This window comes from Barbatula barbatula (genome assembly GCF_947034865.1).
Source record: "Barbatula barbatula genome assembly, chromosome: 25".
Taxonomy (NCBI): domain Eukaryota; kingdom Metazoa; phylum Chordata; class Actinopteri; order Cypriniformes; family Nemacheilidae; genus Barbatula; species Barbatula barbatula.
The window spans coordinates 8,975,398-9,119,576 of NC_136788.1; the positions used below are offsets into that span (position 1 = coordinate 8,975,398).

A 144,179-nucleotide genomic window follows, 5' to 3' on the forward strand; every position below is an offset into this window, starting at 1 on the left:
TACGCATTACTTCTGGAAGATGCATTTAAACGATTTTTCACTTTTCAGTGATGTACAGTATTAGAATTTCAAGATGAAATGTCTGACTGTCTATCAGACTGAAGTCAGTTTGGTTCTTCCACGTTACTTTGTTTCATTGACTTTTTACATTCAAAGAAAATATACATTTAACCTTTGACCTGTGATGTGTATTTGATATGAATTTTCGGTATCTCTCATCTTTGCTTCAATCTGAATGACGCTCCGATGTCTATGGGAGAATTTTTATTTACGATTGCTGCTCACAAACAGGATCAGTCATTGCTGACAGCTTTATTGTCCCCTTTTACATGAAGATCTTGTGCGGCACCATTTTCTCTCTTGACTCTGTGCGTACGTGTGCAAATCATAGTCGTTCTCCTCCAAGAAGTCAGAAGAGCCACGATAAATTTCTCATTGGCATTTATCACACTTGAGGATGTCACGCCTACTTTCCTTACTGAGGAACTTTCTTTGAGATGTGCTAGAGTTTCTAGGAAACTTAAATCATTGCTCCGTGTTTGTGCAGGATTGTGTATAGCTATATGCCTGATGACTGTTAGCAAGAGGCCAGGTATTCCTCACATGTATTCCTTTTTTAGAAAAGGGACATCATGGTTTTAACAACTCCAACGCTGTTTGCCACGCCCCCGCATCAGCACCTTCTCCCGCCCATTCCCGTTCCCTTTCACTTGACTTTTGAACTCACAGACTACACTCCCCATAACCCTTTGCACGCCATGACTTGATCCTCATTCCCCCCGGACTCTATTTATACCCTGTGTTTTGTCTTGTGCTTTGTCAGGTCTAGTTGTAAGTAGTTATTAGTTGTTCTTGATGTTTTATTACCGTTCTCTGTTACCGTTCTCTGTTACCGGTCTCTGTTACCGTTCTCTGTTACCGTTCTCTGTTACCGGTCTCTGTTACCGTTCTCTGTTACCGTTCTCTGTTACCGTTCTCTGTTACCGTTCTCTGTTACCGTTCTCTGTTACCGGTCTCTGTTACCGGTCTCTGTTACCGGTCTCTGTTACCGTTCTCTGTTACCACTCTCTGTTACCGGTCTCTGTTACCGTTCTCTGTTACCGGTCTCTGTTACCGGTCTCTGTTACCGTTCTCTGTTACCGTTCTCTGTTACCGGTCTCTGTTACCGGTCTCTGTTACCGGTCTCTGTTACCGGTCTCTGTTACCGTTCTCTGTTACCGTTCTCTGTTACCGTTCTCTGTTACCGGTCTCTGTTACCGGTCTCTGTTACCGTTCTCTGTTACCGTTCTCTGTTACCGTTCTCTGTTACCGTTCTCTGTTACCGTTCTCTGTTACCGTTCTCTGTTACCGTTCTCTGTTACCGGTCTCTGTTACCGGTCTCTGTTACCGTTCTCTGTTACCGTTCTCTGTTACCACTCTCTGTTACCGGTCTCTGTAACCGTTCTCTGTTACCGGTCTCTGTTACCGTTCTCTGTTACCGGTTTCCTGTGGATGTTATCAGTGTCTACCTGTGCATGTTACCTGTCGTTTATTGTGGATTTATCCGTCGTTTATTGTGGATTACCCGCGGATGTTTTTTGTGGAGTACCTTAGTCGTGTTAGATGTGACCTCAAAGCTCCGATGCGTGTGTCCAAAAAATCTTCAGTGACGCTTTGTATGAATGCTTGATTCGTTCTCTAAAAATTACGTGGGCGGTGACATCTGGAGCCTCATTTCAATTTGGGACTCATGGAACCTGATGCAAAGAGAGGGCGTTCTGAGATGTGGAAACTGTATTTGCTTTGTCCCAATAAGGTTATTATAATATTTTCATTTGAATTTGAATCATTAAATGTATCACTTAAATTACTATCTTTTGGATATGATATACTGTATATGACTAATTATACAGCTAGACAAAGGTCATGGTTTTAGTGGACCCTATAGACTACCTCAAATGAGTGCTGAAAAGAATTGGAAAATGTCTTCATTTTTCATATATTGTTTCGGGTATAGTGTAATAATCTGGGAAATAGCTAGCATATAGGTCTTGTTAGACTACAGCGAATTGATTTGTATTAGAAGAATGGGTGTCTGCATTCATTTATTTTATTCATTTGTTGCAATAGGTTACATACAAGAAAAATGTCCACACCCACAATACAAACGTTATCTTTATTGTTTTTAATTAAAAGTATGCATTGGAACAGATTGTTGTCATGACCTTCATATACTGATTCATTTATTTATTCATCTCATTCATTTTTGTTGGATTGTTGTGAAACATTATGCTACAAAGCTCATTCTCTCTCTTTCACCAGCAGAGGTCCCAGTCGAGCTCTGATTTGAAAAGCTTTGAGTAATGAATATTTTTCCGAATGATAAAAACAAAAAAAACTTCACGTCACCATCACTAGATTAACTGTGGATTGTTACCTGTTGTTTGTTCATCTGTTGAAGACCTTCGCCTCAGCCCTTCGAACCTTCAATGTCGCCCGGGCTCTCATGGCTCCTCCCTCGACTCCAACCTGGGAACTCCTTCTGGCTGGTCTCTGGATCCTGCTCTTCCTGCACTGGACTTTTCACTACCTTCTTCCACCATCGTCACCTCCCCAGCCCTATGGACTACCCCCTGCCACCTTCCCTTTGTCTACCCCTCCTCCACCGCCTGGGTACTGTAACAACTTCACCACTTTGTGGCAGGCCCCCTGCATCAACACCTTCGCCTGGCCATTACCGTTTGTTTTTACTTGACTTTTAAACTCATGGACTACACCTCCCATAATCCTTTGCAGGCCATGATTGCATGATTGCATTGTCAGGTGTAGTTGTAAGTTATCAGTTGTTCTTGAAGTTTTCCTAGTTCTGACCATCTGTTACCTTTTCCCGTGGAACGGTGTTTACCTGTGGATGTTACCTGTTGTTTAGTGTGGATTTACCCATGGATGTTTTTTTTGGGGGGGGGGGATTTCCTGTCGAAACAATACAGAGGATTGGAATTCTGTTTTCTTTAAGCTCGCCGTTTAAGACATTAACATGACACATAGATGCTAAAGTTCTGTCAGCATTTGGGACTGCTGTTTCCTTAGTTCTGCCACTAGAGGTCATGTCACTCACCTGTTGTCTCTCGTTTGTGTAATCATCTTCACCTGCACCTTGTTTCCCCCTGTGTATTTAAGTTCTGTCTTTGTTATACTTTGTTACTTGGTCTTTGTATGAGATGTCTGCCTGGTGCCCTGAGTATAAGAATTGTTTAAGTGATTTAGAGAAGTTCTTTGCATCTGTCTTTAGTTTTTTTTTTCTCCCCTCGTGGAGGTTTTGATTTCCTTTTAATACCTCTTTTGGAGAAGAACCTTTGTTGGATTTTTGTCATCTTTTATTTATTAAACCTTCTTACTTGAGACCTCAGTAGCTGTGTTTCTATTGGATCCTACCCCTGTTTGCTGGTGGCCCGAGTTCTAGGCCGGGTTCTGACAGAAAGACCAAGTCACAACATGGATCCAGAAACACTCACCTATAAGGACCTGGTGGCAGTGATGGCTCAGCATGAGGTAGCCTATCAACGCCATGAAGCAGTTCTTTCCCGTCAGGAGGAACTAATGGCCAAGCACTCTGACCTTCTCGCTGATATGATGAAATCCATTGGCCAGCTGTTTCAACTGATTCCAGGGAGTCCACCTTCCCCAGCATCCAGTCCACATCCCATTGTTGTACCCCAAGTAGGCGCTGAACCCCGGCTTCCACCTCCTAAGCACTTTACGGGAAATGCCAATTCATGTGGAGGATTCCTGACTCAGTGTTCCTTGACCTTTGAGCTCCAGCCTTCAAGCTTCCCCACTGACCGATCTAAGATCGCCTACATCATCACTCTCCTTGCAGATAAGGCACTTTCCTGGGCCTCAGCGGTGTGGGAATCTCAAGATGTCTGTTGTGGAACATACGCTCTCTTTGTGGAGGAGTTCAAGCGGGTGTTTGATCATCCAGTGAGTGGTCGGGAGTCTTCCAGAAAACTACTCACCCTTAAGCAGGGGTCACGTAGCACTGCAGACTTCGCTATTGAGTTTCGGACCATTGCGTCCAGTAGCGGTTGGAACGAGGAAGCTCTAATGGCTTGCTTCCAGGGAGGGTTGTCCGGACACATTCTGGACGAGCTAGTTACTCGCGAACCTGTGACTGATCTCGAGTCCTTGATCACCATGGCTATCCGTCTGGACAATCGGCTGAGAGAGAGAGAGTCAAGCCGTCACAAGACGTCTCCGCCCCAACTGTCTGGGAACAGGCAACCCTATCCTGTACGTTTTTCCTCACCCAGTTCTGAGAAATTCGAGCCCCCGGAGGACATGCAGTTGGGACGTTCCAGACTCTCCCCTACAGAGAGGGATCGCCGCATGAGGGAGAATCGCTGCTTATACTGCGGTGCATCTGGGCATTTCCGTCTCCTCTGTCCCGAGCTCCCGGGAAACGACCGTCCCCGCCCAGTTACAGGAGGGCTGTGATGGGGAAGATTAGTGCTCCTCCGCCCAATGCAGTGCTTTCCATTCCTGTAACTCTTTCCTGGGAGGGCCATCAACATCAGATCCGAGCCATGATCGACTCCGGGGCTGCTGGCGAATTTCTGGACCGGTCTCTAGTCAGGAGGCTTGGTATCCCTTCCCAATTACTTCCTCGACCCCAAACCGTTACTGCCCTAGACGGCAGACCCTTGGAACCGGGCTGCATTACGGAGATCACTTACCCTCTGCGTCTCACTGTCCTCCAACATCAAAATCTAGAGGAGTTTTTTCTGATTGACTCTCCCGAGTTCCCTGTGATCTTGGGCTATCCCTGGCTGCACCAACACAACCCTTGCATCGACTGGCTAGCTGGAACCATTCTGAGTTGGGGTACTGCATGCCAGGTTACCTGTCCCCTCTCGAGTACCCCTACCCTGAGTCCCGAGTCTCAAGAATCCGTCAACCTGTCTCGAGTCCCTAGTGTCTACCACCGTTTCCAGGCTGTTTTTAGTAAGTCCCGAGCCACTTCCCTACCACCACACCGCTCATATGATTGCTCCATTGACCTTTTCCCTGGCACCTGTCCCACTAGAGGTCGGATCTTTTCTCTGTCCCCTCCAGAGCGCATCGCAATGGACACATACATCAAGGAGTCCCTAGCGGCTGGCATCATCCGTGCTTCCACTTCCCCGGCAGGAGCGGGCTTCTTCTTTGTGGGGAAGAAGGATGGAGGACTCAGACCGTGTATCGATTACCGGGCACTCAATAAAATCACGGTTCGGAATCGCTACCCCCTTCCTCTGATGGCCTCCGCCTTTGAGCTGCTACAAGGGGCTTCCATTTTCTCCAAACTGGATCTACGCAATGCCTACCATCTTGTGCGGATTCGACAAGGGGATGAATGGAAGACGGCCTTCAACACTCCCACGGGTCACTATGAGTACCTGGTGATGCCGTTTGGGCTCACCAACGCTCCAGCAGTCTTCCAGGCCCTAATAAATGACGTACTCCGGGACATGCTGAACAAGTTTGTTTTTGTCTACTTGGATGACATTTTAATCTTTTCGAGATCTCTCAAGGAGCATGAAGGACATGTCAGTGCTGTTCTCCAACGACTCCTGAATAACCATCTCTATGTGAAACCTGAGAAATGTGAGTTCCACGTCACCCATGCTCAATTTCTCGGTTTTATCATCACCCCAGGTCATGTTGAGATGGATCCCAAGAAGGTCGAGGCAGTCCTAAAATGGCCTACCCCTACGACAGTCAAGGAGGTTCAACGTTTCATCGGGTTTGCTAACTTCTATAGAAGGTTTATCAAGAACTTCAGCTCCGTGGCTGCACCCTTAACGGCACTGACTAAGGGAGGTGTTACCAAGATCTGCTGGTCCTCAGAGGCAGAAGGAGCCTTCTGTGACCTCAAGCGTCGCTTTACATCAGCACCTATACTCTCAGTTCCTGATCCTGAAAGACCTTTTGTGGTAGAGGCGGATGCATCGGATGTGGGAGTTGGGGCCATCCTTTCTCAGAGAGGAGAGGACCGTAAGATGCACCCGTGCGCCTTCATGTCTCGTCGCCTATCGGAAGCGGAACGCAACTACCATGTCGGGGATCGGGAACTTCTTGCAGTGAAGCTCGCCTTGGAAGAGTGGCGCCACTGGCTTGAGGGGGCCCGACACCCTTTCCAGGTTCTCACAGACCACAAGAACCTCGAATACCTGCAGCAGGCTAAGCAACTCAATCCTCGCCAAGCTCGATGGTCCTTATTTTTCAATCGTTTTCAGTTCCTTCTGTCCTACAGGCCCGGCACTAAGAACGTCAAGCCGGATGCCTTGTCCCGAGCTTACTCTCCTGAATCCCAAAATAAGTCACTAGAATTGATCATCCCTAAGGCTAGGATCATCGCGCCGTTGCGCTGGGAATTGGAAAGGGAGATACGTGAGGCCCAAGCCAAAGAACCAGACCCAGGAGGTGGTTCTCCAGGTCGACTTTACGTTCCTCGATCCGTCCGAGCCCGGGTTCTGCAGTGGGGTCATGACTCTACTCTGACCTGCCACCCTGGTATTGCACGTACCCTGGACTTCCTCCAGCGGAGGTTCTGGTGGTCCTCCATCAAGGAGGACGTAAGGAGCTTTGTGGAGGCCTGTCCAGTGTGCTGCCAAGGGAAATCGAGGCGCCAGCGGCCTTTAGGACTCCTGCATCCCTTGCCTGTTCCTCATAGACCGTGGTCGCACATATCTCTGGATTTCATCACAGGTCTCCCTCCATCCCAGGGCAACTCTGTTATCCTGGTTATTGTGGACCGGTTCTCGAAGGCCGCCCGATTCATTCCCTTACCCAAACTGCCCTCAGCTAAGGAAACTGCCACGCTTCTGATTAATCACGTCTTCCGAGTCTTTGGTATTCCTCAGGATGTTGTCTCCGATCGAGGTCCCCAGTTTTCATCTCGATTCTGGGGGGCCTTTTGTAAATTGGTCGGGTCGTCTGCCAGCTTGTCATCTGGGTTCCATCCTGAGTCTAATGGCCAGACAGAACGGGTCAACCAGGATCTTGAGACCACCCTGCGCTGCATGGTGGCCAACAACCCCACCTCATGGTCCACCTTCATCGTGTGGGCAGAATACGCACACAACACCCTTCGATCTTCTGCCACAGGACTGTCCCCCTTCGAGTGTCAGTTTGGCTATCTCCCTCCACTGTTTCCTGATGAAGAGGCACAGATCAGTGTCCCATCTGCCCAACACTTTGTCCGACGCTGCCAGTCGACCTGGAAGAAGGCTAGACGTGCACTTATCCAGACCTCCTTGAGGTACCAGCATCAGGCTAACCGTCATCGACAGAAGGCTCCCAGCTTCCGGGCCGGCCAACAGGTCTGGTTGGCTACCAAGAACTTGCCTCTTCGGGTTGAGTCTAAGAAACTTGCCCAGAAGTTTATTGGCCCTTTCCGTATTGCCAGGAAAGTAAACCCTGTGTCTTACCGTTTGTACCTTCCTCGGTCCCTTAGAATTAACCCTACCTTTCATGTGTCTTTGTTAAAACCTTTTTTGTCTTCTCCTTTTGCCCCCCCACGCAGGCCCCCTCCGCCACCCAGGATCATTGGCGGCCAGCCAGCCTTCACAGTCCGTCGGATATTGGATTCACGAAGGGTTCAGAACTCCCTGCAGTACCTGGTGGACTGGGAGGGTTACGGGCCAGAGGAACGCTCCTGGGTTCCGACCAAGGACATCCTAGACCGCAGCTTGATCCGGGAATTTCGTGCCCGGAGACCGGGATGTTCTGGAAGGAACGTCAGGAGTCGTTCCTAGAGGAGGGGGTCCTGTCAGCATTTGGGACTGCTGTTTCCTTAGTTCTGCCACTAGAGGTCATGTCACTCACCTGTTGTCTCTCGTTTGTGTAATCATCTTCACCTGCACCTTGTTTCCCCCTGTGTATTTAAGTTCTGTCTTTGTTATACTTTGTTACTTGGTCTTTGTATGAGATGTCTGCCTGGTGCCCTGAGTATAAGAATTGTTTAAGTGATTTAGAGAAGTTCTTTGCATCTGTCTTTAGTTTTTTTTTTCTCCCCTCGTGGAGGTTTTGATTTCCTTTTAATACCTCTTTTGGAGAAGAACCTTTGTTGGATTTTTGTCATCTTTTATTTATTAAACCTTCTTACTTGAGACCTCAGTAGCTGTGTTTCTATTGGATCCTACCCCTGTTTGCTGGTGGCCCGAGTTCTAGGCCGGGTTCTGACAAGTTCAACTTTTGTTTTTAAGATGCCGTGTCAATGACTGTGGAGACGTATCTTCACCAACTCATACAGTAAGTATGCTACTGCTAAGTATTGGATATAAATAATGCAGTATCTTTCTGTTTTTAGACATTATTGTTTTAGACATTTTGTCATGTTTTAAATGTCTCAGTACTACTCTTCTTACCTCATGGGGGGATATTTGATGGCAGCCCTTGGTTAGCAGGTGAAATGACATCATGTTGAATTCTCTCTCTGAGAACTGGGGCTTTTCATATAGTGTACGAGTGATGTCTCACTGACAGTAAGTTTCTTTTTGATTAAGACACATAAACAAATTTCGAGTATGGAACACCATACTTCGCCATACGTCACATCACTTGGACTTTTTCACTTAATTATTTTTCCCTAAAACATTATTTTATTATCTTAAAACAGCCTAATTTTCATTCTGTGGTGTATTGAACCCGTTTTCAGTGTTTACTAAAAAATGCTTTATTTTTAGCCTTTTTAGAAAAGGACACAACAACAAATAGCACCTTTCTCATTAATGTAATTTAACAAATGAAAATGACAAATCTTAATCATATGCTGCCTAGTTTGTATGTAACTGGGATAAAGTAAAGGAAGTATTTTTACATAAATCTAGGGTTTTTTAGACATTAATTACGTTATACATAAATGTATATGTGGGTCCACTAGACCTATGACCATTAGCCAAGCAGCAAAACCATGGACACCATAGAAGGGTTAAATGATGTTTTTGTGATGTCTATATAAAGAAATGTTATCTATCTTTTGAGGAATAATATTCAAGATCATCAAAGACACTCGGTCACGTTACAGTATATTGCTTTAATCTAGAAATTAAACATCCTCTAAATGCAATAATGGCAGATTTTGACCCCCTTCTTTTCTCAAAAGGCAGTTTCTATTTATTATTCAACTTGATTCACAGTAATGTGGTGTTAACGATTAGAATGAATTAGACCAGCTTGGATCTCGTGTGATTTGTCAACAAATGCCAGAGAAGATGAGAAATTGAAATGTATTAAGTTAATAAATAGTCATTGACATACACATTAAAATACTTTCACAAATATTAAACAAACGTACTTTACATACAAAAAATCCACAGTTTCTGAAGTGTAAAGCTCTAGTATTTCTGGTACAGTAAACCAAAGTATAGCTTAATTTACCAGGTGAATGAATATTTTTGTGATTTATATTTTCTGGGTTTGTTTATTATTTTATTAATGTTTTCAGTAGTGTGATATTGTGGTGACTATATGATTTATGCCAGTAATTTCTGTATCAGCTGAAGAAGAGGGTGTTATTTTTTCCAGTATTCCGGGTTAAGCCATTTCCATTTCTCAGCCTGCAGGTAAAAACATGTTTGTTATTGAATTGCCCCAAACTGTTTTAAATCTGCAAATTATTTTTTTTAAGTGTATCTTACACCATTTTAACTTACAGTTCTTATGTAAATCTAATATTAAATATTTCGTTTTGTTTTACTGGGAAAAGACACAAATCTTTTTTCCTGTTTGTTCCTATCTTGGTTCCATGTATTGCCACAAGGGGCACAGTCATAACTCATTTTATTAATTCACATTCATATGACACATGTAAGCACTAACCTTAACAGCTCTAGCAGAATGGATCGGCTTTGGTTTTAGGTCTGTTAACATCTCATAGGTGTTAGTGTTTGTCGAAATCTCCAGCGCTCTGGCTTCAAGCCGTGAGTCGGGAATCTGTTCATATGTGTTTTCGATGTCATTTGAAAGAGGTTTAGGAGGCACCTCGGCATATGTTGGTTCATGCGTGTTGACCATTGATTCTCTCTGTCGTGACGTGTTTTTGTTGTCAGGTGTTCCGGCTAATTGATAGAGAGAAGCATCACATAGCTTATCCAGGCTGGTGCTAATACCTGGCAACCCTTTAGTTGGGGAGTTTTGCCTGTTGAAATGTGTTTCATCTTCAGGATCATCATCCAGGAGAGGCAAAGACTGACTTCTGCAGTTTGGCACTATGAGCTCTGAGTAAACCGTTCCTTGGTTTGCCTCGGTGAAGCATTTGTGTATTCTCAAGGGTTTGGGTTCTGTCAGGGAAAAGTCTCTTCCCTCAGTGGGTGATCTGGCTCTTTCTTTGGGCTTCTGTGTGTCCACTTCGGTATACAGAACATTATCCGGGCTGTGCTTTGCTTCCAGCGAGGTTTTCACAGCAGGGTTTTTTCTGGGTAATGGAGGTGCTGCCTTCAAAAAACATAATTATCATCATAATTATCCAGATGTTATGGCTGAGACAGATGTTTAAGTGCCTCAATGTTCTCAATGATAAGAAACAATGATGAATGTGTTGTAATGAACACTATAATTTTTTAATGAAAGGCTAAATTTAAGGTTGCATTAAAATATGCTATACCTGCATATTTCTGTTGCCTTTGGGTGGGAGAGTGGGAGGCTGTAGGATCTCATCGGGTTTTCCACAATGATGGTCCCAAATATTCTTCATAGCTTTAACACTCAAGGCTGATTTTGCCCTGTGGTCCACATGGATGACATCATACAGCTCACTCGTGGAAGACTGGAATACAAAATATAATTAACATCAACATGTGTACTGTATTGCAGGTTTTTACCACACCAATATACTGCAGTAAGTAATGTTATAAATTTTTGTACGTTTATCGTTTTATTCTCTGTAGTAGTGACAACATTTCTCCTGAGCTCCTCTGTTAAAAAAATAAAACAGATTTTTTTCATGTTTTTTCATGCATCTCTGCATTCTCAGGTGCTATTTGGGTGACTTTTGGTCATTCCCAAGATATGTTAATTTTTTTATGTGTGAAAAGTAAATGCAAAAATGCTGATTAAAAGCAAAACTGGAAAGTTGTCCCTGCATGATTCTTGTACAATCCTGATTTGCTGTTTAAAGAGTAGTTTGAATTGAATTATTTCTATTCATATTAATAATACATTTTTTAAAGGAAATCCATATTTGAAAGGTTGTGCAAGAATAAAAAGTTCACCTCAAAACATGAGCTGGTCAGGTATTCTCTAAACGGCTCAATGGGTCTGATCTTATAAAATTCAATGAGGCTGGTAAGGGAATCATGCATCTCTGTGTCGCCCGTTACGATGAAACGTCCATCTTTATGCTGATTGATCACAAAGTGTCGACATCGATCACGACCTCTGAATATAAAATAAGTTCATACATTTATACATTAGCATATGGTAATTTTTTTAAATTTCATTGAATGCATTTGATAACAAATATAAAGTGCATTTGCATAAATAGATAAGTCTTATAACTGTTATTGTGCATTCTGATATAAATCAAACTGCAGTTGGGATGTTTTGATTAAGTAATAATAACCAACACAATAAAAAACATATATAATACATGTACAATACTAGAAAAGCATAAAAATTTAAACAGTTGACCTACTTTGCATTATCAACACACTGAGAGGTTAATATGCTGGAATTTAATTCTAACCGTTTCCTCTTTGGCTTATAGGAAATGCAAATGTCTGATTATAGTTATTTGAACTAAGCCATGCTAGTGGAACACCACAGAGCAATGCTGCTACAGGTTGTATTTTCACTGATGTACATTTTAATCCCTTGTGTTGTTTCCAAGTGTGGAAAGAGACTCACTTATATGACAGAATGTATCCAGTGGCTTTATCACTGAGCCGAATGAGGAAACAGCCCAGTTTCTTATCTTTCAGATGCTCCTCTGCGTCTCTATGAAACACAGCAATACAGCGAATTATGAAAGAGTTTCATCAGTTTCCAACAGCTTATATAACATCACATAAAGTCAATGTGCGGGTGTTTTAACGTAAACCTACAAGTCACATTTTATTTATTTAAGTAAAATGAAAACAAAAAAATACTTTCAAAAACTTACTACAAGTTATAGAATAATATAGACAGAGGTCATTGCGTATTCCAACCGATGTGGCAGCTACATTTTTCTGTCTTTGGTTAATGTTTTCAAAAGCGCTTCTTACTTTCTGCTGATAAATCCCTGGAACCATTCTGGAAAGTTGCCATTGTGGAGAATGAGAGGAGCCTGGGTTTCTGTAAACCACTTCAAGGCCAGTTCCCTCAGTCTGCTTTCTGTATTTTCTCCCTGGACGTCTCCTCCACACGGTCTCTGGTCCATCCTCACACGACCCTGTATCAATCAAGAGGACAGCGGAGACAACTTAGTACACCTGAAGAATACCCAACGCTGCATGTTCTGAGTGTCGGTCCAGCGGTCACATTTGCCTATGTTCCTGGTGACGTCATAAAATGCCTGCGGCTTCTCAACACAGCCATTGTTCTTGTTTATCATGAAAGTGGCGGTTTGGCATTGGTCACATTTTGCTGCCTTGGCACCGTGCGCCTTTCTCAGAGTGAGGTCATGTAAATTTCCCGTGAATTCCCGTGTAAGACATGTCTCCACCCATTATTTGTATTACTGTACTGTTTATTACAGTAAGTGGACCCTTAGATCATAAGCAATATGATGAATTCCCGTACTGCCACTATTAAAAACATCAAACTGTCCAATTACATTTACGGTTCATTACATATCTACTGTATATGTGATGAATATTTTAGCACATACAGCACCTTCAAGCGAAACATCAGGCAAGAGTGGAATCTGTGATGTTTGGGTCTCCTTGGGTCCATTGGATGTGTTCGGGTGAGGTAGTCGTGTTGAAATTTAGAAATGTAAGGTCCGGGAATGTGTGCGCTATTCCATAGTAATCCTGAGAAAAGACAAAATTCTAACTTTGTGAAACAGTTCAGTCATTTTTTAGAACATCTTTGAGGAAGATCTCATAGGAAATAAAATTCACAACAATGAGGAACAATAACAGTTCTCTTTGATCGATGAACGTAAATGGAGAGCAAATGAAAACTTGCTCAAATCTCCTGTCTCAGATATTTCTCCTAAGATAAAGAGCCAGAAATCACAAATGTCTTCAAGAGATTCAGAAGAGATCTCAAACTGAGTTTAGATCGGTCAAGTCTGCAATCAAAAGCTAATATTGTTGAAAATCTCATTATGAACTCACATTTCTCATCAGATTTATCCAAATCCAGATTATTTTGTATTTTGTATCTATACTCCTAATGTATTTTAACAATGGTCTCATTTGTTATAAACAATATATAAGAAACATCTGAGACTAATTTGTAACTGAAATGAAACACAACTGAGAACTCCTTAGATTCTTCTGAGCTATAAAAGAGCAACATGTGAGAAAATACAATTACTCTGAGTGAGATCTAGTAAACATCAAATGTGTTCATTTTAGAGTTGAATTTTTTACCTATATTTCTTATGGAATGTTTTTACGTCTTCAATATCAAGTTACTTTACGATTGGCAAAAAATGTGAACAAAAATGACACGTAATGTCTTCATAAAACATATGTATGAATCATTTTTAATAATACAGATAAATACAAATATTCCTGAACATTCCTTAAATCACCTTAAGAACAGTAACGTGGAACAGCGGATACATACCTGTCGCCGTGCGTTGATGTGTGCAGTGTGATTTGAGTGTCATGTTGCTCGAGCTTAAAACTGTCCTTTGCCTCTCACACGGCTGATTTACTTCTGAAGAGTGAGAGGACATTGTGAAGGTGTGCTGACGGTTAAAAACTGATATACTTCACTCACACATTGTTCCATGTTTGGAAAAAGAGTGTGTTGAACATGGGGCAAGCTGCTTAGCTCATGCATGAGGGGAGGGAAACAACAGAAACGATCTTGCGCAGATTGAAGGTAATAATTTCCTGAAGAAAGTGGAACGACACAGAGGAAAGAAATGTGGTCTCACTGCACACACACACACACTTACACACGTTTCTGTTTATAGCAGTCGATAACAAACTTGCAGGAAGTCATGTGAGACTCAAAACGGCTACCACATTGCCCAATTTGAAGACACGGTTGTGACACTTACAAGTGGTCTTAAGGTCATTGAAACAAATAACAAAATATAAGATGGAACTTTGCAAGCAAAATGTTTCATACAAATATCTTTAATGGGATACTTCATGTATCATTGACTTACTTTCTTGTCATTCTAAACCTGTATGACTTTCTTTCTTCTACAAAACACAAAAGTAGATATTTTGAAGAATGTTGGTAACCAAACGACATTGACTCTCATTGACGTCCACTATATGGAAACAAAACCACTAAGATATTATTGAAAGTCGTATACGGGTATTGAACCACGTGGTGAACAAATGATGCTTTAGAAGTAAATTTTCTTACAACAAACATTAAACTATGAATTTCTGAATGTACAATACTTTAACTCATTAAAATAGTTTAAACAATTAAATTGTTGTCAATAAGAAGAGATTCAACTTGATTTGATTTTAATGCAAGCATATTGAAATAACTTAATGTTCAAGGATAAATTATCCTAGAAATGTACCTATAAAAACATTTTAACAGTGCAGTGACAGTATGAATTCCGTATGAATTCACATTTTAAAAGCTTTGTAGTGGAACGCATCGATGATCCCATTTCAATTTCAACAATTTAAAGAAGTTTGGTACAGGAGTTATTACAGTATCGTACATTAAATTTAAAATCAATGTCCCATGTTGGGACAGATTTGTTATCTATACTAAATGTCCACTCTGCATACAGTCGGCTCATTCATAACAAAACATGGCTGAGTCATTATGGTTAAAGTGTGTCTACTGTAGCTCTGTGGTTTGTACTGGTTGTTCTGATCTATTTCCCCACCCTCCACGTGTAGGACATCAGCCTCCATAGATTCACTGTGTCATGTGTACAGGGATCTTCCTCAGATCTTCCATCCAGAGTCTCTGAACTGTGGTTGCTTCATCACAGCAGAGTAGGATTGCTGTACATCACCGCAGTTCAGCTACGAAAGGGAATAGTTTACTGTATTCTAACTTGTTGTGGTCACTGACTGTCATGTTATGGTAATCCCTGCTTAACAAATTACAATTGGGGCATCATTTCCTCACCCTTGTTCTGTTCCAAAGTCATAGTATGATCCTGAAGTTATCAGAATCTGATTTCCATACAATTACATTTTTTTACACAAAGCTGTCATTGAAGACCTGGCACTGTATACATTAATTACTTTAATGCTTTTGTGTCACTGTTGAAGCTCAAAAGCAGCGTTCATGGTAAACGTTTGTGTTCCATTGAAAAAAGACAGTAATACAGGTCTGGGACAACAAAAGGGTGAGTAAATGATGAAACGTTTCATTGTTGGATGAACCATCCCTTAGTTTTAAGAGTATCAGTTTGCTCCTGTGACACAAGACACCAACATCCGTTCTAACTTCCTGTAATGAAGTTTAAAATGTGGATTTGTTCTTGTGACTAATAAGTTCTCTGTTGATATTTTCATGTTATTCTGCGTTGGAGGAGACATTACACTGTTTTTCTGTGCCTTTGTTCTACAGATCATATTTTCAGCTAATTTGACATCAAACGGATAACTTTGAAGAATTCTCCCGGCGATTTCCTTTAAACGCAACACCTTTTTCAGACCTTCAAATAAGGAAGAAAACTCTGATTACTTCACCGGATGTCTAGTTTTGAATATACGTTATTTGTTTAATTTCCTAGAGAAATGTTCTTACGATGACTGTTAGTTGATAAAAGCAACTACAGTTAATGAAATCTGGTGGTGCAGTAAGTTTCCTTTGGACCCCACGGCAAGAGGGCAAAAAGTCAGAATAGACACGTACTGTATATCTGAAAGAAAGTGGAGGCACACATCAGACAGATTGACATTTCAAAAAGGTCAGATGTCTGTTTAGACATAATGTCAGCGAGACAGTTTCCATTTGTACAGAATTGTGCCATCTTTAACTGACTGACAACCAATAAGAAAAAAAAGAATGTAAAAAAGTATTTTAAAGTATTTACAGAAAATGTTGTGTTTCTTAATCAAAGACGGTTTAAGTTTACTGATTTACTGATTTACTTCTGGTAGACCTCAGATAAGAATCAATAACTGTTCTTTTATTTTATTTAATACAATTAATATACAATTTTAAAATTAATTAAATTGAACAGGATTTGTTATATTTTAACCAAACATAGACCAGACGTTAACTTGTATAATCATTTTATAATAATTGTATTAAAAAAACAGTTTGTTGTATTTTAATATATATTAATTTTACAGAACAAACAATGTTTAATTGTCACATTTAAGATTAGCAAAGAAATGGTCCTTCTACTGGTACTCCAAAATAATACTGGCTAGATACTTTTAACTTGCCGGCTGTTATTGTTATTTATTTTGCTTGTCAGAAATAATCTACAGGCACTTTATTCTTTGCAAATGTGTACCAGAAGTTACTTTTTGGCCACAAAAGCGTGCATGCGCAGTCACGTTTGTTTATGTTGTTCCTTTGAAACATTGAAATATAATATAAACATAAAAATCATTGGAAGAAAGCTATTGCTTTTATTAACAGGTTAAAAATAAATCACATAAATCACAACATATTTTGTCTGCAAAAAACACATAGCTTCATTTTTGGAGCATTTCTTCTAATATTTGGCATGCTGTTGTTTCTTCTAAATCTCCAGTTTGTGACTTGCATCAGTGGTGTCAAACACATGTCACCCTAAGGAAAGCTCAAAGTCTGCTGTTTGGAACAGGAAACCAAAGTGTTTGCCACCGTGGTTTCATCTAAAACAGACTGTTACAGTAGAAGCCATGGCAACTGTGCAACATTTTGCAACACACTTTTAAGTTATTATATGATAAGATACATTTTTAAAAGTTTATTGGAAGTTTCTTTGTTGCAGCCGGTTTACCTCTTACCAAACTAATAGAGGAACCATATCTAGCCTACGATTTATGTGAACAGCAGTTAATAATGCCTCCACCCAAAAAATCCTTGGGAGGAACCAGACTCAGTAGGGGGAAGCGAAGTGGCCCATCCTCCTCTAGCCGGCACATTTCAAACATACTGAATTGGTAAATCTGGTTAACTTGGGCTAAACAAAAAAGATTTAATGTAAACATGATGGATGCTAATTAAATTTGTTGGAAAAATGAATCGATACACTTTTACAGTTTAGCAGTACCAAATACTAGAGAAGACTGAGTGAGATGTGCGCAGGTTATCGCCTTTAAGGAGCAAAATCAGTCATCAAGTGTTCGTCATGCATGCTTGTAACTCACTTTCACATCATTGTAATGATTCTTTTTATTTTTACCACTTGTATAAACAGTGATCGATCAACTTGGTTATTTTTTCTATATTTTATTCCATTCAAGTCATTCAAATAGCCTACAAAAATGAGCAGATTTTTCTATGACTCTTTAATCATACTTTTGACACAGGCCTAGAGCAAACCACAATATCATATTCAGAACCCCAAGTACTAAAAACAACCTGTTACTCAAGTTATGCTGTTCAGTATGTTTTTGACATGTCGAGTATATTTTTTTCTATAAAGTTATGTAAGAATACATTGCAGTGAGCCTTCCTATTTGTATGACACTTCCTGAAACAAGGGTCCCTTTCACTTTATGCATCAGATCTGTAATTTCTAATTTGATTCATTTTTCATGTTTACAGTAATTCCTTTCGCTGAACTGGGAATCTGAGGTTTTGTTCTGATCTTTGGCATCTTTGAGACCATACACTCTAAAACAAATTGGTGCTAAATAGCATTAAAAGGGGTTCCTTAAAAGGGGTAATCATAGGGAACCACTTTTAGTGTATAGCACCATATCTTGGTGCTTCAGGGGTTCTTCAGAGGTTCTTTGGGGTGAGCGAGGTGCTATAAAGCACTGTTTCCGTGTAAAGAACAAGCTCCTGCATTGTTCTCCAGCGGCTCCATATAGCACCTCAGTCATACCAAAGAACCGCTGAAGAATCCCTGAAGCACAAAAATGTGGTTCTAAGCAGCACTAACAGGACAAAAAGTGATTCCCTATGATTACGAACCAAGAACCACAGTTAGGCATATTTAATCTAAATGTTACCCTGGGGATGAATCATATTACATTAATACATTCTCCCCAATTTCACAAACTTAAATGAGACAAATATTTATAGTAGCCTATTCGTTCAGTGTATTGTGTAAAAACAAATTTGCCAGATTAAAAGCATACACATCAGAATCCATGAGGGCTAATGATTATGAATGATGCAGTTGCGCCCCCTAGCGGTGTAGAAAATATGTCATTTTGATCAGGTTACCATCAGTTTGCTAGTTTACTTGTCATTTTGATCGGTTAACTGTAGTCAAGATGCATTGTTCACGACAATGAATTTTTAAAATTCATGTATTCATCTTAAATAGACTCTTATTGTGTCTTAAAAAACATATAATATAGGGGTGCATTCAGGTAAAATGGGACATTTTTGACAGTCATCTTAATGTCAAAATGTGTCCCAATTGACCAGAATTGACCCCATTTAATATTTAAAATGTCGGATTTGTATTATGTTACGATTTTGTTTGAAACACTCTGCTTAATCTGTTATTCCTTATCTTTATTATTATTTGTTTGTTTCATTAGGCTACTTCATACATTACCTCATACACTGTTTTTCGCAGCAAATAAACAATTAAAATCTGCTGGAGAGGATATTTGATATTAAACTTCGTGTTTTGCACAATTCACTACATTTCCCTTCATGCCATTCGCAGCGGCACGAGGAATGGAAGTCATGTGACGTCACGCGGATGGAAACTTTGTATCCGCCGATAGGGAAGAAAGTCCGGAGAAAGATGCATAAAGAGGATGACAGCGCTGCCAACTCGGCGGCCAGATCTCTGGACGTGTCTGACTGCGATGGCACTAAGGAGCAGGCGGCCAAATTATGCGGATACTTAAACAAACTGACTGGGAAGGGGCCGCTTAGAGGGTTCAAGACGCGCTGGTTTGTGTACGACCCAAGGCGGTGTTACCTGTATTATTTCAAGACTCCTCAAGATGCCCTTCCGCTGGGGCACATTGAGATAGCAGATGCGTGTTTTACATATGATGTGGAGGCAGAAGAAGCGCTCTTTGAGATCCGCACCGAGGGCAAGGTGTTTCTGTTTAAGGTAAACAAAACCTGCATCGATTCTGACATCTCTACTAGCCTATCTGTCTTTGACAACAAGATTAAAACTCATAATCCAGTTCACCATATTACGTTCTTAAAGCAAGATCCTATTGCTACAAAACGTCCAATGCTCAAGCATATGTGCATTCATTACTTCTATTTGTAATGTAAGGCTTATTTCATTTTAAGGTACGTAAACTGCATGCTATTTTAAGTTATAATGCTGTACATACCACAACATTGAACATGCTTTCTTTCCTAATGTGCATTCATCTTAAGTACACATGCATATGGAGGCCAGTGTGAAGGACTGCATTTGAAACACAGCACACTGGATGTTGAACACTGACTCTGTTAACCGGGTACATCGGGATACAATACAACTAACATGCTGGAATCATCATCGTTCTGAACCTCTCGTCTCATGACTGGAGAATGTAGGACGCTAACTCAAGATTCTCTGTTTAGCTACATATGCATATTGTGAATGTTAGGTTGTTCTGTGCAATGGGCTAGAAAACCTATTATTTATATTTTATTGTGTTTATTAGGTGGATATCAGTCTCTCAGATTCATTTTCAATGCTTTTGGAAAGTGTAAAACATTACACTCTGTCCCTTTGTTTTAGGGCCTGTAATGCTTTGTTTTAGGGACCGTGTAACAATTCCTGACCTTGTTTGTTGCTACTTCATGAGTTTGGTCTAAGGGAATGTCATCGAAACATCTTCACGGAGAAAGAATTTGCACATTTTGCAATATTTGTGTTCTTAGTGCACTCCTGAATCCTGATCCAATGCATTATGGGTTCTGTCCAAGGTCCAAGGCTGCAGCTTGTCATACCTTATGTTAGGTTGTGAACAAAAAATGCCAAACAATTTGTAATACAAATATTTTATTTTACGTTGTACAGTTTCTTCAAAAATAATTTTTTGAAGTCATGCTTGAATTTGCGTTACATGACAAAATCTCATATGGTGGTATTTAAGAGAATTGAATTGCACAGCATAAATACAAAAAGTGTTCGGTTTCAAATGTTCAAATAGAAGAGATTGTTCACTACATTTTCGAGTGCCCGGTCATTATGGAATTTCTTATAAATTAAGAAATCCTGTATCCAAAGAGCAGCGATTTATGGACTTTATACCCTGGTAGCTTTATTTGTGTGTTTTGATATACAGTGCTAAATCATTTATTGATTTAATTTGTACGCTTGGTGGGAATTACTTTGTAAGCTTGTGTCAATACCTCTCGTCCATATAACAAAATTGTGTTGGTTTACAGCTCTTATGTTTTCGATTGAATTGTACAATTACAGAGAAACCCAAATCATTGAATCGTAAACTGGAACTGAGACCGAAACAAGCATGATGATCCTCAAAGGGGACAGTCACATTCACACCTGACCCTCTTCCTCTGAACACAGCTGGTGTACCGTAACGCAAAAATAGAGGTTTGGTTTCACACTGTGTTTTCTCTCTTCATGTACGCAGGCACCTAGCAGGCAGGTGATGCAATACTGGCTGCAACAGTTGCAACAGAAGAGATGGGAGTTCTGTAACATGCCCGGTCACAGAGACAGCTGGTGCTCTCCCGCCCCCTGTTATCCACACATGGGTCTCGTGGCCAAAGATGCAGGTGATATGTGCAGTAGCACAAAACACACGCAACTCACTGTAAAGAAAGATAACTTGAGTCCTCCATTCATGTGATGAAATACTGATGCTATCTGTTGGCCATAACAGACTGCTTAGCCTTAACAAACTGTTAACCTTTAGTTGATGTATGGCTTTTAGTCATGTGAGGTGAGTCAAAGGTCCCAAATGCACACAGTTCCTCTAAACATGTGATGCTGTTGTACAGTTTCACCACCTTTTAGATAGACTCGGAAAGGTAGGGTTCAACTTATAAGAAGCTATAATATAAGTGTTTTGGTCATTTTTCAGTTTGTGTTATTTCGTAGTTTTGATTCTGTTTAAACAATTCAGAAATACTACACTAGTTGATGTGATAATGTTTTCTTAATCTCTTGATTTTGTTTATATGAGGTATTGTAATTGTTTTTAGACTCATAAACATTTCATTGGTTTCTGTCGTATGTAAACGGCTGCAAGTATTATTTTAGCAGTCAAAAAGACAGAAGCAAAACAAAGAAAGTCTGCTTCCTCCTAACTGTCACCTTGGCTTTTTCAATTTGCATAAACAAATGCCCTTCTGCATGGCAGTGCATAAGTCATTTAATTAAAGCGACCGTCACCTTTGTAACGTTAGTTGTTTGCATATGCAATGTGATTTCATATGAAACTACATTCACAGATCTTCAAATGAGGATCATGAAACACATGGCAAAGCGGAGCTTTGAATGGTACATTTGTATTATTAGCTTAGCTTTTTGCCACAACCTTTTTAAGAGACAGTGATTTGTTTTTAAAGCGGCCCAAACTCAGACAGTTTCTGCATATCTAAAGCGGCCCAAACTCAGACAGTTTCTGCATATCTAAAGCGGCCCAAACTCAGACAGTTTCTGCATATCTAAAGCGGCCCAAACTCAGACAGTTTCTGCATATCTAAAGCGCCCCAAACTCAGACAGTTTCTGTATATCTCATGTTAATCTTGAGTACTTACAGAATAGTATTGCACCCTTCAAATATCATATATTCTTTAGTTTTTCTAAAGACAGATACAGCTGTACGATTATTTCCGAAAACATGCGACACATGTGGGGGAGGGGCGGAACTAAAGCACGTGCGCACACATTGCCAAGAAAACACAGACATCAGTGTCACTTATCGCGTGCGATTTCATGTCCAGAATCTTTTTGCGCTGGGACCTCCCCTTCAAACGATCTCAAAATCCAGCGTTATATCCTATGAATTTAGCAGATTACATTGAAGCTTAACATTTATGTCTATGTCCGTTCCTTGTGTATAAGTGTTAATTAACTGTGCTATGGCAAGATAATATATTTGGATCCAACTATGCTAAAATGATAGTTAACATTTTAGTTTATGACATTATTAGCTTTGTAATGAAGATAAATTATAAGGTGATAATTAGAGCGTTAAATACTTCTGCTTCTACAAACAGCTAGTAAAATTACTGTAAAAGGATTGACATTTTACATAAACTAATGCAACGAAAAAAAAGATGTTATAAATGTGTACAATTATTTCTACATTATTTCAAAAGGAGGGAATTTTAGAAACAGGGTTGATTCAAAAGGCACCTTTTAAAACCTGCATACTCACAGTTAAGATAATTTGTCGTGACTGTGTCTGTTCTGTGTTTTAGAAGCAACATTTTTTGAGAAGCCAAACGAGACTATGGAAAGTGTTCGGAGTGATTTTGCCTTGGAGTTGGACAGTGATGGACTGGTCGGGGTCCAGTCTGCTCGTGGCCCTGTGGCTCCGCCCACAGCAGCTCTTAACTCTCTCAGACACTGGGGCTCTGAGCTCAGGTACTGTGGAACCCTGCTGAACTCACACTGACCTTAGTTGCGATACAGTTATGGTGTTAGTGGGGGTCATTTCCACATATTAAGCAACAACAATGTAATAAAATTGCAATAAATCATCTTGTTTGTTTAATTCATTTTAGCTTAGTATTAATAATTTCAATACACTAGTTCTACCAAACGGTGTGAAAGAAATTCTTAGAAATGTTTACATTTCTAAATCGTAATATGGCAAATGTGTATCTGTCTAAATGTCTGTATGTTGTCTGGGCCTTTTTGCAACACTGAGAACTATCCTCTTCAAACTCTCCAGAAGACTTTGGACACATCTGTTTGGATGATGTAATTTGTTAGGCAGCCAAAGGGCTGAAATCTTACTTTTTTGCAAAGCTAAACAAACCCAATTGCTGGAAGTGCTTAAGCAGCTTTAAGTTTAGTTTCAAGAGCCTGAGAATTTAATTATTTAACACCAATGTGCATAAAAGTAGACTAATAAATATCATATGGGGGGATCAACACCAGAACATGTTGACAGCAAGACTAATGGAACACACATGCTGAATATTTTTGATGAACTCTCTGTTTCAGGGTTTCGAACCCTGTCGAACCTTCTCAAAGTTGTTGATATATATCACCGTATATTTTTATATCAAAGCAACGTTTTTATCCATGTCTCTTACCCTGTTTCAGAAATAGCATGTCTCACCTTCGAGCTGGCCGGGGAGGAGAAAACAGACGCACTGTTTTTTACACAGCCAGCAATGAGGAGTGGGAGGTGGTTGATTCTCCAACTAAAGACATGACGGAGCACAAACCTCCACCTGACAACAGCCAGCGCAAGGAAAGTCATTCACACAATCACAGATGTAAGATTATTCATCTGCTTTAACTTCCTGCTTCTTTATTTCTTTGACAGACTTTTCAGTTTGTTCTGATGCTTTGTTAGGGATTTTTTCTGAAAAAGAGATGTTGTTTATGAGCAGTTGTTGGGTGGGTCTGTCAACACTGTTACACCATGACCAGGCATGATATGACAAGTTCACTGTCACGTTTAAAATGTTGAAAGCTGAAAGTTTGTGATGCTGTAGCTCTAAAGGTCGATTTGTACTTCTGTGTCGGACCTACGCCGTAGCCTGAAACGCACCTCTTCAAAAATGTCAATGCAACGCACACCGCAAGCGCTGTGATTCGTCTGCTTAAACCCCCTCCCTTCAGGTCAAAAATCTCTGTGATGGCGTCAGGTTTACTCGTACGCATTTCCGAATTAATCATAAATTAAATAAATTACGTGTTCTTATGTATGTAACAACTCAAGCTGCAAAAGTGACTGTTTACTTGCCGCTATCACTGCTAAATGCTTCAGACATTATACACAACGAACCGCTTCTTCTTCAGCTCTTGTCTTATTTGCACAAGCAACATGCCTGTAGACACTGACTTTCCCCCCAATGAAGTTTCACTATGGGCGGGGTTACCCAGGGGAGAAATCGACGTATTTGGCGGCGGTTTGTACAAAATAGTATAATATCAAAACGATTTGAATCATTTGTTGCGTTGTTGCGTAATGCCATTCTTGTCAGTAGTCAAATATTTTACATAAATTATTTATCAATTTATGTCAACAGAGAATTTATTTTAATTTATTAGTTTTATTTCATATTAAGGCTTTGTGCATGGGAAAATATTGCTAAATAGGCTACATACACATAGTGGAATTGCTTTAAACTCTCATCTGTATCTGTCCAGACTCCATTGGCTCAGCGTTCCCGTTTGATTTCCGCAACACCTCGAGAATGAAGCGGCCCTTTAACATGGGCTCCAGGAAAGCCAGCGGTGGCTCGGAGAGCTCACCGGTCGAATGCAACGGAACCAAGACACCTGAACTTCAGCTCCGCATTCAGAGCCAACAGGAGGAGATCATTCGCTTGCAGGAGCAAGAGACCTGCCTCCAGGAGGAGCTCGCCGGTCAGAAGGTATCTTCTTGTGTTCCACAGAAGAAAGAAAGTTGTACAACAATGGGATAAATACATGATGACAGAATATTTATTTTTGGCAATACTATTTTCCCATGCTATACCATTTGTCAGCATGTGCTTACTGCTGCCCTTTACAGCGCTTTGTCAGAGGTATTGGTCATCAGTTCCTCTTTCTTGTCACCTATAAATGTTCCGCATTTGTAAGTCGCTTTGGGTAAAAGCGTCTGCTAAATGTAAATGTAAGGGGGACTTCCCCTTGTGTGTTGATGAACACACCAATTGTAAATGTTGACAGTTTCTTCTACTTTGTTCTGCATGTATGATTTCAAAATAATAGTAAGCATTGATGCAATATATCCCTGTCACTTTCGATATATTGTGAACGGTGCTCTGTGTGCTTCTCTGTAAAGGTTTCATCAGATCTAAAGCAAGGCATCTGAGAACCTCAAAACGGGTATTGTTTTTGTGCTGTTTGTGTGCAGATGAGAAGAGTTTCCCATTAGCTTTGAGCTATCCTTAACAACTTTAACAATTTGGCCTATAACAATGAACAATAGAGTTGTATTCTGACCTCAAACTACTTTATTGATTTATTAACACATGCACTCATAAGGAATTGCACAATTCCAAGCACAAAATTGCCTATTTTATGACCGTAACGGTACACAACAGTACAATGCTGTTATATCTCATTAAGATGATGAACATGTACTTGTTAAAATACATACAGTAAATGTATACACACATAATATACAAGTTAAAAAGAACTAACCCAACTAGACTTGGTATTACACAGAGAGATTTATGCCCAAATGCACGAATTGAAAATCTGCAGTTCTGCTTTTTGTACTAATGTATTACAAAAACCTTTAACCCTTTGAACAGACTTTATTGATTGATCACTGAAACAAAGAAACCTGGGTTTGTTTGTCCCTGTCACCTGATGTGTGTTTGAGTAGCGTGAGTGATTGATGGGTCTCTGTAAAGGTTTGTGTTTCATATACCGTTGTGCCCTCCTCCAGGAGCTGGTTCGTCTCCTCCAGCAAACATTACGGAGCTCTCAATGCGACTGGCAGTCGGAGCGCATGGGGCCAGACAACCAGAGTGAGGCGGCTAAAGGCCTTGCAGAGCGAGATGGACAGATCAAGGATCTATGCGGTCATATGGAGAGGCTGGCTTTGGAGAAGGAGAGTCTCCAGAAGGAGCTGAAAGGGTTGAAGAATAAAGTGGGGGAGATAAATGAGCAGCTCGGCATGCTCATGGAGACCATTCAGGCAAAGGACGAAGTCATCATGAAACTTTCACAGCAGAGCGACGAAGGTGGAAACCCGTCTGGTGAATGCAGCTCACCTGGTGCCAGCAAAGAGAAACAAGAGTTGGACATCGTGAAGGTAGTACAAGACCCGGTTTTATCCTACACAAAACTGCACTTCAAAAGCTGTTTCTGAATTACAAGGAAAGTGACCCAAGATATTTAGTCTTGTTTTATGAAAGGAAATAGAATATTTCAGTAAGTTTATGTTTAAAACAAGCAACAAAGAATCATGGGGTTCGATATGGAAGTATATTAATGCCATTAGTCATTGAAGCAAAAATAATGAATGTTGAATTCATGTTGAAGCACATTTTTAAACCAAAATAATATGGACTGAAATTGTCTGTCGAATATTAAAGGCTGTATTTTGAAACAAATTGAAATTTTGTTATGAAATTTAAAAGGTGAATTGTTATTTTATTTTTAAACGCTGAAAATGTATGTGAAATGTATCAATTTGAAATATTCACATCTTAATTATACAACCATATTGAATTGCAGAATATGAAAATGCAAGCACTGGCAATGCAACAGATTTATTTTTGATTAGTGGTAATTCAACATGCTTTTTTGCTTCAAAGACTAATGGCATTAATATACTTCCATAGTCAGAAAAATCTACTTGAACTTTGTTCAATTACCATTTACATTTATGTATTTGCCAGACGCTTTTATCCAAAGCGACTTACATTGCATTGTACTATGCATTTGTTCTTTTTTTTTAAGAATGTCCAATTACCTGAACTAATTCAAGTTTGTTTATACATAAACTTAGTTAAATCTTATATATTTTTTCATAAATGCTAAGTAAGAAATTCATACTTTTCTGTGAATAAAATCTTCATGATGTTTATAGTAGGTATGTAACAGAACATAAGATCACAACAGAACATTTCGAAACAATTGCAAAACTGTAAAGTAAGTTTTCAGTTTAGACCTCCAATACTTGATTCTTTGAGTTGATTCTCCCAAAAAAAAACATTACAAAACGACAGATATTGTGTCTTAAAATAATATATAGAGGTTCAGCTAGATTTGTTTACATACTTTGTGGTGCCTCAACTTTGGATATTAACATTGTTCCAGGACAGTCTCCAAGGCTACAAATCCCAGAATAACTTCCTGAACAAAGAAATCCTGGAGTTGACAGTCTTGCGACGAAACGCTGAAGCTAGAGAGAAGATTCTCGAAGCAAAGGTCTGTGTGTGTTTGTATACGACAGTCTTAAAATCTTCTAAAGGAAGTACAGCAGTGACAGCTGCTCATTGTATGCAGAGTATCCTGGATGTTTTGTTGGCAGATTCCTTTTCATTATGTGCCATGATAGCATTTCCTTTTCCCAGAATTATTTTGTCCTGGTGGTGTTTGCTGAGGTATCATTTTGTATCTTTCTGCTCTTATAGTGTACGAGCTTGATGGCCACATTGTGTCAGTTGGAGAGTAAGTTCCTGGTTCTACTGCAGGAAGTGAAGTCTCCTGTTTGCTCCGGGTCAGAACAGAGTCATAGTGAAGTCATCTCTCGCCTACTGGAAGACGCACTGCAGGTGGAGAGTACAGATCAACAGGAGCACACCATCCTCAAACCCAATGCCGTCAGGTATCACAGTCTCTTTTGAACATGTCAGGAGCTAAAGTCCCATGCTGTGACACTTACAGTTCATAGAGAGAGTCGAAAAGGGTTATGCAAAATGAATTCTGTACATTGATATATGGTTTTGGTTCAGGAAAGCTTAACATATTACTGGACAGTATTGTAAAATATGGACCTCAAGAAGGTTCATTACAAAGTTTTCAACTATTTCCTCAAGAACATCTTGATCTTAAATACACACTTTAACATTGATTATCCTAAGTATACTATAACTAACTTGTCAATGATCCTTTTTGAAGCAACATGCTTAGAAAAGTGTCACTGTCATATACTGTAGGGAAAAATGATCCGATCATTTTTTTCTTTTCACGTCGTCGTCAAAATATAATATGTGGCGCTGTAACTCTGCCACAGAGATACAATAAAAGCAGACAAGAAGACTTTGAGCATGTGCATAAGCTTTGCACACTGTGGTGATGACATCATCGTTTCAGAAAATATACAGATCAGCTGTACACACGAAAACGCAAGGGTTTTCCCAAAACGCAGGATTTTTCTGGACAAAATGCCGTCACGATGCACAATCTTAACATATACAGCTAAGCGTGTCTCTGTGTGGATGGCCTCAAAGTTTCTTTGTTATGCGTAACACAAAAGAAGATGTTTAAAAAGAATGTGGGAACTAGCCAGTTCTGGAGCAACATTGATTATCATATTGGATTTTTTCCTACTATAGTAGTGACCCAGAACAGTTACAAACATTCTTCCAAATATCTCTTTGTTTAGCAGCACAACAAAATTAATTTTGGGGTGAACTATCCCTTTAATCCATCCATAGTCTAGTTATTTTCTTTTAATTGTTTAATTGTTTTGTATATGATTTCTCAGTCTTGAGATAAGAACTTTCTTAAGACTTATTTGGTAATGCAACATATTTGTATTCAAATTTGTACTAAAAAATGTTGAAGAATGTTTTGTGAATCTGGCCTCTTATCAAGACAAAATGCTTCTTGCCCTCAAAACCAGCACTGTGTTTCTTTAGTTTGAACAACCCTTCGTTTTGCCACCCTTTCAAAGATACAGTTTCAAAAACAAGTTTAGTCATGTTAATAATTTGAAATTCGTTGTCTAGATCAACGAGGGAATTTCCTGGTTCTGCATGCAGTAAACCACCTGAACATCCTTGCTCGTATTTTGTCACTATAGTACTTTTTGTAATGTTATCAAATGATAATTCTATGAAACTGGAATGAATGTACTGTACCGTGGGATTGACTGTATGTTGTACTTCAGTTCTTTCAAAAATACCAACTAAAAAAGCATGATAGTATTCATGAATTAACTGTTTCTTATAAGTGCATTTGTTTCATTACATACCCAAACAATTTTAGTCTCTCAAAACCATGAAACATTTTCTGACAATTTTGATATGATTTTTTATTTGATCTATGAAATGTATACGAATAATAACGTTTTATCATTTTATCAATTAGTGAGTACAACATTTATGGCTTCAAGACGGTCCCAGAAGAGGAAGATGAAGAGGAAAAACTTGAAGCTAAAAAGAGAGCGCTGGACCTTAGGTCCCTCTCCCTTACAGACCAGGAGACATCGGTTCGAGTGAAGTGGGACAACTACCTGGCCACCACCATGAACAGGGAGATGGTTCGATCTCCAGATCTGAAGGTGTTGATGCGAAGCGGCGTGCCTCATATCCACCGATCCAAGGTGTGGAGCTGGTGCGTGAACTTCCACGTGAAGAAGATGCGTGACAGCCAGCCAAAGGATTATTATCAGAATCTTCTGAGCATGGCGAATGATAAACCCAACCCGGCCTGCAAGCAGATCGAACTGGACCTCTTGCGGACACTTCCTAATAATAAGCATTATGCCTCCCCTGACTCGGAGGGAATCCAGAAACTCAGAAACGTCCTGCTGGCTTTTTCCTGGAGGAATCCAGACATTGGATACTGCCAAGGCCTCAACAGGTAGTAGTTCTAAACTATTTCAGCTATTTCCGTTTATTCGCTTACTGCACCTTTAAGGGATAGTTCACCCAAAAATGTACTCACCCTCAGATTGTTCTAAAATGTCTAAATTTCCTCATTCCGCTAAACACAAAGGAAGATATTTGGAAGAATTTTAGTAACCAAACAGATCTAATCCCCCATTGACTCTAGTGACATTTTTCCAAATATCTTCCTTTTTGTTTAGCAGAACAAATATATTTAAGGAGGTTTGGAAAACCTTAGGGTGAGTACATGTTGACAGAATATTCTTTTTTGGGTGAACTATCCCTTTAAGTGACACAACAGTTTACTTACTTAATCACATTTTTAAAGAATGTAATTTTTTATATTTTGTTGACAAAAAAAGAAACGTAATCCGCATCTTAAAGTGTCCACATCTGAGTTTGGGTTCTTATTCACTATTTCAGACTGGCAGCTATTATACTTCTTTACTTGGATCAAGAAGACGCTTTCTGGTGTCTCGTCGCCATTGTGGAGGTTTTCATGCCACGGGACTATTACACCAAAACACTGCTGGGCTCACAGGTACTGTCACAAGCTTGACTTCTTCCTCACAGTCCAAAATCCCCATTGGAACCGATGAAATGTCATTGTTTGCAGGGTATGACTCATAAGCATCAAGCTAACAGCACATTTTTCTATTCTGTCATGTTTCCTGTTGTCAGGACATGGTTATGTGTTTGTCAGACAAAGCTGCCACATTTTAACCTCATACTGTATAACCTTAGATTGTGGTTAAAAACCTATAAAGTGCTTTTTAAATGACCATATTATTGCCGTGCTGCTAGTTCTGCCTTATTACTCCTATCATATGGTTGTAGTCAACGGCAAATAAGGTCTTCCATGAAAGAAAACATTGTGTTTTTTGGGTGCAGGTAGATCAGCGTGTGTTTAAGGACCTAATGAATGAGAAGTTACCCAGACTTCATGCTCATTTTGAGCATTATAAAGTGGATTTCTCTCTCATCACCTTTAACTGGTTCCTGGTGGTGTTTGTGGACAGCGTGGTCAGTGATATTCTTTTTAAGGTCTGGGATGCTTTTCTTTATGAAGGACCCAAGGTATGGAAAATTTAACTCTACTAGTAATGTTGACATTTATTAATGTATGATAGCTTGTTTTGATGTCCCTGACCTCTTTATTTTGGCAGATCATATTCAGATTTGCTCTTGCACTCTTCAAGTACAGAGAAGAGGAATTTTTAAAGCTCCAGGATCCAATGAGCATTTTTAAGTACCTCCGCAACTTCACACATTCCATTTTGGATGCAAGGTGCGAGCTTTTGATGGACTTTAACGGAACAGTTCCCCCAAAAATGAAAATTGTGTCATCATTTACTCACCCTCTTGTTTTTTCAAACCTGTATGATCTTTGTGGTCCTCACAGGAAGTTGATGAACATCGCCTTTGTGGACATGAATCCTTTCCCACTGCGACAGATCCAGAATCGGCGTACATTCCACCTGGAGAAAGTTCGTCTGGAACTCACGGAGCTGGAAGCCATCCGCCAGACCTTCCTGCGGGAGAGAGAAACTACATTGGACGGCCGAACGCTCATCAGTGATGACGAGGAAGACAGCTGAACCACAACCAATAAGGGACCTGCACAACTGGTTAACCAATCAGGGAGTGCCTTATACTTTTCCATGATTAGATTTCATAGGAAAACAACACCTATTTTATGTATGACAGCTCTTCAAAATGTGACTTTCAGGGACAAATAGAACAGTATTGCTGTTTATTCGTCAATATGTATCATCCTTTTATATTGTTTTGAATTGTCTTACCAATATTCTATCCATTTGACAATATTTATCAGAAGCAGTATTATGGTAACTAAAGTAATTGCATTCAGCCTGTGAAGATTGTCAAAATGTCTACTTTACACAATACCGGACAAAATAGAAAGGTGAAAAATGCCGTACACCAACATTTCACAGTCACGGTTTAAAACAAATTCCTACCATTGTTTGTTTACATAATTTTGTTCATTCTTTTATAAATCACTTTATATCGCCTTTTTAATAGTCATTTGATATAAATGTGACTGTTACACGTATGACAGATGCATGTTTACAAGGCCGGTCCTCTTTCTATACATTTGGTACTTTTATTAAAATCATTTTATTTGTCATTTTTGCACACGTATTCTTAAATCAGGAAATAAGATTGATTGTTTGAGAACTTCCTGTTGGCATTGGATGTGATTAAAAATGACAATTGAACAGGTTTTGCAAATTGGTTCTTGTATTTTTCTGTATTTAGATTGTTTAAGAACAATGCTCATTTGCTGTTGTGTGGTTTTAGTTGAGGTATAATACTTAGTATTAATTTTATAGTCTTTATTGACATATATACATGAAAGTCTTTCATAATAAATTATATATATACACAACAGACGCTGCTCAAAATGACAGTAATGATTTGGTAAATATGAAGCACTCAGAGTGTGTGAAAGTTGAGGGTGTCTAGCATGTCGTTTTTCTGTTCCATGTGTTACATTTTCTTAAGGGCCAAATTGATGAGGGATTGTTGATTTCAGTATCGATCGCACTTTTGTTACATTGTTCATCTTTTTATGTTGTATTTTACATGTTTTAAAGTCATTTACTATCGTTATACAAGTGTATGCTAGTAAAGGCTTTATTCTTCTTTACTTGTCTTTTTACCTGTTGTAATCTATTCACACACATACAGTAACAGTTTTTGTATTGGACTAAATGCACAATTCTTTCCTGCATCTTATGATTTTGACTTTTTCCAGTTTATGTTTTGAGACTTTCTAAGACTCTGAACGATATACAAATGAATAGTGAAACAGATTTTCTGTGAGAGCTTGTCTCTAATTTTTTTTCTCGGTTCCCTCACACCCTTTCAAAGATGTTCACTGGCCATTTCCTTTGAAAAAAATATGAATGAATTATTTTAAGCCCTGCCAAACCTAACATGCATATTTACTTTTTTTGACAAATTCGAGTCTCAACACATCCCCACAATTGATTTTATCTTGCTTTTAGCTGTTAATGTTTGTCTTATAGCACAGATTGTTTTCCATTTGTATGTTGCTGTTGTTCAATGCAATGCATCGCTACAGTATATCTTACACATTGCTGTGCACAAATTATTTTCATTTATTTGAAGCGTTTACTTCGCATGTATCGATACACAACCAATTGTTTATGCCATGGAGCATGCCAAATATTGACACTTTGTATGCTTTGAAAGCTTATTATTTGAACTGTCTCTCCATGAACATAAAGGATTCATGAAAACAAATCTTGCTACAGAACAATGTGGCTATGTGAGGGCTTATCTGCTCTTTATTCCTTTCTGTTTTGTAAAGATTTGTAATTAAAATGTCAAATCAATCATTTGAAAGGTTTTATTTTACTGTTCCGAGATGCATTTTAACTGCAATGGACATCGGAGATGGATCTTGCACAAGCGGGCTATATGGCCCTCCATTCGCAAGGGGGCGCCAAAACCATAGCTGTCCTGCAGTCCTAAAGAGCCCATAACCAAAGACGCTCCATCTTACTTGTTTAAATACATTTATATGAATGTTTCATAATTATGCAGCGGGAAAGTAATGCGAGTAATGTCACAGCGAAGTGTTCTTCGGAGACTACAGATATTATCGTAACTGTGTTCATTGAAGTGTAGCATATTTATTCAGTTTCAGCGAGGTAACACTAAAAAACAATGGCATTGAAAGTTAATGAGATGTATGAAATTGTATCATTCTATAAACGTCTATCGTGGCTACTTGAATGTAAATCTCATCGTGCATGACCTAAGCGAACGATTTTATATTACGTTGCAAAGGCAGATTTTGTACGTGAACTGCGAAAGAAGAATGTCCAGCAGGCGGCGATATTATCACACTGTTCATAGTCTTCAGTAAACATGGTGATTGTAAATAATTTAAATATTCCAAACCCTATGACTCGACGTTTCTATCATATCATTGAAAATCGACGAGGAGTTGTTCCGAAAGAATCGACTCAGATGAACGAGTCGTTAGTGAATCGAACATCACTGCCGCGCTCAACAGGTGGCGCGTGAGCGAGCGCTGGACTGACAACAAAAGCGCGTGCGTTCAGCCGAACGTCTCCACTCGCGCGAGCGGACGCTCAAACACGGAGCTATGCGTCAGTCTCGGCGGAATACGTCCATTAAGGCATCTTAAGGTAAGACATCTCACAGCTTTCTTATACTGTAAAGTTAAAAAATATATATTCTCTACAGCAATTTGTTTTGTAAAAGTTGTTTAAAGGGCAACGGTTATCATTAACTGATATGCATAGGAAGCATTATGCGTTACATTGCATGTTGTATTATAAACACATCTTTGTTATACTTTTTGTGGAAATTATTATTATAATAAAGCAGCAACTAGTCAGTTTGTCATTATATTCATGCATCAATGCTCAATATACTTGTTTCACTTTACAATTAATAACCTTTATTTTCCTCTAAAGGAAGTCACTTTGTCACAATGACTTTTAAGTATAGGTCTACGAAATCCCTTTAAAACATCTATTTTTCTCTGGATTTGCCCACAGCAAAACAGTTTTTTTTGCATGACTGTCATTCCCCTGTGTGCCAAATTATGTTGTCACACTATCACATTGCATAATGGATCAAAGCTGTTACTTACTGTCTGATTTCCTATACGCTTAAGCAACGAAGATGCAGTGGATTCTTTGGAAGCGTAGGAATGCCGTGCAGCACGTTGAAACATGTGCATAAAATGTGATCGTCTGTGACTTTGTTTCAGAACACACAGCTTTCACTGACCTGCGTGGTTCCTCGAGGGACACTGCAAGACGCGTTTGCCTCACTGTCCGCCGTTTACAGAGACACAATCGTCATCAATGAGGACATTAGAAATGGCTGTGTTAAAGCAACAAAAAGTGGAGGACTTCTATGATATTGGAGAAGAACTGGGAAGGTAAGCGATATGATGGGTTGACTTATGATCTTCTAATTGGTTCCAGCTTTTCGACTGTTCCTGGTTTGTTGTTTGGAAAAGACTAGCTAGTAAGCCGGACGGTGTATGGATACTTACCCCAGGGGTTGAGAGGATATTGATAAATTTTTGTTGGGAATGGTGACTTTGTCACTGCATGAGCAATTTAACTCAATAATATCCCCAAAAAGGATGTCAGATCATTATTTATGATCCTTATGTTAAAAAAGATCAAAATAATAATGGAGTATATTAATATGATCAATGCCAAAAGCTAAATGTTAAAGCCCCCCACCCCATTCCACTAGCACCCTTTCACATTCTTGAGTAATGTTTGTTTCTCGCACACGGCACACTCCCCTTCAAAGCTGTCCCAACAGGCAAGGCCAGCTCTCATTATGACATTAAACCTAAAAAATCTCTTATAACCACCATGTATGCACCTTTTCAGGGAGAGGAAGTTACAAATCAATCCAGAAAGGAAGCATTAAACTGCGTGCGAACATTCAGGAAAGGTGTAACCTCACGCCCAGTTGCAGGGTTGCAGGTGAAAGTCATCTTTCAAAGCTAATCTGTCAACCATTCTATCATCAGAATTGTAATATCGACAAGAAAGATCGTAAACCTGTTCCCATAGCTCCGTTCGGAAAGGCGTCTTCCTCCGATTCGGAAAGGTCATTGCCTTTTGTCACGGAAGCCTCCTGGCTGAGGGACAGATGTTGGTAATTGTTTCGAATATGTAACAGGCTCAGCCATCTGCCTGACTGGCTTTGTGTCCCGCTCAATGGCACATACAGGTTTTTATGACACACCCTGGAATAGATGAGATACCTGACCTCCCTTGGAGGGCTGCAAGTGACAACAGGGTTGACCTCACTGACTGTTTTAACCTGTTTCATTATCTGGCAGGAGAAAATCGAGTTCGGTCCACAGGGTGTACGTTTCCTAAACAATTCATGTACAGTTTCAGATGTTCTTTACATTTGTAATGCAAATTGTGCCGGACAAGTTATACCTATACGTTTTGTACATAGTAGGAGTGTCACGGCATTGACAATAATTGTGATATAAAAATCGTTATCATAAATTATTTTGCCTGTTTTAATAATAACAATTTGTCAAATTGATTTACTTAAAAACATTTAAATTTATATCACAATAATATCGTTTTCATGAGTTCTTTTGGCCGTTTTAACCAGGTAAATCAGTGAAATTTATTTTAAATGTATAACATGGTAATATTGTTATCATGAACTTTTTGGGCTGTTCTTACCATCTGATATTAGTGGTAGTGACTTGTTTTAACAATAAATGTTAACATTATAATTTTTGCAATAAATCATTTGGACACCCAATAAAACTTATTTAGTTAATTTAATTAAAAGAAAATGTACTTCTTCGACTAAGTTTTGGTTTCCTTGTTTAAAAATTACGCCTCCACAACCCACAACAGAGGATCAGACGCATCCGAGGTGAAAATACTTGCGCAGGCAGACACGTATCTCTTGTGTGAAAGAGGAAACTGCTCATGTGTGGTTTCGCACAGCTGTGTATGATGATCTGAACCATGTTAGCAAACATTTCTATTAGAAGAAGTGAGTGTTGAAGAGAACGAAGGGAAAATTAAGACACCTAAAAACTGAACAATTATTCATACCCTTCCATGTGGGTAGGATAAGGCTGTCGTACCACTGCATGAATCACCTGCCTCAAAGGTTGACATAGAGGTACAAATGAGACCCAATTACACAACCATTTTATTCCTTGGAGGTGGGGGCTAACAACGGACAATGACTTTATTAACTTACCTTCCATAATGGAGGGATCATGACTGTACAATTTTGCTACATTTGTCTATGTTATTTTACACGTTGCAGTGCACCACTTTGAACTTTAAATAGAAACTTGATTTACATCAAACTTCTCTCAATTGAACTTTATTTGCTTTACATTATCCCGCTTATTTCACAGCTACTTGGCACATGAGAAAAATCTGGACATGAAATGTGAATAAGAATTATTGTATTAGCTCATTTTTACCGATTGCAGACCTTCTGTCAGGAATTTTTTTTTACTTTCAGAAAGGACATTCAAATGACACGAACAGGCAATTTGGTTTTATCATTTGTAAATATAATGTTTTCCCCTGCAAATCATGAAACAAGACTACTTTACACCAGTTAGCCTTTAACCTTACCAAAACATTTAATTAAATAAACAATTATAGATGTTCTTCCAGAGCAACCCAGAATGTACACATGTCTAACAGGTCTCAAGGTAGAAAGCCGTCTGATTCAAACATTATGCTTTTGTTCCTATAATTTACACAATCATTAATACTGTATCTACACACTTTACCTACATCAACAATATTGTGCTAATAGCAGTAAGTGAACGATCATGACAGAAAGACAGTACTGTACTGTATTTTAACTGTGAGCAGTGTTCAGCTGAAGAAGTTTAACCAGAGGAAATGATTAATGATTTATCGGCCTAAATTGTATTATCAGCTGATACCGATAACATTAAAATTGACGATTTACCTGCCGAAACCGATATGGCTGATAATTTATTGTCATCCTTACTGCATTCCCCTATTGGAATTATTTGTTTATTCTTCTTTTTCCCCAGTGGGAGTCTATGGTAGCCCTATGGACTGTATATAGGAAAATTATGAAACTTGTCACACTTGTAGTGGTGGTCCTCAATAGTCATTTGACCAACTTTTGGGTCTCTAGCACTAACTATACAGCGCCAACATCAGTTCAAACTATAATTTGTTATTTCAATCAAGCACCTTTGGTGCTTGCCCCCGTATAGCTGCTTGCAGCTATATATTTTTCCTAAAACTTGTTGAGCGAGCATGCAAACAAGAAGTTTATGTTTTCACAAAAAATATCTGATATAAAGGTTTGGGTCCTAAGCTCATAGACAGTACATACAGTAGATTTGTTGATGAACAAAGTTTGATGAACCCACAGTTCTAATCCAGGGATATCTGGTAAATGTAGCTAACTCACCATAGATACCCCAAAGCTCCCCATGCAAATATGTTCTTTGTCTCTGTATGTCAGCCAGAGGACACATTTTTATTTTTAGCAAAGGAGTTGGAGGAAGGAAGATTTGTCTAAACATTGACATGCATTCCTTGCGTTCTCTCCCCCCACCATTATTTGGCCCATTTGATAATGTTACAGCGGTGTGCTTGTGAGGAAGTACCTTTTAATGTTTTCTCTACAAAAACCATGCGTTCAAAGTGTTAAGAAGGAAGCATTCGGCAGTGGAGAAATGAAGGAGTGAAGCTGAAAAGCTGTTAAAATTTATTGAAGTATCTGTGTGGGAGGATTGGCAGGCTATTCAGAGAGGAACTAGCTTGACAGTTTTCAGCGCATGTAAATATATAATAATGTTTTTTGGTTTGTGTGGATAGTTTCGTTCATCTATGCAGTCATGTTATAATACATATAGTAAGAGCCATGATGTAAATATAATTATACCAATATATTATATAGATTCATTACACATAGAGAGAAATATTTCAATCCTTTATTTCTTGAAATGTTGATGATTATGGCTTACAGATAATGAAACCCCAGTGTCAGCGTCTCCACTGTGTTTTCTGAGTGTCCTGAATTTGAATAATTGGGCTGGCACCACTGAGTCAGTCGCATGGCCAGCGAGGCCCTCCGACTAATAACACACAGCTGTTGGGAGTGGAACGTCTAAAACACAAGTGGGCTTAGAGCACAGACTAGCGGCACGCCTCATCTTGAATCCCTCAGCTTTACTGTAAATTGAACCTCTGACAAAGTCTCTAATGATCCATTAAAACAAACCACGCCAGCTCACACTCACAACTCAAACACTGATTCCTTATGAGCAGCGTCCAAAATGAACATTAAGCAAAAATAAAAAGTAAAAATTGACCTTGGTGAGTAAATAAAATGGTTTAGTTAGCCAACTTCAACATAATGTTTTTTATGAATTTGTAATAACAGTTCTTTGAATCTTGTAAATGATGTGCACGTTTCAAATCAAACAGACAAAAAACACATCATGACTCATTTGTAACAGAAACTGAATAATTGATTGTCACATTACATTTGTGTTCTGTTTAGTTGTGGTTTGATGAAGAGCTTCCAGCATTGACATTACTGAGTTCTCTAGAGGTGAAATGCCCTACTAATGTGATAAATGGAAAGAACAGAAGATGTTGAGTTGTTTTGATCTTCTAGATTTGTGTCCTCCCCTGGCTCAAGAAGAGGCAAGGCCACCGCTCCGGCTAAACATTGGAGCCCGGGTTGTTTTGGTTTCCCATGCTTGTGCTGTTCATATGTGTGTGTCATGTGTGTACAAGGGAGAACCTCTTATCCGCTCCACCCCTTTTTCCAGGTGGGGACCTTTCACTGTTTGCCGTCCTGATAGCTTATCATGACGTTTACTAGGTTGTAGGTAGTTAAACAAACATTTTTATTGATTCTACCAATAGTCCCTCTTGATTTAGCAATCCAAATTATTCTGTTCTGTTTGCCAAAGGCCCCGAAGGCTGACAGAGTGTGTTCCGTATATAGGTTATTTCCTTCGGCAAAGAAGCAGAAAAGGGACGACATCTTAGCCCTGTGTCAGCCACCGTAGTGCTTCGAAAAGGAGGGGTGAAGTGAGCCATTGTTTTCACTTCAGAACTTCTCCGCTAGATGCCGCTAAAAATATAAAATAGAATTTGGGGATAAAGTATCACATGCATCACACAAAATCCATAGACCCACATCTAACCAGTAACAGTCCATGACCAGTAAGGTCGGTTTCACATTTAGTTCGATTGCTCCCCCCTCCGCCTGCACTCACTGGACTGCAGGACTGAATCCACACAGTCTACTTTAACATTGTTACAACACCTGAACAAGATCAGCAGGTGACAGACAGAACTTTAGGCTCTATATCATATATATTTGTAAACTTCCCATGTGCGCTCACCAAAAGGGAAGAAAAAAACAGAAGTACTTTTTTTAGAATCAACACACATGAAACGTTTTAAACTAGTAAATGCACACTAACAAATGTCGAATAATCCTTAGTCAACAGTTGTAAGTTTTCTACCTATTTTACATCAGTGAAAGGGAAGTAGATATTCAATGCAAAAAGTGTAGAGCGGAATAGATTGCCGGTACTGAAAACAGTCAGCCCATTATTCACAAATTTAGCTGCGCGGTTAGGGTTTAACGTTTTTTTAAACGTTAAACATTCTCGACATTTCACAGTGAACATCATCACCCCTTGTTTTCCTTTCACCTCCATCCTGGTATCCGAACAGGAAGTCTGTTGTTGCTTGATCTAAACAGACAAACGCATTTGTAACCAAACAACATTGACCCCTATTTACTTCCATTGTATGGTCACAAGGAGACATTTCTCAAAACATCTTCATGTAAATACTTGGATTGATACAGTTTTATATACAATAGTCTTGAACACTTACTCCCTAATATGCAATGTATACATTTTATACCATATTTCATTTTACAAGCTTCAGTTCCACGTTGTATTAACAAAGATCGAACAAACCACCAGAAAACATGACCAACGGAAGAAATGACACAATATGGCCAGATCCTCATCTGTCGAGAGATATTGTTGAGAAAGAAAAAAAGCCTCTTTGACACAGAAAAGTGGTGGTTGGGAGACATTCCTGTTCTCTGCTTCTCTCCTTCATGAGAGTTTTCCTCCCACACCATGACCCTTGGCTCGCGCTCCCCTGCAGGGGGATTTCCTCCAGGACTTTAACTATTTGACAAATGTTCTGATCTGAGCTTCTATATGGAACGTGAGTGAAACCCCCATAAAGACACATTGAAGCAATTAAGATACAGCCCATAAACAGATGGGGGTAGAGTAGCCAAAATCTTTACTCAAGCGAAAGTACAAGTTAAAGTCACTATTTGAAAAAAGTATGCAATAAAAAAACTACTCAAAAAGCTAGTTACTAGTTACTTTGTATCTGATTATATGCTATTCATAAAATTAATATTAATGCCAACATTTTCATATTATATTTTAATCAATATTTCCAATTATTATCATAAGCAGAAATTTGTGCAATATACACACAGAGACTAAAGAATAGACAAACACAGAAGAGACAAGCATTTCTGTAAATTTTATCTAGTCCCAATGTCAATGTAGAGTTTTGCATTTACAATGCACTTAACTAAACTCAGAGCATTTCCTAAATGTTGATCTATAAGATCTGCAGTGAACTACAAACTGATTTTAGAAATGTACAAATTAATTTGATTCATGTTGTGTCATGTGTGTGTTGTGTAAAGCTCTTGTAAATATACAGTAAACAGTGAACCACACGCCCATCAACACGTTTTCTTCCTTCTTTTCTTTTAATGTATTGGTGATGGAAAATCCGGTTCTTTTCTGCGAACTGGGTCTTTCAAGAAGTTTGTTTCAATTCAGCTGTTTTAAAGACGTTCACTGATTCTTTTACGGCATGACGGGATACACTCAGCACATTTAAATATATAAAGCAGTAATCATAACTTCTGTCAGTAAACACATCCTTATCATGATCTGACACATTACTTAAAGCACCCAAATACATACACAGTGATGTGCAAACCAGGGGCGGAGCCAGACGTTGTAGACATTGGGGGCAGCTATATTAAAAACAAATTATTTACTTGTTCTTTGTATTATTATTTTGAAACCATAACAAAATAAATGTTCACAATGACAGGCAGAATATGTCTCGCAAGCTTTTTATCCGCTTTAAAAAGTATACACATGCCCAGTATCATCGGTTCTGAATCGGACGTGTCTAAAAGTACTGAAAGTACTTATTTTCCAAAATGTTACTCAAGTAAATGTAACGAAGTAAATGTAGTGCGTCACTACCCAACTGTGACATCTGTTCATACATGATTGTTCAGTGCAACTTGACAACCATGCATTTGCACAAGACTGAAAGGAAAAATACACATGTGAAAATATGGTTTTGCACTTGTGAAAGTGTTTTGCAGTTCTACCTCAAAATAAGATGCTTATATGTTGTCGGTAGACTGAAACGAAAATAGCTTGAATTTTCTCTCTCTTCTTGCATGTATTTCTATAGTGATTGTTGAGAATTCCTATATCATCACTTCTCATAATGTAATATTGACTCTTTACACTGAATTGCTTTGTTGTTTTACTTACTTTTGAGTTGCTTTGGATGAAAAGCTTGACATGACACTTCTAAAGGAAGTATTATTTATAGAAATATCAATAGGAGATATACAGTATATACAGTGCATACGGAAAGTATTCACAGCCTTCACTTTTTCCACATTTCCACAGCCTTATTCCAAAATGGATTCAATTAATTATTTTCCTCAAAATTCTACAAACAATACCCCATAAGGACAACGTGATGGCAAATTTATAAAAAATAAAAACGAAAGAAGCACATGTACATAAGTATTAACAGCCTTTGCCATGACACTCAAAATTGAGCTCAGGTGCATCCTGTTTCCACTGATCTTCCTTGAGATGTTTCTACAACTTGATTGGAGTCCACCTGTGGTAAATTCATTTGATTGGACATGATTTGGAAAGGCACACACGTGTCTATATAAGGTCCCACAGTTAACAGTGCATGTCAGAGCACAAACCAAGCCATGAAGTCCAAGGGATTGTCTGTAGACCGCCGAGACGGGATTGAGGCACATATCTGGGGAAGGGTACAGAAGAATTTCTGCAGCATTGAAGGTCCCAATGGGCGCAGTGGCCTCCATCAACAGTATAATGGAAGAAGTTTGGAACCATCAGGACTCTTCCTAGAGCTGGCCGTCCGGCCAAACTGAGCGATCTGGGGAGAAGGGCCTTACTCAGGGAGGTGACCAAGAACCCAATGGTCACTCTGACAGAGCTCCAGATTGAACTCTTTGTCCTAAATGGCAAATGTACAGAGACATCCATGATGAAAACCAGCTCCAGAGCGCTCTGAACCTCTGACTGGTGTGAAGGTTCATCTTCCAACAGGACAATGACCATAAGCACACAGCCAAGATAACAAAGGAGTGGCGACAGGACAACTCTGTGAATGTCCTTGAGCGGCCCAGCCAGAGCCTAGACTTGAACCCGATTGAACATCTCTGGAGAGATCTGAAAATGGCTGTGCACCGACGCTACCCATTCAACCTGATGTAGCTTGAGAGATCTTGCAAAGACGAATGGGAGAAACTGTCCAGAAATAGGTGTGACAAGCTTGTAGCATCATACTCCAAAATACTTTAGGCTGTAATTGGTGTCAAAGGTGCTTCAACAAAGTATTGAGCAAAGGCTGTGATTACTTCAAATCTGACAGATGCAATGATGCAACTTTCGGGGAATTATTCTGTGCTTTTCTTTAGAACCATAGTCAGAGAAATAAATATTAAATGTAGATATGCACCAATATATCGGCCAATAATCGGTATCGATGTTAAGAAGCATCTCCAGTTTAATGTTCAATATTAATAATATGGTTAATAACATTCAGAAAGTTACGAAATATTCATTAATCTTCAGTATCGTATCGGCAGGTATCCCTCTGAATAATCTGCAATCAATGGAGAAATGTAGTAACGGAGCATCTCTAGTTGTGTTTTATTGTAAACACAATCAGGTGGCCAAAATGTTTCGTCATGACTAACTGTCTCTCTCTCTCTCTCTCATCCAGTGGACAATTCGCTATTGTAAAATGCTGTAAGGAGAAAAGCACCGGAGTGGAGTATGCCGCAAAGTTTATAAAGAAGCGTCTCAATCGGGCGAGCCGGAGGGGCGTACGACGAGAGGAGATCGAGAGGGAGGTGGACATCCTTCAGGAGCTTCAACACCCCAACATCATCTCATTACATGACGTCTATGAGAACCGCACTGATGTAGTGCTCATCCTTGAGCTGTGAGTGAGACAGGTCCTCCTACGCTATAATTACCCATTCAAACGCAGCTGTACTCACTGTACTTTTTAAAGGGACGATGTCCTACACTTTGTACAGTATAATATTTTGTGCACCAATCATAATTTAGTCATAATGGTCATTTTATTCAGTTTTTTATGTAATGTTTTTGTTACAATACTCGTAAGACATTTTCTCTTTATCTCCTTATCGGCTAACGTCCTTGCATGTGGAATGAGTAACATTAGCTTTAAGAGTTCATGTGTTAATGTCGGGGGTCATATGCATTGTTGTAATGTCATGCATTACATCCACTAGATGTCTAAATGTGGCATTTTGTAAAGCTTAATATCCGGAAATCCATTTTTCCTTCATCTACGTTTTTTAAAATACAGTATTAGCTGAACATAGTCTGTTCACTGTCTTCATTATAAGCAGTTGAATGCTATTACCATGCAGTATGGTATTTGAAAACCCATTATTAACTAACAATGGATGTACCTTACAATGAATATGAACCTTCTGCTTTTGTCCTTAAATTACATTGCTTTTTAGATGACTAATGCGTCTGTCTAATTCTGCGGTCAGATATGACTTTTCGTTCCGCTGAGTTCCATTCATACGCTTGCGAATGCGTCAGACCGGAAACGCAAGCCCGTCCAACACTGTTTCACATTTCGCTGCATAGGTGTGTGAGACCAATAGATCATAGATACATCAAAACGTCACAGAGTGACCTCGATTCTCGTACCACCGTCCCAACGAATTTCGCATGCTCAAAGTCCAGCCTGACCGTGGCATTAGACCAACAGATTCTATTTAACTTCTCTCCATTTAGACCATTAGTTCACAACTCTGATGATTCAAAAGTATGTGTCCCATCAAGTCCTGATTCATTACTTGAATAATTCTTAATATTTTGCAGACCGGGATTGGTGTGACCCAAATCATAATACTACTGTTTCAAGTGGATTTTTAAATATTAATTTACATTTATGCATTTGGCTAAGCGACATACATTGCATCATACTATACATATTTTGTTTCTGAGAATGTGCAATCCCTGGGATCGAACCCATCACCTTGGCCTTAGCGCCATGCTCTAACCACTGAGCTACGGGAATGTAATAATATGCATTATGCCTTTTTCTATTGACACATACCACATCATGACTGGTGTCACATACTGTTTGTATGTCATAACACTTGCATACTGACGTTCTACTATACATAAGCTTACTCAAAAGTATGACATCCTGTTTGTACATTTGTGCCTATTTGAGATATTTCGATTTGCGTGCAGTCGTTCTTCATCAGCCTTCCAAAATGTGCTGTGCACTTCCCTATAAAATATCGCTTATTCATATCGTAATTGGATTTGGATATCAGATTCATTGCCGCTCCATTTCCATGACTGCTTGTGGATTGTTCTATTACGTAATTCATGAAGGGAACGATCAGTTGAGCTTTGTGCTGTATCTCTGTGTATGTGTTTGTTGTATACGATGGACCTTGTGAATGTTTGCCTGTCTCTGAATGAGTGTTGAAGAGGCCCAGCTCAGGTTTGTGTTCATGGGAGCGTAGAAGCTCAATTAGGGTTCATTGTGGCCCTTATCCAATTAAAATTTGTTCAATGGCATTGACTGTCTGTGGTCATTCAGCTACTCAGTATTTTAAACAGAGTTCAAGTTGCGCTGAACTGAACTGATGGTCTTTTTTACTAGTATTTGTGTGTTGTGGAAAGCGTTGTCTGAAACGTCTGATAACATTTTGATGGAAGCGATAAAGAAGTGTTCTGCTCAGCTTTTTAAGCACTGCTGTGGTTAGCTTTCTAAGAGGAAGTTAACTAGTCTCATTTTGCGATGGCCCAGTTAGATCTTCATGAGTAATTGTAGTCTGTTAATACTCAAAAGACATCAGACTGTATTGGAATACACTACATTATAAACCATTATATCTTACTTGTCACTTAATTACATTTCATCAATAATTCTGATCATTTTTGTTTCATTTCATTCATTTTTTTTTTATAGAAATCGTATTTGTATCTTCAAAATACTATTTGCATTTATTTGCAGAAAATGAAAACTGGAGAAACGGGTGAAAATAACAGAAAAGATGCTCTGTATTTTTTCAGACCTCAAATTCTGCAAAGAAAACTAGTTCATATTCACTTTTAAGCAATACAGCAGTAATATTTAGTTTTTTAATGTGATAACCTGAATTTATATCAGTATTCGTGTGTCTTGTTATGCTGTCAGTCTTTCACATTGCTGTTGAATGACTTTGTCGCTCCTGAGGTTTTATTTTGTTGAAATTCAATGGACACTGGACTAGAATAGACACAATACATCTAGAAATGCTGATTGAAAGAAACTATAGTCAATTCCAAATTTTCATTTAGTGTCTGTCTACTGTATATACCTTTATATTTGTTAGTCGTGGTTTGTTTTTTTGTTTCTGTGTTTGTGTAGTAGACATGCAACCCACTTCTAACACAGGAAACCTTTTTCTCAGAGTATCTGGAGGCGAGCTATTTGATTTCTTGGCTCAGAAGGAATCACTAAGTGAAGAGGAAGCTACAGAATTCATCAAACAGATCCTTGACGGAGTTCAGTACCTGCACTCCAAGAAAATTGCACATTTTGACCTGAAGGTACAAAACAAGTCTTGTTGTCTTGCTCTCTCGGGAATGTTTAGAGTACATATACAGTACACAGCCAGTTCTATAGATCGCAGTTAACGGCTTGGTTGTGGAGGCGAGAAATAGCTACAATGGTTGCCACGGCAACGCTTTGGCTGTTCTACAGCAGCGATGAAGGAACAATTCGGTCTGTTGCGTGGCAACTCCTGTAACTTTGCATGACAAAATAAGCAAATTCTGTTTCGAAGACCTCTCATTGTACTAATTCAAAGCAAGACGTAGTCGACCCTTAAATTCCTGTCGTCTTTTCAGCAAAAGCTGTAAATCTTTGCAAACAAACCTCCTCTGTTAATTTATGGTCTTGCTGATCGTTGTGGTAAACATTGCCCCATCATCGTCCGGCAGGGAACGTGAGTTTTGTCATTCACGTGTGTCCCAGCTGGCCCGAGTCCAGACATTCTAACACGGCGAGGTTATCATCAGCACATGATGAGACATGTCACCCACGCTGTTCTCGACGATAATCTCCATCCTGTTTTTCTAAGTGCTGCGTCTCGGCACAACCCTTTAACTCTACGATGACAAGCAGAAACACTCAAAGATATTAGCGTGGCGTAACTGCCTCTCTCACAGCAGTCAACACATGCTGAATGCTTGTGTGCAAAAGATACCTTACATACTCGAATAATTCAGCTAACTTTAGTGATTTAGGAAGTACCCAGTGACCTTAAAGGGATATTTTACTCTAAATAAAATGTTTTGATCATTTGACTCATTCAAAACCTGTGTGTCTTTCTTACTCTTGCAGAACACAAAAGTAAATATTTTAAAGAATGTTGGTAACCGAACAACTTTGGACCCCAGGACATTTCTCAAAACATCTTCTTTTGTGTTTTAAATATGAAAGAGTCATATACAAGTTTAGAAAAAGGGAGAATAAAGATGTTACTGGTTCAGGTTCACCATGAAGACCATGCTGGTGTCCACTTGGTAGACAACAGACCAGTCTTTTTAGCAGGAGTATTTTATTTCTATTGAAGCTAAAAGGAAATGCTCAAAAACATAATTTAAATTTAAAGTATAGTAGACAAATATCCATATAATTGTATTTCCTGGAAATGGCACAGTTTCTAGGGGAACATAGCATGCATCCTCCTCCACACTTGAATTTAGCCCGATGGCTCATATCACTTGTCTATATACAGACATGAGTAGAGGAACATAACAGGTGTGAAGGCCCACGCATCTTCCCTCAGAATTACATTCAGACACTTCATCAGCATGCATACAGCTGAAGTTAATGCCGATTAGCCCGACACACACTAAAACAAGGCAAACATGATTGTTACATTAACATTTAGTGGTCACTTTTATACATGTAATCAGACTTTATATGATTTCCAGTGTTTTACTTAAAATTTTAGTCGTACATGCTCTGAATGTTTGCTTTCGTGACTTGCAGCTAGGAGGCCGATCACGATTTTACTAGGACATTTTGTTTTTTACAGCCTGAGAATATCATGCTGCTGGACAACAATGTCCAAAAGCCCCGCATTAAGCTTATCGACTTCGGTTTGGCACATAGGATCAAGGACGGAGTGGATTTCAAGGACATTTTTGGAACCCCAGAATTTGTCGGTGAGTCTGCTGGTGCAAAAAGTACCCAATGTAAAAAGGCAAACGGTGATTCATATTACCAGAAAGATGCTGATGTGTCAGATAAAGCTGAAAATATCAACCATCTTTGGACATCTGACATTGTTGTTCGGAATCAAATAGCTGTATAGTGTTTCTAATCACGTTTTTTCTCAGCTCCAGAGATTGTCAACTACGAGCCGCTGGGATTAGAGGCCGACATGTGGTGAGAACTTTTAATCACATCACACTTTGTACTTCACATACAGCCACGTCAGGGCTTGAACGGGCTTAACCACGTGCTCTCTTTCTCCCCTGCACTTCTTCTAGGAGCATCGGAGTCATCACATACATCCTGTAAGTGTGAATGGAGGAAAGCCTCACTCTTAGGAATTTTATTTTTAAATCGGATTGATATCCAGACATTTCGCAGCTATATTTAGATGTTTGTGTTTATATGCTCATGTAACCCTTGATAAACAGCATAGACCTGCTGACTACTGTTACTGCTGTTTGTATTTTTGTTCGTATGAACTTCGAAAGCACCACTTGGAATAAAATGAGCAAATGCAGTATATAATAGTAGTCACAATACTTTGTAATAAGTATGAATAAATCCTTTCTAAACAATGAATCATTAATGTTACGCCTCTTGCTAAAGTGATCATAATTAGGGCACTTAACAGCTGTCTGATGTATGAGCTCCCGCACACGTGTTTGAGTTCCAGCGTGGGATCAGTTTCAGAAGTGTTCAGCACGCTCGTACGTGGGTCAAATATTGTCCATTGTTTTTCAGATTAAGCGGGGCATCGCCATTCCTCGGCGACTCCAAGCAGGAAACTCTCGCAAGCATTTCAGCTGTGAACTATGAATTTGACGAGGACTTTTTTGGAAACACAAGCGAGCTTGCCAAAAGTTTTATCAGGCAACTGCTTGTCAAGGATAAGAGGTGATGTCCAATCAACATTTAGACAATATAAAAAGACGAGTTCATATTTTAACTTCTCATTTAGAATTTATCACATCACCAGAATACTTCATTCATTGAAGGAGCAGTTCACACAAAAATGAAAATTCGGTCATCGTTTGCTCACCCTCAAATTGTTTCAAATCTGTATGGATGTCTTGGTCAATAGTCCCCAAGAACTGTTTGGTTACAAACATTCTTCCAAATATTTGAACAAATATAGTAGGATAAGAAACTATTGTCAAAAGTGCCCCAGAAATTTATTTGAAATTAACTTTTTCCTCCCTTTTAAAAGGTTAATAAGTAGTTAAATTTCATAGATATTTTCCTCTATGACTCATTTTGGGTCGTGAACCATCTCGACTTTCGTCTTTCAACTTTTCTTTATGTTGCTGTCTTGTTTACATTTACGCATTTACGCATTTAGCATGCGATTTTATCCAAAAGCGACTGACATTGCATTATACTATACATTTGTTTCTAAATATGTGCAATTCCTGGAAGCGGACTTGTGACATTGGCGTTGCTAACACCATGCTCTAACCACTGAGCCACAGGAAAGCATAAATTAGTTTGTTTATATCAGTTTGCTTTTGTTTATTTTGTTTTCCAGAAAGAGACTGAAGATAAATGACGCTCTCAATCACCCGTGGATAAAGGTAAAAACTTGACTTATGTGTTTCATTTGATAAGAATGATTCTAACTGGCGTTATAAAGCACAACAGCATTACACTTTTCTCTTTTGTTGCGGACAAATGAACTGACCTCTGACCGATACACTATTAGTATTAGTACAAGTAATATTCTTGCATTCTTTCATATCACAAAGGAAATTTTAAGATGTTTCTCCTTAAAATATTTGTGGCATAAATTAGATTAAAAATCAACAGTATTCAAAGGCCCCACTTCCGCTCCCAAATCTCAAGATTTCTACCCAATAAAATATTTTGGAGCTTGATATTAACTGGAAATTTGTTTATTCAATATAAAAATGGACAATTAAGAAGAAATATCTTTAATTAAAATAATATTTATTTCAATGCTCATTTTGTATAATTTTAAAACTTAAATAACATTGACTTTTTAAAAATAAATGGCATAGCAACAAAATGAAACCTTAATACATTCACTACATATTACAATGTTTGTGGGGTTTGGACATTCATCTTTTTCATGAACTACTAGATGTACGTATGCATGCAAATCCTCATCATAAATGCAGTTGCATGTTTGGAGTATACAATAACTTCTAATCAATGAATGGACGGAAGAAGAATACCAAGGGTGAGTTGTGCTGTGCCATCTGACCGGAGATCTACATTAACACCACTTCCTCCTCCCTGCCTGGGCCCTATGCGCATGAGTTGAGTACTTCAATGCAAAAGCTTCCTGGACTCCTACTTATTCTTCCTCCTAATCTCTCTCTGTAAAGTCCCGTGAATATGCGGAGGATATCACAGCCGCCCTAGAGGCACAGAAGAGTGAGGAATCAGGGCAGCTGAAGACCAAGAGGCTAAGAGAGTACACCATTCAGTCCCACTCCAGCATGCCACCCAACAACACCTACATTCACTTTGAGTGCTTCGCCAGCGTGGTGCAGGACATTTCTATAGTGGAGATGGGTCTTGAGGATGTGGCCCAGAAGCGTGAATGTCTTCATGGGAACTTCGAGGCTCTTTTGACCATCTACAGTGAGAAGGAAGCATGGTACAAAGAGGAAAGCGAGAGCATACGGCATGAACTATCACAGGTGCGCTATGAGTTTCGTAAGGCAGAGGCCTTGAGAAGAATCCTCAGGGATGATCTGAGGATGACTGATGCCAGCTTGACCAGCATTAGCAGACGCTTCCTGACAAGAGAAGAACATCTGAGTTCTCTCAGACAGCAGCTGAATGCAGAACTTCACTGGATGCAGGAGGTTATGGAGACATTGGGAATGAGGTTGGGTTCAGTCTCAACACTGAACAAGGAGGTGAATGAGGATCTAAAGGAGTTGCTTAGCAGGGAGCGTCCTGAAGCACATCAAGACATTTTAAAGTCTGACTAATGGAGATGGGACTGAAGTTGTAATACAGTACACTGGGAGTAAGAGCAATGCATGCTGGTTAGTCGAGTGCAACTGGGGACAGGAGAACAAGTCAAATGTTATGGTTCATTCACCCTGCATTTGAGGAGAAAGGCAGTGAATTTTAGAGTTTTGTTTTGCTTGGCTGCAGCACAAAGATGAACATTGTAGTAGACCATAGAAAAAGATTTCTTAATCAGTATTTATGTCCTTTTTGTAAAAACTAAACACACTTAAAAGATCAATTTATTTAAAATGGAATTAAGATTCAAAAAGTTTCTTTAGTTTATAAACAGAAATTATCCAAATTCAATGAAGTTTATTCTTACAACATCAATAAAAACAAAAAGAAGGAAAGAAAAATATATTCAGTTTATCATCTGAAAACAGATTTTGTTGACTTGCACAGTGATCATCTTTTTAGGATGTTTAGACTTTTTGTACTTGTATGAATTTTAGATATCTTAAAACAATGAAGTACGGCCAGAATGACTTATCGTGAGAAGAATCAAAATACACACATAATTTAATGGAAACGCAGTCATTCCGCGATATTGTTTTAATCGACATTGAGAAAACATTGCGCTTTTGCGCAAATCTGTAAAACACTTTCTTTGTTTCCTCATCATCTCTCGGCCAACATACTTGACGTAAACAGTGATGCCATGTCTGTCTTCACTTTAATAAAGCACTGCAATGATGATTATATACCTCACGCTGATCATTAGTGTGCAGCTGGCTGTGGTGCATTGTGGGATTGATGGAGATTAAGTGTACTCCGTCCTTGAGGAGTTCCTGCTGTATTTGTTGGGAATCATCAGGTTAAGAGATGAAAACAATCCCATCACTCTAAATACATGAAACATACAGTTGTTGGCTCTTTTGCTTTGACACCACCCAGAACACACTAGTGACACAATAACAACTACTTTGAACACCTCAGCAACCACATAACAATGCATTGCAAATCATCCACAAGACTCTGGTATCATGGCAGTTTTGCACAAAGCCTCACTGAATCTTGTATTTCTGTATGTACTCTATGTAATGTGATGTATTTCTCTAAGATGCCAGATGGTCGAATGTTAATCTCTTCCAGATATCACTTCTCATCTCACTGGTTATTTCACAGTTAGTCATTGACAGGGTTTTAATCAAACTGGTTTTGGTTATATTTCCATTAGCCTTCAAATCCAAAACAAGCCTTGGTACGACGACAATCTGTGGTCAACATCGAGAATTTCAGGAAACAGTATGCCCAGAGAAGGTGGCAGGTAAGGGTTTACTATATCTGTAAATATGTATAAATGTCATTTCATTATATTGCAAAAAAATACTCCTTCAACCAAAGGTTGGGTAAAATCGACTGACCCAACCATTGGGTTATAAATCTCAGTTAGTATTCTTTTAAGTGTATAGAACAGGGGCATTTATTTTAATTTGTAGATACCAATATGGGAAAATGGCATAAAATGTGTACCACAATTTGCTTTCTATATATAAATATAAGCTATGTACAGTATGAACAGTTTTAAAGCAACAATATGAACAAACGTTACTTCGCATGCATGTTTTTGAGGTCAAACCTTAACTTCCTGTACACATCCGCAAAAAGTTCCCTGTAGATTTAATTTGATAACAAACAAAATAAATGATACTGTCTAGATACTGTTGTAGTGGCAAATTTTGTCTTATAAATACATATATGCATTAACGTTTTTTTAGCACCTACTTCAGTCCTCTACTTCAGTTAACTTGAAACTCTTGCATCTCTAGTTTACTTTCAGAATCGTAGCCCTTTGCAACCACCTGACACGCTTGATGAAAAAAACCCCTCCCAAACCACAGGTAATAGGACTTTAAATGACAGTTCTCCACCCCTCCTTCTATTGAAGATAGTTGTAGCTCTAGTTGCTCCATTAGCCTCTCAATTTCCATCCCCACAAGCCTCTCAATTTCTTTTTCGATGATAACAGGACAAACCCAAAATGGGCTACGTAGGTCGTACGACAGCCATGTTTGAGAGAGAGTGTGAGAGCGACCAAGAGGATGAAGTGATGCTGAGGAGACCCACAACCAGAAAGAGGAGTAGCACTTCCTGAAACCTCCCCCTTCATTACACATCCACTGCAGCACGAGCTTCACAGCAGCTCCAGGAGAATCAGTGGCACGTGTGCCTGTGTTATGCACACATTTTACATAGTTTAAAAGGGCAATCGGTAATCTGAACGTTGCTTGTTTACTTTCCTAGAGAGGATTATGTGAATAAGTCACGTCTGAAGACGTGCAACAAATGCAATTGTGCAACATAAAGAAAGAAAAATATTTGTAATGTTGGCTTATTGTGTATGTATTCATGTACATAATGCCTCTGGGAAGAGTTTACTGGCTATATTTTATCTGTACAATGTTGTATTGTGTATCAGAGACATACAACTTAGCCTTCAATCTTCACAAACTGCAGTCATAAACAGTGGCTGCTGTCTTAATGTGTGCAATAACATTTTGCATTCCTTTACTGCAACTTATTCAAGTCTGTAGAGCGAGTGCAGGATAGATTTATCCAACTTAATTCTTAAAGTGTATTATATATAATGTTAGTCGTTTTCATAAATCTTGATAATAGGATATTTGATAATAGGTCAATTATAAAGTCTGCATCAACAAAGACTTGTTGTCTTTACGTTTATAAGACAATAATGACGGGGATTGTACTTCATGGCATGTTTAGGGCAGCACAAAGTATATCACCATCCTTTTAATTTGAATGTTTTTCATTTAAGTAACAGGTATTTGAGGTATTACAATTTAACGTAAAAGTTCAGAAACTTTAGTACAGTAACTAATTTAGAGTATCTCGTATAGATTGCTTTTGTTGTTTTTTTGTAATTTGAATTGTTTTGGTATGAACTCTGATAGGCTTACAAACAAAAATACAGAAAAATGTGTCATCGGATATGGATCTGTGCCATGTGCGCTACAGGCGTGACCATCAGGAAAAGAAGATGCATTGACTTATTATTTCTATGAATGGGTTTGTACAATAGGGTTTTTATTCTTTGTGTAAGGTTCTCAGGGGATGGACTTTTTCTCACATGAATTTATTTTGCAAAAAAGAAACGGAATGTAAACCTTTTAATATCTACAATGCATATTCATTGCATTTAAGGGTTGTTGTTTACTTTGTACAATCAGAATTAAGTTCAATGCATGTGTATAGCCACCTATATTACTTGCATCACATGATTGAATGAGTGATGATAGAAGACAACAATATTGTTTACAAATATAATCTGCCACATTTTCTGAAATGGAAAATCATTGTAAAATGTGCCTCAAGAGATGAAGAGTTTGGTTCCAAAATGAGTATAACATAACTAATATTTTTTCAGACATCATGTTTTTATTATGTTACGTTTGATTGTGTTTTATTATGTTAGTTAGCTGTATTTTGATTGATATTAGTTGAAATGCACAATAAAAAAATATTTTGAAATATCTCATCTTGGAACCAAACTTTTCAAATATTCATCATGTCTGTTCATTTTAAGAGTAGATATAAGGACGCCTTTGTGTTGTTCCTAACCAAAGTAAACTCTCAAAAGCTTACTATAGTTGCCCCTTTTGTACAAAAAGTAATAAATGGTCATTATATTATTGCATTGCTTGTTTTTGTCATTTATAATCTACTGGTCTTGCAATGTAGAAAATATTGTGCCACTCTGCCTAGCCAGTCATGCAGTTACACAAGAGCTGTGTTGTTTAAGCTTCATTGGGCAAAATGCAATTCTGACCTGGACGATATAAACTTGACCTGGACTATACACTGCCATTTGATAATAAGGCCATTTTTTCTGCCAAATCTTGTTTAAACACAGACATTGAACGGAAATATAAAAGCTAGTCAACATTTAAAAGCATGTTACTGTAGCTTTACAGAATCAGAAGGAGCTTTATTACCAAGTATGTTTACACACACAAGGAATTTGACTTGGTGAGAGGAGCTTAGTGCAGAAGAAAGTGTACACGTACAAATATACATTGAGACAAATTTGAGAAATAAAAACAGTAATGCACTATACACAAAAAGTGAAAAGAATATAGACAAAAAACAACATTTGTTTAAATTAGTGTACAGATGTTGATTGTCAGGAAACACATATTGATAAAAAAATATCTTGAATTGACTCAGTTTATGTCTTCCAAATAGAAATGTAAAGGTTATGTGATTAATGCCTGGGGAAATGGGAAACAATAGGAAATATTCGCTTTGTCTCAATGAGATACACATACAGTAAATCTGCGTGCAGTACAACTTGTTGTGTTCCAGATAATTGCCCTACATACCTCAATAATCTGTTTATCCTGTTCTTTTTTCCAAGAAATTTATCCTGTTCAAGCAGTTAATTTCATACAAACCAGGCCTATTTATTTACACATACTTTTTGATAAACATGCTGAATGATATTTCAGTCTCCGTCTCCATTCTGAAAAGTTGCTTTCTCTAAAACTCTGAGCTCATTCAGATGAGGCTCTGTGTCCCTATTTAAACTGACAGCATGTTAGATTTTACAAGCGCCAGTGTTGCAAGACACAGTGTTGCAATGAGAAAACAAATTGTGTAGACTGCAACGTATCCTCTACAAGCTCAATTGCCGTTAGTTGTATGATATTTTCCTTAGAAGAGGTGTGTTCCTAAAACAATATGAGACCTTGTTTACACAAAAACCTGAAACACAACTAATACTTTTATGTGACAAGGTAAGCCCACTGTATTTACATGTAGGGGACTTTAAAGTGTCAATGCTATGATGAGTTCGTAAATCAAATAGTTCCATCTAAGATTAATACAAATAAAAGTCAAAGAAAGTATATAGAATCATTATTCGTATTTGATATGTTAGCTCTGAGCCTACATGTGAGTTAAAAGCTGAAATTATAAATATACGTGTGAAGAGAGCGACATCTAGTGGGTTAACAATGCATGTCTAACATTAAGGCACAGATAATAATAATAATAATAATAATAATAATAATACATTTTAATTATAATGCCCTTTTCATCAAGAGATCTAAAAGTGCTACAGGTTAAAAACACAACAAAAAAAAACTAAAACTAACGGGAAACAAAAGCTTGGCTAAAAAGAAATGCCTTAGGACCATTTTTAAAAACATTAGACCAAATTGTCGTTTAAAGATCACATCACATAAAAATGACATATTTGCTCTCATAAAAACATTTTTTTGTAGACTTTTTGAATTTGGTTGAATAGTAAAATAAAACCGATGAGACGCCCTTTCTGTTGACTGTGATTTTGTCGGAAACGTCAATAAATGGGTCCATCTGCTGGACGAAATCGGTAGCGCGTCATTATGCATACACACAATGGCTTTCCCGCTGAATATCAGATTTATAGACTCAAGATTCAAAGCTGTCCACCGTGTTTAGCTTTTAAAACCTTCCTTTCATCCACTCTACACTCGACATTACTGCACAGGTCATTTAAAACGAGCAAACTATTTAAAATGAAAAAGCTCATTCTGATGTAATCGGATGTCTACACAGAAAGAAGTTCATTATCACAGATGCGTTAGCAAGTTTACCAGAAAAAATGTATTCAGTCCATGTGCTGGTTTAAACCGTATTAGCTTAAACCAGGACAAAGCTTCAAAACCTAACATACCAGCACGTGCTTGTGTTTTCAACAGGGAATAGTTTTATTAAAATTATAATATGAAGGATTGTGGAACAATGGCCTTTTGATAAAGATGTTAATTCACAAGTGTCAAGATTAGATGAGATCGGAAATTCGGACGTGACTTAACGTTATATGCATAAGGGATTTTTTGGGAAGCGCATGAAGCTCCAGATCGTGAAACTGGGCCCTGTGCACTCTTTCTTTTGGAGCATCGGTGTGCCATCTGGACGTGGGCAGCGTGTTAGTCTGCAACTGTTACATTTGGATGGCATGGAAATCCCACCAATCGTACTGCCAGTTCCTAGAAATGCTAGAGAATAAACTACTTAGTAAGAATCAATTGTTATCAGAAACTGCTATTTGCCAGCATAGGTTTAATGGTAGGCTACACTCCACCTATTTTGGCAGGACAATAAATGCACGTATTGTCTTTTAAGTGTCAAATAAATGTTTTGCACATTTATTTATTCATTTATTTATTCTTAACACCATTCCAGCATCTACGGCTGTTCATGGTGATGTTTTGCACGTCCTATTGGCCCGGGATACACTGTTGTCTCAGGCTTCGAAAGCCCCATTTCAGGTGAGCGCTATCAAATTCTATGAATGAGCGAAGACTTGTACGGCATTTCAAATTTCTCTCTGCTTTACGTCTCCCTAACCGGAAACTGCAATGGGGTTCTGACCGTGAAACGCAGAAGTCACGCATGCATATAGCCCATTACATTTACTCCAATACTTTACGTTCACGTTCACCAAACAAGATGCATTATAAAAGTTTAGTCCTTTGGTAGGTTACTGACAGATATTTAACAAGAAGTCTAAATAATAATAAAGTATAACCAGTCCTGACAAAAAAGCAGACCTAGATAATAACATCAAAATAAGGGTACAATCTCAAAGGAGATGTCAAAATGATGTAAAAAAACGACATTTAACTTCATTTAAATCGAAAAAAGACATTTGATGGTGGGCGTCAAATGACAACATAGTTCTTGAATGTAAAACTTGATCATCCTCATGAGATTTAATATAAGATATACTTTGTAAACACTGGCTTTCTGCTTACTGTGCGTGCGTGCGTGTGTGTGAGAGATCATAATGTTGGGTTCTGCTCAAAAGTCAGTACTGAGTACCTCTCCATTATTCATTTAGGACTCACGTGTGCCCTGTATTCTTGGAACGTGTCTGTTCTGTCGTCATGTTTCCTATAGCTGTTAATGCTGTTGGTGAGACCATGTGTTTGTCCTTGCCACAGGTCTAGGATCTGGTTTGTTGCATTTTGTACAGTTAAACCAGTGAAAGCAGGGTTGAGGATAGGGGAGGTTGGACAAATATTCTCCCTAAAACAACTAATTCAATTGTATTGATAAACAGTCACGCACGCACCCCTAGAGATTTGTCCAGGAGGTCAATGTCGGGACAAGGCTCTTTCCTTTCATCTCTGTAAGTGATGAGATTACATTATTGATCCAGTCCAAATGTGATTAATTGGTTTCCCAATAGCATTGATTCAGAGTTCTTGCTCTGGCAGAAATGGGGCAGAAATTGTATCTAGGGCATTTGATCTCCGGGGGACAGTATGCCTTTTGCCTTTATCTGGGTTAAAAGTATGGCTGTGAATCTTTGGCCGGAGAGGGAAAGACACCAAAACGCTCTTTGCGTTTCACAGTAAGGCAATTTCAGCAAAATTTCAAGGTAGGTTTTGTACATTTCTACTAAATCTGATCTAACAGTAATACAATCTGGGTATGAGCTCGGCATGCACACTTATATAATGTAAATATCTATTGATTTATCTTCTGTTGCTCACCCTCATGTCATGCCAAAAACTGTATGACTTTCTTCTGCAGAACACAAAAGAAGATATTTAGAAAAATGTAGGTAACCAAACAACATTGGCCCCGATAACTTCCATTGTAGAGATAAAAACAATTCTCAAAAAATGTTTCAAAAGGTGTTTCACAGAAGAAAGAGTCATACAGATTTTGAACAACTTGAGGGTGAATAAATGATGGGTGAACTCATTTAATAAAGTTTTCCAAACATTTCCTCTGGCATATTTGCTTCAAATTCTTTTATTTGCGAGATTGAAACAAAAAAAGATAATTCTATTGTTTAATTCCAAACATGTGTTTTCAGTACTTGTTTATCACTGGTACTATAGTAAACCTCCTTGATAACTAGTACTAAAGGGAAATAATCACATGCACACATTTGTTTTTCTCAAACCTTCAGACACACGACTACAAATCACGATCAGAATATTCCCATCAGAGGTAAAGAGCTAAATTGGAAGGAGTCAGCTTTTTGACCTAGTCCTGTCCTCAATGAAGCATCTTTGGGAGTTGGCTTTGTGTCCTCATGTTCTTTGAACAACAGACACGGACTGTGCTGAAGTCACTGGGCACGTTTTGTTGCTTGTGTGTTTTGTTAATTGGTCTCGAGTGACATTTGGTACTTTGAACACATTTAGATGCCATAGAACACCTTTACCCGAGTCTAAAACAAATTTCAAAGTATAATATTTAAAAAAGAATCACGTAAAAGCATAATGTTTTCCTGAACTTCAAATGTGGATGCTTTGAAATCAAGCTGTATTTAAGGGCCTTTTAATCATTTCTGTCTATCTCTAAAAACAAGATTTTCATTCATGGATGTACACGTGCTTGTATTTTTATCGTCTTTCACAATCTTTACATTTTCTATGCCATCAGTAGATCCCACTATGGTTCAGAACCCATTATAGACACTTTGACATCGTCACTAAATTAAACATACATTTATCTTTTAAATATCCTTGCTGCCCTTCCGAAACCTTGTATGTCTAAATTCTTTTTAAACGATTATAAACTGTGTTGTCCAAGTCTAGAAGCACTTTTTAATACTTTTTATTGTTTAGATATTTAGCATAACCAGTAACGAACATAAACATAATAATAGTGATGTAATGGAAAAATATACAGAGTTTTAGAAGGAAACAGGGATATAAAAGTACCCTTGTGTATGCATGTACAGTGTGTTTATTGCTCGCTGTTCATATCTCCAAATGGTTGATGTTATAAAATAAAAAGGATTTATTTCTTTTATTTAGGCTTTGAAACATCATAATGAACCAGCGAGCCGTTTATAACAGCAAGAATTATATAAAAGTGAATAGGGAGCAGTTATGGTCTATTCACTAGAAAAGCCAGGGTTATTTTTGTATTCATGAACAGAAGCTGATGGTTGGGTTATGTAGGGGTCCTCTGTGACAAATGAGATCATTACCTCTGCAACGGGGGTAAATTACCTGTTGAATTACTTAACAATTTAATGAGCAATTTTCTAACCTAATGGGCACGATGCCTCTCGCCACACAGACAAAAGAGGGCAATATAATATAAAGACTGAAAGTCAAACGGAAAAACGACTCCTCTAGGTGTATTCTTTCATATGAATTTTTTTATAATTACTCTTAAGGCATGTTTTAGTGCAAAATGAATTACAGTTAATCTGCGAGTGATCTGCATCCTTTTCAGTGTGTTTTTTTATGTGAATTGATACGTGAGTTTTGTGGCATAAACATGAAAAACTTAACAGAGTTATATGTTCTTGTCTTTGACTAGAGAAAGACCACATGAACTAAGGCAGAGCATCAATTTTAATGTTACATTTGACTCTTTGTCATTGTTAAATAGTGATTTTCATGTCTTCAATTGAATAAGTACAGCGTTTCCTTTTCTGAAATATAAACACAAACTGTAGTTACAGAAATGGATGAGTGGTCAAAGCCAGTTAGCCGCACTGTTGTTAAAATGCACAGGAAAGCTATTCCCGAGCTCCACTAACAAATACAAGTGAAATAGATTTTTATGCTTTATGAATCCTCTGACCAGTAAGCACATGAGAGCTCACCGGCTATGTCATTTCTGGTTCATAGGGAGACCAACGAGGGGAAATTCTGAATAAACGGTTCGGCTGTGTGGCACCACAAAAAATGTTTAAGGAAATGTATCGAAAATGCAGTAACAGAACAGGAACTAAAGAACAGTTCTGAAATCCCATCATACCATCAATGGAGATCAATGTTGAAAGAGCACAAACCCACGCATAGATACAAACAAGGCCACAAATGCATCATGACCTAAAAACAGACGCAAGTCTTAGGATGTGTTTGGAAGAGAACACTAACATACTGTGTAGTATGTAGTATACTGTTATTCAAACAACTCTTAAGCAGATGAATTCTACTGCTACCTGAGCAGCCTCATAGCGGCTACCACACACATACGAAATGAATGAAATGAATTCTTCCTTACTATATAGTTGGCAAAACGTAGTAAGTAAACAAATAGTCAGAATAGTCAGTATTCATAAAAGAATAGGCGAGAAATTCTCTGCTGGTGGACTATTTCTCGCGAGATTTGGACGTGCCGACTTACCTACTATGTAGTAGGAGAACACCGTGCTTGAACAGAGTAGTATGTCCAAATCGTCAGTATATATAAACGAGTTGGAGAGAAATTCCTGGATGGATTACTGGTTTACGCACAGATTTTGAAGCACTCAGCGATGGATCTTGAGATTCTTCTATCCCATGAGCCCACGGGACAGAATTACACGCACAGTCCGCAAAACAGCCTTCATGTACAATTAAACATGTTGTTTATTATTGTAAAGCTAAAGTTTTTTACAGTCAATAAGCATCAATAAGTATTTTTCTGTTACAAAAAGAACATGCCATTGGCATAATCATTCCTCACAATGGGAAGTGTGAATGGGCCTGTTATTGCCGAAATGTTACTTAGAAAACACATCGCAAAATCACTAAGCTGCTGTATTCCTTTTAATTTTTTACTTTTATCAAAAGCATATAACCCTACAAGAGAAAAATAAAAAAAACATGAAAATAAAAAGCTCTGAATGTGCTGTACTTGCAGAAAATTGAAAGCTTTGTTTCATGTGTTTTTTACTTGCACAAAATCAATAGTAGGTAAAGTTATTAATGCAATCTGTCTCTCACAACTTAAGTTGTTGTGCTTGTTATTACATCACATGGTTAATCTCTGGCCCACACTCCAGTACATAGGTGGCGGATATGCACCTAAAATGTATGTTGCCACCCGCCATTAAAAAGAAAAAGAGGAATATTTACATTACATGATCACATCAATATGGTGGACAACGGCCGATTGCATTCATACTACACCCATTTAGGAAAAACAGTACATACCCATTTAGCCCTCATTAAGTTAGTACTTACTGAAATTCAGTACCTACTCATTGAGTATGCCATTTCGGATGAAGCCTGTGTTCGGGTCAGTACACACAGCCTCGCCCGTCCCCTGCCTGCGGAAGAGTGCAAAGTGGTTTCCAAACAACGTTTCTGCATTTCTGTAACACTGGTAACAGACAATTGCACAAAACCACATGGGGAACCCATGAGCAAAAGTTGTATAGTGTTCCTTTAAGACTCATATCCATTTCAGTGAATGTTTTGTTCCAGAAGGAGGTCAAGCTGAAATAGTATGAGAAGTATGAAAGTATGCGCTTCTGAAGAGAGTTGTGGTTTGGCTGGTTAGATTTGGCAGTTCTTACTGGTAAATGTCGCAGCTAAAATATTATGCGAACACAAAATATATTTCTCAATTGACATTCAAAAGTACATTTGTATTTTGTCAAAATTAAACTTTCCCACACATAGTTGTGATATGAAGCATGTTTGTTGTAATTCAGTGTTATTTGTGTCATTACCACACCTTGTTTACCCATATCCTGTAGTTCTTTCAAACTTCATAGTTGCTGTGACCTTTGGTTCATTAATCTATTGCCATTTCCATGACATCACAAATGTCAAATGTTAGGAGTCAATTTACCGTCTGCCATCACTCAGAATGCCTTTTTACTTTGCAACCTTCGACATCGAAACAACTATTGCTCCGTTAAAGCAAACTTCTGTGTCAAACATAAAGAGCACTTTCACTTCCCGTTTACAGGACTTCCCCATTTTTCTGAGTTGTTTTTGTGAGCAAAGCATGTCCCCATGTGCAAATGGAAAAGAAATTCATAAATTGAGGGTAAAAAAGACCACATGCCTCATGTGACAGAAACCAAAGCCACCTCCTACTGTTAATCTGATAAAAGCGTCTGTGATCATTGTGTGATAATATTACTTTTTTGACATTTTACAGTTTTGATTGTATGAGTGTTGCTAGAACACAATTCCTGTCTGAGAATTACATCTTAGCACTCAAGTTACTTTTTATGTTTAGTTACTTTCAGTCATATCCAGTGATACCTAAGAAACTAGATGACATTGATCTCATAAAAAACACAGTATCCTATAAATATAAAATGAATAGCAAATTTGTGTTAGCAAAGGAATCTCAGCTGGTAAGATTGGTGAAAGCTGATTGAAAAGCCATTTTTGCAATTCTGTTGGCTAACCATACTTGCACAGAAAGTACACACTTGACCTTCCAAATTTCAGTTATAAAACCACGCTTACATAATATGACTATTTTAAGTCATTTAGACAGCTCCTATTCCTTGAATAAGAAACATAATCAGTTATTTGCTGCATGAGCTTCCCTACACTTTAATCCATTTTCACATTTAAAGGAACAGTTCACCTAAACATAAAAATTGTCTTCATTTACTCACCCTCAGAACTGATTCAAGCATTCATATTAAATATCTTTCTCTGTGTTCATCACAACCAAGAAATGTAAACAGATTTGCACCAACTCGGGGGTAAATGATGACAGAATTTTAATGTTTGGGTGAACTGTCTCTTTAAGGCTCATTCACGCCAAGGACGAATATATAAACAGACGTTTTTAATTTGAGAGTCCACACATAAAGATACAAAGAAACAATATTGTTTTGATATTGTCAGTATTTTTCCTCAGCAGATGAATGAGATGAACCCAGGTCATTATAAACTTAAATCTACTCTATTTTCAAACATTAAATTAGTTCTTCTACAAAAAAAACTCAATAACATTAAACAATATTTTTTGTATATTAAGTACAAAATGTATATGTACAATAGAGCACTTCAAGTACATTATGAAGTGTACAAAGTGCACCTTTACCTGGGCAATCAAAATCTAATCAAAATCAAAGGGCTAGTGCATTTAAATGTGAATCTGCAGCTTGCAAGCTTAGAATAAACACAACACAAACAGTTATCGTTCCTGGTGTGAAGAGGCTTTTAGAAAATTAAGATCATGAGTAGATTGATAGCTCTAAATATTCTTGGCAAACATGTGACATTTTTTATCTGGTCTAAACATCAGCACTTCTCTTGAGAACGAGTCAAGGCAATGAGAAACAGGAGTGCCGTGGCACAACGAGCCCGCTTGCTTTCATTTTGTGCACAGCAGGGAAATGGAAGAAAGGGGGACCACGGGAGGGACATTTGAATTACTCACTGTCCGGAAAAACATTTGCTTTTCTATTCTCCCGAGGATGTGTGTTGTATTACGCATTTCTCCATTCTCTTTTCAACCTTACCCTTCCCAGAAACCATGGAGTGGTTGATCATCCAAGACCATTCCTGTAACATTCAATATTCTCTTACGGATAATAGATTCAATTTTTAAGGTCAAGATCTGATTTAGCGAAAGCTAAATTTCAGATCTGGCCTTGTTTTAGAGGAGTTGTTTTTCCAGAGTGCCTGGAAGGTATTGGTTGCTTTGATATTTGAATAGACGTCTTCATTTTAGAATGTCAATGAGTACGCTAAACAAAGAGTCCTATGATCGGCTGTCTCCTGGTGGTAGAATATCAAAGCAGTTAAAACAATGCACAGAGACAAGACAAGCAAATTAGCATTGATGTGTGACATCTTTTTATGGCTGAAGAGGATCCTTGTAAAATATTTGTATTGGACCCGTTCCATTCGGTTATCAAGCAAATGCTGTTATTGGGTTTACTTATATGTGTGGTAATGCACTTGTGTGTGCGCATCTCATGTGCAAATCAATCAGATTGTTTTTTATATATAGGAAATTGTATATATCTGCATATCCTGCTCACTAGATAAATGCACTGATCATTGAAAACATGATACCGGTCGACCACTATTTGTGTAACCACAAAAAACACTTAAAGACAGAATACGGCAAACAAATATAACCACATTTATTTCTGAAAGTATAAAATATTACACTATAAAGGCCACTTTGCAAGGGTAATTTAACAACTTTTTTCCAAATATGTACACAGCTAATACCTTTTACCTCTAGATATTGTCCGGCTATGTGGCAAACCAACACATCATTGTCTCAAATGACCACAGGAAGTAGTTGGCAAGAGTTTCAATAATTTACTTGATAGCAAAAAAAAAAGGCAGGAGTTTTGAAGGTTCCTGATTTTCATTGTACATCCTTCAAAAGCGTCAGTATTCTGGATGGTTCTCACTTTCCCTTCAAAACCAGAGAAGAGGCACAGATTGACATCGAATTGACAGGCACTGTATGCCCTTGAACTGGGAGGCTTTAAAAGAAAAAAAGTTCAGTTCACATTCTTTACAATGGCACCAGTCAAGCCTCTGGAGCACTTCCTGTGAGAGGAGGCTCCTGTTGTAGTCTGAACCGAACGGCTTACATCCCGTCACGTTGGGGAAGTTTGGCTCAGTGCGTTTATGCATTTTTTGAGGCTTCCTCGCTCTGAGTCTACGCAAGCGTACGCCTGTTCTTACAGTCTCTGTACACTTCTGGAGACGCCGTGTCAGATTGAGGTAGAACCGTTGTACCAAAACGTAGCTAGAATTCTAAACCTATGAAGTAACAGTCACATCAATCAACTCTCTAGAGTGGATTCAAAGAGGAAGCTAAAGCAAATTCACATTCAACCACACCTACAATAAAGATCATTAACATGTTGGAATATCTGAAGTGTTCCCAGAATAAATTCTTTCTTTTCCCTTCCCTTTCCATAAAAAAGGCTTCATTGTTTTGTCTAGAGATTTGCTTTTCGCAGATCCTAAAACACAGCCTAGTTGGATCCTGCTGCCACAAGAGGTTTATCCTTTGGGTTTGTCTCCAAAGGAAACCATCTCAGAAGCACAAGATCATAGAACCTTCCCAATCCCTCCCCATCTCCCACACACATACTGCTATGACTCTGCGGTCCAACAGAACGGAACAGATGCAGATGCGTACACATCAGTTGCCGACAAACGCACAAAGATCGCACTTCCACAACAAAACTGAACATGTCGCTCTGAATTCTTGAACTCCCTCTGCTGTTGTCTCTGCCTCTCCCCAAGGCTAGAACGAAGTACTGGAGACGGTGACTCCAGGCCAGTCGGTGGCAGTCACGCACTTCCAAGGCTTTTCCCAGAGCCGTTTCGCGGGACTAGGACCAACCGGCCCCTGCTGTGCCCGCTGAGCCTTTCTGGGTGATGATGCTCTCTGTGGATTTAAGAAGTCTCTCAAGGCAAGGGGCGTTAATTTTGCCCGGTGGTGGTCGGCTGGGAGTAGAGTCTGTCTTGGTGCACATCCGGTCCGTGCTGGAGGACACAGCGTTGTCTTGCGTCGCGTACCTCTCCCTGTGGGCTGTTAAATAGTTCCGAACTGTCCCTTGAGCCTGTTCGGCAGTCGGGGAGCAGATGGGTGATGTGTGGAGCCATTTTAGGTTGGTTGCCGAGTAGGGCCCAGGTGGGGATGGGTCGCTGACTCTCAATGTCTTGTTACCCATGGAAGGGGCACTTGTGGTGGCGGGGTTGCCCGTAAGCAGGGGGGATGTAGATAGCAACAACTGTAATGTATAGAAAGACAGAATGTTACTTTTTGTTTGTTTCATTTGCTTTTATACAACTCAACTGACATTCTAGTAACATATGCAAGTCTAATGGTAGTCTTTTATGATGTTTTTTTAGAAAATGCATGTATTGTGCGTGTGGTCAGCATTTCATCACAGATGTCTGTAGAAACGTTTTATCGGGATACCTGGAAATCAAACACATGACCTAGCATAAAGTTCCTTTAACTGTGCTATAGGAACATCCATATCAAGTTCCCACAGGTTTGTAGTGACAATAAGGGTGTTATATTTTCTTGGAAGAGGAAAACAACCTGTATGTGAGTGTTCTTTCCAAAATTACTTGTTCTTTTGTATCATTGTTTTAAGTGAACATGGGAATGTACACTTAATACCTCAAACCTCTAAACTGTAAAAATAGATTTGAATGCCATGTTGTCTGCTCTGTTCTTTTCCAGTCCTGTGATTTCAATTGGTATTTTGGTTCTGCCCTTTCAAGCATCTTTAACTCTAGAAAATAGACTATACCTTGGGTTTCTTAGACAGAGTTGTCTCTTCCATCAGCTCTGTGGCATCTGCTTGGTTGTTTCGTTGGGGTTTTATGTGAGGAAACCAGTTTTTCAACATCTCCTCCATTTTCAGAATGATGTTGACATATCGCTCTCTGTATGGCACAAGAAGGACAAATTTTAAGTTCGGCAATACACCTGCGAACAAAAATACAAAAAGAACTACACCCACAAATGACCATAAATTACATAATGTCCTAAGCGAGTGTAAAGATAATCTAACCGTGTGTACTCAGCATCATGCGACTTTGACACACAAACGTGAGAACAGCTCTTGTGTTGATTCACACATGTCTGAACCCACACGTGGCATGGAGTGCAACTGTTTCACTTGCCTCTAAATATAGACATAAGCCTGAAGCAGGGTACTGACGTCCACGTCAAGGGAAGGGAAAATAAATAGTTGTGCTGAGGCGCAGCAATACACATGCACCCAAGCACATGGTGCCCATTGACCAGCCCCTGACAGATGGCTAACAAGGATTAGTAAAGGTCACATGACCAAAGTCTATCTGCTGTTGCCCCATTTTCAGCATTTTAATTTTAAATGGTTGCTACTGTTAAATTTAGCACTTGATGTTTTGATGCGCTGGAGGGCTTGCCAGTTGGTGGGATGTAATAAGTGAATTGTGAAACGGGGGGGCTGCAGCCACGCCTCCACAATCACCTGCATCAGCTTAAATATGAGCAACTGCTGCCTTGGCTCACTGCCTTTATCAGATGGCCTGAATTAGGGCTCACAACTCATCATCTGCGTTTTCAGTGGTTTCATACTCATTTCAAGTTGGCAGCTGTGGTTTTGCGCTGCACAGGTTGCAACACCGCTGGATGCGACTCAAAGTACACCAATGGACTTGAGTTCTAGACTCTGCACTTACACGTGAATACTGGGTTTTTACAAAAGAGCACAATACAATGACACAACAAGAACATATGTCTCGGGTGTGTGCCAGGTACTGTTAAGATTACAGTAAATGGCACAACAGTCGGACCAATTATGAGGTCATTTAACGCAACATAATCTCCGACTCCTCCCAGAAATGACATCACTCGTATTACACCATCAGCCAGAGGATGCATAAATTGGTTAACAGGTTATTTCCTCAAGACAGCTTGGACATTTGTGAATTCTATTCTTGCCCAGACACTTTAAGATCTGTGGCTACAGGTCTGCACTTGGCCAACGGTCCCCCGTTGTTTAGGACCAACCGTCACGCTGTGAGGCCATGTGTTTCACATTTTCTTTGACTCCTTCACTTAAAGACACGCAGAAGCCTTCCTTAGACACAGCTGAGGGCACACAAGTCGTCTGCAAGCAATGTGGGAGAACTCAGCTTTGTTTTACAGCTAATGTGTAACATTAGACATACAAGCATACAAAGCAATATTCCCTCACAGCACTTAAGGCAACTACTTGTAACAGAATGCGGCTTTCAAGCACAATGCGAGGGCGGATTGAGGAAGATTAAGTAAATGGACACAACATCGATCATTGATGGAGTGCTGTGTGGATTAAAGCCCACCCTCAAGCAGTTGGTGAGCGAGGCGAGGAGAAACAGCAGGACACTCACCCCATGCATGGATTCTGCAGGACCCCCATTATCCTCTGGATGCGGTCCATGGCCACGCTCTCTTGGAAAGTGCTAAGCCCTGCGAAAGAAGACACACAATTTATTTTTCTATAAAGTACCAGCTCATTGTCTTGAACAGGCTGTTCTGCGTCTGTGAGGCAGATGGGTTCCGGCGAAGTGTGTGGGAGGACAGACTCGCTGTCTCTGCGGCCAGGAAGTTTGGGGTCGCCCAGAGAGCTCCTTTTGATAGCGATCCAAAACGGAGCGCGGACCTGATGTACTACTTCTCTTCTACCGCATGTGGGTTTCTAAACTATCCAATAAAACTAATCGTTAAGCATTTAACGTTTCGAATACTATCTGTTTGTGTTTAACAGTCATGTGTGGCTTGAGAAAGTTTTGCGATGCCTAAAAGTGCAGATTTTATAAAGACATTATTAGCTGTGGGAAAAAAAGTGATTCTGATGGTTTAAATAATTCATCCCAACAGTCAAGGGTATAAAGGAGCCACTTCATGTCCTTAAGCTTATCTTAAACAAGCTTTAGGTATTTCAAACAAGGCTCCGGGATATTTTAAGAGCTGTGCGGTTTGCATTGCTCCAGACGTGTGTCATTCACTCATAAACGTTTTGTTATGACCAAGCGAGGCAGCATGTACACAAAATAAATAATCATATTCAATCTGGTGTCACAATGTACATTCATATCACACCTCAAATGTTGGTGATCTAGTAGTCCAAATGTTCTCAGGGGAACTTTATTTAAATCTAGAATCAAAGCTTTGGTACAACAAAGTATATGTGGTATGGGCAGATGTGGTAGTATGGTGACTGTAAGATTAGTAACATGAACTTACGTTCTCGGTATCTGCCTGACCGGAGGCCATTAAGGATTGAGGATAGAGGATGAATGTAACACTGCAGCTCCAAGCACTGCAAAACAAAGAACATTATTTACTGTTTTCTTCCTTTAAAGTTGAGGACATTACTCTTTGCCAAATACCATAAACAAGTCAAGTTAGGACATTCTCTCATAAAGCTTATCATTTTTGAAAAACAATGACATGCTGATACAAAACAGTATGACTCATCTAACCGTTCACACACATTTGTTAAAACCGAATGCGTTATCAACAAAATACTACTATGTCGGAAAACTCAGGTTTTTGAATCAATAGACTTGTGTGACTCATTCACATTTCACCTAGAAAGAACACACGAAGGAGGGGTCTTCCTGGAAGTGGTACTGCAGAGTGCTTTTTTTTATTCAGTCCTCTCAGGTGGAGATAGATAATGTGGGCGATAAGGGTTCTTTTCAGAACGCCGTGTCCCTTCCACTAGGATTCCTGCAAATTACATATATCAGAGCACCAAATTTGGCACATCTCACCTTGTATGCGAACAGTCTGTCTTTCTCCATTTGATCAGGCGCGAGCTGCCTCTCCTTTTGCTCCAGCACCACAGAGCTCCACGTTCTTTTAAGCGTTTTGCCTTTAGGGCTCTCGGGGCACTGGCTGTAATTGGAAGGACCCCCTCGTCCCGTGTGAGAAAGCCCCCCATTGATGCCATACTCGGAACTGTCGCAGCTCGAAGGAGAACTTCCAGGGGAGCTCATGTTTTCTTTGTCGTTCACCTCCCCTTTATCTCCATTTCTTGACTGGCATGTCTGGGTCACCTGGATAACCCCCGAAGAGGGTGTTCTGCGCAGTGTCGCTTTTCCCTGTGTTTTTGTACAGTCTAGCTCTAACTCGCTATCATTCTCTTCATCATCACTGGCCAGCCAGTCAATGGAATAGTCAGAATCGGAAGCTGACATCTTCGGAAGCAGAATCTAACCAGCACGGACCATCACTGACCTGTGGGGGGGAAAGGGTGGACCATTTAAATCTTCATCTTTTGGGTAATAATAAGAAACATTACTAAATACTGACTAGAACACGAGCCGGTGTGAAATTGGATAAAAGTTATCTTTCACTGGAACATAACAAAAAACGACTACACAGTGTTGAAAGATTTTGGACCTAGCTGAGAGATTAATAGTTAAGACGACACAACTGGTCAAACATGCCAACCTAAGCATGTGCCCTTAATAAAATCCAGTGGGATGATGAATTCACGTTCATTTCAGGCCAGCCTTCCTGTCACACCACCTGAGCTCACTCAAGAGGCAGACTTCAGATAAATAGCGACCATTAAAAAAAGACAAACTGCTGTTTAACAAACATTGCCAGGAACTCCACAGTTCTACGTCTTTAGGTCATGAAAAAAAAACACAATGTTGGCTACACACATTTATTTGTTCTACTGTCAATGACCAAATTGCTTCTCCTGTGATTTTGAAACATCTGAATGTTTTAGAAATAGGCTTATATGAAATATATTTTGTTAAGGGTCAGTATCTTTTTATGGTACCGCAACAGTTTACGTATCGCAACGGGTACATGTCTTCCAAAGGCCCTAGACATGTACCCGTTGCGATACGTAAACTGTTTGTTCTGATTGCGTCTAATAGAAAAAAAAACACACTTGCAAATGAATCTGTCCTGAACAAACAGGCTGTGATGGGGCAGGTGACACAAAAAAGCACACATTCAAAGCCCTGTTTGTTTATTCAATGAGACCAGAACACTGCAACCATGGCGACCGCCATTGGGGCACAAATAATGGGCCTAGAAATTAGCAATTTTAATAGTCCCAATATTATCTGTATATTGTCTATTGTTTAAGAAAAGAAAGAGCCCTCAGGACTATATAAAAGCAACATTTAAGAGCATCTTGAACATTATGTCTAATGAGGCAAGCCATGATTCATGTCGACTACTTTGTGTAAGTGTGCTCATCTTTTTAAGGTTGCAGACTTCTTACAAATTGAAATGATTGTAAATAAACGGGTGTACAGGATGCATGTTACAATACTTGCATATCTATTGCTTATCGTTTAAAACTACCCGGACTACAGCATCTGTAGGGGTAAAACTAACTTTTTACTTTTAACAGTGTAATATTTACTTTTAGTTAGACCCTCAGATCTCAGTTTTTTAAAGCAGACGCTATTTTAAATATCTATGTAAAAAGCCAACAATTACTTTGTATACCCTATATACTGAAACTCCATTTAAATATTATGTAGATGTTTCTGTTTATACAACACTACATGCAGTCAATATTGCAAATAGATTTTCATTTTACACTGTAAGCACATTCACATCATTTGGGCGTTTAATCCATCCATCAGCTGCTCGGTCTCGTTGCAAACAAACGGACTGCTGAGCCAAAGGGTTTTGCGCTGCCAATAAAAAGACATTATGTAATAGCTCTACATCAAGCAATGTAGACTAATTGGCTCTATGACGGTCTCAAATCTGCTTTTCCTAACCCATGTGATCGCTTTTTTAACGCTGATGAATTACAAAAAAAACGTGCGTGTACGACAACAGAGTAAAAGGCGCCCGTAGCGAACAAACTCCTCTTTCATAACGAAAAACTGCCTACATCGCATACTTGGACAAGTTTTATCGCCAGCCGAGGAGGGGAATGAAAAGGCCCTTTCTAGGTTTCCTGTCACCCGGGTTTTCTACTAAACGAAATCACTCAATTGTGTATTTTCGCTGCGTTTGGGTTTGCTTTAACGTAGACAAAAGGGCACGTGACAGTTTTTCAATAGCGACGTTCAATTCGAACGTCAGTTGTAGGAAGTCACGTTCGCGAGACTTTTATTGTAACATCGGTTGCTGTGGGCAACACTTAACGTTATATTAACGCTAAACATAATATATAGAAAACAAAGGCCGTAGAGATCGTCAATGTACCTGTGTGATAACCGAGGGTGGGGCCCTGTTGATGACTAACACCGTAACACGCTCTTTAACTAAAATGCCACTGTATGTTTTGCTTATTTTAAAACGTTTTGAGGTTTATATTAAATGTAGAGTGTCGCGTGAAACGGACCCAAACGAAACAAAAAACGCATTTCAACAGCACTGAGAGTAAATCTCGTTATTTGTATTTGCTCCGTGTGACAATCAATATGCATTAAAACGAGTGCTTTAAACTAAAAACCGCAATTTAACACTATTGACACCATTTGCCGAACGGGTCGATGCCTTTGTTCACCCGTCGGCATCTTAACTAACGTTACCTACACCACATATTTCGCATACATATACATAAAGCCTTACACCAACCTAAAGATATGTGGACACGCGAGCGATGATTTCTGCCAGAAAACACAAGTTTCAGAAAGCGATCGCTGTTATTTAAAGCGCTTGTCTTACCTCAAGCCGGATGGGACGAATGGTCTCACTCTCCTTTGTTTCAGCAATATATCCAAAGACAACTGGAGCGCCCGATCGAGCCTCTGTTTAAGAGGTGTACGTGGTTTCAGTGATGCAGACCTGCAGTTGTGTGGCCCCGTGTTACTTCTCCCAAGGCAACGTGTCTGAGAGGGCGGGAACAAAAACGCCGGGCTTTCCGATTTGTGTATCCAAACCCGAATCTGACAAATAAGAGTTTGCGTTTGAAGCGAGCTTCGGCTGATAGGGGAGACGAGCTTACATATTAAAATGAAATGCAAATTGCCAAAACACGTGGACACGCGGATCGGTTTCATTCCAACAGGCGGACATTATGTCAACTCTCTCTGCGTGCGTGCGTGCGTGCACAGTTACTAACTTTTTATACATCGTTTTGTTGAAATGGCATCGACGCGATAGATTTTGTGCCTCTTCGATCAAATTTCCGACTTTTACATTTGAGAGAGTATGTTTACTCAACAAATCTTTATCTTAACAGTTGAATACGAAATAACTCAAATATAGTACATAATTAAACACAATTATTTGTGTACAGATTAACATACGTACGAAGAGTTTATTCCAAAAAGGGACAACTCAAAAATCGTGTCATTGTGTTAGTATTTATTGCGTTATTATGGCTTAAATAAAAAAACAGATTGATTGATATTCATTGGAATGCATGAAAATGAAATTTCTCTGAAATAAAGTCTTCAAACATACTGGGTTACTAGGCACAACTTTATCATTTCGCAATAGACACATGTTAAAACATCCATGTGCCATATAGTGTGCACATTTCTACGGTCCTCTTTCACCGGATACTCAAGAGCCCATTGCCGGTTTTATCCTCACCTGCCCTCGACTCGCTGCAATGTGCACAGCTGGTTGTGTGTGTACCAAACTGAATGAATGAAGCAGGCTTAACGTGATAGGCCACGGTGTTCTGTTTCGCGTGGGGTTGCGCACGTGATGTCTTTACGCTCGCGCTGTTTTTACACAGAGCTTAGTTTCCATGGTGAGGGAAGGGGTGGCATGAAAGCATTCCAAAGTAGTTTACTTGCCGTGTTAAGAATGTTGCACCTTCTCTAAAAGCCCCACAGCAGGTGAAGCATGCTGTTTTATTCCATAACAGGAGAGCGTGTCACATTTTTCTGCCCTCGCATGCGGTCCGCGTCCAGGGGCATTTTCACGCTCATCTCGGCGGTTGTGACCGGGGAGAGAGCAAATAAGGGCACACAATCACGGCATCTCTCTCCAGGGGGTGGGATCTCTGGTCGGATTCCAGAATCACAGCCTGGACTCAATGACTCATAGCACCCCTCCCCGGAAAACGTGATCACATGTGAGAAGAAAACCCACCCATTTCTGTTTCTCTTTTGGGCATTGCACAATTGAAAATCATAATTGCTCCACAGCCCTGGCTGCGTTTGACAGTCAAGAGAGCATAAAAACAAAGCATTGTGGGCCCTAAACTGAGCCAAAGACGCCACCCAGATAGATTAATAACTGGGTGCAAACCAGTCTGGGTTTAAATGTGGACTGTGTTCTTGGAAAAGGTCCTAATGTTTGGGCCAACTTATAAGGCAATGTTATTGTTCTTTAATCATTCTTTAGGGATTTGAGAATTTCACAAGGGTATGGGGTATAGATAATAAAAAGTGATGACTAGGTGGTGACTTTTGATTTATGTCTTAGAAAAAAAAGTGTCACAAACATGGAAGGGCTGCTAAAACCAGCCGAGGTGACACTCCTTTCTGGGCGGGAGTCATCAACATCGATAACCTATTGGTTAGTACAGTTGTCACTATCTGAATCGTATCCGCTCGGGGGAACATGGTGCACGTTTGTTTGTTGACTTGACTTAAGTGTACACTGTCAGTGGTTTGGATCAAATTTGGACATTCTTTACCCAGTTATGTGTTCAAAATACCCTGACGGTCAAAACATCACATGAAAGGATTTTACGCCAGCGAGTGGATACTGTTTACACAGGGGCTACTCACGAAGTGCTTAGCTTGGCTGTTTCACAATGTACAACATAATAAGAACATTAAGTACTGCACGAAGTGAACTATCAGAGTTTATGCATTTAATTATAGATTTTGAAGATCTTGTATCGCCTCAAGATGTCTGATGGCTTCTTTGTATATTACAGATCTCTCATATTAGTTATAAGAATCATGTTGCAATGGTTTTGGTTAAATCAAAAAAATATATGTCACAGACATGTTTGGCTCATATTGCACCCTAAAAATGAAAACCGTCTTTATTTACCTGATTTGTTTTTAAGCAGCAACATAAACAAACGTTACTGTGCATGCACGCTTTTGTGGCCCAAACGTAACTTCCGCCAAGAACAGAGTCCCTGTAGATTCTGACTGATAACAAGCTAAAGAAATAACAAGTAAATTACATTAGCTATAAAGTTAAAAGCATGTCTAGCTAGTGTTATTTTAAGTTACCAGTAGGACTGTTACTTGGCTAAACTTATATACAACAAAGTTACACAACCAATTCAACAAATTCATAATGTTTTACAATTATTATACAAATAAATAATCATATAAATGTATTCAAATATAAATAGTTATATTATTAGACACTAGCCAGGCTGAAAAGGATGGTAACTTCGGCCCAGGCGTGTGCGTCTGATAAAACTGTCTGTAAAGTAACAAAATGTCAAAATAAAGTACACTTTCGTTCATTTAGAAGACACTTTCCAAAGCGACTTTGTGAGGAAGTATTAATTCGGGAAATAATGTTTTTATTAGTGACCTTTTTCTGCACAATAAATATTTTTTATGACATTATATTGAAACCATTTTTTATTACCATAATTAAACTACGTCTCTTTTGTATAACTGTAATAGTAATAGATTTATAGCAGTATTTTTATGCTGTCCATTAAAGCAGATTTAATAAAAAAAATTTACTCAAAGAAAATAATGGTACCTAAAATCTATTTTGTGTAAAATCAGTATGCCATAAATGATGTTTACCGCATTTCTAGACCACCTTTAGGTCTGCCAATACAGAACTGTTGCAGTTCGCACATTACTGCAGTTGTTTCACTGGATACCCAGAAGCTGTGTTGTGGATTTTTCCTTACCTGCTCCCAAGGGACTGCAACATGCACAGCCAGTCGTATCTGATTTCATGAGATACGTGCTGTTATACCTCTCACATTCCTTTTGGAGGGTTAATAAGCGTGAACTGTCATTCACAGCAGAAGACAGTAGCTATATTCTTCACTCTGAAAATTACAAGGTCTCTCGCACACATTCCAACGTGTTGTTTTTTTGTGCTTGTGTCTCTTCCGAGCATATTCATGTTGAGCAATGATGCTCGGCCACTCGTTCTTGCGGCTGGCCTGCAATGAGTCATGGTGAAAATTGCCTCAGTGATTCACACGTGCTGTCAGACGAGCTCTGATGATTCAGTAGCGTGAAGGGCAGCGGGGGAATGGTGGCTTTATCTCTCATTCATAAAAAATAACTCGTAGTGTGCCCACATCACCATGTCAGCTCCACAGGTGGCAAGAATCCCTGGATTCTCCCCCCCCCCACACTCCCCCTAGACAGTAATCGTTTGACAAAAACAAACACAAAACAAAACCCACAGTGGGGCAAAACAGGAACTAATAATAACTGACGAAATAATATCAAACAATAAACAAAAAACTTTCCACGAGGGGGAAAAAATGAACGAAAACCAAACTAAAACTTATGAGAATTCCACAAACAAGGCAAGGCAGAGACTGGAACAGGGTAAATAGCACGGGGACTAGACAAAAAACATAGCACTGTGACGAACCTACACGGAAGAGAGAATACCAGGGACTTAAATGGGTAACACTTCAACAACCTGACCATAAAAAATCACTGGATCTGAAGCCATGATACAAGATCAGGAGATTCTGTAACCATCTTTAAGAATCGTCTACACATCTCTTCCGTCAGCACCTGACCTATTAACTTGTATTTTTTCTCTACTCTTTCTCTTCTAAAAAAAAACAACAACTTAGCTTTGTATACAGTGGTAGGCTATATGAGACCAGTTTTACTACACTTATGCTTTTTGTTGTCCTTATGTTGTTCCAAATGCTTCGATTCAGGGGTGAACTTACAATTAGGCAGAGGTAGGCTACCGCCTGGGGCTCCGAGCTACCAGGGGCCTCCAAAAGGAAGGGGTGGACTTAACCAATAAGCCATGTCAGTAGCCCCAAACAGTCATGAAAATAGTTGGGATATCCCTTTTAACATTTTACGCTATTACATCTGTACGAAGGCACTCCCCCCCGCCCCCATTATAGTTTAGAGTTGACAATTCCATTATCACCATATATATGCCCTAGCCGAGTTCCACAGTGGCTGGAAAAAAGTTAATGCAGTGGTGGGGTTAGTAGAACTGCCCACAGCGAGACAAATCGCAGAGAAATAAAATAACAATGCAACGCAGCTACACCAACGTAGAGGAAAAAGATGATTTACAAATGATTGTTGCCAAAGTCTGCTTTTTCCCCACACAAACTCAACCACTGCTCCTTTAGCAGCAGCGCCTCTCTCTCTCCCGCCAGACGAAGTACTCTCGAGCAATGATAATATGCTGGTGAGTATTTCTCCTTGAACATCGACAACATGGTTATAATAACTGACGACCAAAACATCAGCAACATCATTAAAATAAAAAAAAATTACATTTTTAATTTGGGAATTCAATATTTAATTTCTGTAAACTTACAAGTAGTTTTTTTTACAGTGGCACATTACTGCAGAGCAATCAGGGTTAAGGTGTCTTGCTCAAGGGCACTTCAGTCATGACCTGCTGGCACTGAGATTAGAACCGGCAACCTTCTGATCACAAGCCCAACGCTCTAAAAACTATGATAAAAATCAAGGTTTAAATATGAATGCAAATAGAAACAATGTATTTATTTGAAATTTGGGAGAAATATTGTTGGTAGTTCACAAAATGAATAATAAAGATATTATTATTTTACCTAAACACATACCTATAAAAGTAATCTTATGGTTGTTACACCTGTAAAATTGTTTCTTACAGAATATTATTCAGGAAACATCAGGTTAAAAGAACACAGTGATCCAAATAGCGTTTTGTGGTCAGATTGATTCTAAATCTAATATAATAATTTCAGGCACAGGCATTGTTCATGTTGTAAATCCATGTAACTAAGTCAGCTCTACCTACCAGGCTTTGAGATGTTCATCTCTTTTCTCCTTAATGTTAGGACATATGTATAAACAGCCCTTAATACAATATTAAAGCTATGCATAAATAATATATATGACCATAGAACCGCCAGGTGTGTTGATGCTGTTGAATTGGTCATCAGGCTTATACAGTGTGACAGTTGTGTGCTGTCACAGATGGTGCAATTGCATCTTTTCATACCACGCTGGCCAGATGTACCCAGGACATTGTTGTTTTTCATGTCAGGCATGATCAGTCATCATGTCTGCCTTTTACCAGTCTGCAGGCCGTTGTCTATGTTATGAGTGTGTGTTCAGTTATTGTTTAGTTTGTGTATTCATATAGCTTAGAGGACTTTATGGCTTTCTTAAATGTCTCTTCTACAGTTCTTAAGTAAATCGCAGTCGAAAGCTTTGACAAACAGTAAGAGGACAGAGTTATTATGGAAAACATAAATAAATTGGTCTTTTAAAATCCAAACACATTTAATGACACAAAAAAGATCTCTAAGATGGTATCTAGGAGAAACAGTTGAGTTTCTGAGGATATCTCATTTGTGGTTTCTGTTTAGGTTAGCTCTTTCAATTTAGCCGTGTTAAGAGGGCAGAAGTTAAAACCTTTACCCTTTCAGGAAGCTTGTATTGTAATTTTAAAGGGATTTACGCTACGCCTCTCTTGTATCTAATTTCCCTTCACACAGCGTTTTCCCTTTGTTGCCATGTCCTCTTATTGCAAGGGATTTTGGTCTTATCCATCCATCCATCCATCCATTTTCTTCCGCTTATCCGGGGGCCGGATACATATAATAAAATAATTAAATATAATGATTGTGTTTGGTCTACTTTGGGAATATATATTTGGTGGTGTCTATACCCAAAAAAGTTTTACAGTAAAATAGCCGTTGTCATATATCCCCTGTTGGAATACATTTTCTCTTGATACTTTTTTGTTCAACGAAGCACACTTTAAAACCGTTGTAAAATATCAACCTGTTAATGTAAGTTGCTTGGCAACCACAAACAGCCTAAAGTTTGGATAATGACCTTGTATGCTTCCGTTTGTATGTAAGAAAACCTCTTACATGTAGTACATTTTATTCTACAAAGTCAGATGAATATAATCACAAAACGTTAAACTCGGGTCACTTCTTTTTGTCATACAGGCGGTCTGTTTTCTTTGCAAGATCTGGCAACCGCATCCCAGCAAAGACTCGGCACAGTCACATGTGAAATGCTCAGAGGGAGAACGCTCAGCTCATTTTTCCACAGAGTTCACATGCAGGCAGGGCATTAAAACACTGGCAACGAGTCACAGTTGAATCTTTAATGGCTTTTTGTGTGAGTGTGTTTATCTGTGTGTGCACGTGTCAGTATGTGTGCGTGGAAATGTCTGAACAGCTGCCAGCACAGCCCTAGTGGCAGGAGGATATCTCTCCACGGGGCTGAATTCTACATGTGACTGGGGGTGTATTTTAACTGGATTATGTAAGCACTCTGGCCGAGTCTGTGCACAGTGCACAGATAAAGATGGCTATACATGATTCAGAGCAGTGCATGCGCACAACCGGTGATCCTTCACAATCAGATTGAGCAATTCAGAACCGGCAGCTACCACAATACGGTCTTTGTGCTTCAACAGGTTTTTTTGGGTGCCTTTGTTTAATATTATTTTTAAATAGTATTTTATTGAAGTGTATTTAGTATGTAATTTCTTACCCAAAAAATTATCCTATTTTTCAACAGATTTTACAAACAAATGTTACCGCCCCCAAACTAACACCATTTTTTACCATTGTTCGGTTGTGTAAGGCTGGTGTATGTGTGTGAAGACTGTTTCATCAAGCGCCTGGACCGAAGTTAACTAACAGTCTGTGTTTGTTGATCGGTCTGACTAGTGGCAAATTATATAACTATTTATATTGTATTTAATTTACATTAATATTTTGTTGCATATTAATTTTATTAAATCAACTATTTTGTAACTGTAACGAACAGGGGTGGTGAAACATGGACAGAGGATCCAGGTACAGACAGTATAATATATAATATAAAATCATTTATATATGTGATCCTTTCTGTGAATTCCAGGATAAAGCATCAATCTAATTGTGAAATTTTGAACATCATAATCATAGCCATAAAAAGACAGAAATAGAATGAGTGTTTATATCGCTGTCAATTATAGATTATTTGATAGTTTTAGATACATTTCGTTGCACTGTACTTGTATGTGTGTAATGACAATAAATTGAATCCAATACAGTACTCAATTTCTTATTTAAAATAATAAAATTAGTGATTTTATTGGCACGGTTTTATTATTATTAGGCTGGGTTTCCTGAACATTGATTAAATCTTTTGGCATGATAACATTAAATATATCATGTTTAATTTCACAGAATATTCATGACATTAAATATATATAGAAAACAGAAAATCAAATACAAATATTTCACATGCAGGGTCACATGCATATAATAATAACACTACTCATGATTTTCTTTAAAAAGTTGCCAGATACTTAACTTTTGTAAATTTTAGGTGTGGCGCCCTCATAATTACACATTGCTTTAATTCAATTGAAGGCGTTGCATCCCTATAATTATAAGGCTGTGGAAGAGCCTGTCCTGTGGTGTGAGTGTGGTGAACACTTGTGTCAAGTGATGTCAAGTGAAATGAACCCAGATCAATTAGAAGTGTTCATGGTCAACTGCACCCTGATTTGTTTAGTCTCTCCATGCAGAAAGGATAAAACATTATCAGTGCATAGCACCAAGATAATCACCCACAATCCATCTGAACACCCCTAATTCAATATCTGGTGAACCGATATTGGAGACCACAGTGTATTAGAAAACTTTTTTTGAGAAAAACACCATATGCTGGTTGGGTAGGTCAGAAGCATGGTAGCTGGTTTAGGCTGGTCATGTGCTAGTCCTTAGGTTGTCATGTGCTGGTTTAAGCTGGTCCTAAACCAGCACAGGACCAGCTTAAACCAGCACATGACCAGCATAGGACCAGCTCATGACCAGTTTAAACCAGCACATGACCAGTTTAAACCAGCACATGACCAGCATAGGACCAGCTCATGACCAGTTTAAACCAGCACATGACCAGTTTAAACCAGCAAAAACCAACCTAACCAGCATATGGGACAGTTCACTCAAAGAATTCTGTCATTTATTTACCTGCATGTCATTCAAAGCAGTATTTCACTTTTTATTTAGTAGAACATAAAATATAATTTTTTATGGAAATGTCTCAGGGGTTTTTGTCCATAGAATGGAAGTCAATGGGGGGGCAATGTTGTTTGGTGTCCAACATTCTTCAAAATATTTTTTTTCAGCAGAAGAAAGTCATATAAAGTCAAATAAATTAGGGCAAATAAATGATGAAAGAATGTTTATTTTGGTGTGAACTATATAAGCTCTATGTAGGGAAAAGATTCCAGCATGGAACGATCTGATCTGATCCGAACAGCACAGTCCTGTTTATGAATGCCTTTATAACACAATCTCCCTAAACAGAGGAGCACAGAAGTACACAGAGACGGAAGATACCGCTTCTTCTGCTGCTTGGATCAGATCTTAGCTGCATGGGTTTATCTGACACGGCCAGCAGGCAGAGAAGACCCTGTCGATCGGCATAAGGTGGCACTCTGCCTTCCAGAACCTCAAGAAATAAAAGCTCATGTTCACGATGCCTGCTTCAGTTTTACATGCAGAGAAAAAGAGCTGAAGAAAGCGAGGCCTAAAAACAGCCTGAAGACTTTGCAAAACTTCATGTATCGCTCTCAAAAGAAATGCGTATAGAAAAGAAAACGTGCTGTTTTACAGGTTCATTGTGGGGATCATACGGTCTGCAGTGTGTCCTGCCATTCAACCTTAAAGTCCCCTCCTCATTGGGCAAAGCAACAGTAATGAGAGCTTTACATAAGTTCTCTACTGTTTTTTTATTGGGCCGTTACTCTTGTAGCCTTATATAACTTTGTTTCGAGCTTATCCCACGTTTCTGCTGGCTCGGCTCCAGTATTCACTTCTGTAGCATAGCCTTAATACTCGGAGGCGGAGTCTTCTTTCAAACATACATCCTGCAGAGTGTGAAGAAAAAAACTTATTTTTTACAAGGATGTGAAGCCGCTTTGTTTACAGAGCCCTCAAGTCTCTCTCGACCTTCGGTGGCCTTGTCTTAGACACAATGCCTTAGATCTCAGATCCTGTTTTACACGTTTATGAATAGCACATTTATGGAAAGAGCTGAGACGTTTCCTGAAGGAAAGAAAGATCACAAATGATATTTCTTTGATGTCTCAATTGGTTCTCGTAGATACTGTTGAGATGAAACGAAGAGAAAATTGATACTTTTGCGTCCGATGTGTGGTTCTCAGATTTTGATCTTTGTAAAAAGTTCTGAGTGAAATCTTTGTGTCTTGTCTGGAGTTTTAGAGATCTCAACAATGTCACAAACTGTATTTCTCATACATTCTTTAATGGCAAATTATTTTATTTATTGAAAGATGTTGCTGTATGCCCAGAGAACTAACCGTTCAACTGTGACATAATGTCTGTGACTGGACTGGCAGTTTCTTGGGTGGTAATGTTTGTACTCTTGAATCTTATCTCTTAAAGGGACAGTTCACCCCAAAATATATTTTTTCGTGTTTTACGAGAGGTTTCCTATTTTTTAGAAGTTCTTATTTTTTGTACACTGTAAAAAATGATGTGCTCAATAAGTCAAGGTAACACATTTAACCAATTTGAACTTGATTTCATAAGTTATAGATTTAATAGTCAATGGTGGCCAAGAACTTGGTGGTTATAAGCATTCTTCCAAACATCCTTCTCTGTGTTCATCACAACAAAGAAATGTAAACAGATTTGGAACAACTTGAGTTCGTGTAGATAACACATTTTTTATTTTGGGGTGAACTTTCCCTTTAAGTTAAATATTTTACAGTGAAATGAAACACGATTGAGAACTCAGTTAAGTCTCAATAGTAGGGTTGTGCCATTTGTAAGATGTAGAATTATGATGTAAACTTCACACCCAGAGTTTAATTGCTACTGCTTCGTTTTAACTAATCTGTTATTTGGACATAATGTTAGACTTAAAAGTCGTAAACTCTCCATAAACAATTCCTTAGTGTAGTATATGCACTAATATTTATTAGCACAAGTTGTAACTTAATGTTTAAACCTAAATCACAAATCACATCACAGCTTATATCGCTGAGCTATAAAAACTCTTGAGCAAATCAAGTTTAGTCTGGATTCAACTTGACACATCTGGTTGAGCCTGAGTGGGTCCTCAGCACAGCTTTGGCTAAAGGAAGCGATCTGGTAAAAACGAAAATAGGGCAGAGGGAGTATGAACAGCATGAGACTGAAATACGCAGGACGTGCCAAACGTGTTTGTCTGCGCTCATGCTGGTGCTGTGTCTATAGGGACTGCCCTGCGAGGGGTTATGCACTTCTCCAGCATACACGTGACACGCCGTCTCCATCGCTCCCCCTCGCTCTGTCTGTCTGCTCTGCTCCATCTTACACATCTTTAGAGTTTGTCCTCTCTGTCTGTCTTTTAAAGGGACAGTTCAAACATAAATGAATGCCATCATTTACTCACGACCATTACTTTACTGTTCCAGATTTGCTTGCTTTCTCCTATGGAACACAAATGTCCTGAAGGCTATTTTTATCCAGTAAAAGTAAATGGGGCTGTCATGTTTTAAAACTATTTATGACAAAATATGAATTACATTTAGAGGTTATAAAAAATGTATAAGTTATAAAATTACATTTTCCATAACTTGACGTGTTCATACGAGTACAAGAGGAATGTCCCATTAGTCTATTTATATTAAATCTTATAATGTCAGAACTATCGTAGACTTTTATAGCGTTGTTTTTGTTACTCCCAAAACTGCATTACTATTGTCATTATATAATAAAGAGCATTAAGGATATTATTCATAAAGTCACATTTTGTGTTGAATAGAAGAATGAAACAAACAGGTCTGGAACAAAATTAGGAAATGATGGCAGAATTCCCATTTTCACATCCTGACAAAGAAAAGTGTGTGTGTGTGCGTGCATGCAAATACACACATGCTGTACACGCCAACCCCATCACAGCAATGTCAATGCATAACTACGTCTAAAACGTGAGCGCAGCCAGAACATGTTAAACGTATGGAAGAAATTACTTCATTTAATGTATACCGTATGTGCTTCGCCCACCTGAGACGCACGCCTTTGTTTCACCAGTCTAGTGAATAGAATAGATGTTGCTTTGCATCAGTAAAATATTATTATCCATTTTATTTACGCATTTGTCAATTTCACAGCAATTTGCATGCTATTCAAACAACTTTCAAAAGATTTCTTTGCATTTCAATTGAGTATCATTTGTGGCGCTTGCTAAGAGTTTTTCTGAACATAGCCCTAACTATTAAACTTTTGCATGTAAACTGCCCTTTATAGTTTGTGCAACAGACGTGAATGATTTCCAGACCTGGTGGATGAATTATCAAGCAGAAAACTTTAACAGGTCGATATGCCATATATAGACAGTTTCATCGGACGCATCCGTCTGGCCCCAAGTAAATTTCTGGTCTGTGTTCGGTTATGATATCACAATTTATTTTAATTAATATATTATGTTATATTACTTAAATTAAATTAAAACTACCTAACATTGATTCTTTGTGCAGGTCTACCAGAAATGAACTTCGGGCCAGATAACGTTTGTTTGTTGTTTGATTTTATAACAATTTAATATTGCATTTATTTAAAGGATAGTTCACTTTGTCCCAATGAATACAACCATTAAAACAATTCTGAAAAGTAGTTGGCTATAGTATGGAAAAACAGCTGTCATACAAACACCAACAGGATGAACACACAGATCCATCAAAATCCATGTGTTTGATAGCCTTAATACTGCTAATTTATGCATGTTTGGCAGTCGGCGAGTGCTAATTTTGGACGCTAGTTGTGAGCTACGCATTAACCACCACGCCTTCCACAACACTACTCCCAACTAGGTCAGTCTGACCTAGGAATTCCTGACAGAGTATTAAAGGAAAAGAAAAGGTTGTGGGGGAGAAGGAGACGTGTCTGCTGGGGTCTTGACGTCAGACGGCGCGGCCAAGGTGAGGACACGCCCCCTCCTTTCCGCTCCTAAGTTTATCCGCATCGCACACCCTCCTATCATTAACCCTTCCATTGGGGTCAGAATTCCACAATCGTCCGTTAAACGTGTCGTGCGAGTGGTTCCACACCACAGACGAAGCAGGAATGCTTGAGCTAAAATCTTTGGTTTTCCGTCCTTAGAAAGTTCTGGTTCTTAGGTTTGTTTTGCACGGTTCTGAGTATTCTATTGAGGTCTAGTGGGGGATGATGATGGGTAGGTCAGCCTGATGGACTGAGGTTCAGCTCAAGTTACGCCACATTTTGGGGGAACGGTTCCTTTAGAAGCTAGCCAATGACTGAATCTTAAATCACATGCAATTGTGTAATTTTAGACTTACAGTGTCTTTTCTGTTGGGTCACAGGGTTCAAATCCAAATCTTATACTGCATATGGCCTAAATAGCCAGCATTGCTTTGTAAAGAATGGTAACTACTGTAGGAGCAATGGGGGGATGTTTTTTTACATCAGTGAGTCTGTGCCAGAAATGTGCTTGCCTTGTGCATGTGTGTGCAAGCCAATGTGCGTGGGTGTATATAGGCGTACATGCCTCAGACTAAACTGTATACTATTTCCATGTGAGCGTATGGGGGAGGTTAAACACAAATGGGCCATTCTAAGACTGAGTGCGTTTGCGTGGCCCAACACAGTCCAATTGTAAGTACACCCCTATGGAATCCGAGAAGACAAAAGCCATTTTTCCTGTTTTAAAAACAAAACATGTTACGTGGTTTTACAATAGACATCATTGTAAAACGCAGTTGTATTAAGGTGTTGTTCTTACATGGAATTGTTTAATACATTATAAAAACAAATCTAAAATTGTGATATATAATCTGAAACAACACAATGTATATAGAACTGTACCAATCTATGAATGGCTTGCTTATAATACTGTTCATGCTTTGTTAATTGAAACCGTTATTTTTAATTTATACAGTACACAGATTTACATTATTTCTGTATGATTATGTTTTAGGTTATGATATATTATTTATTTGTAAAATATTGTTAATTCTTTTGGATATTTAATAATAACACTATAAATATTTGTACTCATTTATTGTTATATTAATGCTCCAGACAGTTAATGCTGGATAGTGTGGGAAAAATCACAGGAAGTCAGGAGGTCTAATTACTCTGTGATAAGAAGTATCTCATTTCCAGTGGAAACGTGTGGAGGCTGTTTATGATGGGATCTGCGCATTCACACATAGAACAGGGAGGAATTTAAACCAGTCAGACACAAACGTCTTTCCTGGCTTTTGACTGGGCTTTTGTTTAAATGCATAAAGCATAACCTAGATAACCGTAAGAAAGGTGACCATTAGCAATGTAGAGCGGTTGTTTAAAGGGGTTTGTGATATAAGTGGTCTGCTGGTCAGAGGTTAAAACAGCAGGCTTTGACGCATCCAAGACAAAGGTGATGCCTTCATGTCTGTCAGGGAAACATTTGGACACTGTGACTCAAGGAGACTGTGTCACAGGACATCACTTGTTTTAACATGGAGTAAACCATTTAAAACATAGAGAACTGCTGAAACAACTTGGTTTCTTTTTTATCAATTTAAAAAAGTGAGAAGTTATATTTCATGCAACAAAGACCAGGGTTGATTCCCGTTCATTTGAGTGAAGAATACATGAGTAATCTATTCAGCTATTTTTAAGTAGTTAGTACAATAATATCAATGTACTAGTGTACAATTTAATTTCGAACGGGTAGCACTTTATTTTACACTCCTGTTTGCCATGTACATGCTGTGTACTTATTATAGTAAATATTATAACAGGGTAATAACTATGTACTAAACCTGAACCTACCCCTAAACCTAACCTTATCCCATGTAGTTACTTTAAATTACCCAGAACTTTCTTAGATAAGTACACTGTAAGTACACTATAGGTACATGTACTGTAAAATAAAGTGCAACCAAATAAGGTGCTACCCTAAGTTTTTGTTTGTATTGCAACCATAGTACATCTGAATGTACACAGTTTATATACTAGTTTACTAATTCAATTCTTATAGCACATTCCTCACGTTTTTCAAATATGTACTTTGAAGTATACTGTCAGTAAACTAGCAGTGAAAAAATGTATTTAGTAGTCTGCTAACTCAAAAGTAAACACAGCTACATGCCAAGTATACTAAGAATACTTAATCTTTTGATCGAGGTATCGGACTGAACATAAAAGTATAATTGAGTAAAAGTGTAGATCAGGTACACTTAGAAAAGTTTGGCAGTATAAGTGAAGTTTACTTAGGTGTCATTGTTTAAGTATGTACATTTCTTTGTAGTACATAAAATATATTTACAAAAGTTTAATACGTTGTAAAAGTAAACTGAAAGTTTATTTTTATTTTAAAGTTAGTAAACAAGGAGAACACGTGAAAGACTTATTTTGTGATGTTTAACATACTGCAGTTGAATTTAAAATTGCCAATATGTGGAGTGTTTTGGTGCTTGTTAACAATGCTTAGCTTAGCAAGTCATGTGCTGCTTTGACATGGTTTTGCGTGGTGTTTGGAGTACTGCCTACGTAGAGTATTCTTAAAACATTCATTTACAAATCAAGTTACCCATGACGGACGAGATTTTTCTGTAGAAGCGTCAGCCCGCAAGCACATGTATGTTGTTATGTTCATTAAGACCTGATAGACAACCTTCAACAACCTGCTTTAAACAGTGGAATTTCATGCCAATTTAAAACAACGCGTACTGTGTCTATTTCAGCCATGTGTGCCTTGATCTTTGACATCAGTCAATTCCTGACATGTAATTTAAGAATGTTATGAGATACATTTTGAACTCAAAGCTTTGGTGGCCCTTTGAGGTCAATCTTCCTTTGGACACATGAAGCATCTGGGTAATATTTCAATTTAAGACTAACTGAACTGCGAGATTGAGTGTTCCATCCGGTAACTGCAGTTCATAAAAATGACGTTGGGTTTAGCTGGTGCCCCACTTCCTCCAACATGTCACTTCCGTTCCTGTCAGCCACAAGCTTACGAGAACAGCGTGACGCAAGAAGAAACGAATAGAAAAATTGTCAGACTACTGTATCATCTACACGTTCCCACTCTTCCCTTTTTACCACCCACATAGGAGACCATCCATTACGGTTAAATGTAGGGCTCAAAGACAGCCTTTCAATTCTCCAAATAACACCAGTGGCTATATAGTGGAAGGTGTCCACATACTGTCTGTGAATCAAAGCAGACACAGTATGAATGAGATGAGCCACTTGTAGAAAATTGAATGGAAGACATCACAAAGCTCCATTGAAAATCCACCCTTCTGTTTGAATAGCCAGTTGCTGATCGATGCATTGCCCGTTTTTTTCTCTCTAAATGTACATGTGAAATGGTCCATGGACCAGTACGAAAAATATAGTTTTTGATTTGAGCTAAAGAAGCACCATTATGATAGCATTGACTGTGTCTACCTACATTAAAGTATAGTGACTAAACTGGCTTGTATTTATGTTCAGCTGGTTTAAATGGTCTCTTTCATAGCATTTGAAAGGCACTCTCGGACCATTTTTCTTTGATGATGTGATTTATTTTTCTTTGATGATGTGAACAGGATATTTGGATGAGAAAAAACTCTAGGGCGCGATTTTATTAGCAATTGACTGGATTGTGAAAAGTGGGTGTTGCATACCGGAATGAAGCAAGGCCGAAGGAGTGGAGGGGTTGAAATATAAAATGGATTGGTGACATTAACAGAAAATTATATTTTCGAGAAAAGTAATGTAGTTTGAGGATATTTGAGGCTAAGGTAATTGAATTTAATGACACTATTTCAATGAAAATTTGTTTTAATTTAATTTACACAGATAAATATAGAATTATCTATTTACACAATAAATGTAAAATAAATCCATAATAATATCTGCAAATAAAATATGCAATAAAATTATCCATCCATCCATTTTCTACCGCTTATCCGGGGCCGGGTCGTGATAAAATAAAATTATATTAAATATAAATATCAGTGAAAGGGGGGAAACATATTTTTGTGCATGATTAAGAGCAGAATTTTTTTGCCATCACCCAAGAAAAATTGTGTATGCATAATTACTTTGACCCCCCCCAAACCTCCCACCGCCGTCGACCAGCAACTGGTGATGAGACCTTCATCATGTCTTATTATTATGCTCAGCATCCCGTGTGCTTGTGGTGTGTCGGCCATATGCACTTTGTGCTTATCCTCCCACACTGTTTCACATGGCATCTGCTCCGTTCTCCTCCTTCACCAAATGCGTCAGCAGCGCTCAGTCATTCGACTAAGACTGGCGAGGAGTGCTGGAGGCAGTAAGGCACAGACACACAACCCCCCCCCCTCCTCGCTTTTTAATCCTCGGCTCCTGCGACAACCGTTTTCTAAACGTCTGAGTGCCACCTGTCTGAAACCATTTTAAACGTTTATTCCCACTCCATTCGTTACATTTGCATTTTCAAATTCAAATTTTCAAACCCAGACTTTTAAATTCAAACTTTCAAATTCAAACTTTCAAATTCAAACTTTCAAATTAAACTTTAAAATTTCAAATGTAAATAATACAATTAATTTAGGATGCTTAAAATATTTAGTGAAAGGGATACTTTACCCCAAAATATATATTTTTTATCATTTATAAAATATTACAACTTCATGACTTTCTTTCATCTGCAGTATACAAAAGAAGATATTTTAAAGAATGTTGGTAACCAAACAACATTGACCCTATTGACTTTCATTATAAGGACAAAAAACCACTGAGACATTTCTAAAAATATCTTCTTTTGTGTTAATTTTCTGAACTATACCTTGAAGTTTTTGTTTGAGCTGTCTTTTCTAAAATTTGGATGGATGCAGCTGCAGGTGGTTTAACAAAGACAGACGTCCACAAATAGACACACAGGAGAATTCAAGCCCCACTTTACCACAAATTTCTTTCATTTCTTCTCTGCCCCAAGCCAAAAAGAACCACTGGGAAATTAAAACTGGCATTATTAGATCACCTATTAAGACACTCGTCGCACGGGAATAAATACACATTGTTTAAATTGGCAAATATGTAAATTTTAGGTAGGACCAAAAGGTAGAATTTTTTGTTAGCTTGAATGTATAATATTTCTGAAGTTGTAAGAAACCTAGTGTTATTTGTACAAAAGCACAATTCATTTAGGGGTGTTCCCTCCCTAGGAGTTAAAGCTTTCATAAAAAGTTCAACCATAAACTTATTTTGAACATGAAAGATGTTCATTTTCATAATTCTTTTGTATTTGTCAGGTGCAAAGCATAGTGTGATTAAAAGTCACAGGTACATAAACTAAGTTTGTGAGTTTTATAAAGAATTAGACACATATGAAGCCTCTCACTCCCTTAGGCTTCGGGTAACAGACATTTTTGGGATTAGATTACTACACTGCATGTCTCACAAGGACATCAGATGTCATAGAGAGACTAAACTTTCTTAACCAAATCTGAACTGCAATCTCACACAATGGTCCAACAAGAGCTCCGATCACCACACAGGGGAATTCCTGATGGGTTTTGGTTTCATAGTTTTAACTATTTAAGTCGAAGAAACTCATATAGGTAGTGATGATGTCATTTCAAAATGGAAGAATTTTAGTGTTGTGTAAACTTTGAGTTTAAATTCCTTTTGAAATATCTCTGAAGCTTTTGTTCACTCATAATAATACTACTAGGAGTAGAACTGACTCAGAAAATAAATGTATAGTATGCAATGTAAGTCGCAAAAGCATCTGCCAAATGCGTAAATATAATTGTAACTGTTTTCTATTTCCAAACCATACAAAAAAAGTAACTTTTATCTAAAAAAGCAATAGCTCACCCAAAAAATTGGTCATTGTTTAATTATTGTTTACTCATTCATGACATGGCAGACAGCATTATTATTTTTCTCCTTCACAAAATCAGCACAAAAATAACAACAGAATCATAAACTTTAAATGTGTCCAAACACATCTACAGCATTAAATGATGTCGGTGTGACCTTGCCCATCTTTATTGCCGATTACGGTTTAATATAACAGGTTTGAGGCAATGTGATGACTATTTTGCTGCTAAATGTTTCTTTAATGTCATCTGATGAATCACTTTAAAGCTTTGTAAGAAATTTTAGACTCGATCTTGAAGCGTAAGCTACAGCTTTTAGATAAACAGAATGATCGTGTGTTGTGTTTGTGCCCGTTATGTTGGTGTGTGTGAGTGAGTCACCGGCCCGTCTGTGTGTTGCTTCATTTGCTTTGTTTGGCAGGCAGATCATGTTGTGGCAGACAGGCTTTTCTGCCTAGACAACACAGCTGGCCTGTCCTTGAGGCGACCTTATACTGGCATCACTCTCTCTCACACACATACCTGTGTGTGCTCGTTTTGCCCATTTTGTGACTTTAGCTTAGAATTCTGGGACCCTTATATCTCTGTCGGGCCCCTGTTCTTTTAACCCCTAAAGCTACAGCCCTGTATGTACAGGATATAAGTGGGTTTTGTGTGAGGATGCAACCTTGTCACATGGTTTGACTCCTGTAAAGCGACATCTGTTTTACAAGAGAGAATAAATCCCAACGTTATAGCCCAGAGATGGTCGCGTCTCAGGCTACCACAAGTGGATTAAAAAATAAACACTTCATTGCAACTTGACCCAGTCTGTCTTTCAGTAGATACAGGCTTTGGCAAGGCTGACAAGGCTTGCTTAAGAAAGTCTGCAATGATACTGTGGAACAATAGCTGAGTACGTCCAGCTTGAATACCTTTGGAGATTATTTCTGTATCTCACTGTCTGTCTATTTTTGTACATTAATGAATACACAATGGAGTGGCTCAGAGATTAATTATTTTTGTAGGCTAACACGGAAGTAAGTGTTTGTCTCGCACTGGTTCCCTCGACCAAAAGCCTATGTAGTTTTCCCATAGAAGAGTACGTAACATTGGATTTTTAAGGTCCTATTTGGTTTATGGAGAGTCCAACAACAAGTTTATGTACATACAAGATGTAAAAGCACTATGTTGTAATAAAAGGCAGTTATTCTTACCATAATTCTTGACTGACTCTCAAATGATTCGTTCCGCGATTTATCCGTCTAATCCCCTCCTAACCGGGAGCCTAGTGTCATGTGATTGGTCAATTGGTGTAGTCCCTTGTGATTGGTAAAACGTGTTCATCATGTGTCGCAAACGGAAAGCCTATCATCATTACTGGATTACGGTTTACAGGTAGTTGGATATTATATGCAGTGTATAGATAGCAGTTTGAGGCCGAGTCTGACAAAGAAACATCCGAAGACGCTCATCAACAAGAAACTCCCGCACGACTGGAGCACGATGTTTCTCAGTGGCAAGTGACAACTCTTGTCATCAAAACTTCCAGTGTGACAACATGCATGTTGTGCTTTTGCTCATCATTGAAATAAAATATTTTTTTACTTAAAAAACTGTTAATAGGTTAGTCATAATATTATTTCGTCTTTACTGTGCATTGTTATGTTACATAGTGTCGACGTTATATATTTTTTTATTTTAACCCCTATAGATCTATAGGTGCAAAAAGGACATTTACACTTCTCTAGTAACAGTATTGACTTGGACTAGTTGTCACGGTATACAGTGTACGGTGTTCGTATCTTCAGATGCTATTACATTACAGATAGTACTCCACTAACAGATTGAACACTTAAATTAGCCGAGTTCATAGCTAGATAAACAAACTGTTATACCCCAGAATTAATGGTTCATGTTAACGTTATTGTTATATGCATCAGCCTAACACAGACATAAGGTATAAGGTGTTGTTTGATAAATGAATTGTAACTTTTGTTTCCTCAGAAGTTCTTCCTTTGGTAGTTTAAATAAGACAGATTTCCTTTCACAACGTAGAACACAGGTTCTACGTGGATAGTGTTTTTAGGAAGGAAAGTGAAGTTTTCGCGACAGTCCCAGCAAAACGTAGGCGGGGACTATTTCTAGTGACGGAGATACGCGGTGGTTAGAGACTCCGACTAGGTCACGTCTCGATTGCGTGATTCTTAGTCGACTCCCTTTTTTTACAAGCGAATAACTTTATAAATTTACCTTCAGACTTACAACTTAGCAGACTGCTTACTTTCAAACACAGCAACATAAAACACTGCATGAAATGTAATTCTCATGATCTAATGTCACTTACTCTTAAACAAATGACCATGATGTTTACACGTTTTGTCTATAAAGATTTGATTTACAGATCAACACAATATTAGCTGCTTTTGAAGCCTGAATGCAATCGCCAGAAGTAAAAAGCTAACACAATGCTATAAATAGACTACACTATGGTCGCTCGATATCAACGTCACCAACACCAAGCCTCTGACAACTTTCTCAAACTTTATTAAAAAGTATTATTAATTACTAATGACATTTGTGCATGAGATTTATATGTGCGATGACGTCTAACATCCCCGCTAAAGAAAGTTGTTGCTTTTAGCGACTTTCTAGCAACCGCTGTTTTTAAGAAACAACAATTGTTTAAAAAATCACAAGCGGGTTATAACTGGTGTGTTTTATGCCATAGATTAAAACGTAAAAATATTTAGAGCTATTGTTAGCTCCAGACCTTATTTCAGGCGATGCTAACTCCCTTCCGAGGTTTGCCTACAAAAATACGTCATCTCTGCGGTACTCAATGCCTCAATGGTGCCTAAACTCTGCGATCATGTATACCACAGCTGAAAGAAAAACTAAAGTTTGAAACAACATGCGATTTGAAATGATGACGACAGGACCTTCTGAAAAAAGATGAAAACAGTAGATCTACTCCGTCGAGCCAATATCTTACATTTTGTTGCAAAAAATGCCCATCTAAAATGAATGATTTATAAACCGAGGCCTGTTGCCTTCCAAACCCGGCTCCTATATACAGTATTTCGAGGAAGTATAAAGTGTACACTGTAAGAATTTTTTTAGAAATTACAGTATTACTGGCAGCAGTTTGCCAGTAACGTACTGTAGATTTACATTTAAGTAGTTTACTGGCAACAGTTTGTTCAAAGATAAATGATCATTAATCTTTAACAACTATAAAGTAACAGCTTCATGCAAAGCATTCTGGGAACCAAAATTTTGAAAAAGGTTTATGTGGATTTCTGGTTCCCAGAATGCTTTGCATGAAGCTGTTATTTTATAGTTTTTTCTGTAAGGATAAATTATTGGCAACTAGCTGCATAACTACAGCAAAGTAGTTTAAGGTGTACCAAATGCTCCTAATCCCCCTCACTGTGTCGGTACGTTGCTTCATCAGTACAGTGATTGGCAGGAGAGCTCATGGCTGAGGCAACATGGCCCCAGGCAGAGCAACCGCCAGGTTGATCCACAGGGAGTGAAGGAATATTTTGTACCAGGAAAAGTCGGCTTCAAAGCGGGCTAACTGTGCATTATTAATAACCTCCTCAACACCTGCACAGTCGGCGGGAGACGCAACAGATGCACAGTGAGGGCAGAAATGCATGTACGTGGGCGAACGCATCGTGTGTACTTCCACGCCAACGCGTGCACTGCAGGTGTGAGGTAAAGATATAGCCGAGATAAAGGTGCAAATTTAGACACACAGTAGATGATAATATTAGTCTAGGATGTCTGCAAGATTTTGAACAGTGTCCTGTTTTATAATTACTTTGTTCAGCAGGCATCAGTTAACACATCTATGTTTATACTGCAAAGAATAATAGGGGATTATGTTACCTTGGTCTTTGTACTTAAGGACTTTACAGTCTAGACCTGGGGATTTTTTCAAGGATGATTTGATGTTTGCTGTGATCTATTATAAAAAGTTTGGGAGATCGCAGAAGTAAATTTATTGTCAGCTTTGTTAAGAAAAGACCACCCTAAAGGCTATGACTATATTTACCCTTCAAATCTTAAAATATACATTTGGTATTGTCCTTTAATTTTACATTTAAACTAGTGCTGTCAAATCGATGAATTGTAATTAATATAATATAATATGAATCTATATTATGTATAAATATAAATGACACCTATTTCTAAAATATATACATGTATATACATATACATATACACACAGATATATATAAATATTTATTTTTGAATCAGATTAATTATAATATTTTGCTGGTTTATTATCTGTTCGTCTATATTACAGCATGGCTAGTTTTTCCCTTCACAAAAAAATTAAAACACACTACACACTTTTTTTGGAGTCTATTGGCTGCATTGAGCTACAGTAAATGGAAATATAATCCATTCTTATTATTTATCTGTGCAGTACTGTGTGCAACTGAAAGATCTGGCCATTGAGAAAAGATGTGGAGCCCCTGCATTAGAAAACATTACATTTTGCATTCAGGTTGGCTGATGATATGTGGACCATCGTGTTCTGAGAGAAAAAAGCAGAAATACAACAGCCCTGGTATTGATGTTTCCCCTCCATGGACATATGAGATTACTGAAAGGATCAGATAACACATCTGCTCTCGCTATATAATATTAAAATACTGTCCAGCCTCCCACATCTCCATCCATGATCCATCTCTCAATCTTTTCATATTGCAACACAAACATGCCCGATGTTCCCCTGCAAGGATTAAAAAAAAAGCTAAACTTAAGGTCCAAACCCACTCCAACCATTTGAAAACATAAGAGAACAGCGGATGTCTTTATACTTTGAAGATGAGACCTTATAAATAAATCAGGAGGTGGGTCATCTTGGGCACTCACACTGCTCTTCGTCATACATACTCTTTAAAGTGGCGCGCGCACACACACACACAAAGCACAGTAAGCGCACCTGCAGACACAGCTAAGCCTGCACTTCAGCTCTCCATTTACATCAACTTCCTGTTCTTTATCACCATCCACTGAAGGGTTGAAGCTGCTATCACAACTCTGATAACGGCACACATGTTCACCATTAGATCTGGTCTTAATGTATGCTAATACAATTAAACATGAAGGCTACAGCAGGGCTATTAGGCACATTGAAACATCTTTCTCATAAGCCTCTGAGCGTAAATAAAAGCTCTCTTGTGTACAGTCAGACTAAGTTTAAGAACAACAATTATTTATAAAACACATTTTGATGTCAATGTATATGAAACACCAGGGGACTGTACAACTGGACAGCACATATTTAGAGAATAAAATACATTGTATGAATGCCTTGTTTTGTTTACATTTGTAGGTCACTTGAATCAAAAGCTAAATGTGTTAAATGTGAATGTTATTTTATTTGGATTTTTTGATTGAGACAAAAGTAATTAGTTAAAACAAAACAAAACTCAACTCAACTTAATACAAAACGAATAAAAGAAAAAGAAAATGGATTGTTCATTATGGTAAGGAATAAATTGTGAAAAATGTGACTAAATAATAATGAATGGAATATAATGCACTTTTTTTAACATCATAATGCTTTCAAGACCTAAAAGCCTTCCTTTTATTTTTGCTAAAAACTATTTATTTTGTTTCGATGTTGCAGAGAAATTACTTTGAGATTCAACAACTGGTCTCTATACCACTGACTCAAAATCAAATTTCTACTCTTCTCAAAGATCTCATTGGTTTTTCCGTGAAAAAGTCATATTTACAATTTTAAAAAGGTTCAAATGTTTTTAAAATCCTATTTAAGTCAATAAGTCAGGAACCATGCAGCACTTGCACTTCTAAAGCCAATGCACCAAATTCATATTCATTGTGCCTCTTCTTTGCATGCAAAATCACATCTGATTTAGAGTGATTAGCCCCGTTCATTATTTCCCAGCGCCTGGAGGCTTGCTTGCTTCTCAATTTGGTTTCCAAGTGAAGAGCCCGTTGCTGAAAATAAGTTCTGTAAAATGAGCAGCGATGAACCAGGCCAGAATACTTGATCTGCTATTTCACACAGAAAAATCCTAAAACACTGCTGCAGTGGAAAAATGACCTCCTTGAAAATTCAAATAAATTGAATTACGAAAGATATCGTCGTTTGTTTCATACATACAAGATGCGAATATCAACCATTCCAATGTTGTTTTTAGAACTGCAATGTATTTTAAAAGCCGTCTTTTTCCACTTGCTATACTTATTGCTTAAACGTTAATGTTTGTGGAAACGCCAATAGAATCTGGTTAAAATGACGTCAAAGTGACAGGGTGCGGACAAATATTTACCCTGGTACTATACCGCTTAGATAGTGGATATGTTATATGTTTTCTTCTTGACAGAAACTGATCTGCGCTTGTTCACATCAAAATCCAAATCTATTGGGTTTTATTGGGTTCGTTACTTCAAACAACAATGATTTTTTACTGCAGTCTTTTGTCACAATATAACTCGTTTAACCTTTCAAAAGGATTTTCTTTTTTCTGCTAATGTCCCGCCCCTCAAGAACCTGTGTATTGGTATGTTCCGCCCGTATTTTTTACTATCCAGTCAATAAACAGTGAATGATCCTACATTTATCTATCATAAAAATTAAAACGTGTCAGAGTACGGAAATACAATTCTGCTTGCCTCACGTTGACTTCTTTATTATTATAAAGAACTGAGATCTCTATGTAAATATCATAATCCATACGGATCACTCTGGAGAATATAAATTTCCTCACAAACTCCACCAGTGATGGGGGAAGTTTCCGTGTAATGTTTTTGTTGGCCACCAAATATGACTGCATGGAGCTAATGTGGAATTAAAACTCCTAAGGAGAGATAGACCACTTCAGTTCAGATCTTTTAACTAAAGTAGAAAGAAGAGCAGGCACACATGAAAAAATGGCGGTGTTCTCTGATGTTTCTGACTAAATTAGATTCTTTGAACCCTGAGTGTTGCATATTAAACACCTTTTCAACGCTCCGTCTTTTCAGGAAAGCTAGTTCATTTGGTAATAAAATCGTCGACCACGCCTCCCGCACCAGAGCCATCTACCCGCTACATCCATTCTCAATCACCGGAATTTAACCCCAGGACTAGACTTCCCATCATGCACTGCACCCCTCTGACATTGTTGATCACCCCACACCTGACTCCCAATACACTCCACCTGAACCCCATCAATGAACTCTATATATACTCAGCCTTTTGTCATGTTATTTGTTCAGTCTAGTTGTATTTGGTCTAGTCTATGCGCTACATTGGACTCACTTGTAGTATTGTAGTAGTATTGTAGTAGTATTGTAGTAGTATTGTAGTAGTATTGTAGTAGTATTGTAGTAGTATTGTAGTAGTATTGTAGTATTGTAGTAGTATTGTAGTATCTTGTACCAGCCTGTTCCATGGATGTTATTTGTTGGATTATGTTTTGCCTGTGAATCCTGTGAATCCTGTGGATGTTATTTGTTGGATTATTACTTTGTTCCCTTAGATGTGTGCTTAAAGAATAACTTGTACGAACTCAGTTCGCTTTGACTCATGAAACTCACCCTTTACTACTTCAGCTCTCTGTGTGGCGTCGTTACTTCTCTGACGTCGTGTTACAGTTATATGGTTCCCTCCGCACACATTTTCACCTCAAAGCATTATTATGTAAGGTCCTCATACTGGTTCCTGACCCTAGTTCACCCCATCCTTAAAACAAACCATGTTGTGGCCATACGTACTTATGTGTGAGCACTGTCATATGAAATATTTTACAGATATACTTAACATTTATTTAGGTTTAAATTGCTGCAATATGAGATGAGAAATCATATTTACTAGTGCGTTCAATGCAGTGTTTCGTTTTTCTTGTTTGATAAGGAAATATAACTATGGTAGGTCAGTCTTGCTGTGTTCAAAACTGCAGTAGGATTACGCTGAGTCGTTCAGGAAAATCCCATGGTTCTTTCACTTTGGATTTCTTCATATATCAAACAAAACAAGTAACGGTATATCAAAACAACAATAGCAGTGGAGCGTTATCCTCCCAAGATGGCGGTGCTACTGCAACAGGCAACATATGGCGTGACGTCAGCTTCACATTCTCTATATCGCCATCTTTGTTTTGAAAACCAAGTGCAGATTTGTTTATATACTTACAATATCTGTACATGCACAGTAACAAAAAACCTGTAAAAACTGACAAATGTTACAGCTGGGGAAGCAGAAAAGAAACATAAAAAAATATTTAGTAAAGTAAAATTACATATGTTTTGTTATTTTACACCAAACACATACATTTTCAGTCTTTAACTGTAATTTAACTTTTGTTAACTGCATTTCAAATAAATGTGAAAATATGGTAAAATAAAACTGTAAAATTCTATAAAATGAATATTTACAGTAAAGTCATACCAGACAGCTAACCTATAAATCATCATCATTAGAATTATTGTTATTATTATAAACCGTATCAAATCAGGATCAGTGAAGTAAGAGTACAGTTTTAAACAGATTTTTTATGTACTTATTATGTACTTAGTTGAGTTTCTTTCTTACCTGTTGCTCACTCCATACAAAAATGTGACAGCAAAAAAAAAAAACACTGCTCCTTTAATTCTAAATGAAGATACATTGGACTAACTAGACAACTGGACCTTATGTATGTCCTGTCTTGAGAAGTAATTTACGCTATGCAAAAACCGTTGTAAACACTTATCTCGGGACATGTGAGATGCAATTGAAATGGCTGTGGATGTGTGCCGGGGTCTGAGAGAGAAACCAGCACACCAACAGCCATTCCTGTATGACATAAATCAACTCCCCCTCCCCTTCCTTTCTGCTCAGCCCGTGAAATTCACTACAACGTGACTTCCCTCCCACAGTTTTACGAAACAGCTCGTGGCCCCAGCTGCCTTTGCATTCCACCACCCAGAAAGAGAGAAAGAGACTGTACGTTGTACATGAATGTGCGAATCTTATGTCACCAAGCCTCACCAATAAAAGACTTCAGCAGCATTTTTATCGCTTACCCCTAACCTTTACATTTATATGGCAAACGAGGACCAGCGACAGACCCGTGATGTTGTCTAGGCAATGCCGATTAGAATGCAAACATGCTACAGGCCTGTCATACTGTATATCAATAGAACCCAACAATCTGATTTCTCTTTAATACATACATCGGTGTATTAAATATACACAGCTGTTTGTCTGAGACGAGATTAGACTTGTACAAACTGACACGTACAAACAGATACGGGCTGATAATAACTCATTTCTATAGGCAGCAGGAAAAGCCTGCAGGACATTGGCTCATGTACAGATAATTCTGGACCAACCATATAATCAAACCTGAATGATCACACCTGACAAAAGTGTCTGTGGTGCTTTTTATTTTGGCAGTTGCTTTGAAGTTTATCTAAACTGCTTTGAGGCATTTAAGTTCTTGATCTCAAAGCAAATAGTCGTTTGATAAAAGTCCTTCTTAAGGCACGTCTGCATTAACTGTGATTCAATCGCTGGATGTAGATGTGTAGACTGTTTAAGAATTCCAGTATGCTACTTCAGTGGGTGGGATTTCAATAGGTGGTATTATTTCACTTAGTATTATTTGTATTATTACCTGAATCCAATTCAGGTTGTGTTTATAGGTGTTTATATGTTGGTCTGTATTTAATTGTATATAAATTAATGTTACAATTACAAGTCATACTGATATTAATAATTAGGCATGTGTGGTATTATCCGCCGATATTGACATAAAAATAAAACTTCGGCATTGACCTGATATAAAAAATAACGTCGATATGCGATGCGCTTGAACAGCAAGATTGTAAGATTTGTGCTATGACTGATACTATCTTTGCAAATCTTCAATAAGAAACAGTAAATATTTAGATAATTGAATGAATCAGAATAAAACAGAATTCTTCCCAGTACATACAAAAGATATGTAGACCTATATCTGCATTGATTATCGGCTAAAATGAAAATATCGTGCATCCCTCTTTCATATACATTTGCGCTCTATACTGAAAGGGACTGGTTAAAACGTAAACAAACTACACGAAGACAACAAATATGTTAAACATGCTTTGTTAGCTCCCCAGAGACTCCTCAGGCAACACTTTACCCTTCACACTTTACAGTAACCCCAGAAAAAGAAGAAAACTGCTTCAGGCAGACAACTACATGTATCCTACTGTACAGACAGTCTGTCAACACCCTCTCAGCTTCCCCCTGGGTGTTAACAAGTTATCTGTCAAAAGATAACTTTGTTTAAACTATGATTCTTCACCGCCTGAGCACATACATTTACTGTAGGCTAACGTTTACAGCCTTTAAAACCTGCATGCCGGACCCATTACACTATCAGAAAGCTTGTGAAACATTAACTTGATTGCATAACCACGTGTAGCCAAAATGTATACCTGACATATACCTTGGGCAATCACAGCACACTAATCATGTTTCATGGCTCATTTAACCTCTTACAAACACTTACAAAGGAAAGTATTCAAACACAAAATTGGGAAACTCAAAAAGGAATTTGCTGAAGGCTGTTGCTGTGAACCGTGAACCCATTCACAGGGTTTGGCACTAAATTTGAAGGTTGGACTCCTTCTGCAGGCATCAGTTGGCTTTATTAGAACACTAAAATCACAGGGAGGAGTCAATGTTTTGGGTGTCTCGTTCGACGGTGACCAAGATCATAACCAGGGATTCTGGGGTTTTAATGAGCCCTGTGAATCATTCATACATATCATCCCACTACACTTTTATCCAAAGCAATAATAGACCTTCTAATTACGTATATTACATAACTCCATTTTAAAATGGCAAATTAAAATAAATCAGTGCCAATAAAAAGATGTTAAGATCGCAAATAGCATTTTACCCAAGCTAGTTATGAAACGATAGACTTTTTGTTAAGGCCGATTTGAAATAATTTATCTTTTCTCTCTAAAAATACAACTACAATAACACTATGGAGTATTTTCCAGCCAGAAGGTGTGAAGTTTCTTCATATAGCTTTTGTTACGCCCTTAGGGGGGTTGATACAACTGTACTTGCATGTTTAGCTGGATCACATACTCATGAAAGAGGTCGAAGACTTTCTACAGAGAAATAAATAATTATGTAACTCGACAAGCAAGAACGGCTATCTTTGTGGAGGGCAAAGTCGGGCTAGGGACATTTAGAAATTCCTTTCTGCATGGGGTATGACATGACTTGAGAAGTCCCTAGGAAGAGCGCCAGAAAATAATCAGGCAAGAAAACTTGAGCGCGCCACAATTACGGCACAAATAGCACAGTCACGTGGAAAGCACAGACACTGGCCAACCTACTTTTACACTAGCGCTTACATAATGTTTCTAATCACAACGCTGCCAGAAGGCCAACATGGCCTCAAATAACTTAATGCAGGCTTTAGGTCATAACTCGCCGCTATGGCAGATGAGATAGTAACGGCTCGTCTCTTTACACCTTTCAAAAAACATTCGCTGTCTGTCCTCGGGTGTTTCATATTGCGATATCATCGCTGTCCTTTTGAAACTGTATGATGTGTTCATTTTCTTTTCAGGTAAAAACACTGTGCTTTTTAAATTATTAAATAGGCTACTGTTGTCAAAGTTAACAAGCAATTTTTTTATGCATTTTATTAGTTAGATATTTGCAAAACCCGGTGACAAACATGAAGGAGATACGGAGGGTTTCACGAAATGCGCAGATACAGGGTTTCCTTTAATAGGAATTTTAATAAAATAATTGTAGAATAAATTGTACTTGAATGCTGAAAGTAGTTTATAAACAGGTGTTTATGTTTAATGGCGAATATAAAAATATTAAAATGTCAAAATTCATTAAGAATTGAGCCTGTTCATGATCTGACAGGATTCAGCAATAAACTTTCCCATCTATTTACATTTTTTATTAATTTCTCACTTAATGTGCATTATTTGTTGCAATTGAGTTGCAAACCTTCCTAAATCTGTTAACAACTAAAAATTATAAATACTGTACAAATGAAGCTTTGTGGGTGACTTTTCCCAAATTCAGTCACGTTATCGACTTTCCAACTAGTGAATACAAACCCAGGAGGACTTGGGATTCACAATTGAATATTAGGTGTTGTGCAGTGTTAGATTTATACTGTAGGCAGACAGGTGTTTTCATATGATATCTGTTTCTTTATCATTTATTTTAATACCACTTGTACACTCAATGTATCCGGCAGCCTGGACTGAATTATCTTCAAATGTGTTAAATTATGTCAATTAAATTCTGGGCTGTGCCAAGTTCTTTTTACATAACTGGGAAGACATCCAAATACTTACTATAAGGAAAAAAAATAATATATAATATCAAAACAGACTTTGGTGGTAATTTGGTTGGTTGGGCCAGTTATTCTTGTGTTTACTTGACCGACAAGTCATTTCAAATACATAAGAAATAACCCATGCGATTTAAGGTCCAAAGAATGAGTACTGGAATCATATGAACCAATTGCTGACAACACAAAAGTTTGGAAGTGTGAATATAAACATGGGACAATGCAGTGACATTGAATAGAAAACGTATTATATGAAGACTTTCCAAGAACTTGGAAACCTTTAAAACTAGCAAATAAGGAATTAGAAGAAAACCCACAAATTTTACACTCTAAAAAAGTAAAAAATTATAAAACATCTAAAAAATAGTATTAGTATAAGTATAAGTCTGAATGTTCAATTTGACAAGATCAACTTGAGGTCTCAAGATCTATGTAAATGTCTCGTAGCTGTCAGGAGAAGATCAGGAACTTCTGCAGAGCTCTCCTGATCTGCGTCTTCTCCTCAGGCTTGCTGTCTGGAATCATATCTGCACTGTGTAGTGCCCTCAAGTATATTTCTGGTCTCTTCTCTCTGACCCCCTGTATCCCTGCCTGGGTCACGTTGCGGCAGAAGTCCACCCTCACTTCTGTGAGATTGTGTCCGATGTCCACCACAGCCTGCAGGATGGAGTCCGTCATCCTGGAGCAGTTCTCTAGACTCAGACTGCGCAGACCCCTGCAGCTACGAAGCACGTTGATGACATTGTCATTCGTTATGTGGCCGCATCCAGAAAGAGACAGAGAGAGTAAATTCGGACACCTGGGGTAAACAGAATAAGTTTTTATTGATAGAGACAACATTCAGTATATACATGTCTGTTTAATACCAGGCAATGGTTCTATTTTTTTGTAAAAATTTTGCCCAATATTTTTTTCATTCTCTTACTCCTTTAAATCTATACATAAGACATTCATACGTTGATTCAGAAGAAAAATGTCAACAATTGGGCTCAGCCACACTGTCAGGTTTGCTTTATTTAAGGTGTCATGACCAGTCCAACATAACATTACTTCAACCAATGACATGAACTTAGGGGCGTGGCTATTATGAAATGACACATTACATTTTTATTGTCTCTAGACTAGGGGTCTTCAACTACTTTTCCTTGAGGGCCAGATTCCAAAAGTATAAATATATTTTTTTTAAATATCCCCATTACTTCTGTCATTTTGTATTTTTGAATTTCTTAATTTTATACTGTTTTTGTTGCTGTTTGTATGTTAAACATGCAGTCAGATATTGCATGTGCCTTTTTATGATATTTTATTAAAAGGGATATTGTCTTTTTAATAGTATTTTATATTCCTTAATGCATTAGTTTACCCAAAGATAAAAATTACTGTTAATTTACTCATTCAGGATGGGGGTGGCATTGTTTTTTCAAGAAGATATTTATGAAAATAATTGGTTGAAGTTATAAAACTCAAATCAATGAAAGTAAAAAACGCTAATATTTTCAGCACAAAAGTAGTCCCTGCCCTTGTGACGTTAAACTGGCGTCTTATAAAAAGAATCAGTTGATCTGTGCAAAAAACTGTACACTATCATACATCTTCAGGTGAATTCCAATCGCACTTATGTGCCCCACGCACTTAAAAGGGCAGATCCTTTGTAGTGCGAATTCTGGAGGGAGATGAACAGCTGTTTTGTAAATTTAGCCGTTTAAATCATACATAGGTAATGAATGCTGCAATAAAACAACACCGTTTTCCTTTATCTGAGACGACTGTTGTGGTGTACCCTTCCTGCAGTTACTTTTTAAGGGCACAAGACCCGTTTTGCCTGTGGCTGTGGATTGATGATTATAACGTTGCAAATAAGATACGTTTTCTGGACAGACCGATCAAATCGCTTTATAAGACGTCAGTATTGTTATGAACATTACTTTTTTGTATTGAATGTAGCAGTGTTTTGGAGTTCAAAGATGTGGCATCTCAGGGCGTGCACTGCTCTTAAATGTCTCTCCACTTATTTGAAATGTGAAGGCGGGCCAGGTAAAGATGATTGGCGGCCGCATTTTGATTTGGGCCTCCAGTTGACTGGCCCTGGTCTAGACTGTCAAAAACAGGATATGATTTACTCGAGTGTTGTTACAACAAATAACATCCACCAAAGATTAATTTCCATAGGGTTTGTGGAAAACACACTTGTTTCTATAGTTGTGAGAGGATCGAAAGAAGCATCAAGTGGCAGACTTTGTATAATAAACATTTCCAATCCAAGCCATGTAGTCAATAGACAGTAAACATTTACATTGATTCATTTAGCAGACGACTATTCAAAATGACTAACAAATTAGATTTTAACATTTTGCATACAAAGCAAAAAATTATTGATCTAATGAATACCGTCAAGGATAATTGCTATAACAAAAAAAAAATAATACCTATAATATTAACTATTTTTGTTTGGGGAAGGGGCGTATCGTAGGTTTCATATCCCACACGCTAAATTGAATGATTAAAATAGCATAGTTTACAGTGTTGTTGCATACTTTTTTCATAAAATAGTGAGCAGTATGTAGTATACATTGCACAGTAAGCTGTACCAACACAGCTATGGTGTGTACAAGTAAAGACCGTAAATGGCATGCATAGAAATCAGTCATTTATACTAACCCTAAAGATGTGGCCCCACCAGGCATGTGCATGATGTTGCATTGACCCTTGCATAAGAAAAACATATTTTTCAGTGTTTGCTGTATCAGCCGTTTTCGCCGCATAAACACAGCTGGTGCTCTGGCTAAATAACACCAGCTGAAAGCCGAGCCGTTTCTCATGCCCACACCAGCGAGCTCGGGCAACAGGAGCCTTCTGTGCCGGCTGCTGGCGAGTTGCCTCACTGCGACTGTTTTTTTTCTCTGCTGCAGCCTGCCGGTGGACGATAACAGGGTCAGCCCTCAATAGCACAGAGAGAGAGCTAATGGCTGAGGCTTTGAGATGTCATTCACATTCACCGATGCAGATTATGTAAAGACTTACATAATCTTACCACTTAACCACATGTGAGGCCCATTCCAGCCAGCCGTAAGCGTTACGCACACTGTCCCAATAACCCCAGCGATGGGGCGGGTCTTAGGATGCATGTGCCATTGCTTTAATTATCACAGACAGGCATCACTGACAAAGGCGGTGTTATAAAAGAAACAACAGGAGAGGAAGAATTTTAAGCCTCTGGGTTTGTTGGATGGTTGCAGATATATTGTTGCTTTTGGGGCTGGCTAGCTGAAGTAAACATGCCTGATATATGCGTCGCAACATGCCCTGGTTACATAAGCGAGCCCTCCTCTCGTCGCTCCGCCTCTCCCTTGTGCAGACGTTTTGTTTCATTTGGATTTGTTCGAAACTGAGATTTCCAGCAGTTATACAAGTTGATTTTTATATTGCAAATCAAGGAATGACTTAAGTTTTATTTTTCTTGGCCACTGAAATGAGGCTGGGGCAGGGGGACGTCAATGCAACTAATGTTTTCCAGAGCAGAAGCTATAAAGGTTTCCTGCGTGGGAGTGGCCTGTATAAACATCCCACACGTGGCAGGACGTATACGTATGAAATGCCAGGCTGTAAAATATATGTATTTTTACAGTAACTGCTGGTAATTTACTAGGAATTAATTTTGAAGTATTTCAAATGGCTAGTGTCGTTCAGGGGATTTTGTCAAGGGTGTGTCTCTAATGCTGAATGACAAAATCCTGGTACTTCTTGTAAAGCAGCCCTAATGCATCAAGAACGTCCCACACAACACATGACTGGTGAGATGTAGTAACGTCGTTTATCCTAGTAATTTCCCCTTTCTTTTATTTTCTAATAGCCTGTTTTGAAGAATGCCATTATTTATTATGCACAATATACAAATGATATATATAATCCAAAACAAATTAACTGGTCATTTCTTTCTTTGCAATGGATCCAGAAATCTACAGATTAAAATAGTTATAGAGCATTATTATTATTTGTAACCAGCAATCTAAAACAGATGATTAAAATATATACAATACAAACCTGAAGGTTAAATAATTTAAGACCCATAACAGATCCGTTTTGTTCCTTGGCAACAGTGAATTGGCCTACGCTGTTAAAGAGAAAGTTTTATTTGAAAAAGAAAACTAGACCCACGCTTGAACGTAATGACACCATCTGAGACTCTTCCCCAGGCGCTCAACGTTTTATAAATTTTCCTCCGCAGCTGAAATGTACCGCCACAATGGCGTCAGTGAATACGCATGTTTATCTTTATGGGAAAGTTAGAGAAGCACATACACGTGCACACACGCACTGACGCACATGTCCATTCCACCAACATCAACAAAGAGCTGATTGTAAGATCCACCTGCCTATGCAAATCCTGAGAGGACGGCTCGCAAGGGAGGGACTTTGCCCACATGATCCTTATTCAAAAATAATCTCTAGTTTTGTTATTTTACAATATTAAAAAACATTTGAATCTCAAAACAACCTTACAAACTCAGGAGCTGTACTGTATGTCCATTTGAAGTCTGTTAAAAAACCCTGTATCAACATTTATCCATTTATCTTGGCTGGAATTATATGGTTTCCTTTAAATTTTTAACAATGATGTTTTTTTGTGTACTTGTAAATTTTCATGTATTTTTTCTAGCGCCAAAGTTTAACAGTTTTTAAACGGCATTTTGACACTGTACGTTAAAATGTGAATTATAATAAAGTAAACATTATACCGTTATAAATACTAGAAACCTTTATTTTTAGGACTTTTCTTCAACCAAATCCCATTTTCCCCCCAAGTAAATTTAAAGCACATAACAGCAGCGGGAGAAACCACAGAGCTCCATCATGTCTTTCGCTATTATTGGCTGCCTGTGAGAAGCTGTGCAGATCTGCCCTTAAAACTCCAGAGGGTAATTCAGCTGTGCACTGCATGCTACTCCACAGACCTCATGTCAATCAAAACACCAGGCAAACTATATTCCCAGCCTCAGCACGCTTCCAACGCAAGTCGCGTGTACCGATAGAGAACTCTGATGACGTAGTTCCTCGGAGGTAGAACGTGTTTCTAATGAACTTGAAGAGATGAAGGTTTGATCTCCATTACTCAACCCTTAGATGAGATGAATGGCTGACCCTGAAGTAATTTCAAGCTTCCTCTCATTGACGTCTGTAACTAAAAAAAATTCTAGGACACACGCACTGCCTTGTTCATCCCGGTGTAGCAGAACCACAGATGTTGGTGATTGTTGAATGTCATAATGGACTTCTTGACTCACAACAGAAGCTGAAAAATCAGTTGTGTACTGCCAAGCCTCTCTTTTATGAGATACTTAAGAAAACAGTGGGTGAGTGGCAGGCGTATCGTTCTGTTCTTCAAATGCTCATGGCTTAACATAATTGCAATATTTTTCACAATGAGACGCATGTGTCTTATGTACATTCCATAATTTGAATGACAGACTCTCTGTTGACTAGTCTACAGTGTGTACGCAGCTGTGGCGTGATGGACCAGCTGTTGCAGGCAATGCGCTAAAGTTATCCTGTTTTGTGATCTTAGTGTGTCTATAGTATATGTGAACGATGTTTACATATCTCCGTGTTACATGAACTGACAAATGCAAGTTTATATGTAAGCACAGGTACAGAAAACGTGTCACCCAAGCTGTCAAAAGTTGTCCTATGATGTGTTTTGTTGACATTTCCTGACAAGTAAATTTGCATTTCTGTCCAGGTGACACGAAGAATAAATAAACATTGTTTTGAATGACATGAGGGCGATTAAACATACAGATTTCATTCGAGGGGGTGAAAAATCCCCTTAGGCCATGCAATAAAGTGTCAGAAAATACAGAATGACATCAATAGCTGACAATTTAAATTTCCGTTTGTCACACAAGGCTATTGTCGGGCATACAGAGGATGGATTGCTTTGTTTTTTTTGTTTTGTTTTCCATCCTTTCTGATCATTTCTGCTTTTTCTGTTTTTCCAACCAAATTATCATGCTGTCACGCATGAAGATGTGGAATGAATGAGTACATTTTCATTAACTAAAGTGAACGTGGAATGCATTTACTTTTCCTTATGTGGACGAAATGAAATTTTATACAAAGCAACACTCACATGTGGCAAACACGCTCCAGGAAGTCACTGACGAGACTCTCATGCTTGCTGCAGAGATCCTTCTGGAATGTGGTCTTCATCCAGTCCTCAATGTTACAGACTTTGACCCTGCTGGAGTGCCAGCATATCGCCAGGTGCCTCAGCGACGGGCCCAAAACAAAGTTGTTCCTCTTTAGCTCACATGGAGACCTGAAGTGGAGTAGCGTCCATAGCTGAGGGTCCAGGAAGACGGCTCGTAGCCGCCAGCAGGTCAAAGACAGGCTCCGGCGACTATCCTTGTCAAGATAAGAAAAAAGGTGTAGCAAACACTCTTGATCCAGTTCTGTGAGATGCATTGCGAGTTAAATAAAAGCAGATCATATAGTTACGGACCACCACTTTCACACCAAGCTGTATGGCCTGCAAAGCCACAACGAGACTGTGGCGTGTGTTGTGTGGCCTGGATATGTGATTCTCCTCCAGACTGTGGTCTCGCACAGGCCCTGCACAAATAAGGTCGTGCGGAATGGGGGTTATTTTAGGAGGACAACTGCAGGCACGGTCAAAAATGGAAATGTGTGAGGCACATGGACTCTCCCGGTCCATCTGTCTCCTCCGTTTGGACAGGAGGGACGTTTAGCTTCTGTTTATCACTTGAGAGGCTTCATTCGGCGCCTTGTGTTGTGGGGGATGGAGCTGACATGGCAAGACATGAATTTAGAATCACTTTTCTTGTCATTTCGTTCTTCTTTGAATATGCGGTGCAGAGTACTATTAGAGTCTTAGCGACTTGTTGGATTTCCAATGCAAGTTTTGGCTTTTGCTTAAATGCAACATTTGGTTGACAAATACATATCTGTGTATCAGTTTATCTGTTGAACTAAGTGATATTCTGACTTTTTCAGAATTGGATGAACTGTACTGAACTTTCAATAAAAAGTGCCCAACAAGTGCCCGGAATATGTGGTAACTTCTCGAAAAAGCATTTCAATAATCATTTTATAGGCTTTATTACAAGATCTGAAATTTCGTTTTTTATTTAATCTTACTCATGGTCACTGCATAGTTCCCATGCTTGATGATTTTAAAGTTTGTGACTTTTAAACGTGGAAAATAATATTAAAAAGAGAAATAATAATAATAAAGAATGGTGTGTCTAAACGTACAAACTGTACTTTACCATCTGTAGGGGTCTGATCTCAGTCATATCAGATAAATGCACCAAGGATAAACTCAATAGGGGTGCAACTGAATTGAAAGTACAGGGTGATCTTAGGTCACTCAGTACAAAGTGTACAGCTACAGATTTCACAGGAATTCCTGTGTGTCCTTCCTGGATGATCATTTCACTATAACAGAAATCCCACGTCTTTGTGTATTTTCAATCAGAAATAAAATACTACTCTGTATAGTTAAACATGGATACTACTTTGTGTGGTGTATTGTATCTATAACATGTTATGTTGCAAACAGTAAAATTATGTATTATAGTTGGGAAACAGCTGGTAAATATAAAAGTGTTTGTATAATTGGAGGACGAGGTGTAACGATGAAGATTTAGCTCTACTATTAATTTGAGTGTTTATTCATATGATTTTTCTACGGTGGTCATTGGGTGGTACTTGGAACAACAAATTTTATTAGGTAAGGTGGTACTTGATCTGAGAAGTTTGAGAACCACGGCTAGTTTAAGATCAGCCGTGTCTGTGAAACTGGGCCTGAGTGTCTCAGATTTAAAACTCTTAGATTCTCATCTCAATCATTTTTAGTTGAAGTTTCAACATTTTTATATAGAAGATATTACATTTAAACACGTAACCTCCCGGTCTAAGCAAACTCTTCTGAATCTCATAGATAAATGAACATTCAACACTAACAAGTGTTTCTCTTTACCAACAAACAAAACACTAAATTAAGAAAATTACTCTCCAAATGCAGTTTTTGTAAAAATGACTGGTATTCAGACACGGAAAATATCTACACTTGATATGGAACATGATATCCACCTGTTCTCGTCAGGGGCTCTGGCTGGCGAGAGCCATAAAAGGATTTGGAGAGCCTGCGCCAGATGAGTCACTCCAATGAGTCACGATGCACCAGTGCAACGTGAGATTATCGGCAGCTTTGACCTACGTCCTAGAAAAAATGCGACTTTTCTCCCCTCCCTAAACACGATTTCAGTTCGACACCTGTGAGCGACAGAGAACAAACCGCGCCAAGCAGATGTTCCACCACGGGAGGTTCTTCCTGCCCACCGGAACGGAGCGCTACCTCGCCGGCGCGTGACGTGTGGGGAGCCCCAGCCCCTTTTCCTTGTGCTCGTGCGAGGGTGTGTGGGTGGCGCCAATAGAAGCAGCGAGAAGAACGGAAAAGTAAGCTCACAAAAAGCGTCTTTACACGGGTGAGCTAAGGCGTTCATTTCTGTGTAAAAACGCAATGCCGCACGAAAGCCGATCTAACGTCTCTGACCCTCCTCAGACAGACCTTGTATACTCCGACAGGCTGTGGCACTATGTGGGACACTATGTTCAGCCCTTCGATTAGGCTTTAATGGGAAATTACATTTATTTTGTTTATTCTTAAAGTTAATTTATAATTTTTTGGAGTATGATTGTGATTCAGGCGCGGAAATTGAGATTTTGTTTATTTGAACTCATGACACGAATTGTTTAAATTCCCTTTCGATACGTGGGACACGATGACATGGGACCTGTTACGCGTCTCAATCGGCTTCAAATATACGGTTTGTCAGACATTTGTGGAGACAGTTCTCGTGGAAGTCAAACCCATAATAAACCACAAACTTAACGTTACTCTATATTGTGGTGTGCTTTACCGTTTAGCATCACAATACTGTAAGTGTGGTTCGGTCCAGATCGTCAAGTGAGAACAGCAGGAGCGGGGACAGTTGTGCATGTGCACAGATGCCCGGCCCTAGGAGCGTAACCCAGATAGCACAATACATCTGGCTTGCGTCTATTTGACGTCCGCATTTACATCTGCAAGACATCTAGATTGCTGCTATACGTCTCGGAGATGTCTGAAGGTCTGTAATGCGAAGGCTAACGATCTGGAGATCTGCTGTGTTAAAACATATGCTAAACGTCTTGGAAAGAGCTGCTTTACATCCTAAATCATAAACATTTTACAGACATCTTCTAGGGGTCTACCTGACAGCAGACATCTCCGGGACGTTTTGCAGATTAGCAAACTATGTCTTCCAGATGTCAAATAGACGTAAGGCAGATGTATGTGTGCTAAGGGAAATGATTGGGTCTCATCGAGCTAGGATTGAAAAGTTATTATTAAAATAACTTTTGGCGTCTTTCAATATGCCCGAGAATAACACATTTCAATGTAGTGTTTTTAGCTAGGAAATTCATTTGAAATGTTGCGTTTGTGGGAGTTTATAGTTTAATTTAAGACAGCAAATTGTTAGAACTTTGCTGTTGTAATTATTTTCAGCATTATTTCGCACAATTGTAATTCCCGTGTAAATGCCGCGTTAGAGCCGCATAAACGGTCTGGGTAAACATTTTCGTGGTTTTATGCCGCTTCAGATTCGCCTTAGCTGTGTAAAGAGGCCTTTATTTTCCAAGTGGTTTACGTCATTGAAGCTATTTGGCATTTAGATTTCACAGCCGGTGACATTGAAATTCGTTTTTTGAAAATAGAACAAGACGAGCGGGACCTCGAAGCCTCCATAAAGAGAAAGCAACCTGACCTGAAGCACATACAGCGGCTGGAAAAGAGATGTAGGCCTACAAATTTGCAGTCATGCATTGTGCTTTTCTCAGAACTTAGTTGAGAACATCGAGTAAGCCATTGTCCAACCCGTATGAGGACATACAAACAGTGCTAAATACACCATGCTTAACCACAAGCATTTCACAGGTTTCAGGGAATTTTATACCTGGGTACACACACCCAGTATAACACTGGTGTACACAATGCAGGTTATTAAATAAAACACACCTCTTTAGATGCAAAAACATCTGAACGACTATAATGCAAAACAATGTATTGACTCATGAGTTCATTGACTCTCATTGCAATGTATTTGCATTGTTTATCTCAGATGGCACAATATATATCATTTGACATAATAACATTAGGTAATCTGAGCTTGGAGACATTTCCAACATGCCATTTGGAAACAAAGGTGTGTTTAGAGAGTACCATGTTGAGTGCATCTGAGGAAAAAGTTATTGAAATGGCATGGGAAAATTAAACTGATAAACTGCCTTTGACCAGACAGTGTCATGTAGGTGGACTTGCCAGAGTTAGCTGCGAAGTAGAGCACTTTATGCGTTGGTTAAATGTTTGGCTTTATGAGACTTGGTAATAGTAATAGCTATATATTCCTTTTAATGCAATGTGACAAGACAAATAATTATATCATCACTTAAGCGAGTTCAAAAGCCAGAATATTTGGCAAATTATTTTTTTCAACGAAGATAAGAAATTCACTTTATGCTTTTTAAAGACACAACATTAAGATTTAAAGGTCCAGTGTATGACATTAAGTAGCATTTAGTGGTGCTGTTGTGAATTGCAACAAACAGCTCCACCCCTCCCTTTTGAAGCACTACAGTGGCTGACCCATGTATTTATGAAATGCGCTGTAGAGCAGTTTGTCAATTTAAGGCTACTGTAGAAATAACATGTAAGCCGTGAATGTAGATAGAAATAGCTCATTCTAAGGTAATAAAAACATAATTAATTATACAGCTCTGTATTATATTGCATTTCTATCAATAGATCCTGCTTTATATTACACACAACACCTTCAGGCATAGCAAAAACTGTAAAACGGGATGAGAAAGACATTTACGTTTCAAAGTTATGAGGGGACAACTTAATGAAAACCAGATAGGAACCATATAGCAAATTGGTATTAACATTTCCTCGGATGATAAAAAAAATTAAGCATGCATTTGACAAAAATGCACAGAGACTTCGGCACAACCTGCATCCATTTAATTCTTAAAGGAGCAAAACTGTACAACATTTTCAAGCTTAAAATAAACAAAACACATGAGCTAGTGGACCCTTCAAACAAATGGTTTTCACATTAGTGAGGTGACAGCCGTGTTTAACTACGGCTTTATGATAAAAATTTGAATCACATTAAATCAAATATTTCAAGTTTTGGCTTTTAAAAACACCCCCACGTCAATACAGACCAATACAGCACACTCAAGTAGAAGCAAAGCACTGAAACAAAAAGGTGTTTCTGAGCGTAACAGAAATACATTTTCCTGGAATAAGCAGCATTGGTAAACGGGAGACTGCTGTGCCTTACGCAGAAATGTGACGGCTGTAATCATTTTAACTGACAGAAAAACACTCAGCAAGAAATATATCTGATTTGCAATTGTAAAGCGCTTTGTTCATTCAATTTGTGTCGCCTGTTTCCTCTACAAACGAAACTCCCCTTTTAAACAATTACATCGGGAATCATTTCTTACTTCTGTTACCAAACCACACGCTGGTGGTGTACGAAAGCCTAAACCGGGACAATATATTAAACGAAAAGTCAATACATAAGCAGCGATTGGATTTGTACTGAGGTTGTGTGATGCAGAAATTATTGTGGGTAGCATAAAACGGTACACAAAGGTCCATTGACTGATCAGAGATCAGTAGGGATGTTGTACTGATCTGGAGGCAGTATCATAAATCTCAAAGGTTGGGTGGATTCGCTGAGACTGGCTTGTCTTGATCGGTGTGCTCTGTGTAGAACATGATGTAAGCCTTGGCTTTGAGCACAGCTTCCTCGCTGACCGTAGTGACCGTGCTGTCGTTGAAGTGATACCACTTGCCCTCGTGCAGCCCGTATGCCGTGTAATGACCAGAGCCGATGCTGCAGAAGAAGATAGAGATGTGTAATTTTACCAAAGAACACCATGTTACTCTGGATTCAAAACCTATTAGCCTGTGATTTGATTGGAAGGAAAGATCAGCGGTGCTTCTGATATACCATCTCCCCCTAGTGGACATTTGGGGAATAAACCACTGCCTCATATAAATTCATTGGAGTTCTCTCTCCTTTTGAAAAACCTTTCTGTTGTAGTAGTTTGAACACAATGGTGAGAGACTTTACATACCCTGATCCATGATGCACCACTACAGCAGCAAGATCATACAGGCATCTTTCAGGCAAGCTGTTTTCAGGCTGAATATAAAATGAGAATTACTAGATGCTACTAGATGAGATTATATAAGTAAAAATATAAATTATTTCACAACTATCCTAATTATAATTTTTTTCATTGTTGTATTGCAATAACGTTATCATTCCATTACATATAACTATGTATTGCATATAACTAGAACCTTTATTTATCATTACAAGTCAATACAATGCTAAATCTACCAAATGCATAAATGTAAATGTGAATCTCACCTCTAACAAGTAGCTTTTCATGTCAAGGCCTCGCATAGGAAACTCTACATAGGTGTCAATCTTATTCCTCAGAAATGCTGTCCAGTGAAACCTCTTGAGATGCAAACAAAGCACCTGCATAGTGGGATAAGGGTCAATGATGTATAAGGATTTTCGACATGCCAATTTTAAAATACAAATAAATAATATATATTGCAGTTCTTTAAACATTAACAATGTGGAGAACATACAAATGCTAATAATGTAAAAAGTTAAATTAAGTGATTTTAGTGTTTTCCATCTATGAATTGGCCATAGCCTTAACAAACGTTGTGTTGTACGCCCGTGATTTATCTTTATTTCCTTGACATGCATGCTTAACATTTATTTACAAATCTCTAGTATTTCGAGTCTTAAAAGACAAAGTATTTGCCTTTCTTTGAATCTTGGTAAGAACTCATCTCATATTTTGTTCTATATTTTTGTCTTTTAAATTAACAAAGTTCTTCTGAAAATAGCATAAAACTATTGTAAAGGTTTTAAAAATTCCATTCACTGCATGCTGTATCAGATATTCATATTTCAGCCACAAAAATAATATACATTTCATTTTTAATTATTGGTCGCACCACACGATAAGTTACACGTCATTGACACATAAACATTTATATCACTGCTGTCTTTCTGAAATCTTCTATCTTCATATTTCGCAATTTTACCATTATTATTAGTCACTTCTTATGTTTGTCACCGGGTTGTGAAGAGTTTGTTTAACTTTTTTTCACAAAGAGTTTTAAAAAACACAATATTTAATAATTTAACAAGTACAATGTTTTTTTCCTTTTCCTAAAAAACTGTTTTTGGAAGGACAGTGACAGTATATGAATATATGATTTATTTATTATTGAAGTTGTACATTGTATAAAGACATTTGTTTATATTTTTTATGTCTCTCACCTTGGGTAGTTTCTGGATCCAGAACTTCTTTGTGGACTTTTGTCTTTTTTTGCACTTGTGACACATGTAGAGCTCGGTCTCATCCAGTTCCTCCAAATCTGTGAAACTACGAAGGCAATCTACAGTTGGCAGAGAGACGGCACATCTAAATGTTAGAGAACAAACCCAACTCAAGCCATTTAAAGCAACAGTACAATAAAAAATAAACATCAAAAGTATAGACGTAGTCACTGTGAAGGTTACATTTAAAGAAGCATAAAACAAAGATTCCTCCATTTTCTCATTTCGTGCACAATGAATAATGAAATACAGCATAATACTGTATTTTCTGAAGATAGCTCCCACCTTTCAAAGTGCATGTTGGCCCTGGCTCTTGGTCTTTTGTGATCTTAATTCTGAACTTGTTTGGAATGTCCAATGAAAGATCTGAAAGAAGAAAAGATTTAGCATCACCATGGCAACACAAATCAATGCTTTGATTCACGCTTTGTTGACGCGCTAAATTGACATTTCACCTAGGAATGGATCGAATTTTCTAGACTCCGTCCCACATATCAAGCAGTTCACCTCATTCTGGAGGATACCACCGAACACAGATGTAACGATAGTCGAGGTCCCGTTTCTAAAAACAAAAACATGGAGTTACACGCCATGTAGAACCATGCTGTATAATTAAACAAGCCCACATGAGTACAGTACAGTTCCTGAGAATCTGGACTTTGTAAAAGCGAGTCTAGCCCATCTATTCAGAGCGGGATTTACTCTGCCCTTTTATTTATCACAATCCACTGAACACGGCACAACACTGGACTTCCTTTTCAATCACCCCAGCAGATCGACTCTGATCACACCATGGCCCCGGACCGGCGGCTTCCTCACATGGCAATTGCTATCTGCAGCTATGAATTCAAAAACAACAGGGAGGCTCTGCCTCCAACAGCAGGGAACTGTGAGAACAGTCGCTCTCCGTGTCAGAAAGACGCTTCCTTCTGTGTGGAGTAAAGAGTTATCTTTATCACCGCAGCCCATGTACTCACTAAACTAGCAGGGGAGATATGGAAAGAAAGGTTACCTGCCGAGATAGTTTTACAGCGGTTTAGAAATTTGCCCCCAACCATATGTGTGCTTTTTTGCAAGATAATGAGAATATGGATTTATTTACAAGTAAAGTGTGTCATTGTTTTTAATGTTACAATATTAGTCAAGATTAAAAGACAAAGAGAATTATTATTGATGTGTGTAAACAAAACGCGAGCTTGGGGATAAGAGGAGGAAGACCAATTCTTAGCCTTTTAAAACTTATTTTTCTGATTTTCTAAAATGTACTCTGTTTTCTGAGACTGTGGAGCCTGCATGGTAGCTTTAGCATGCAAGTAAAAAGTGTTTAGATTGATGTCATACATGCAGCATTTGCTCTCAGAAGGATGTTTGGGTCGGTCAGGAGATATGGCAGGACTGGGCGAGCCGTTCTTGCTTCCCTGCATCTCTCTGTGGAGATGATCCAGCAGGTAACGCAGGAATTCATGAGCATCTTGTTGCTGGTAACCCCTGCAAGTTTAGTTAAGGCTTAAGATATTTATCCAGGCAGCAACAAACACATTTCATTCCTACACTCTTAAAAATAATGCTGCTTAAAAGGTTCTTTCCAGCGATGCCACAGAAGAAGCATTTTTGGTTCCACAAAGAACCATTCAGACAAAGGTTCTTTAAAGAACCATCTGTTTCTTACTTTTGTATAATCTAAAAAACCTATCTCCGCCACAAAGAACCTATTTTAGAACGGAAAGGTTCTTCAGATGTTAAAGGTTTTATATGGAACCAAAAGATTCTTCTATGGTATCAAAACCTTTTGAAACACCTTTTTGTATACAATGGCAACAAAAATAAACAGTATTGTACTGAATATAAATCACAATAGTATTGAGTAAAAATATAGACTATGGTACAGAATATAAAATTTAGGACAAATTTCTTGACAGATTATGAGATACCTGAAACTTGGCATTATTTTCCAGATAACGTAAAAGAGAGCGTCTGGGCTAAAGGCGGTCTGACTCCCCTGCCATAGTGAACAAAGCGTTTTTCTGAACTCCTCAGTCAGAGATCTGCAAAACAAAGAAATTATCTGTATTTTAATCGAGAACACAGGAATCTCATATATACTGTAACAAAAAATCTAAACTCCAAAAATATGTTTTTGATCAAAATGCTGCAATCTAAGATATTAACAATGTTTCAAAATGTTTATTTTCAAATAGTCAAATCTAAAGAAGTTTACTTCACATTATCAAAATACATCAAATCAACAGGAAATGACATTTACAACTCATTTTACTTTATTAATATGATCGGATCATGAAAAGTTCAAAATGTACTTAAAAAAAAATCACAAAACACCGGAATCATGTATAAAAAGGTAAATTCTTTGTATAATATCTGTAAGGAATACAGAAGAATTGTAAAAGAATTCAAGTTTTTTTTAAACTGTTTAGTCACCAGCATGTGTTTTTTAGGTAAATTGTTGCCTAGGAACCATTTGATATTGTTCATCCAATTTCTTTAAGATAAAGCACAGCATTAAAACCCAACCCCACCCCTCCCTTTTGTCATCCAGTGAAGAGGACCTTACACACTGCTGTCCCCTTGACTTCTGGTGTGGTACATTCTCCGTCCTGCCGTTTTCCCGCTTCGTAAGGCCACCGAGGGCAGCTCCTTGAAATAACAACTGAACACCTGGATGTTACTGGAGGTGGGAAACAAAAAACTGTTCTTAACCACTTTGAGATGTCACTAACATACAGGCAACACTGATACAAAATCGACCTCCTGGTTTATACATGCAAAAACAAATAACACATCGAAAATGTGGCAAAATATTACACAAACGCTGCCAAGTCTTATTTTCCATGGATGAATACCCGCAAAGCTGCGCAAATGGAAAGGTATTTGAAGTAGATTTAGTGTACTTTCATTCAGGCCGTAAAACAAAGTTGTGGTCAAACAAGATAAAGATTGAAAAATAAAAACGTTAAGGCACCAGTTTTCTTAAGCAAACAAAAAACGGGACAGATGGTCATACAACTAATTGTATTTAATGGTGCTTTCGTTGTACATTTCTATGGTTTTGCAACTTGACAGAACCAGTTAATTCTTGACTAAACTATTCCTTTAAGTGAGATCACTTTCTGGCCATCGGCTGCCAAAACAATTTGCCGTTCAAAGACCTCTGGAACCTGAAGTTAAGTGAAATAAACGCTTCCTCTGACAAGTTCAAAATAACAGTGGCTGTACGGTGGATGTGATATCTGGCACGAGCCGTTGGCTGCGGTGTATGCGTCAGCTCAGCCAGTGTAAGGTTGGCTGCGGTGAGCAGGCAGACGGCCTAATCCCTCCGCTGGCTGCTCACCAAACTCTACTCCCGCCAGCACACTGGCCACAGATCCATCGCTGTCTGCGGCACATCCCTGAGGCTCCAAGAAAGAGCCGGGAGGCATTCCGACCTCAACCACCCAGGCCACCCGCACACCCTGCCGGGTTACGCATCACTGGCTGCCCTTGGCTTGGGGTCACAACGGTTACTCTTACCTTAGGGACTGGAGAATGGCGTTCATGAAGCAGGTGTTGCCCAGGTTACGCAGGCCTGTGGCGCAAAAGGCCGGGGAGCCTTCCTGTGTGGGATCATTTAGAGAAAATTATGGCTCCAGAAGATGTTTGACAAATGATGCATGTACATTTCTTAATTAAAACGAATGTTACAGTACAGTTTAGTACAGTTTTTTTTATCATTAACAAGGCTTACTTGAGCAGCCTTATGATTTTTTTAAAACACCAATGCAGCATCTCTACGATTAATTATTCTACGTCATTGACATAAGTGAGATATGTGGATGATCATATAAACTTTTCTGAACCATATCTTAACAGACTGTAATGTTATATGGACGGGTTTGAACGTAAACAACTCCCGTCCAAAAGAACTTCTGCTTTCAGTTTCTTTACAACAAAATACAACCAACAGAAAATGTGGTGCCGAGTTAAAATGTTAAACTAATATCTTCAATATTTAATTATATATTGTATGAACAAACAAATAAATAAAAACAAACTGAAACCGAAAGTACTTTTAGACCAGCGTTTACATCTTATGAAGTGGTCTATAGATTTGACATTTGACAATTGATAGACTTACACCATCTTTCTTCAGTTTGCTGTCGGGAGAGGAACTGTCTGAAAGTTTTCTCTTCCTTTGCCTGTCAGTATTAGACACAGAGCTGTGATAGAAGATAAAAACATAATAAATGTGCGTGCGATTCATGTAGAATTATGTAGAATAAACCATATTTATTAGGCCTTATAACAAGGTTTTTTTTACATTATTTAATTGCTATTCATGTCTAAACGTGCAATATTGTATTACTTTTAAGAGTGGCCTTGATTCAAATCTATTGCAGCACAACAATGCAAATGAACTGTGCATCAGCCTTGACTTACTTTTCCAAACTCTGCAGATGCTCTCTGACCCACTGTACGTGCCCCAGTTTTGTGTCGTTCACCACAAATTCATCACATCTGTAACTGTAAAAACACAGGTCAACAAAAATGTTTGCAATTAAATGGACAGTTCACCAAAATATGAAACTTCTATCATTTACTCACCCTCGAGTTGTTCCAAATTTGCTTACATTTCTTTGTTCTGGTGAATATTTGGAAGACTGCCCAAACAGTTCATTTCCACCATTGACTACCAAAGCAGAAAAATTACAACGTGTCCCAGAACTCTTTGTTTATGTACATTGTTTAAAATATACTCTTTTGTGTTTAGCAAAACAAAGAAGCTTTTTTCCAAATATAGTAGGTCAAGAACTGCTTGGTTCCTACCATTCTTACAAAGTTCTTTCTCTGTGTTTAACAGAAAAAAGACATTTATACAGATTTCAAACAACTCGAGGGTTAGTAAATAAAGACAGAATTTACTTAAATTTTTGGGTGAGCTGTTCCTTTAAGCCTGCCTCTAAAAAGACATCTCTGCTTATTGGTGTTGTCATAAAAATGTGTCTGAAATAAAGCTTGAAATTAACTAACCAGAATGTGCTATAACTGTTACAGTCCATGCACACAGAGTGCTGCTGACATTTTTCTCGCTCTGGCTTTCTTTGACTGCCAGCCGGAACCTGTATGTCCTCGAAATGCTTTTTCGCATGGCCATTAACATACCTGCCGGATGACAACAAAGCTCTTTAATGACGGTTGTCTTACCATAAACAGCTTAAATATCATTTTTCATCATTCTCAACACAACAACCTATAAGAATACTTCTAAATGCATTATTTTAATGATAAAAAAGGAACCCGACCACACGCAGACTGACAATATAAATTTTCTTTTGATGTACACACACAGATGCTTACCTTCCACAATGCACGTTCAGACACGTCAGGCAAACCCAGGGACTTTTGTTTGATCTGCAAACTACAAAAATAGCCACGATATGATTCATTCATGCACGGCCGGTATGAATAAAACCAGACCAGCATGGCCACAACATGAGACTTTCTGCAGTAAACATGCTTGTTTGATAAACAGTTCTTTGTGCGGTGATAAGCATCACGTAAACCTCGTGTGAATCTGTTTTGAATGTAATCTCCGGCTTGCCTGCTGGGAAAGTAAGCTTGGTTCTAATTGCCTTGATCGCCTTCCCTCCAAGCTCACGGCTAGCATCCGAATTAGCCGTTGCCAGGAAACGGCCCATTCTAGTGAATGCTGTTCTGTGCACGACCCAGCAAATGTGGAAAAAGTCAATAGACCCGGCTCTTCATACCTGCACGCCTATTATAAAAGCTCCTTTATAAAATCTAATTGCAGGTGACACAATTTATAGACATTTGAGAGAAGTCATTTTCATTTAAATGCTTTCTAAATCCATGAAATTATATGCAACTCTTTTATCCAAATTACATTGTTGTAAATTACAAATAAAACATTATTGATTGTGTCTTTCAAGTTTAGGAGATCCAAAAAAAGGGCATTTCGTCCTCAAAATACAAAGTTGAAATGTGCTCTCCTGAAGCATGAAATGTATTAAACAAGGTATACGGGGCAGTTCAAAAGCACTGGGTGTGCCGAGGGGCCACCGGGTGTAACACCCTAAATGTTTGTATGCCTTTAGTGTAATCTGTCAATGCATGCAATCCATATCAGTGTATGCTCCAAAAGTACTAAACCGCCATGTTTTGATGAGATTGTCGTCATTGAAGTAATGCTAAAGATCACACACCAGATTTGGCCTCGCTCCGAGGTAGCTACACTTTGGTGTTGCCATGAGACCTAATGGGTTCCTCCAAGTCCCAACAACCCTTAATGGTGTCCTAAAATGTTTCTGCCAACGTTTTACAGCCGTCTCCCAAGAAACCCCAAAATAACATTGACAAATTTGATAGCAAACTATTTGAATACTTTCCTCCTAACAACAGTACACCAAAACAAATTTGTGAAAAGCAGATAAGACAAAATTCAGGTCTAAATATGTCCCGTGCGATTCAGTTTGTACACATTGATGCTGGTGATGTAAAGCCTTCATGACGCATGTTTGCAAACATTATTTCCGGTTTATTATGATACCAACTCTGCTTTATATGCCACAGTATTACACAATATTAGTATTAAATTATTGTTAGATCGACATAAACGAGTGAGAAAAAAAAGATCAGAGCAAAAACACGAAGTAGATTAAAAACCACTAAAACAAAGCTCCCTCGCTCATTTTACTGAAACACACACAGTGAGGACCATACAAAGCAAGACACGGAGTAATGAGACTTGTGTCTTACAGTTTTATTTATAGTTGTTAAATGTTTAACGTTAGATGAACAATGAGCGCGGCGCTTGTACACTCAAGTTAACGTTATCGTATTTGACTGCTTGGCGATGTGTAATTGCTCTATGCTGTGTTTGACACAAGCACTTTCACTGTTTATTGTCATAATTGTAAACGTAATGTCTTATTTCAAGTCAAACACGCTAGCAGTAACGTCAGCCTACATAAACTAACGTTACAAAAGAAAGTCTTATAGCCTACGCTGGTGAGCAAGATAGCATTAGCCGGTTTAGCTAGCTCGAGCCAACTCGCAAGAAACCGACTGCTGCATTACAAATAAATACTGAGAAATCGTCCAAAATGCGCATAAAACTCACCTGTACAGCACCATGAAGAAGGAGAACCATTGGGGAACCGGGTCTGGTCCACCGTGATACAGACACTGGAGTTTAGGTGAGGACACTCCATGAGTCTGTGCTAAGCTAAACGCCCGCCTGAGCTGGATGAATCGTTGTTTTTTTAACTAGAGTAATAGGCAATTTAAGATCGTACTAGGTTCCAATATGTAGCTTCGTAAATGCATACAATGTATCGTAAAGTTGGCCTACAGTTTAACGTCTATGTTATGAGGTTTGGAAAGCAGTGCTATTTGCACATAGTCAAGCTGTGTCTCAAAACCACCTCAAAACCTACTGAACTGACTACCTAGAAGAAAACACGTTTGGGCAGCTTGGTCTATAAATCGTCATGGTACTATAATTTTATAATATTTATTTGGTTGCAAAATGAGATAACTATTTAAAAAAAATGTTTATGATGATGTCATTGTTTTATTGTGTATTTTTGTGTTAGTTAGCTGTATTTTTTTAGTTATTATGGCTTGAATCAAAACAAACCAACTTTGATTGATGTTTTTTGGAATGCGCAATAAAAAAACATGGTTTTTCTTGTGCATTTTTATAAAAAAATTGCGTGAACTGATTTTGGAACCCAACTCTTCATATATATATATATATATATAATAGTTTAATGTTTGGAACATGTTTTTATAAGTTGTATTTGTAGTGTATGTGCCACATATATAAAACAAATCAAATAAACTAATTTTTGCTTGGTTTAAAGTTGGCTAAAACTGTATCTTTGTATAAAACATGAACAAAATGTATTGTAGCGTCTCAGTGTAACTGTGCATTGTTTTGATTGGCTAATTTAGTTGCAATGAATTGTGGGTACAATGTGGGTCCCTCTTGAAGAGGTGCTCTGATGTGAGGTAATGAAGGTTCAATGGATAGTTCACTCAAAAAAGAAAATTCTGTCATCATTTTCTCATCCCCTAGTTGTTCCAAAGCGGTCAACATTTTTTGTTCTGTTGAAGACATAATGAGATATTTTGAAGAATTTAGGAAAACAAAGAGTTCTCGGCACCTTTGACTACCATTTAATTCTTCCCACTATGGTGGTCAATGATGTCTCGGAACTGAAAATTACTAACATTCTTCCAAACATCTTTCTATGTGTTCATCGGAACAAAGTGAATTATACAATTGAAATTACATGAGCTGAGGAACTATCCATTTAAGCAAAGTAAGGTGTTTTCAAGAGGGAGAGTCTGAGTTTAGTTGATGTTCAACTAAAGGCAGATGGTTCGCAAAGCAATAATCTGTTTTTAATGGATGTTAAGGTAAATGGGGTACGTTTGAATCCAGTGTTTTCAAACCAGCCTGTTATAGCAGATGCATCCTTACGCTCTAAAATATCCCACAATCCTGTAAAAAAATTAATAGCAACCAAATGTACAGAAGTTAATTCATTAAAAAAATCAAACTCAGTTTCTATCACAAAGCATTGCACTATAGTCACTAAATGTTGCCCTGTTTTCTCTAATGGTTACTTTAATTTGATTTAGATCATTAGACCTGATTTTGTCAAGCATTTACAAAAATACCAACAAATATACTTTAGTTTTTTATTGTGATATGTCAGCTTCCAGGACATACAGTATAAAAACAAATGTTACATCACATCAAAATACAGCAGATACAAGCGTAGAAGTACAAGTGACAGTAAATGAGCCTTATCCTTCCCTGCACACCGTTAACATTTTAACAAAAATAATTTGGTTAGTAACAATTGGCTAATGTTTTTTGTTCATTTGTGGTGTAAAATTTGTTAAAATATTAAACACAGTTTACAGAAAAATTACTGTAAATATAATGAATGAATGTTCCACTAATGATGAGCATGGTCTACTATGGCGTTAAACTTGACTGTGCGTCTACTCTGGCCATTTCAACTCGATCTTCTTTTATAGGCGGTTCTAGCTTGGCTTTCTCCTTTTTCTCCTTTTTTGAACTAGGCCTGGACATGAAAAAAATGAATACAAATGATATACAAAATTCATTCGAACAACAGCAGGACCAATCACATTAGAGGACTGAAACTGCTGTACTGTAATATGAAATAAAGGGAGAACTTGACAAAATGGCATATAGGCCTACAGACAGGAACTATATATTACTTACTTCTTCTTGACAGCAAAAACAATCACCACAATGAGAATAATTACACCTATGAGGCCGAGGACAACACCCAATATAATCCCTATGGAAGTCAACCATAGATGAATATCAATGCATTGAATGATAGTGTTGAAAACATGTTTTCTGTGGGTAACTAACTTACCGACTGGTATATCTGTTTCATCTGAATGATCCTCAAGACCTTCATCTATTTAAACAGGTGTCACACAAAAGATGTTCATTCAAATGTAGTTTTGCATTTAGATCTAAGCTTAAAATGTCCGACAGACAATTTTTGACATGTACCTGTTGCTTTGTAACATGTAGCATTGCATTCGCTAAATGAAAGGAAACGGTTTCCATTGCCCACACAGCCGGTCCAAAAAAACGTCTTGCATGTGTGATGCTCAGGGCTGTAGAAATATCTCATGTAGCCACCAGTACATTCTCCTATTTTTCTTGGAAGCGTGCAAGCCAGAGTTTCTAGAAAACAAAGGTACATAAAATACAGCATAAAAAGTTCAATTACTAACATGTTTTATTACGGACCTACAAATATAATTGAATTTATGGATGGTTGGGTGCAATACACACAGACATGGTAATGCTGTCTTCACCACAGGGTGGCAGTATTTCTTGAGCTAGAGGTGTTTAGTCTATTAAGTGCATTATTGTTTACAAATCTATGAGGATGACTTACCGTCCATTGGGAACAGCGCTTCAGCTCTTTCAGAACAGTTTCTCATGCAGTCTTTCTCACTTCTAAAGCGGTTTCCATCCCCACCCTTCCCACTGTATCGGAACGGGTAGCAGTTGTCGTCCGTCTGATCATAGTGCATGTAAATCTTAATATCAACTCCTGTTCCGTCATCTTTTTCAGGGAGCATGCTGCAGATTTCTAGATTTTGGAAATAGGACAGACGCAGGTTTTAAAGTATGCTGTCAAATATTTCAATAATTTTAGCATTTTTGTCAAATCTACATTATGATAAGTTGAGAGACTGTTGAAGTCATGTGAGCTTTGTTGAAAGATTGATGTTTAACTAATCTGGCACAGAACACACCTAGTTTTTATGATGGTCGTAAATGTCTTAAGTTTTTACAGGCGAGCTATCATTTTAGACGTTAATGAGTAACATGTTACACCTGTACAACCAGAAATGAATTGTCACAAAACAAGGCATTAGTACAAAAAAGTGTGTTTTTGTATTAGAAAAAAACTATCAGTATTCATCTATTGATATTCAACATCTGATTAATGATTGATGAACATCAAATATGTTCAATTCAGGCACGATTTGGGATTTTTGGTGCATGCGGTTCTGTCTAATATATGGTTTTGCATAAAAGTAATGCATTAAGTTGTTGATTTTTTTATTTCTGAGTTGTGCCAAACTAATATAGCAGGCAGTGACATACTGTAGCGAATACAATAATCAAAAACACAGATTCAGAAAACACTTTTATTTTATAATTGTATTCCAGCACCACATTGTGTTATGTTTTTTACTATTGTACTTTCTGAATTTATTTTTTTAAATATTACTACATTGAAGTTGAGATGCTTTTTAATCTCCTTCCATTTACCCGCTAAGGCAGATGACTCTACAAGGTGTGACAGGGAAACCAAGTTCAAATAATAACCTTTGCTCATACTTGTAAATTTACACTTTACCTCATTGTATCACTGAAAATTTTGCTTCCATTAAGTCTGCTCAATCATTTAATACATCTGTTTTGTTTTATGACAGTTTGCTATTCCAAGTGGCTCACAAGGTTATACAAAATTGCATACAGAACACAGCATACTGTATCCAAGTAGATTTCGTTTTACTGATATGTAAATAAATGACTGTTTTATAACCTGTTATTTACTCTAAAACAAATGATGTAGCTATTTTTACAAGAATTGTAGGCCCTGTACCTTTAAAAAAATATAATGTAGAAAACGCCCTGGGCCTTAAAAATCGTTCCCACCTTTTATACTTATTTGCACTATGGTTTTTGAATTCCATCGAATGTGTTTAAAAAAATAAAGATAACACTTACCCGGTTTTCCATTTTGGGCCAGAATGGTGTGATACAGAGCAAAAATAAATAAAATAATGCCAAGATCCCTCATGGTGAAACACACAGTCTTGTGCACACTGGTGAAGATGTACGGTTGAATGAAAATTATAATGGGCGAGGGAAGGATATTTTACCCTTTGCACTTTCTAGATAAGAGCAATAAACTTCATAGACAGTACAACTCATCCATATCACTGTAGATTCAATGTGCTGTCCGTTTAACAGAAACTAATTATTTACTTTTTCTATTCAATACTACAACATCTATAAAAAAAACACCAGCATTGTTTAATCGTTCATTATTCAGTCCATGTACACCTCACTATGAGACAGTTAATCAGCAATAGCATTCGCTTATAATGAAGGAGAAACAGTATAGCAAAGTAGCATAAAACCAAATTTAGTCACATTAAGCATAAGAATTTAGGTTCAGACTGTCACTCACATTGCATTAATACCAGTATGAATGATACAAATATGTAAATAAACAAACTGACACAAAAATGAAGGCTATGCACAAAGAAATAAGCAGAAAAAGTATGCACCAAACATTTTTTAACAAGATTATTGGAAGGATTCTCACTGTTACCTTTATAAATTACATTTACTGACATGCACTCAATGTGTCTCCAATGGGTAAATATGTGTATAAAATAAGCAGGGGTATTTAATTTAAGTGCCAAGAGGTCCCGTCTTTATATTTCTTTTTTTTTTATAAATAAAAAATGTTTGATATTTAATCATCTTAACCCAGATGGATGTACTATATATGCCTTTGATCTTTTATCATATATTTTATATATTGATATCCACAGTATGTCGACTCTGTGGCTTTAGGGCAAATGCCCTCTTAATAGAAGTCTGATAATTAACATTTGTAAATAAATAAAAAACTTGTTTCCCAATTATAACGTTTTTCATTACAAAATGTGACCCTGCTTGTAAAAACCCAGCAAAAGTATTTTATCCGTTTTCTAGATTAAATCATCCCAGAGAATATTCTGTGAAAATATAACAACAATATCTTCAATATTGCCTGAATAATGCCATTTTAAAGATTGAATCTAATTGAAATTAATGCTTTAAATTCATATGTAATGCTTGTTATCTAATAATTAATTAGATTGAGACTTAAGCCTGGGTTTTCACAGGGTAACACATGTTTACATGCTGATCAATAAGGATAATGCTAAATAAAAAACGTTGTGGTTAATAAAATATCACACAAAAAAGTACACTAACCCTCTTCTCTCAACAGGTGGTCTAGCTTTTGTTGAAACTACTAACTTTGTATTAGCACCTAATGTAGGCTACTTTACTAAAGTCGCTTTGGATAAAAGTGTATGCTAAATGACTAAATGTAAATGTAAATCCGGTCGAAAGGTTGAAAGCATATTGCAAACAGACTGACACATACAAATTCTTAAACATTGCTGCATTTTGTTTACTGCTGTGTCCATTTACCTGCTCTGCGTGTCTGTTAGCAAGTGTCTGCTGATCGGCGCGTCTTTGGCGGGAGAGAAGCGCGTTTGGCGCTAGATAACGATATATATAGCGGAACATATAAATATTCCTGAGAGGCTTGTGATGTGATTTAAACTACCAAAATAGTCAAACGTTTTTAATGGTTTATTAGGCTATGTATGGAACGAAGCAAAGGTCCGGATGCGGCCCGCCAACTGACCGACATAAAGTGTATAGGCCTATATTAGCCTACATAACCACTGTATTTACTCATCATCATCTAAAAACGAAATATCTCTCTTATATTGTTACTTAATTATACAAAACAAGAAATGAGGCGATGACACAAGAAATTCTAAGATGCTCACTCTCTTTAATCCAGATCTAACTCACATGTACATCTCACATTCTCTCTGGTCTCTACACTGATCTCCCTCTAGTGTTCAGTTCTTGTAATAACAGTTTATGTAGACACAACAATCTCCTTGGATTTTTTTGTATTGGTCAATGTGTGTGTTATTAAGCATTACATGGTATATGCTACTAAAAAATATTTTTACAAACAGTAAACATAGAAAACAATTAAACCGTAAAACAATAGCGAAATGTGTAAAAAGAATGATCTGCTAACACGCTTTCTTGCAATTGCAGTTTTCGATTGAAACTTGTGACAACTAGCCCCGGTCTCGCCTGTTGCGTTGAGGGTCTAGGAGTATGGCATATGGCAAGCCATTTTGACATAGATATCACTTAGAAGAATTTCAATTCAAGATATCTTTAATTTAGTTTTGTCGAGTCAAAAATCCAATTCAAGATATCTACAATTAAAATAAGACTAGTAATAAGTTACTTTCAGATATCTGCAAATGTGGTTTTGGATATCTTTAAAAATGATTCATTAAAGATATCTTAAATGTGATTATGACTAGTCAAAGACCAGTTACAGATATCTCTAATTATGATTTCTACTGGTGGTAACTCAGTTAGAGATATCTCTAATTGAATTATCACTAGTAAAAATGAGTTCAAGATATCTCTAATTGGAATTATGCCTAGTACAAAATGAATTATAGATATCTTTAATTGCAGTTTCTACCAGTTAAAACACATTTGTAGATATCTGAAAATATTTTTCAATGGAAGAATATGACTAGTCAAAACAGCATTGTAGATATCTCAAATGTATATTATGAATAGCCAGAATAACATTATAGATATCTTCATTGCCTGTTGTGACTAGTAATAATCACATTGTAGATATACTAATTCCAATTGCGACGACTCAAAATTACAGAAGAGATATCTGGAATTGGAATTTTGACTAGTCAAAACTAAATTATGACTAGTACAGCCAGGCGTATTTTATGTCAAAATGGCTTGCCATAATCACACACTCCGCTGAGTCAGGAGACTGTGCGCTCCGGCGGTCAATTCGCCGGTATTTGCGACACAGCAACTGTGTATGAAGTCAACGTGACAGAGACAAATATTGTAATGGTCTTCTCGGTCATCGCTCTGACGTCACTGTTTAACAGAGGGACCGCAGGATGAACGGTAGTATATAAGATGGACACTATTTCTCTTCTGAGTCAACTACTGAGGGATAAATGAAAAAACGTATACCCGACATCTCTTTACTATGACTTTAACACTTGTGTTTATCTTCCTCGTCGCGTGCCCACTCGCCTGCAGGGGTAAGTTTATCTTGCAAACTTTTTCGGAGTTTACCTTCATCAGAGCTTTTGAACAAACATTGTACTGGTTATATGCATTCGTATATTAAGTGCATTAATAAATCAGTTTAGTGTTTTATAGGCCTAATATTTTAAAGTGTTCTTTTTTAGGAAAGGGGACAATATATGTTTGCCTATGATACATGGAATTTCTGTAAAAATATATTTTTGTGTTTCCTGTAAATGGTCAATAAAAGCTAAAACATTGAGTTATTTGCATGTTCCGTCACTTTTAGTGGACAATATCCCTACAGTTTCATAGAAACAGTAATCATAGGTCTCATTATGTAAATAAGGGAAATCGATTTAGCATAATTGGAAATTAATTAAGAATGTTATTTTGGCATGGACAGCGTGCCAAACCAACCGAACCAAATTTGTATGCCTGGGTTTTTATCTGTGTCATCTGTGAAGGAATTGCTTAAGTCACCTTATACGACTGCTTTAAGACTACAGGTGAAACATTTGTTCCACAGGATTAGGACCCGGGTGCTGATTTAATATCTTGTCTGTTTATCTTCCGCAAAGGGTCAGGTCAGGAAAACATGAGGTCCCACATAGCAAGGATTCACTTTTATCGTGAATGAAAACGTGTGTCCAAATAAATCTTTACGTTTTTTGCACCTCCCTGACACAAAGTTGTTACATGGTCGGAAAATAACATCATTTACTGTTCAAATTAAATAAAGTATTCGTAATACTGTATTGATTTACTCACTGTCTGGGTACTTCATTAATAGACATAAATCTCTAATAAAGACTCAGCCTGTCGGTTCATTTGACTGTCCAGAGCAGCAGGTTGTGACCAGAATGGAGTCAAGCTGCATTGGAATGCATTATCTGACTGATTAATGACTGGACTTGTGTCCTTCCCTTAGAAGCGCATAATAAATAAGGATTGGGATAAATGAGCTGGTTTCTTTCTCACATTTAACTCATCATCATTCCGTCTTCACAACACTTAATGTTTGTTTCCTTCTTTTTTCAGGGTCGAAATGGACATACAACGGTAAGTGAATCTACTTGGTTGTATAACTGTACAAAATATGAACAAATTGCAAAACCTCTTCCAAAGATGTAAAAAAGTCATACAGGTTTGAAATGACATTAGTGTGAGTAATTGGTGACAGAACTGTCCATTTTGGCAGGACTCTTCTTTTTAAAAGAGGGTTTGGATCGCAGCACCCTCAAGATCTTTCAGGGTAATATTACCTTGATAGCTGGAGGAGGTGCATTTTAATGCCTTCCCTGTAAAGACCAAAGTGGTAATGTTCATTCAATCATCTGCTACAAAGAGCAAAACACCTTTAAAATAAACCGAGACCTTTAAAATAAACATGCCTAATCACGACCGCTATTGCACCGTTCTGGTCTGATGCCTGTAATCGGGTCACCGCTTCTGGTGACCGTCCTCATGAGTCAAGACTATTCCTGGACCGGTTTGACTGTTATCTCTCACAATCCCAATATGCCATACCAAATTCGACATGGAAACCATTTGGCAGCCATGACGAAGGTATCAAAGTACACTTTCCTCCTGGACAGAAAGGAACCGGGGTGTTGATTTGACCTTCTTGTGACCCCCTTTGCCTCACTTGCCTCAGCGATTATTCCCACCATGTACTGTATGTCATGTCATTTTTGTTCGTTCCTTCCCCCGTTTCACCGGCAGATGGGGTCTCAGATTGCCTGCAGGTTTGCAAGGAGACCCTGTTGAATTATTACAGGGTCATACAGTACTGTGGCATAAATAAGAGGACATGGGGTTCAAATATGTGTCATCAATTTCTATATTTAACTGTATTTTATGTATTTCCAAACTGCAGATTTCGTAGTCAGAAGACAGAAGATAGTTCACCCAAAAATTTGACCCACTTATAATTTCAAACACGACTTTCTTTAATCTCCAGAACACAATGTTTTTGAAGTAAGGCCGGTGCCAAGGTATCCACACCAAAGGGCACACATCCTGAGAAACACAGAGCTTCACCCAATACAATGAACTCCCCACAGAGTTAGCATCTCCATCTCAGACGGCATACAACAATGAATGATGATTGCAAACTCACACCTCCAGATCTGTTCACTTCTCCCCCTCTCCTCTTTCTCTCCCACTAAATTCATAGCACATCAAAGCTCATCTATAAACTGGGTATGACAAATACCATATTCAATATAAACAAAGAATCTTCACATACATTTTTGGTATAATTTGAAGTGTCTTTGTGCGATCTACCAGCAGTAGAGCAGATCATAACATCGATTTGAGAGTTAAAGATATTCTGTTACCTGCTGAGGGTGTGTCTTTCCTGGGGTCTTCATGTAAATGCCCATTTGTGGCCTGATCAGATCCTGGACAGGGTTCTTTACAATGTAAATTGTTGTTGTGTGGAGGAAGGGTATTTTGTTCTGGATTTTTAAGGGAAACTGGCAAAAATTTCAGGGGGAATCTTACTGAGATGCACCTCATAGTGCTGAGTGTTCCTTTGGATTATCATCCTAATATCTTGTCTGCATTTAACTGGCTGAAGGTTTTACTTTAATGCCTTACCTGACAAATACATCGTAATTGGAAATAAATTGTTATTTGAAATGGTCCAGATTTGTTTCAAGAGTATGTGTATGTGAAAATTGATTAATGAATGAATTAAATCTTAAACACCTGAACAAAATGTTAGGAAACGTCAACCTGGATGTTCAAGAAGTCAATACAATAATAATGAAATCTTATAAAAAGTATTGAGGTTTTTATCTTTTGGAGTCAGAAAAAAATTGCGTTACGTCAAAACAATAAAACAAAGCCCCTGAAAAGACCAAACGCACCTGAATGTTCAACATGTTGCTGGATTCCTCCATTGGGCCAGCGGGTGGTTCTGTGGGTTGTTTCTCTCGATCCCCCCAACCCTTACATTGGTAACCAAACAACGGCGATGCTCATTCACTTCTATTGTCAAGACACAAAACCAAGTAGCCTACCGCCGTTGTGAAAAATAATACATTTAAGAAATCTGAAAGATTGGACACATCTAATGAGCAGAATGTCACGGAGAATTGAGGGTTTCACTCTTTTGTCTTGGGCAACCACTCAGAGCATACCAGCAAACAGCAGCTAAAAACAATTAGATCACGTTAGAATATAAGAATATAAATTTAGTTTTATTGTGCACCTGGTTTGAAATAAGATACAATAAATTCAAGGAGCCTCAACTGCAAGATGGAGCAAAAATAATGGCTTTAATTTAGCAAGGGCTTGTTCTTTGAATCGCTTGCCTGTGGAACTTCGCAGCTTCTTTTAGGTTAGAACAATGAAAAGCTACTCTTATATTATTCTGTCTTTATGTGGCACATTGCAAATTGAATCTATTTAATCTCTTTCGTGATACTGTATTTGTGAAATAATGTTTGCTTCTGTGTTCAGATTTACAATGCCCAGACATCCATAATATCCAACACATTTTCACAGTAGTTAGGGTTAGAGGTGAGGCTTAGTTATTGCTGTTTTTAATGCTGTGATTGGTCTATCGCATGCAGCGTCGCAAACGGGACGTAGGCGGGTATCTGGGCGGGTCCCAAGCCAATAACTTTGTTATTCGTTCGCTTTTAGCGTTACAACTTGGCAGCCCCGCTTTCTTATTTTTTCAAAACGCTTGGAAGCTTGCGCTCTCGTGGCGCCTGACATTTCTAAGCAACCATGAAAATAACATTGAAAATAACAAACTTGCACGTGCAGAAGATGCTAAATGTGAACGTCCCTTAATAATTTTCAGCACAGTATTGCATCATATGATTTTTACACTGAAGACTCTCATTAAGCTTGTCACTACGTTGCAATAAATGCAAAACTTTAGTCTGTAGCGGTATATTCTGAAGAAAGCATTACGAGTTGTTGCTTTGTGAGATGTTTGTCTTGGCAGTTACAATATTACAATTGCTATAAAATGATATTTTGAGATGTGAACAATGTGATAGAATTAAGTGGCCGAAGCAACGGATCATTGCTTGAAATACCACAAGCGATCGCTCTATGATCTCGAAACACTGCAGTGCTTGTGCCGCCGTAGAGCACATTGTAGATATTATCATCTCTGTCAAACAAAGCTCATTTGAGTGCTTTCCTCTGTACAAGCTAATCCTGAGAACTTTTGACATTCTCGGCTGACTCGTGCTGAGCGAAGGCCTTTCTGGCTCTCTGACAGAAGCAGGATGACAGATCTCACTGCCTGAAGCTCTGGAGGACACAAGATGATATCAAATACGCTTCTTGGCTTGAAATGTCATAACCAATTAAAACTTAAATGTCTGCCAGTTTATTTACAAAGTCCACACAGCAGATTTGTTTTGTGAGGGTCAGCAAGATTTTTGGAGGTTCTTGCTATAGGAAAACAACATTATGTTGATAACTGAAATATGAATAACATTTATAAGGTCAGAAAGAAAATATTTACAGGTAGGCGTCCTTTCCTATATTGTCGCAATCCAGTCGCAAAAATATAATGTTTTACAAATTAACTGTCCTAACTTTAAATAATTTGATATGTATTTGGAAAAATATACGGTAGATGGTTTCATCAGATGCATGCGATGGCCCAGATTTTATTTACTCTCCGATTTTAGTTATAATATAACAATTTATTTAACTGTATATTTGATTTAATATTTAATTATGTATTATTTGTTTTAAATAAATTAAACCTAGTCAACAGTTATTGATTCTTTGCAGAAGTTAGATTCGGGCCACGAAACATTTGTTTGTTGTTGACCGTTTCTTCGGACGTGTGCCTGGACTGCAGTTTACCTCCGGTCTATGTTTGTTTATCGATCTGGCTAGTGTCTAACAATAAAACCATTTATATTTAATTTATTTGAGACCCAAATTTGGCCAAGTAACGATTCTTCTCGGTTTCTTTTGCTTGTTATCAGAAATAATCCATGCCCTTTTTTTGCGAATGTGTACCGGAAATAAAGGGCAGTCCACAAACGCTCGCATGCACAGTAACATTGGTTTATGTTGTTGATTTGAAAACGTATATTATATTTTTCAGTAAAATCCCATGTTTTGTAAGGGATGAGTAACCAAAATTCCCACAACACCCCAGTCAGTCAGCATTGCACTGGTCACCATTATACAGTATGTTCTGCTAAAATCTACTTTTATTGTTTGGCTGTATTTCTGAAACCACATGGACTCCAGCAGTTCCAAACCAGAGAGTCGCAGTTGTCTTAACTGTGTGTTTATGCCAGTCTCATTATGACTATATAACGTGTCAGGGTGACAGCGGTTAGACGTCCATACAGCAGATCTCTGAGGGCTTACCACCAGCGTCTGATGTTATGATGGAGTCCTAATTAAAAGACGTAAATGAACTGGACAGTGAGTAAGTATAACCATAAGGGAACAATGTGTTTCTTTGGCTGCCTTTTTTGCCCATCGTGGCGCTTTTATAAGAACTAAAAAGACATTGTTTCATTTCCGCAGTCAAAGCAGCCCAGAGTACTGAAACCGGACAGAAAATTGGCATGATTGGCATAGCATACATAACAACCGTAGTATAATAACAAACATGGCCGTTAACAATCCGTAAATATCTGTTTTACCTTTTAAAGGTTTTGTACTTGATTTAAAGGTTCTTCTTTATAATACTGTAGTATTTATTGTTCTTTGAAGTCAGCTTTGAGGAGGAGCAAAACGTTATATTTTATTGTTGGGTGTGGCATTGATGTAAGAGTATTCATTTAGTAAGGCAGTGTTTTGCGACAGCTGACCGTACCCAGACTTACCAGAACTCATGGCTCTTTAGTCCAATTTTGGTCTGCCCAAATATGCAAAAGATGACTGAATAAGGTGGAAAATAAACTACAGAATTAAAATATAGCCTACATTGGCCTACTGGCTCAAGTCAAAAGATTCCACCCTCTATTTTATATGATATCTCAGAGATACCGCCGTCTTTTATATTTACAGTATATTTCTGTAGCTCCACCTGACCTGTAAATTTTTTTTACAGTGCACGGCACAAACAATCAGAATTAAAGGCTAGAACCATGCCTTTTACTTTTGAGTTATTTGGGTATAAACCCTACAACCCAAAGTATAAGCAAGCACCACTAATATCTGGTCTACTCATCACAATCTTTGACTTTTGTTCCAGGACCTGATGGAGAACACCACTGGCCCAGGAACTACCCGTTCTGTGGTGGAGCGTTTCAGTCACCCATTGATTTCCAAACACAGCTGCTGAGATACGATCCAAACCTACCACCCATTCAAGTCCAGAACTACAACCTGTCAGCCCATGAACAGCTTATTCTAAGCAACAACGGACACTCAGGTTGGTAAACCCACCTACGATATAAATGTTTTAAACATGTTTTGTTTTAAAAACCTATATAATAATAAGCCACACTTGCAAGTGTGCGCTTCACGTCCAGGAACCAAAACACCAGATGTCTTTACAGTCAAGTATGTTTGTAGACACTACAGTAAAAACACAAGGAAAATTCATAGCCGCTTTAATAAATTAAAGGATTTGTGGTTGTTAACCACGTCAGACACGGGTTAAATAGTCTTTCTTCTCAAGCTTAATTTCTAGGTTAAGACGGAGAAAATAACAGGAGGATGTATTTGTATGTCAGCTGCAGCCATTTTCTGTAGTCACCCGCTTATTATGATAAAACAACAACCTGTTTATACTCTTGTCTGGAAAATATGATCAAGTTTTGTTTATGACCCAAAGTAACATATTAAATGTCAACACGAGTACTACTATTCTTGGTAATGTTTACTATCCCTTATATTTCTAGTCAAAAGCATATTATTTTTATTATCCATGTACCGTTTTATGACTTGACGACCTGAGTGTATTTCTGACGAGCTGAGGTTTATTTACCTTTCACTTTCCAAATAACAAATACTTTATTGTGGTGTTTTTTCTTTTGTGTTCACAGTGCAGTTGTCTTTGCCTCCACACATGTACATTTCCAGCTTACCTCACAGATATTCAGCGGCTCAGCTTCATTTCCATTGGGGCTCATCCAATCTGCTCACCGGTTCAGAACACACTGTTAATGGAAAACAGTTTGCTGCAGAGGTAAAGTCAATATGTACATGCCCACCTCCAAGACAAGACTTCATTCATGTAAACACTTTTAGTGCCTGATCAGACTGTTTTCTGTGGCATATGCGCTCTTTGAAAGCATTTAAACCCTGTGTGATAGTAGCAGTTTGTAACTGCATTAATATGCAACCAAATAACAACAAGACCCGAGGTCATGATGCAATGTTCGTTTATGTCTGTCGAGGTGTCGGAAATAAACCAATCCATCTCTGTATCATTTTAGGATGAGGTTTGTAAATAAGTTGCTTGCATACAACTTTTCTTATGCAACCACGAACCAGAGGTGCAGGGATATATCACTTTAAGAAAGTTCCTATATGATGAAATGTCTGTAAATGCTTATTTTTTTGTCATGAAGGCTACAAACATGGACTCATTGATTGTTTGAAAAGCTCTGAATTTCCTTTAATACTTTACTAATTTTATTATAATATCTATTGATGATCTGTTCTACTTTAATAATAATTAAATGTATAATAATTCAATTAATCTATAATTTATTATAACATTTTCTCTACCATTTTAAGGAAAATAAATGTGTTTCATACATGCTAACGTGTATCTTAAAATGCATGGTTCTGAAGAATGCGACTCTGTTTTCTATTCTTTACATTGTTCTCTCCAAAGTCTCATTCTGTGACGTTCATGACTTTCTCACCAAGCACAATGAGAATTTATGGCTTTTGTCCAACATTCGTAGGCTAGGCAAACAGCATGAAAAAACAGAGTTGACAAATACGTTTTCAGTGCATCGATGCTTTTCACATCATAAGTTACACTTTTGTTGGTTGTGTTCAGACTCTTTTTAGCAATTTTGACATTTTACTTGTTTAGTTTGTTTCATATTGCTTTATTCTGAAAGCGGATATTTGTGATCATACAATATAATGCAAACTTTATTTAAAGCATCTTTAAAGGACAAATTTGCAATAAGTTGCAACCCTTAATTTAATTATTTACATTATTTCATTAAGTGTCCCGTCATTTAATTTCTATGGAAATGTTGTGAATAGATTTCTCAAAAGCCTGTCTTTCTGTTGAATGTAGATGCATGTTGTGCATTTCAATTCTGATAAGTACCCTAACATCTCCATGGCAGTGGACAAGCATGATGGACTGGCTGTGCTGGGAGTTTTTATTGAGGTAAGTCCAGATCTCAGACAACTTGTAATGGAGTATAGTTAGGACTTAGGGATGGCTTAAAAGCATGCTGGTTTGATCCCTGCGAGGACTGAGCTATGGACCATCATCGCATTACAGTTAAGCATAAAACACCATACCAGGTTGTTCAGATTTTTTAGCAAAATATTTTTTAAATACCTAAAATCTCTAATATCCCCTATGGTATACAAGATTTTTTTTATCCCAACCATTAGATTGGAGAGTTCAACCCGGCTTTCGACAAATTCTTCAAGTACATCAATGGGATAAGATACAAAGGTAAGCTTGTGTGATTATTCACAATCACAGAAAGAAATGTTGAACCTCACAAGTTTAACAATGTCTCATCTCCAACACGTGAACTGATAGACCAGAAAATACAGGTTCCTGCCTTTAACATCCGTCAGCTGTTACCAGCCGCTCTGAATGAGTATTACCATTACGATGGTTCTCTGACAACACCGCCTTGCTATCCCAGCGTGCTGTGGACCGTGTTCAGGAACCCTGTCACCGTTTCACACAAACAGGTAAATTTGTGTTCTTTCTCATGTTCGTTTTCTGTGACAGGTTGTCTTGAAGGCTCTTAAGGGATTTAAGTTAGTGTATAAGTTTCTAGTTTACATATTTTGACCACAGCTAGACATGGAAAGAACATGGACCATGCTAAACGCTCTAAAGGTACATTTGAAAGGTTTTCACCTTAAAAAAGGTGAAAAAAGGTTTCTTCTTAACACAGAAACTGTTAAGTGTTAACTCTTTGCTTGGGCACGACTGACTACCATAATAGAAAAAATTGCTGTGTAAAGTTCTTTGTTCTGTTGAACAAAAAATAATATCATTTTGAAGAGTATAGGAAAGCAATCCGTTTTGGGGGATTTTGACTACTATTGTCATTTTTTTCTCACTATGGAAGTCATTGGGGTCCAAGAACTGTCTGGTTATAAGCATTTTATCCAAATATATTTATCTATGTCTCTAATTTTCATTTGTGGGTGTACTATCACTTAAAAACATTCATACCATAGTAAGTCAATACAAATCATCACATAAATTCTAATGGTTTTCATTGGAAAATACTTACCCAATAGCTTTTTCCATTAAGACCATTACAAAATCCCTTGTGTGTTCTGGGGATTATTCCAGTAGATTTCCCTGCTGAAAAAAAACAAAGAACCCCAATAGAAACCATTACAGAAATGCTGATGGTTTCCAATAAAATACCCTTACAACCAAATACCTTTTTCCATTATAACCACCACAAAATTCCTTTTTGTAGTGTGTTTTGGGCAATATTCCAATAGGATTTAACATCCCACCAATAGAATCCATCAAATACCAGTAGAACCATTACAGTTTCCATTAAAGCCAGTACAAATCCCTTTAAAACCACTTGTTTCAGCAGGTACGACCCTTTTAAAGGCACTGATACTATAAAATGTTGCTATAATACTATTCTAGATAAACTCATTATCCTAATTGACTATAATGACATTCTATTTTGTTTATGTTGTGAATTCGTGCTAACTGCCATATGCAATTGTTGTGTCTTCACAGTTTTTGGCATTGGCCACAGCTCTGTATGCCTCACATGCTCAAGACTTGGCTCCCGTGCCTCTCCATGGAAATTACCGGAAGCCACAACTAACAGACAGCCGAGTGGTACTGGTGTCATTTAAGGACGGTGAGTAGAACTTGGATCACAGCAGACTTATTTTCAAACATAAAATGCTTAACCATCTAGCCACAGCATGATTTCCCATCAAGGAATTGTTAGAAACATGAACTTTCAATCTTGTCTTTTCCTGTGACATCCGTGTATGCGGATGGCCTCTGTTTATGCGCTGTTAACTTTCTTGCCCTCAATGAAAGACCTTTTTCGGCTGCAGTGTACTTCAAAACAAAGCTGGGTTCTGAATTAAATGCTTTAACTGACATAAATCTTTCACTCTAAACCTGGTTTTAGGGTTCGGTGCACCACATTGTTTCTCTCTTAATGTCAGGCAGTCTGTTGCTGCGAGATAATATCTTAGTTTGCTCTCATTCCCAGATGCTTTAGCACTATCGTCTGATTCAGTTTGGCTGTTTTCTGGTATCTTTGCATGAAGGTTCAATTTGTCATCTTTACTGCATGCGAGGAAAATGGCTGTTCTATTTCCCCTAGTCAAGCCTTGCCACATAGCCTACATTGAGTTGTGCACTGTTAAACCTGAACCGCTGTCTGCGTTGTGTCTGGTACAGGATTGCATGCCATTTTTTCAGTCACATCCCCAGCTGAAAGAAGACGAGTCGTTCAGAAGCTTCTGATGGGTGACTTGGCCGATCTGGCTGATGATGGCCTCCACCAGCTTCTACCAAAGCTGAACCCTCAACCTGACGCGAATAACAAATGGAAGACCACCAAAAAACACGGTCTCCATAACCAGGCCACTCAACATCAACAATGGCCAAAAGTCCCTAGCGACACCGGTCACATTACCTCCGTCGGCAAGAACTTGCCCAGACACGGTTCTAAAGAGCAATGCTTTGATACCCTTGAGAAAAAAGTCTTACATCAGCTTCAGAAATATAACGCAAAGGGTCGGACGGTCGAGGCTTTGAGAGACATTGTGTTCCCGGAGTTGAACCTCAGGAGTTATTTGGGTTGCAAGTCTGAACTGGACCTACAGACCGTGAGGCAACTCTTGCAAGGAAGATCCAGGGATGAGGCCGCCGAGCTCGAACAATCACTGACTAAAGCCATGCTGAGACAGATGAGACAAATCGGGTTGCATAGACATCCAAACCAGAAAAGCATCAGGGGGGATCCTCGAGCTACATCTGTGAAGGACTTTAGCTTGGGATCTGCTTACCACAAACCTCAGCAAGTGGAATGGGAAGATTAAGCAACTGAAGGCCTCAGACGTCCCCTGAAGCTTCCATTTCCGCTGTAGTCAGTCATGCACACTCAGAATACTTGTCAGCTTGGCTCTTAGGGCCAGAACGGCATTTGACTAATACTAATTTAGTTTGACGGCACTCCAATGCTTTGTCTCAGAGACATGGAGAGGTTTTGTTGTCTACTAGTTTTGCTTTTGTGCTCTCAGATGCAGGTATACAGGCAATATTGTGGCAATTTGACTTTTATTTGTTGTGCCTCTGGCTTATAAAAAGTTGAATGTGACCCTGGACCACAAAACCAGCCATAAGTAGGACTTGATATTTGTAGCAATAGCCAACAATGTGCTACATTGTATGGGTCAAAATTATAGATTTTTTTTAATGCTATAAATCATTAGGATATTAGGTAAAGATCATGTTCCATGACGATATTTTGTTAACTTACTACAGTAAATATATAAAAACTTTATTTTTGTGAGTGAATGCAGCAAAATGGTGAACAAAAATGGCTGGAAACACATCTAAAATAATGGCTCGCTGCTGCTCGCTCTTTGTAAATTTAGATGGTGTCTAAGTAAAATTTAGAATCTGGCTTTCGGGTTTATCTACTCTCCACAACGTCATTACAGCGGTTAGCCAATAGAGAGTGTTAAAATAAACCATTTTCTTTTTAGCAATGGCCTGCTACGGCGCCTCTGATGGACAACTTTAAAAGCGATCTTCTCTTTTTGTGCACCCACAGATTTCAGATTTTCATATAGTTGTATCTCATAAAAATATTGTCCTATCAAAAGCAATTTCCCCAAGAAACCATACATCAATGGAAAGCTTATTTATTCAGCTTTCAGATGATGTATAAATCTCAAATTGAGTTTGGAGATTCCATAAAGTGGATGTTTTTCATGTAACGTGAACATCTGGATCCGAAAGCTGGATTGTGGGTCGGGGCAACATATGCAAGGCACAACAAATACTTGAAGTCAATATGTTAAGGGCATATTTTTATATTTCATTGGAAAAGTTGAGCTGTATTTCAGAGTAATTTATATTTTGTTGGCAGAAAGAGTCATCCGAGAATATATAGGAACAAAATAAGCACTTAAGTATTTTGACACAGCTGCATTCAACAAAAAAGAATCTAAACATTTTTGGGTGTGATCAAAAATCTGAACAAAAGTCATTTTTGGATGCATACTTTATATATATTTTGGTGTCTAGATATGGGTTGTAAAATAAAAGCAGATTTACTGTAAATGACGTAAGTGTTGTTTCTTCACCAAGTAGAGGTTGAACATTACATATACTGTATGTTGCTAATAGTCATGTCAACATACTATGGGCATGTTTATTTGATCTGTATGACATAGACAAAACCTTAAAAATCATGGTAATTGTAAAAAAAAAAAACATTATGATTTAAGGGTTAAATGTACACTGTAAAAAAATAGTTTTACAGAATTTTACTATCATCTTTTTTACAGATTTTTCATGTATAATGTCCATATAATTCGTATAATTCAGCCAATAACCGTTTAATTACAGAAAAAGACTATAGTGTGTGACAAAAAAGACAATAATTTTTATTTTACTGAATATTTCTGTGGCCCCAGCTGCCAGAAAATGTAAGTTTCTAACTGTAC

At 38.2% G+C, this 144,179-nt stretch overlaps 9 protein-coding genes across 14 annotated transcripts in view; 4 read left to right on the forward strand and 5 right to left on the reverse strand.

Annotated features, from left to right (window-relative positions):
• Positions 1 to 9,039: 9,039 nt before the first annotated feature.
• Positions 9,040 to 13,926, reverse strand: sh2d7 (SH2 domain containing 7). Its single transcript, XM_079450758.1, has 8 exons — positions 13,744 to 13,926; positions 12,838 to 12,977; positions 12,228 to 12,394; positions 11,869 to 11,958; positions 11,235 to 11,400; positions 10,628 to 10,789; positions 9,844 to 10,458; positions 9,040 to 9,581 (listed from the first exon to the last, which is right to left on the reverse strand). The coding sequence occupies exons 1-8, from the start codon at positions 13,853 to 13,855 to the stop codon at positions 9,537 to 9,539; spliced, it is 1,497 nt and encodes a 498-aa protein (XP_079306884.1). The 5' UTR covers positions 13,856 to 13,926; the 3' UTR covers positions 9,040 to 9,536.
• Positions 13,927 to 18,909: 4,983 nt separating this feature from the next.
• On the forward strand, positions 18,910 to 33,034 carry tbc1d2b (TBC1 domain family, member 2B). 2 transcript variants are annotated; one of them, XM_079450832.1, is made up of 13 exons: positions 18,910 to 19,303; positions 20,796 to 20,940; positions 22,595 to 22,760; positions 23,448 to 23,623; positions 24,504 to 24,730; positions 25,756 to 26,124; positions 27,135 to 27,245; positions 27,452 to 27,645; positions 29,133 to 29,627; positions 30,077 to 30,194; positions 30,545 to 30,730; positions 30,820 to 30,941; positions 31,056 to 33,034. In XM_079450832.1, exons 1-13 carry the CDS (start codon positions 18,941 to 18,943, stop codon positions 31,249 to 31,251), a joined length of 2,868 nt encoding a protein of 955 aa, XP_079306958.1. In that variant the 5' UTR covers positions 18,910 to 18,940; the 3' UTR covers positions 31,252 to 33,034. The 2 variants fall into 2 exon arrangements, with proteins under 2 accessions (XP_079306958.1, XP_079306959.1); XM_079450833.1 differs by lacking the exons at positions 18,910 to 19,303; positions 20,796 to 20,940 and adding an exon at positions 21,039 to 21,107.
• Positions 33,035 to 33,735: 701 nt separating this feature from the next.
• Positions 33,736 to 54,537, forward strand: dapk2b (death-associated protein kinase 2b). 2 transcript variants are annotated; one of them, XM_079450205.1, is made up of 12 exons: positions 33,736 to 33,858; positions 34,449 to 34,622; positions 43,345 to 43,566; positions 46,082 to 46,220; positions 47,717 to 47,846; positions 48,021 to 48,069; positions 48,174 to 48,200; positions 48,640 to 48,792; positions 49,424 to 49,469; positions 52,061 to 52,150; positions 52,653 to 52,724; positions 52,853 to 54,537. In XM_079450205.1, the coding sequence occupies exons 2-12, from the start codon at positions 34,546 to 34,548 to the stop codon at positions 52,976 to 52,978; spliced, it is 1,131 nt and encodes a 376-aa protein (XP_079306331.1). In that variant the 5' UTR covers positions 33,736 to 33,858; positions 34,449 to 34,545; the 3' UTR covers positions 52,979 to 54,537. The 2 variants fall into 2 exon arrangements, with proteins under 2 accessions (XP_079306331.1, XP_079306332.1); XM_079450206.1 differs by lacking the exon at positions 48,640 to 48,792.
• On the forward strand, positions 49,544 to 51,205 carry LOC306890453 (death-associated protein kinase 3-like). The gene has a single exon (XM_079450207.1). The coding sequence runs from the start codon at positions 50,358 to 50,360 to the stop codon at positions 50,856 to 50,858; it is 501 nt and encodes a 166-aa protein (XP_079306333.1). The 5' UTR covers positions 49,544 to 50,357; the 3' UTR covers positions 50,859 to 51,205.
• A 10,145-nt stretch (positions 54,538 to 64,682) lies between the features above and the next one.
• Positions 64,683 to 74,111, reverse strand: ciartb (circadian associated repressor of transcription b). 2 transcript variants are annotated; one of them, XM_079450295.1, is made up of 7 exons: positions 73,824 to 74,111; positions 72,742 to 72,962; positions 69,858 to 70,323; positions 69,325 to 69,400; positions 68,469 to 68,547; positions 66,857 to 66,992; positions 64,683 to 66,325 (listed from the first exon to the last, which is right to left on the reverse strand). In XM_079450295.1, the coding sequence occupies exons 3-7, from the start codon at positions 70,281 to 70,283 to the stop codon at positions 65,924 to 65,926; spliced, it is 1,119 nt and encodes a 372-aa protein (XP_079306421.1). In that variant the 5' UTR covers positions 70,284 to 70,323; positions 72,742 to 72,962; positions 73,824 to 74,111; the 3' UTR covers positions 64,683 to 65,923. The 2 variants fall into 2 exon arrangements, with proteins under 2 accessions (XP_079306421.1, XP_079306420.1); XM_079450294.1 differs by having other exon boundaries at positions 72,742 to 74,018.
• A 28,542-nt stretch (positions 74,112 to 102,653) lies between these two features.
• Positions 102,654 to 109,928, reverse strand: fbxl22 (F-box and leucine-rich repeat protein 22). The gene is made up of 2 exons (XM_079450260.1): positions 109,462 to 109,928; positions 102,654 to 104,133 (listed from the first exon to the last, which is right to left on the reverse strand). The coding sequence occupies exons 1-2, from the start codon at positions 109,794 to 109,796 to the stop codon at positions 103,785 to 103,787; spliced, it is 684 nt and encodes a 227-aa protein (XP_079306386.1). The 5' UTR covers positions 109,797 to 109,928; the 3' UTR covers positions 102,654 to 103,784.
• A 4,233-nt stretch (positions 109,929 to 114,161) lies between these two features.
• Positions 114,162 to 124,314, reverse strand: usp3 (ubiquitin specific peptidase 3). Of its 2 annotated transcripts, none has more exons than XM_079450261.1 (15): positions 123,978 to 124,314; positions 122,195 to 122,255; positions 121,868 to 121,999; positions 121,277 to 121,360; positions 120,975 to 121,056; positions 120,371 to 120,453; positions 119,415 to 119,528; positions 118,777 to 118,890; positions 118,187 to 118,333; positions 117,301 to 117,407; positions 117,131 to 117,211; positions 116,786 to 116,904; positions 115,850 to 115,963; positions 115,551 to 115,618; positions 114,162 to 115,306 (listed from the first exon to the last, which is right to left on the reverse strand). In XM_079450261.1, exons 1-15 carry the CDS (start codon positions 124,066 to 124,068, stop codon positions 115,126 to 115,128), a joined length of 1,578 nt encoding a protein of 525 aa, XP_079306387.1. In that variant the 5' UTR covers positions 124,069 to 124,314; the 3' UTR covers positions 114,162 to 115,125. The 2 variants fall into 2 exon arrangements, with proteins under 2 accessions (XP_079306387.1, XP_079306388.1); XM_079450262.1 differs by having other exon boundaries at positions 114,168 to 115,306; positions 120,975 to 121,035; positions 123,978 to 124,309.
• Positions 124,315 to 125,244: 930 nt separating this feature from the next.
• LOC306890178 (actinia tenebrosa protease inhibitors) lies at positions 125,245 to 128,293 on the reverse strand. The gene is made up of 6 exons (XM_079449732.1): positions 128,169 to 128,293; positions 126,820 to 127,017; positions 126,426 to 126,602; positions 126,283 to 126,327; positions 126,123 to 126,201; positions 125,245 to 125,958 (listed from the first exon to the last, which is right to left on the reverse strand). The coding sequence occupies exons 1-6, from the start codon at positions 128,239 to 128,241 to the stop codon at positions 125,850 to 125,852; spliced, it is 681 nt and encodes a 226-aa protein (XP_079305858.1). The 5' UTR covers positions 128,242 to 128,293; the 3' UTR covers positions 125,245 to 125,849.
• Positions 128,294 to 131,176: 2,883 nt separating this feature from the next.
• ca12 (carbonic anhydrase XII) overlaps positions 131,177 to 144,179 on the forward strand; it is a 16,491-nt gene continuing 3,488 nt past the window's right edge. The window contains exons 1-9 of one of the 2 annotated variants that reach the window (XM_079450264.1): positions 131,242 to 131,347; positions 132,375 to 132,395; positions 137,536 to 137,715; positions 138,332 to 138,474; positions 139,549 to 139,644; positions 139,878 to 139,941; positions 140,032 to 140,189; positions 141,217 to 141,343; positions 141,901 to 143,790. In XM_079450264.1, coding sequence (XP_079306390.1) covers positions 131,293 to 131,347; positions 132,375 to 132,395; positions 137,536 to 137,715; positions 138,332 to 138,474; positions 139,549 to 139,644; positions 139,878 to 139,941; positions 140,032 to 140,189; positions 141,217 to 141,343; positions 141,901 to 142,544 — 1,488 coding nt within the window. In that variant the 5' untranslated portion in view covers positions 131,242 to 131,292 and the 3' untranslated portion in view covers positions 142,545 to 143,790. Of the gene's footprint in view, positions 131,348 to 132,374; positions 132,396 to 137,535; positions 137,716 to 138,331; positions 138,475 to 139,548; positions 139,645 to 139,877; positions 139,942 to 140,031; positions 140,190 to 141,216; positions 141,344 to 141,900; positions 143,791 to 144,179 lie in introns of those variants that run through there. The other variant, XM_079450265.1, reaches the window with a different exon arrangement.

What these genes read in the sequence shown, in the direction of transcription:
- usp3 (XM_079450261.1), bottom strand. Translation starts at nt 124,068, where the DNA reads ATGGAGTGTCCTCACCTAAACTCCAGTGTCTGTATCACGGTGGACCAG. An exon ending in CATCTGCAGAGTTTGGAAAA is followed by an intron (nt 121,057 to 121,276) that starts GTAAGTCAAGGC and finishes CTTCTATCACAG; the next exon opens with CTCTGTGTCTAATACTGACA. An exon ending in TGAAAAGCTACTTGTTAGAG is followed by an intron (nt 115,619 to 115,849) that starts GTGAGATTCACA and finishes TTTTATATTCAG; the next exon opens with CCTGAAAACAGCTTGCCTGA.
- LOC306890453 (XM_079450207.1), top strand. Translation starts at nt 50,358, where the DNA reads ATGCCACCCAACAACACCTACATTCACTTTGAGTGCTTCGCCAGCGTG.
- ciartb (XM_079450295.1), bottom strand. Translation starts at nt 70,283, where the DNA reads ATGTCAGCTTCCGATTCTGACTATTCCATTGACTGGCTGGCCAGTGAT. An exon ending in CTGCAGAATCCATGCATGGG is followed by an intron (nt 66,993 to 68,468) that starts GTGAGTGTCCTG and finishes TGTGCCATACAG; the next exon opens with AGAGCGATATGTCAACATCA. An exon ending in CTCTGTCTAAGAAACCCAAG is followed by an intron (nt 66,326 to 66,856) that starts GTATAGTCTATT and finishes TATACATTACAG; the next exon opens with TTGTTGCTATCTACATCCCC.
- sh2d7 (XM_079450758.1), bottom strand. Translation starts at nt 13,855, where the DNA reads ATGTCCTCTCACTCTTCAGAAGTAAATCAGCCGTGTGAGAGGCAAAGG. An exon ending in CAGGGATTTATCAGCAGAAA is followed by an intron (nt 11,959 to 12,227) that starts GTAAGAAGCGCT and finishes TGTGTTTCATAG; the next exon opens with AGACGCAGAGGAGCATCTGA. An exon ending in TGACCAGCTCATGTTTTGAG is followed by an intron (nt 10,790 to 11,234) that starts GTGAACTTTTTA and finishes TTTGTATTCCAG; the next exon opens with TCTTCCACGAGTGAGCTGTA.
- dapk2b (XM_079450205.1), top strand. Translation starts at nt 34,546, where the DNA reads ATGAGGACATTAGAAATGGCTGTGTTAAAGCAACAAAAAGTGGAGGAC. An exon ending in TTGCACATTTTGACCTGAAG is followed by an intron (nt 46,221 to 47,716) that starts GTACAAAACAAG and finishes TGTTTTTTACAG; the next exon opens with CCTGAGAATATCATGCTGCT. An exon ending in CTGCTTGTCAAGGATAAGAG is followed by an intron (nt 48,793 to 49,423) that starts GTGATGTCCAAT and finishes TTTGTTTTCCAG; the next exon opens with AAAGAGACTGAAGATAAATG.
- tbc1d2b (XM_079450832.1), top strand. Translation starts at nt 18,941, where the DNA reads ATGGAAACTTTGTATCCGCCGATAGGGAAGAAAGTCCGGAGAAAGATG. An exon ending in TTCTTTATGAAGGACCCAAG is followed by an intron (nt 30,731 to 30,819) that starts GTATGGAAAATT and finishes TTATTTTGGCAG; the next exon opens with ATCATATTCAGATTTGCTCT. An exon ending in CATTCCATTTTGGATGCAAG is followed by an intron (nt 30,942 to 31,055) that starts GTGCGAGCTTTT and finishes TGGTCCTCACAG; the next exon opens with GAAGTTGATGAACATCGCCT.
- LOC306890178 (XM_079449732.1), bottom strand. Translation starts at nt 128,241, where the DNA reads ATGAGGGATCTTGGCATTATTTTATTTATTTTTGCTCTGTATCACACC. An exon ending in TACATGTTACAAAGCAACAG is followed by an intron (nt 126,328 to 126,425) that starts GTACATGTCAAA and finishes CTGTTTAAATAG; the next exon opens with ATGAAGGTCTTGAGGATCAT. An exon ending in TGAAACAGATATACCAGTCG is followed by an intron (nt 126,202 to 126,282) that starts GTAAGTTAGTTA and finishes TGACTTCCATAG; the next exon opens with GGATTATATTGGGTGTTGTC.
- fbxl22 (XM_079450260.1), bottom strand. Translation starts at nt 109,796, where the DNA reads ATGCATCTCACAGAACTGGATCAAGAGTGTTTGCTACACCTTTTTTCT. An exon ending in CTGGAGCGTGTTTGCCACAT is followed by an intron (nt 104,134 to 109,461) that starts GTGAGTGTTGCT and finishes TGTTTACCCCAG; the next exon opens with GTGTCCGAATTTACTCTCTC.